Raw genomic sequence first — 128,705 nt, forward strand, 5'->3', positions numbered from 1 at the left:
GCCAGTAGTAAGTTAAGATCAAAAATGCCCTCGGACAACACAGCACGGACAGGGCCCGATTAAATCAGGAGGCCATAGGCCAAATATTTTTTTTTGGGGGGGGGGAGGGGAGATATTAAGACTATTTTAGCTTTAAAGTAATTTTAGCTTTAAAGTAAGTTCTTGTATAATTTTTCTCATTATGAACGTGAGTTTCCTCCACTTTTCCAAACACTAGCAGAACCAAAGCGCGATGAAAGCATTCTCGCTATGAAAATAATCTCACGGATCAGGTGATCATCTCTAATCTCAAACCCAAATCAAGTTTTGATGGAGTTCAGCCTTCCTTAAAAAAATTCTCCCTCCTCCCCTCTCTTCTTCCAAAGGCGTTACATTACAGGAGAATCTGCCAAATTTGGCAACATGTTTACCAGTTTAAATTTTGTTGCACTTCAATTTAATATTTTTGTGTAAATGCATGTCTTTCCCATGGAGAATGAAAAACTGAGATACTAATACAGTATTAATAGCGAAGTAATTCCCTGTGCATCCTTTTTTATCGTTCAGGCAAGCAGTTTTCAGCTTCTTCTAACTTCTCTTCTAAAATGTCATATTGTTTTGCATCGCTCTACTTTTCATATGTCATAACATCCCGGTATATTTGGAATTTAGAAAATGTATATCTCAAATGAAAAATGCTTTTATTCGATGCGAATTTTATATTTTAATGGAGAATTATTGTAAAATTCGCAGGCGTGGGAGTGGCGGAAATCGGGTGTATTTCCTGGGGAATTGTAGTTTTGAACTTTCGATATTCAGTTGCAATTAAGTTAGAAGTAGTTATTTATTTGCTCTTTTGTTCTCATTGAACTCTTTAATTGCTGTTTTTCATATATATTTCGGTTTTGTGAGATTTGCAAAAACGATAATTTCTACTACGTAATCGCCACAGTCGCGAAACGTGACATTTACAAATTTGTAATCATCATTGTAATACATTGTAATCATCAGCATAAAAGTAGATTTGAAAATAGCTTAATTTTTTGCTAATACTTTGATTCTGTTTTTTTTTTTTCATTGCTCCCTTTGTATTAAATTTTTAGTTTTTTGTTAGAAGTTTTATGGTATAATATTAAATTACTTTTTCAAATTTGAACACATCTTCGCAAATTCGCCAAAAAACAGAAAGTAAGGAAATTTATTTATTTTTTTCGAATTTTAGCCAAGGTTGGCAAGTGTGGCTTTATTTATAAATTGTGGTCAGGTCAGTGATCAAAACGGATAAAAACCTCCCAAAATTAAATGGGCTTTTTACTTTATTATTGTATAAATGCACCATGTGGCTTTCTCCTCCTGTTCATTATCGCTCACCGACAAATAAGACAGGCCAGTCATTTCGAATATTTCCATGGTTGCAGAGGCTTGGTGCAAATAAAACCCGAATACAACAAACCACACCCAATTATCTGTAAACAACAATTTTTTTCAAATCTGAGGTGCAGGGGGGGGGGGTGTTTACAATCCCCCCCCCCCCTCCCAGATGAAAGATCTGCCCTGGTAGCTTCGCAATCCTCACCTTAAACTTGCTCCTTTGTCCCAAAGTTGGACAGATTTTGTGGTAAAGGAGTCGGGGGCCGAAGACTAAACTTCCCATAGCTGGTCATTTTTTCCTTAACTCCTCAGCTGTATATTTATATTTTATACTTTTTAGTTCGCACATAAGTCGCAAAGTTTCGTGAAATTAATCAAAAATTGACGTTTTTTAAGTTTATTTTGCGCATTGCAATATTTTTTCTTTTAAATTCCAGTTATATATATTTTTACAATAAATCTGCAGTACACAAACAACTCTTTGTTGGAAGTGCAGTTATATTTTATTGCATTAACAACCCAGAAAAATTTTCCAAGAAGACAATAGTTATCTACAGAACTTATACATTTGTAAAAAATTTACACTCACAATAACTATATTTCTATATTTTTTAAAATAAATTTCTATTTTGGGATCAAGATAACCTACTCAACAGCCAGAGTGGAAAAGAGGAATATTAACTGAACTATGGGTAAAGCTTCAACTGTTTTTGTATTAATTATACGTTACTAGCAGTACCCGCACGGCGATGCCCATGCTAATTTAAAGGAAGTAGGTTGAATTTAAAAAAAATCCACCCCCCCCTAAAAGCGCCAAGTTTGCCGCCTACGGCGACTGTTTAAATAAATTTGACAGCGTTATTAATTACGAAATCAATCTGTTTTGTATTTTCTAGGGTCAGGTGGAGTGAAACGGGGCAGATTTTGTCTATTTTTTAAAATGATGCCATTTGCAAACCCATAAACCTTTTTTTGTACTTTTTAAAAAATTTCTTTTTTACATCTGATTCTTCCCCTTTAATTTAAGCTGCTTCTCATTGAAATTCGTTTTCATTGACAATTTGAAAATTCCAATTAAAGTATCTGACCCATTTCACCCCACGGTGGGGTGAAATAGGTCATAGCAATAGGAACATACAATAACTAAGAAATTATTACCAAAACACATATACAATAGCTGGAAGAAATTGTTTCCAATGAACCATTTATTTTAACTTATTCAACACCAAAATATTTTGAACTAAAACTAAAAAATATAATGTCTACGAGAATCGAATTCTGCTCGTTCAATGTCTTCAGAATTTGACATCTAGAAACAATGTCTGTACCTTCCTACTCAGGAAAGATGTAGTATTTGCCTGAGTTGGCTTTTCGTAGAAAATTTAGGCTGTTGTAATCCTGGTCATTGACTTCTGTCAAGTGATCAACAAATTCTTTTGATGATTTCTTGCCCTTGTATTAGACAAGAGCCCACTTCCCAGGTGTTGGTTCTTGCATAAGTAACTCGCATTTCTTCATCCAAGAGCTGGGTTTCATTTGGTTGCTGCTTCTTAGAAGATGTCCTGGCTCTTGCTTTTGTGAGCAATTCTGGCTTCCTCTTACATAAGTGGCATGCCGACCTTTTTTCAAAATTCCTGGCCCACTCTATGCCACAAGTGACACTATTGCATTTTTCAGAATTGGTCTTTACGAAATCCTTAGCAACAATGATTGTATCTTTCTATCAAATGGGAAACCACACTTTGTAGAGCTGAAGCAATACATCTTTCTTCTCCTTCACTTAGCATTGTACGTGCACCCAAACCTTTTCGACTTTGTGTGTCGGAGACCCTCTCCTCGGTGTTTCTCTTGGCATATTATATTTTCTTGCAGCTACAGGAATTGTTAAACCACCTTCAACTTCAAATAGTGCAGCCTCTAAATCAGAGTCTGAATATTTCTTTTCCCTTTTTTTTTACCTACACCCCAGGCATTTTTATTGAATAAATAAAAAATTTGAATTAGGAAAGAGTAGGTAGGTAATAGGTTGTAAATATAGATGGCAAGTTTAGCTTTTGAATTCTACACATTAATAATACATATTTTATTTTTGTTACATTTAAAAACCTTTTAAATTTCCGTTTAAGACCTATTTATCGATTTTAAAAGTCAATTTACTCATTATGAATTAAAATTCGCTAAGCCTAACTATGTCCCATTTCACCCCACCACATGAAAATAGCAACAAAAGAAGAAAGAATTGATACTTTTCCTACCTGTTTTTGCAAGTCTGTTCTAACTGATAACACTTGAGAATTTCAATTGAAAAAAAAATGTATAGCAAGATTTTAAGAAGTTTGTCAGGCTTCCTAAAAATTCACATGTGACTTGAGAAACAAAATGTCAGTGTAGTGCTCCCAGCAATTTACATAGAAACTTTTTAAAAATCAGAATTGTAGCCAAAAAGCCCCTCATAACTTGTGTAAAGTTTGAGAAAAATTCAGCCAGACCAAAAATTTTTATTAATAAAAATACAAAGCATGACCCATTTCACCCCACCTGACCCTATACCTATTTCCAGTTGCATTTAGTGTCATTCACCTATTTATGCCAAAATTTTCACCATCGGCGGCTATCTACCTATACGATCTATCTCTAATTTTTCTTATCCGTCTCAATTTACCCCCACCCTTTCCTAATCTAAACATAGGTCACTCAAAAAACTGCTTCATTCATTCAACTAAATAGTGCAATAAAAGCTCTCTCCTTGTTCCCCATAGTGTGCAAAAAGCAGCGTTGGCAAAAAAAAGAGAAACACCATTTTAAAAAATGAAGTACGCAAATATGTAACGTAAAATAGATACAGCGAATTGTCCCGTTCTAAGAATTTAAAGGAGGGCCGTAAAATACCCCCCCCCCCTCCTCCCAATATGAAATGATCATTTTTCTTGAACTAAAATGTATACACACCAAAAAACCTGTTAAATTTATTTTGGAATTTAAAACAAACTGTCAAACTTTAAATTAGATTTACAGTTGCTTTAACTCTTTAAGACCGGGAAGGGGGGAATTTTTTACTACAGTTAGGTCCTGACTTTTTCGATCAAGCTATTTTGGAAATGGAATTGTCCACTCTGAGACCCCCTTCGGCAGCATCTCGTAAGTTCTTGTGTGCACTAATTACAGGAGGCGTGGTAAGCTGTCACCTTAATCGCTGTCGCGCTTCAGGCGTGCAGCCTTTTTCGCTATTTCCCTAGGCTAGTGTTTATCGCGTATGTTGGTTCAGCTGTCTGCGATCTATAGACACATGGGATGTTTTAAAATTAGGAATAAAACATCTGAATTGCAAAAAAATATTCAAAAATCAAAAGCAACTTCGGAATGAAGAATTTCAAAGGGAAAAAATAGAACAAGTCGCGTGAATTAAAAAGAATGAATATAAAAGTTTCTTCATTTCCCCCTTCCTCCCGAAATGCAGGCACCTTCACAAGTTATTAGCTATCAATCCTTGTAGTGTTATTGCCATTGGGAATTGTACATCACTGTCACTTGTCCCATCAGTTGAAAATACTTCGGTCGGAAGAAAGGATCTTTGAGGTGGTCTCACAGACTTTCCATCAGTTCCTAACCATATTGCTAATAAGTTCGGTTTTTTTTTTGGATATCATGTTCAGCCTACAGCGCAAAATGCCTAACCTTTCTAGCAGCTTTAGTTTTTGGAAACATTTCTCCCGATTTCGATTGATTAAAAAAGTTTGAGCACAGCCAATAACTTTTATTCTTCTGCAGAATAATAAATTATAAAACATATAGTTCTTTTTAATACATGTTTTCCTCTTTTATAAAGTTATTGAAAAAGGCTATAACAAAATTATAAAACATTCTTTTTTCAGAAATATAAATATTTTTTAGATTTTTAAGAGACATATTTTGGAATTACAGAAAATCAGAAAAAATATATGTAACAGGGGCATGGCGAGAGAAGGTTTGCCGGGTTGATTCCCAAATCCCTTAACTTTCGCATATTGATTGTAAATCTTAATATATGTTATACACATATATTAGCCGCCTTCAACGCGTAGATGATATTAATCATAAATAAGAACATTACAGTTCAAGCACAAGCTTAAGATTTATTATGCAATAATTTAAATTTTCCAATTTCAATCAATTCCATTTGCACAAAGTGATGAGAATAATTACTAAAAAAATGTTTTTGAAACTATTTTCAAACATTTGGAAGAAATTGCACCCCTATCTCTTTTCCATTTCTGAGTATACTACGGACAAGTAATAAAAGCTATCCCAGTCAGGAGAAAAAAAAAAGGAAAGTTAAAAGAAAATAATATAAAGATAATTTTTCAAGAGTAATAATGAAAAAAAAAATATCTTTTCCTCAAAAAACGGGGGTTAAGAGAATGCTTAGTGGGGAAGTCACGAAATCTTATTTATTTCCCCCCTTTTTTCTTTTTTAAAATAAAACTAGTCTATGTAATTGGATTTTGACATTACTTATTAAATGACAGATAAAAATGGAGTTTGGTGTCAAAATTTGGGATGAATAGCCACCGTAGACTAACTCTTCCAGAGCCGGATTTAGTGGAGGGCAGGCGGGGCTACTGCCCCGGGGCTTCCACAATAAAATTTTTACAAAATATCCTAGCTTTCACGGGTCGAAAATATCGGATATGTACATATGTATCAAAATATTCGAATATACAGTAGAAGACCATTATAACACACACCTTGGGACCAGAGCTTTTGCGTTATACAGGTTTTTGCGTTATATAGGTCATTTCACAAATTTTGAAACTAAAGTTCAGAATATGTCTCTATATTAGCACTTCAGAATGAGTTTTATCTGCAATGAGTATTAAAGCACCAACATTACAATTAGTTATTCAAAAATAGATATGTTTCACAATCAAACGAAAGTGCATTATCCTGCACTTCTGATAGCTTCTTGGTTTGCATAACAGCTGCATTTGCAAGAGCCATCTGGTATTTTCTGTTTACTGTAAGGGGGGTACTAATTTCCGTTTAAAAGCTTTTGATTAAGATGGAAAGATGAAAAACTGTTTCAAAATAACAATTTTTATGTTTGCATAACAAAACAGAGGTATTTTTTTAACTTCAAAACCTATTGTTTACTTCTGGAAAGTTGTACGGTTTATAGAGAATTGCGTTATATAGGTCGGCGTTATAATGGTCTTCTACTGTATATCAAATTATCGGATATTTTCGAAAATATGATGATCTTTTCGAACCCTGATTAGGGGCCTCCACTCCTTCGTTTGCCCCGGGGCCTCCACACTTCCAAATCCGGTCATGAACTCTTCCAATTATAATCTTCATTCCAATGAAATAACATAAGAAAAATTCAGTTTTTTTTTTTTTTTGGAGTTTTTTGGTTTTATTCCCGCAAAATAAATTAATACGTAAAATCAATCCGAGTAGAAATAATTTTTCAGTCGATTGTTAATTTTTAACTCTGAAAAGTGAGAGGGCAAGGCCCCTTTACTTTTGAAAGTAAGGTAAAATTGCCCCCCGCCCCTCCAACCCACAAACACACAAGTTGCCATGGTTATCGTATATAACTAGCTAATCGAATATGATAAAGATGAGAGCATACAACTTTTTAACATAGAAATGCAAGATAGATAAATCTGTACTGAACGAAAGTTTTCTTGTTTTGATGCAACTCTGAAATCGCTTAATTATTATTGACAACAATTTCATATTGGGGACATTTGTTTTCTCTTAAAAAATCAATTAATTCTAAATTAGTGCTAAAAGTGTAAATGCTACAGATGTAGAAGCACAGATTTAGATTTTCTTTATATTTATCAGTAAGTAAAATGCTGTATGACATGATTTAAAAAAAATATTCCCTAAAATTTATTCTGATGATGTTTTCCTGAATAATGCCATTTATACAGAAGTAAATATGTACTTTAATTTGTTTGAAGAATTTAACAATTAATTTATATTTTCAAGGAAACAAAGTTGTGGGATGTGCTACTGAAAGCAAGAGATAATGTCTTTTTAAATTGATTAAATGAATTTAGGAAAGAATTAAATCCGATTTTTTGGTGTTTGTTACACTACAATCGTTAAAGGAATATTACAATGTGACTTAGCGCCATTAGAAATTTCTGTTTATCCCACTTCAGAGACAACTGCTTTTGAAGATTTAAGCAGATTGTCATTTCCCCCCCCCCCTTTTTTTTTTTGTAAATCATGGTTCTGAATTTACATGTTGACAAACTGACTGAATTTCCCAACTTAATGAATAACATGTTGTTCAGAAGAAAACTAGAAAATGCTATTTTGTGATTAAATTTTTATAAGTGCAAATATATATTATATTGCTAGCAAGTATCACTTTACTCAAAATTTTGAACTCTAAAGGTAAAGTGGATAATACGGTAATAAATTGTATAATATCATAACAAAATTCTTTTCTTTTGACCATTCTGAGAGAACTAGTATCTAAGGCATCTTCTTTAGTCACCCGTGCGACCTGAATACTGGAGTTGGTTGACCCATGCATACATTTTTACATGTTATGTGTGTTTTAATTCCTTATGGAATTATGACCTCCTATCTCACTTTTTGTGGGGCGCTACTGTTTGGGTAACAGTTGTGTGGTGGGGTGCAGTATATTTTCACGAGCAAGTTAAAGCTCTGGGCAGATTTGTTTTGTTTAGATGCCTTCCAAGCTCTGATTTGCTGAGTAATACTTTTAAGTTTCTAAAACTGGAAAGAAATAATTACATTTGGGTTGAAAATAAAAATAATGAAAATAGAAAAGGTTAATAGATGGAGAAATATTGCAAGTAGTAATTGCACACCCGTGTTTCGACGTTCCTTGTAAACCTGAAGCATGTATATGCAGTTATTTGCAAAGTTTGTGCTTTAATGTTGTACGAATTATCATAAAAATTATACAAAACCAGGGGTCTGGCCAGAGGATATTTGGGTCCGTTAACGGACCCTTCACAAAAATCCGATCAACCAAAACGGACCCTTCACAAAAATCCGATCAACCAAAACGGACCCTTCACAAAAATCCGATCAACCAAAACGGACCTTTCACAAAATCCCGATCAAACAAAACGGACGCTTCACAAAATTCTGATAAACAAGATCGGATCTTTCACAAATTGTTTATTGAAAGAGCAAATCTGAAAGTAAAATAACGCATATTTCTGTGTATAAACCGATAATTTTTTGAACCTTTTTTTAAGTCAAATTAGAGGGATCAGATTATAATATATTGATATTTAATATAATATATTTAATATTTAATATAATATTGATACTTAATATAATATTTAATATAATATGTATTGATATTTTTTTTCAAAATCGGCTAATTTTGAAAAAAAAAAAAAAATCGGCACTCTTGCGATGCTCCTTTAAGCGATAAATAATTCTAACTGCCAAATAAATATAATGGTTCTTTGTTTTATCACAGCTAATTAGCAGTGGTCCTGTTGTAAGCTTTTCTGAAAAGGCATTGGTAAGCACTTTTCTCCCCTCTCATGATTTAATAAACAATAATAATATATATATCTGCGAAATGAACTTAGAACTGCAAAGGGATAGTAAGGGTGGGGGAAAAAATATGATCGCTTCAGATAGGGTTACCAACTTCAAAATTATCACCACTTAGCGTCTGCCGTTGAACCTTTATAATGACTTGATTAGAAAATATTCCCATCATTTTACCAGCTTGTCAATATTTGCGTTTTTACGGTGTGTGTGGTGAGATGTTTAATTGTTATTTTGGGAGAAAATTATATGGGTTTTGATTTTTCAATGCTAACAAGGATGATTAACTTTAAATAAACTCTTTTAATTACCGTTTCTTTTTTCTTTAGATGTCTACATTTTGAAATATGCAATCTTTTAACATCCGATATGAGAATCATATTTTGTTCTTTTTTCAAGCTGGCATCGCTTTATTAGGATGCAAATAAATGAAAAGTCTTTTTATTTCTGTTAGAACTCTCATTTCAAGTTTTTAAAGCAAAATTCCATTTTCTGTTATTAAGTCAAAAATTAAAATGCTGAATAGATGGTTTATTTTATTTTATTTATTTTTTTGCTTCAACTGTGTCCACAGATATTAATGAAATGTTTATCATAGGACTCTAAAATGCAATTTTAAAATAATTTTATCAAAAATATCTTTCACAAGCTGTTTTTATACTTTTGATGCCTTCACTTTGAGAATTGCGATCTCTTTGCATCTGCTACGGGAATCCGATTTTTAGAATTTTTGATGATTGTTACGCTTTGTTAAGAGGTAAACAATTAAAATATCTTTTTATTTTTGTTAAAATCACGGAATTTATAAGTTTTAAACGAAATTCTGTGCTTTTTAAGAGTGTCTTGGGTCAAAAAGTTAAATGCTGAAACCTATTCTGAATTTTATTTTATTAATTTATTTTTTTGTTACAATTATTTTAAATACTGTACCGAAATATTTCTAGTATAATTTAACATTATGTAGAATCGTAGATAAATATTGATACTTGAGAGAGCGATGTACCCCCCCCCCCCCCCCCCCGCCAAATATCAGACCACTCCAGAATGATTTTCTCGACATAGAAGAGGAAAACACTCAACTTTAAGTTTAATTGATGCAGTTTGTGCCATCTCTACATTCTAAAATTTCGTTTTAACAACAAAAAAAAATTTTTTTTTGCAAAATTATTTGATTTTTCACAAAATTTATTCATTTTTCACAAAATTATTTGATTTTTCACAAAAAACGGACCCTGTGAAAAATCCTGGACAGACCCCTGAAAACATTAATTTATAAATCCTAGAATATAATTTATTTTTAAAAAAGTGGTACAAAAAAGTGAGGATTAGAAGTGGAGGAAATTGAAACGAAATCGTACAACGCATTCATCTTTTCTCATTTTTTGAGGAAGCCAAGCGACATCAAGTCATTAGCAGCTCCCCATTCATGCAGTTGTCGCTATCACTTGCTAAATAGCTATCGGCTAGAAGAAAGGGTCTTCTTCGGGGAGGTCTCGCAGTAGGGTGTCTTCTTCTACCCACCACCCCTGAATTCGCAGAACTCGGCCGGGTACGGGCGGACTCGGATCTAAGTTACAAAGCCGTACACGGCCGGCCTCGGTCTTAAGGAGTTAAAACTCTTTAGCGAGTGAAGCAGTTTGTTCTGTAATTTAAAATGTTTCGCCAAATAAACAAAAAAAGACACCACATAGTATCTTTCAAATGTAAAATAATTCCTCAACTTTATTATTGCTTATCGATGAAAACTGAATCTGGGCCTCAAATTAGAGAAAACATTTCTTTTTAGTATTTTCTTGGTTGCATAATTATTTTGGAGATTTTACCAAAAACAAGAGACTTCTTTCAAAAGTTTCTAAGCATCATTTTAAACTCAACCTCGGCTTTAATTTGAAGGAAACATTTTTGTATGAGTAATTATTTTGAGAGGTTGTACCAAAAACGGTTAGGATAATTGCATTGATTGCTGACAAATCGCATACAGTTACATTAAGACGTCTTCTTTTTGGAACATTTCTAAGTGTGATAATACATTACTCGAACTGAAGATAATAAACAATTTTTTACCTCCTTAAAAATTCTCTGTGGTTTGTGAGTAGATTTGATTTTTTAAGCCATTCGTTTCTGATTTCAAGCTAGAATTTGTTTGTGAATCCTTCTGCGCATGTTTACTGCGCAAGATGGCCTCTCAAAAATTGATGGACATTTTCAACGATGAGTTTTAAAATTTTCTAGTCCAAAATTCAGAATTTGGGATTTGACATGCAGACCCCCATGGTTATGGCTGATTTTTGTACATCACTGCAAAACTTTATTTCATCCGTATCGTAAAGATGACATCATAGCAGAAACATAAATCAAGGTTAGCCTTGAAAAGTGGCTCAATTTGAATCAATTAAATCTCCCGTTCTGATTAACTAAAAAAAAGGGAACAAACATCATCTATTTCGGAAAGAAAAACCCTTTCCATGAATATGGAATGTTAGGGGCTGGGGGGATCCTAACTAGGCAAAAAATTTTAAATTGGAGCTTAATTAGTTAATTATGAAAAACTAATTAGAAGTTAAGAATTTTGGCTTTGAGGTGCACACCCCCGGGGTACGTTCGAATTTTGTGCCAAGTTTAAAGGCTGTAGGTGCTATGGGGTCTTCTGGCCATCTGATATAAAGAAAGAAACACCATCACTCTTATATATATACTAGCAGTACCCGCACAGCGATGCCCGTGCTAAATATTTAATGGAAGTCCGTTGAATAAAACAAAAATTGACGCTTTCTCCCCCTCTGATGTGAAATGATCGTTTTTCTTTGCATAAAATGCGTACACACCTTTTCAAAAGAAAAAACTATTTTAGTTTCTTTGGAATTTAAAACTTTTCGTCAAATCATTAAATTAGATTTTCAGTTGCTTTAAAACTCTATTTAGCGAGTGAAGCGGTTTTTACTGCAATTTAAAATATTTTGCCAAATAAACAAAAAAAGACATCAAATATTATCTTTCAAATGTAAAAATAATTCCGCAGCTCTATTATTTATCGCCAAACTTGCACAGCAACCACGCTATCATAATCCATCCGTCTAACAAAAAAAAGAAAAAAAATCCCGTGGAACATTCAAAAATCGTCAGAAAAAAAAGAAGAAAATGTCGTACATTTTACTCGGATAACAACAAATCAAAAGTTTCTCTTCTTTCAGAACAAATCGCCAAAACAATGAATTATCTTAACGATTGCCTTAAAACAATAATCCTAGACTGAACTGCTCAGCGCCTAACGTGTCAAGCGACCACGCTATAAAAAATACCTTAATAACTTAAAGAATAACTTAAATAAAAGAAAAAAAAAACACCATGCAAAATTACCCTTCTAAACAATGAAGACAGATATAAAAATAATTTTAAGAAATTAAAATGCGAAAGATGTATTTTAAAAGCGTAACCATGGAAACATGAAATAAAATAAGTTTAAGAAATAAACAATGGATTCAAAAAGTGTAACCATGGAAACGCGAAAATAAAATGATTGACAAAATGAATCAAAATAACATATTTCGAAATTGATTTTAAAACGCTTGTAACTCTTTTTCCTTTGAAAATAGAAGCTAATTATTTAGACCATAGGTCAAGAGAGATCTGGAATAAAAAATCTCGCTTTTTCCAATGCTGTCAAAAAGAAAAATGTGGGACAGTTTCTTCACTTTTTATTGATAGATTTAATGAAGGAAGTAGTGCTTAAATTTCAGCTAAGCCTAAAAAAGTTCGAGATAAAAACGCAATTTACTCCCGCCGTAATTAAGTTAGAGCATTGAAATAAATTGTTTAGAACGCAGAAAATTCTGCCCTTTTTAACGATATATAATATTAATATGTGCAAGTAATTTTTCACCCAATTTCATTTAAATTGCCAATAATAGGCAATTTACGTGATATTTGGGCCTAAATTTGATTTAAAAAAAGAACTATTTATTGGATTTTTTAGAATTATAGCCTCAGTAAGAAAGCACCTTTCATATAGTGAAAGAATTTTTCAAATAGGTGCAGTAGTTCCGGAGATTACCTCGAACATATAAACAGACAAAAATCCGCCTTCTCTCTTTATAATATTTGTAAAGATAAACTTAAAACTCGTTCTGAAGAAACCGAAGTTTTAAAAACCGACTTTAAAAGCGAGCGAAAGTATATTTGATGGATTTTGTTAATGTGAAACAGAAATAAAAATGCAATATTGATCTTAATCTCCCAAAACCAAGACCTTTTCTTTAGCATTCGTTAACACGAGCTAACTAATTTACTAATGGAACACTTGTAAATTATATCTTTAAAAATTATGTTTCTATGGTTCGATAAAATTAAAATTTAAAGAAAAGAACAATCTTCCGTGAAATATGGACCTTAACACTTATTTAAAGTTGAAAAATCTACAAGTCAGGTGTCTGATGATCTTCTAAATATTATGGATCCGGTGATTCAAAGAAATGCTACTTTGCTATTTTTTAGAAATTGTTACTGGTCATGCCAGTGGAAAAGAGGCGAAACATAAAGGAATTAGATTGCAGTAGGGTATAAACAGAAAAGATTTTCCATCAAGAAACACTTCTATAGCACGAGAATCTCTTACCCCAATATTAAGATTTGAAGTTTTGAACTATAAGATTTCAGTCAGTGGCGGCGCTAGGCGTCGGCGACGTCGGCAACTGCCGACGGCCTCGCGCAGATAGGGCCTCGCAGAATTCTCAGAAGTTTTAAGATATTTCCATGTTTTCGATTGAAGCTTTCATTAAATATAACAGACGCAAAAGTAATCAAAATAGTGCGTGCAGGAGAGACTGCACAGAGTCAGCCTTAGCAAATGTTTGACCCAATTCTGTCGGGGCCTGAATTAAAAATATTCATTGGCAACAGCTAATTGATCAGCTAACTCTATCCCCCCCCCCCTTCTTTTTTCTCTTCTTTTCAGTTCTTTTCTTTTTTCTTTTGTTTCCTAAGTTTATCTAAAGGTAAAGAAAATATCCAAAATGCTGCTCCTCCGAACTCTTCCCCCTCCACACACACACACACACACACACCAAAAGCATTATGGAGCAACTGAAATTTTGTTTCCAGATCTTAAACTTCGCGATATTTCCAGCTTAAAGCTCCCAAATGCTCAACAACGTCGAAAATCGCTTAAAATTGCGCTTTTTTAGCTTGAATTTCAAAAATTACCGAGCGTAATATTACAAAATATGGCAATACAATCGCATTTTTAAGGATTGAATTTCAGAAAATATTCGGGCAAGGGTCCCCATATCGCCTTTCTTTTATATCATAAGCAATTAGGCTTTTTAAACTTCATTAACAGAAAGTTCAAGTGGAATGGCTCCTGAATATAAAATATTCCTAAGTTTTTAGGACCATAATTTTCAAAAATTTTCGAGGGATCTCCCTTCCTTCCGGTAAAATCTTCAAAGTTTGTCTAAAATTCCGTTTTTGAAACTTCAATTTCGAGAATTTGCAGGAAATTGATTTTGACTTTTTTTTTTTTTTTTAAAGAATCGATCTGGGACAGTCTCTGACCCTAAAGTCAATAAATATGGCCTATAATTGCATTTTTAAGGCTTCAATTTCTAGAAATTTCCACCGAGACCCCCTGTACCTTTTTTACCTTAACATCAGCAAAGAAAGCCCAAAATGGCGTTTTTAAACTACAAATTTCGAAATCTTTCCGGGGGAGAACCCCCAGACCCCCCTTTCTATCAGGTAATTTTTTCCACAGTCAAAGTACCGGCTTCTCCCCCCACCACAAAAAAAACTTCTTTTTGACTGTGCTACTAATCACGAAATGTTTTTTTCCCAGCAATTAAGTGAATTGGGAATCCTAAGTGCCAATAGTTAGTACAAAAACTAATTCTATGAATTCAATTATTTGTCTCACAATATTTTATGATTAAAAGGGCCTCGCAAAACTGCATCGCCGACGTTTACTTTTGCTCTCGCGCCGCCACTGATTTCAGTAATTGATCAACGTGTTTCCTCTCCTCCACTTCAGTGATGATGTGAAAAACCAAAATCTTTTCTAAAAACTATGCATTTGCTTAAGTATTCATTTTCAAAATTCCCATATCACACTGGAGCCGTTGAAAGGATTGGAATCTGTAGAAATTCATTTGAAGTATTAGCCACATGAGATGGATTTATCTGATAAACTTTATATTCCCAAACCAGGGTTGGGTTTTGGACTGGTGGTTTTTACTAGTGATGTTCCGGGTATCCGTATCTGCGGATATCCGAGGTAAAATAAAGATCTGTAAAAACCAGGGTTTTTACCGTAGTGTCCGAAACCTTGACAACCCTGTCCCAAACATCAATACCGTATTTTCCTGCATATTATCGGCGGCCTATAATCCGCAGGTCCTAAAATAGGCCTGAAGAAGAAAAAGCTTTGTATAATCCGCGGATAATATGATGTAAAAAAAAAAGTTTGAATTTAACATTACCATATGAGCAACTAAAACTAAAAACGTGAAAAGGTAATTACTTTGAAAGCATAATCAGAATTAATCTGAAATAATATCTAAAATATAATGATTTCTTCTTGAAATCATTATTTTAGTACGCTAATTACTTGAAAAACAGAGTCAAAACAAAGAAGCAACGGTCTAATCACAGATAACCCGCACCACATAAACTTTGTCTTTTTTAACAGATAATCCGCAGATTAAACACAGGAAAATATGGTACCAAAGCTGAGGAGTATGTTTAAGTTCAAACCTTGAACAAAATGTGAAAACTTGTTTAAAATAATATAGTGATTGGGAATGTATTAAGTTACTTTACAAATATGTCCTGTATTCAAAGATATATGAATGGAGTATTAAAAGGAGGCATATAAATGGTATTAGGACAAAAATTTTGAACATTTGGATTTTTATAAAAATATTTAAAAACTGGCCTCAACCTTTTTCAAACTTTGCTGCCAATCCAGGATCTAAAGGTAAAAATATTAATTGTTTTTATTATTTTTCCCACATTTAGGATGGCAACACACATTTTTTTTTTTTTTTGCTGTTAGAAGTTGCTTATCGAAAATTTCCTTTTTTTCGGCCCACCCAATTGGATATGCCTCTACTTCATAAAAACTGAGTGGTTCAAATTTGAGCCATTTTTGAAATTAAAATGATTTCACAGACAAAATTAAACATTTATGGTAGTTAACATTAATTTTATCAAATGTCTTGTATATGTTTTCATTGCCAGATAAAAATTTAGACCATTGAGTGCCTTACAAGTAGGCTTGCCAGATTTCTGAAACGTTAAATTCGGTCATTGGAATGCCCTCCCCCTTGCCATCTTCGCGGAAATTAAAGGGCACTACACTCTTGAATGGTTTTTAGAGTGGTTTAGTGAGTAGTTTATTCTCAATGCCAATGAAAAATTGTTTAAAAATTAAGAACCTAAATCACACAGGGGTAATAATAAATTACACAAGTATGTATATTTTAGCATTTTATTTGGAACATGTTGATATTTGTAAGTTACCTAAGTAAGAAGAAACAGTTAAAATGAGGGAGTAAAATTTGAACAATATTCGCCTGCACTTTTTATTCGCTAAGACTTTTTTCAAGAGTATTTTTTGGTTTTAACCTTGTTGTAAAAATCTTCACAAATTAATCCGATGTCAGTTTTTCGCGTCAAGGTTACAAATGCCAAAGTAATCATCCTAAATAATTCGTAGTTAACTATTTTTTGACTTTTTGGTCACCTAGGTAGTACAATCGAAAAGTTCGAGGACAGTATAAAACCTTACCCTGCGTAGTGCAATGAAGCACATTCACCTTCAAAACAGTCACCTTAGTGACTATGCACTTCTACCAATGTTCGTATTACTTTTGGAAGCACTCCAGGAAGCCATTTTTAGCAATCTCCTGTAAGGCCTCGTGCAATGCAGCTTTAGTTTAATCTGACCAAAAAAAAACGGCGTCCCTACAAAAGTTTTTTGACTGCTGAGAATAGGTAAAAGTCAATCGGGGCTAAGCCTGACAAAACGTGGTGTTATTGGTTTGGCATCCAATGTGCTTCAACATGGAAGTCGCCTTCTTCATCACAATAAAGTTGCAGAGTGTGACCGCCCCTCTCAACTCCCTATTTGCCATCCCTGTGCTTAATATGACAAGAATCTGAAATCTAGCCAAAATTCCAGTACAGTAAAACCTGTGAAGTTGACCACCTGTCTAAGTTGACCGCTTTTTTAAGGCACGGAATCAACCCTTATCATATAAATCAACCTCTGTAAGTTAACCATCTGTTTAAGTTGACCACTAAAGTAGTGCACCGTGAGCGGTCAACTTACACAGGTTTCTCTGTATTAGAGTCTAAATCTATATCCTCTGAAAATATTTCATTATTTTCGTCTGAACTAAATGCATTGGATGTTAAAGTAGAGGGCCTTTCAAGTAGTATAATGGGGCTCTGGTCAGTTGAGCTGTGACCTTGACAGTTTTTATCTCTTTTTCGAGGTAAAGGAGAAGGTAATTGCAGCTGAGTTGGGTTAGTTTAGCAGTAGTTTTGCTAAATCATCCCAACTCAAATCCGCTCCAGTGACACATTCCTTCCTTATTGAATCTGATATTATCTGGTATTATATGTTTTAGAGACGTACCGAGTAGCACTTTGGCCGAGTAGCCGAGTACCGAGTACTCGGCCTTTCACTACTCGGCCGAGTACCGAGTTACCGAGTACTCGGCCTTTCACGACTCGGCCGAGTTACCAAGTACCAATTATGTTTTATGAAGAACCACCGACACACATGTGATGAATTTTGAACTTATTGGAATAGTAGTATAGACCTCCTTGTCCATATAATAGTTTTTAAAACTTAATTCCTGCTGAAATTTAATTACGCATTATATAAACAATTTTGTTTGTCAAAAATTTTACCAAAAAATGATTTTTAAAATTAAAAATAAATAAATAAAAGGTATGATTAATCAAGTTGGAATTAAAACAAATGACAGTAAAATCCCTCTAATGCGGACACTAACAGGACAATTTTTTTTGTCCGCAATAGAGAGGTGTCCGCAGGACAGGGGTTTAAGGATGTTATTTGCATTGGAACTGGGAAATTAAAAATTGTCCGCATAAGAGGGGTGTCGGTTAGGAGGGGTTTCACTGTATACCAATCAGTTATTGTTCTAGTCCGCCAAACATAAATTTTTTTCAAAAGCAGATAAAACAAATGTGCAGGAACACTGCAGACACGTGTTTCTGCCCCCCCCCCCCCCCCCCCCGTTACAAGGAATGTCTTTTTCAGTGCATAACATGTGAGCTAAAGAATGTAAAGACATTCGACAAAAAAATCCAACTTTTGTCGGATGCCTTTAAATCCACGAGCTCCCATTTTGTGCATAGAAAAAGGAATTCCTTGTAACGCCAAAACACCTGTCTGCAGTGTTCCTGCACTGTGCTTTTAACGTTGTTTTATTTCCTTTAATTTTTTAAGCAAAGGTATTTTTATATTTTTTATAACTAATTTTTGTTTGTAGCAAATATCCATTTTTAATACATAAATTCCATATTTTCTATACTTGCCTTTTTTTGCATAATTTTTTAAAAACAAGTTTTATTAACTTTGGGGACATTAAAATAAAGATTTATTCCATTGAAGCATTACTAACTTCATTATTCTCAAAATTTAAGTTTGACTTATAAATTTTAATAGTAAATTATTGCAGAATATAACGTTTGCTCTTTTTTTTAATATAAATTTTAGTATCTATCTTGGACAATATTCAATTTTTTGCAACTACTCGGTATTGGCCGAGTATCTGATCAGAATTTGGCCGAGTACCGAGTACTCGGCAAATTGGCCGAGTATGCCGAGTACCGAGTAGTTACCGAGTACTCGGTACGTCTCTAGTCTAAATCGATATCCTCTGAAAATATTTCATTATTTTCGTCTGAACTAAATGCATTGGATGTTAAAGTAGAGGGCCTTTCAAGTAGTATAATGGGGCTCTGGTCAGTTGAGCTGTGACCTTGACAGTTTTTATCTCTTTTTCGGGGTAAAGGAGAAGGTAATTGCAGCTGAGTTGGGTTAGTTTAGCAGTAGTTTTGCTAAATCATCCCAACTCAAATCTGCTCCAGTGACACATTCCTTCCTTATTGAATCTGATATTATCTGGTATTATATGTTTCCAAATATGTATGACTTTTTTAAATATTGAAACCTTTATTTTATAAGTAAAACAACTTTAAAACCAAACACTTCATTAAATGCATCAATAAAAATTTTTATTATTTTACAAAATGTATTAGATTGTAATTGGCTTCATAAAAGAAACTTGAGATAGGAAGCAGAAAGGTCTACCCAGAAAAAATTTGATACGAAAATCTGAAGTTTGAAAGTTGCCAGCTTGACTCAGCAGAAAGACTTTTTTAATTGTTAGCATTGCAACTTTGGAAATTCAAAATCGCAATATGTATAGCTTTATTTTACCTATGCATTTTTTTTTCTTAATGCAAAAAATTATTTACAATATTCATTGAATTAACCTTTCTGGTATAAAGTCATAGACAATCATAGATTTTGACCCTGAGCAAATTTATTTGGTCTTGGAAAGTCATCATTTTTAACAAAAAATACTCAAAAATCATGGAAACTGACTTTTGATTACAGATGTTGAGTTCTTCTCTTCCAGTCTAGCTGGGCCCAGAGCCTGTTGTTGATCGTCATATTTGTATTTAGAACATGCTTACCAAATTTCATGTATTAGGCTAAAAATGTATACTTTGCACATGTATATACCCAGATTATTTACTCATTTTGAAATCTGATTGCTTTCCTTTCTATAAAACTTGCTCATTTTTATTTACTATGTGATTGTACCTCTTGGACACGACAGTAACAATTTTGTATTTATCATTATTTTTAACCCTCGTATTTAAAATTGTACAATTGAAAATTTTACACTTGCCAATTTGCCATGCCCACTCAAAAATTTTAAGCCATTTGCATCCAATTCAATACCACAAAGTAAAAAGAACCATTAAGTTTCATGAATGTTTATCTTTAATTTATGAAGATATTAGGAAATGAAAGTGGTCAGAAAATCATTTTGGGCTAGCAATAGATTATGAAAATCATGAAATTTTTATTATAAAATTAAAAAGCCGAAAAATAATACCAGTTATACAACATTTGAAAATTTTTTACTTTGTAAAATTTTGCCTATATTGTTATGTAAAATAATAATTAAACATCTTTTGTCTGATCAAAAACATAATATAAAACTCCAACAGGCAAAATTTTTCAAATGATTGTGTTAGGAGATTTTAAACTTTTTACAACTTGCTAATATTTTAATCATTTTCAATAATGGAAGTTATTTTCATAAATGCAAGCTTAGGATGGCAAATTTTATTGCTTATTTTTTGGGAACATGCTAGCTTTTGAAATAAATATTTATTGAAAAAATCTCTCTTCTTAAAGTAAAGATGAAAAAAAACTTAAAAACTGGCTTAATGTTGTCATATTTGCTCCAAAATTTATATTATTAATTGTTGCAAATTAAAGATTCTTTTATTTTGGAAATTCTTTTTTGAATATATGCTTTTGTTCAGTATTTTAGTGAGTGAAAGCATATGTTTCACATCTAAGAAAATATATTAATTTACATTCAAATTTTTAATTGAAATTTTTTTGTATAATTTATCTTAGACCAAAAAAGTTTTTTAAAAACATTTATAAATATACATTAGCGCCTTGTTATATCGCGCCTCGATATATCACTCATTCGGATATATTGCTCCTTTCTTCTGTCTCTCAAAATATTAAAACCTTAAAAATAACATCTTGCTTTAAGCTTGAAACCATTCATGAAAACATAGTACTACTCAGAAAAGGTCTTTATCTTCTTTATTTTGTCAGTGAACAAAACTAAGCATGAGCGCCCATATGCAAAATTGTAAGGGAGGGGGGGGGGGGCTCAGATATTTTAACCATGGTTTAGCAGGATATTTTTCTCATGAAAACAGATTTCAGGACAGATTAGAGTCATTCAAATTTGACATTTTTAATTACTTATTCAATAATGGGTGGAGAACAAATGTTTTTACATTTTTGAAAAGAAAAAGTACTAAAAGCAAGGAAGTTCTAATTTCTAGGGGGGCTCGAGCCCCCCTTCCCCTGCCCCTCTATATGGGCGCCCTTGAAACGAAGATGCTCCTATTCTTAATTTGCTGGAAAAGCTGCGGCAGCTTCTGCCGTCCAGATGTACATACATGCAGTATATTTTAGTTTCAGATATAGTTTGGAAACTACTTGACATGTTCTTTTGCTTTGATACTAAGACCTTTGCAATGAGTGAGAGACATACTGGCAGGCATCATACTGGTCCAAATAGAAGAGAACATATGCCTTCTCTGACTACCAGTTAGCACTGAAAAGATTTGTGCTTGGTCGCAAAAATTAGGATATGCATCAAAGAAAGGAAGAATGCTCTGAACAGGCGAAAGAGTTTTCTCTAAACAATCTGGTTACTTTTATACTCTTGGCTTTTACTAAGCTTTTATTTTTCATATCCTGTCTACTGCAAATCGAAGGGAATAAAAAGTCTACTGGGAATAAGAGGGTAATAGAATGCTTACTATAAATCACGCTGTTGCTAATGAAGATCATCTTTATTCGCCATTTCATATTTACTTAAATTTAAATCTTGTATAAGTTTCAATATGTGTGATAGTTAATTCGTGAACTGTATTGACACCATTTGAATATCATGTTAAAATGAGTGAATGCTAATTTACTTGTACATGTTGGATGGATAACTAGTTTTAATGACCTTGGTTATATCACGCTTTCGGATAAATCACGCTTTTCCTTTGTTCCCCGAAAAGCAAGATATAACGAGGGGTTACTTTATTTCATTTTCAGCAAATTTTAAATTAAAAGCTGTATTTATTTCATGTGTATCACAATAGTTGGGGCAAACCTAACTTGGCAGAGAACGTAAAGGTGTAATAGGATCTTTCTGCCTGGCAAAAATAGAATTTTCAACAATTTTTTCCTCAGCAAATTAATACAAAACATTATCATGCTTTGATAAAATTCTAGTTTTTTTTTTTTTTTTTTTTGCTTTCTAACTTCAAGTAAATGCAAAATGTTTAATTTGCTTTAAGAGAAATATTTTTTTTTTTAAATTTTAGATTTAAATTTTTTAAAATTAAAAATTTTTCCCGCTTAAGGAAATAAAAACCATTATTTCTGTAGAGGAAAGAAAGATCTTGATAGCTTTCTATGCTATTTAACTGCTTTCTGTTCAAGTTAAATAGCTTTAAATGAAATTGGAAAAAATAAATCTTAATAATTTAAATTTTTGATAGGGTTGGTCTTCTGCAGGCAAAATTTCATTTTTTTCCAGCACAGTGCAAAAACTAGAAAATCTACAAAAACTGAGAAATTCACTGTGGTATTAGAGAAATGTACAAAAGAACTATAAATTTGTACACAATCTAAATCAAAACAGACAATCAAGGCTTAATTAGCTCTTTCATTAATATTAATTTATAATTGAAATAATTTAAACTAATGCTTGGATATATGAAATGTTTTAAAACATACCTGTTGTAAAATTACAATATTTTTTTATTTAATTATACATTCGACTTTAATTGAATTCGAATGAACTTGAACTATTGTATAAGTAATTTTCAATTATAAAAATATAATTTAATATGAATTATCCTTTTTTTTTTAAATATTTTTATTTCATACTAATTGTAGTTTACCTCTTTAAATTTTTATCACTTTAATAGCATAACAAAATTTGCATTACTTCTCTGCTAAACATTAACTGAAAGATAATTTGTCATTTAATAGTTATGACAGTTACATAGTTTAAACCAAAGTTGGTGAGTAGTGAATTTATTTTATAGTTATTTACTCCTCACTTTCTTTTGTTCTGCATTCATAGTAATAATTAGAAAATCTTTTTACTAAAACAGTACAAACTTAACATGAGGATTACTGTTTCCCTGATGCAATTGAGTATTCTAAGTTTAAAAATTATTAAAATGCAGTTGCATCTATTTTTGCCACTTTGCCAAAAATTGAAAAAAATAGTTTTGCCAGGACAATTACGTACCGTTTTTCCTTACCTTTGACAGTTACATCTATTTTTGGCACTTTAGCAAATATTGGCAAAAATCACCTTTTTCATCACCTTTGGCAAAAATGTGCCAACTTTGTAGCATGAAAGTATGCACCTCGAAGCGAATTTTCAAAAATTCGTTGTGGTTCTTTTTCTATTCCAATTTTAAGAACAAAATTATCATAAGATGTACGAGTAAATTACGAAATTATCATAACATGGAACCGTAACATGGGCACAAGCCAACTGGCGAGAAAATTCACCACACATTATTTGTAAATATAACAGGCGAACAAAAAGACCTTTTAATTTTCTATTACAGGTAAAGCCGTGCTGGTACCACTAGTTTTTAATAAATATACTTATTCCAAATTTTTTAAATAAAATAATTAGACTTTTGCATATTTACTGTGTTGTGTTGCAACATATTATAGAGGATATTTCAAATAGTTGCTTTTACTAATGAAGTTTTAAATCATTAATTAATAATATTAATAACTAAACTGATAACTAAAATAATTTATTTACAGTACATAAATGATCATTTCTACACCTTAATTAACATAATTCAGTTCAACTTTCTTAGTTTGCCATTTTTTTCATGTTTTTTTTCCTCTGTCTTGTCAAAAATACCTTTTTGCCGGCAAAAAAAAAAAAAAAAAACCCTGTTAAAATTCTGCCAAGTTAGTTTTGTCCCAACTTTAGTCATTTTGGCATTAATTTTTTTAAATTGTTATAATAGTAGTTCAGCTTGATTCAATTTTGAAATGTATTAATTAAATTTATGTAGTAAATTTTTTTCTTTTCTTTATTTATGTATTTATCTTTTAGATTATTTGAAGAGCATGGGGGATGAAGAAGACTTTTCAAATCTTTCAATAGAAGACAGTTGTCAACATAAATCGTGGAAGGCTCGATTGAGTGGTTATGAAAAAGCTGCAGATCAATTCAGGTTGATTGATGATGAAAAAAGTTCCGAATACCTGAAGTATTTGGGCTTACTAAAAAAATTTGTCGTTGACAGCAATGCTGTTGCTCAAGAAAAAGGACTTGTTGCTGTCTTAGCATTTCTTCAGAATGCTGCCTGTGCACCAAAAACCGTCAATGATGTAATGAGTGGAATTGTTAGTAAATGCTTTTCCTCTCCTCGTGCAAAAACAAAAGAATTGGCTATGGAAATAGTATTGATGTACGTTGAAATTGAGAAGCAAGACGTTGTTGTTGAAGAGCTTATCAAAGGTTTGGAAAACAAGTCCCCGAAAGTTGTAGCGGCTTGCATTGTTGCCTTGAGACAAGCGTTGCATTCCTTTGGTTCTCAAGTAATAACGATCAAGCCACTTGTGAAAGTGTCCATTAAGTTGCTGGAGGACAGAGATAAGAGTGTCAGGGAAGAATCAAAGCAATTGTGCGTGGAATTTTATCGCTGGATTGGAGAAGCCATCAAGCAGCAATGGCAATCCTTGAAACCGGTCACAGTATCCGAACTCGAAGGAGAGATTCAAAAAATTGCCGGCGAAAGAGTCGCCCCTACGCGTTATTTGAAGTCTCAACAAGAAAAAATTGCAAAAGCCAAGGAAAATAATGAGGCGGAAGAAAGTGCAGAAGAGGAAAGTTACCAACCTCCTCAGGTTGACCCTTTCGACCTGATGACCGAATTGGACGTACTATCTAAGTTGCCAAAAAATTTCTACGAGCAGTGCGAAGCCAAAAAATGGCAAGAACGGAAGGAAGCCTTAGAAGCATTACTTCAGCTTACCACTAATGTGAAGCTAGAATCTGGAGATTATGGAGATCTTGTCAGAGCATTGAAGAAATTGATAACAAAAGATTCTAACATTTTGGTTGTGGCGTTGGCGACAAAATGTTTGACAAACCTAGTCACCGGTCTGCGTAAGAAGTTCCAACCTTATACTTCGGCCTGTGTTCCAGCAATACTAGAGAAATTCAAAGAAAAAAAGCAAAATGTTGTTACTGCTCTAAGGGAGTGTATTGATGCTCTGTATAGCATAAGTACGTTAGAAGCCATGCTTGAAGACATACAAACATCCTTGGATAGCAAAAATCCTCAAGTGAAAGCCGAAACTTGTGCTTTTCTGGCTCGTGCGTTTTGTACTTGCACTCCAGCTCAACTTAACAAAAAAGTGCTGAAAGCTCTTATAACATGTTTGTTGAACACACTCAATGAATCAGATGTAACTGTAAGAGAAAATTCAGCTGAAGCTTTGGGTACAGCACTCAAAGTAGTTGGGGAGCAAGGTATGGCAGTTTATCTGCAAAAAGTGGATGCAATCAAAATGGCAAAGATAAATGATTTCCGTGATAAGGCAGTGGTGACTGCCAAACCACAAGCTACAGTAAAAAAGCCTGCCTCTGCCCCTGCAAAAATAGCCTCTAGTAAAATTGAAGCGCCAGTCACTCAAGCTCCAGCTGTCAAGAAAGCTGCACCACCATCAAGTGTACCAAAACCGAAAACAGCCCCAGCTCAAGCACGTGCTAAAAAACCTGTGGGTAAAAAGGCTGCTGTTGAAAGCACTGAACCAGAGTTCAAAGAGCAAGAACTAACAGATGAAGATGTGTTGTCGCAAGCATCAGAAATATTTTCTGATGAAGTGGTCGGCGGCCTCGGCAGTTCTGATTGGAAGTCTCGATTAAGTTCAGTTGAGAAATTCTATGAGATAGTTCAGGGAGGTGACAAAAATAAAATGTCATCTCAAGTTTTAATTAAATTGCTGGCCAAAAAACCTGGTTTCAAGGAGAATAATGCTCAGTGCTTGAAACTTCGGTTTGAAGTTTTGACCTATGTAGGAGATAATTTTCCGGTCTCAACAGTTGGGGTTGAAAGTTGCTTATCAGATGTTGTAGACAAAATAGGTGATGCAAAAAATGGCACTTATGCTGGGCAAGCTTTGACTGCTTTGTCTGGTGCTACAACTCTGGAATATATCAGTTTAGAAGTTTTAAATTTGGCATTTAACCAAAGAAATCCAAAAAATCAATCTGAAGCACTAATATGGGTATCAACAGCAATAAAATTATTTGGTTTGAAAATTCAGTTGAAAGAAACTATCGAGTGTCTCAAGAAAGCCTTTTCTTCCACGAATCCCACTGTTAGAACTGCTGCTTTGTCCCTGCTTGGAACTATTTACATGTATGTGGGAAAAAGCCTGCGAACATTTTTCGAAGCCGAGAAACCTGCCCTGTTGCAGCAAATTGATGCTGAGTTTGAAAAAATGAAGGATGTCAAACCACCCGCACCTGAGAAAGGGAAACAGGCCAAGTCCGACAGTTCCGGGGAGGGTGCCGAAGATTCTAACCCTAGCCCTCAAGTGAATTTGTCAGACATGATGCCTCGTGTCGATATAAGTGGCCAGCTGACTTCACAGCTGCTTTCCGAACTTTCAGATAAAAACTGGCAGTTGAGAAATGAAGCATTACAAAAACTTTTCAACATCATCAATGATGCTAAATTTATCACGCCAAATTTGGGGGACTTGCCAAATGCTTTGAAACCTAGATTAGCGGATACGAATAAAAACCTTGCCGCTCGAGCACTGGGTATATGCCAAATGTTAGGAACATCTCTGGGTGCCAACTGCACGAAACAACTTCGAAACTTTGCTCCTGGGATTCTCATTTGTTTGGGAGACAGTAAAGCAAATGTAAGACTTGCTGCTCTTCAGTGTTTGAATGCTTGGATGGATCAGTGTCCATTGGTCAATTTATTCGAAGGAGAAATGATCTACGAGGTGCTCCGTGCTGATAATCCGTTTTCGAGAATAGAAGTTTTTTCTTGGCTTTCTGAAAAAATGCCCACAGTGACATCACTGCCTGCAGCCGAGCTGAATCTTTGTGTTCCGATTCTGTTGTCTTGCTTGGAAGATCGCAATGCAGATGTCAGAAAGAAGGCTTCAGAATGTCTTTTACCTTTCATGCTGCATGTGGGCTACGAATCCATGGCCCGATCAGCTTCAAAACTGAAGCCTGCTTCTAAAAACACAGTGGTCGCTCAGCTGGAAAAGGTTCGGCAGAGCCTACCAGAAAAGCCATCCAACAAGCCGAAGCAAACTAAAAGTTCTATACCTGCTCCAAGCGAGAGACTGTCTCCTCCTCAAACTGTAAATGAAGACTCCAAGAGTAAGTTGAATCGCAGTACATCTAAATCTAAGCTGGCTTCTAAAACTCCATCTGCAGCAGCTAAAGGGAAAAAGGAGGAAGAAGTGGACCTGTCACCTGCTCTTGTTGCAAATAATATTAAAGAACAAAGAATGCAAGATGAGAAATCTTTGAAAGTGTTAAAATGGAACTTTACTAATCCAAGAGAAGAGTTTTATACCCAGTTAAAAGATCAGATGACAGCTGCTAACTGGAGCAAAACCCTCATCACTCACTGTTTTCACAATGACTTCAAGTTTCATATCAAGGCTATTGATTTGCTAATCGAATCGTTGGATTCGAACGTCGAGGCTTCGGCCGCAAACTTGGATTTGATATTAAAATGGCTTGCACTGAGATTTTTCGATACAAATCCCAGCGTATTGGTGAAAAGTTTGGAGTATTTGCAAATTTTATTTAAAGCACTGATCAGTATTAATTATCGTCTGTTAGAGCTTGAGGCAGCTTCATTTGTTCCATATTTAATTTTGAAAATTGGAGATCCAAAGGATCCGGTGAGAAAGGCCGTGAGAGAAATCATAAAGTATATTAATAGAATTTATCCTTGTAGTAAGATGTTTGCTTACATAATGCAGGGACTGAGTTCAAAGAATGCTAGGCAACGTGCCGAATGTCTCGAGGAGCTCGGGTTGATGATAGAAATATATGGACTGGGAGTCTGTCAACCTTCTCCTGCTGCAGCGCTGAAGGACATCGCAAAGCAGATATCGGACCGAGACAACAGTGTCAGGAATGCGGCCCTGAACTGCGTCGTGCAGGCTTATTTCATTGAAAATGAAAAAGTTTATAAGTATGTAGGTAACCTTTCCGACAAAGATATGAGTTTACTGGAAGAAAGAATCAAGCGAAGCAGCAAGACAAGAAACACAAAAAGAGTGGAAAATCAGTCCACGCCACCGACGAAGTTAAGTCCACCAACACATTCTCATGTTGTTGAGGATGAGCCAAAATTATCCCATGCAGCACTTCCACAACATCAACCCTCCGGTCCGCTGAAACTCGATACGGAGGACATCGAGCAGATGTTCCGGCAGAAGCAGACTGAATTCCAGGTACCTGGTCTCGTGCAGGTGAATGCTGATGATATATTGAATTTGCCTGATATTCAGCTGCCCAGAACTAGGCTGAGACCACCCGCTTCTTCATTGAAATTGCTGAACAATTCTGCCGAAGCCAACACTGCCGTAAATCTTGTGATGGCGCAGCTTGCTGCTCAAGAAATTCCAATTGTTATTGAAGCATTTGCTCAAGTAGAAGAAGTGCTTCAGCAGAGTGAGCAGGCTGTCAGTGTCTTGGGGCCGAGAGTGGATCAACTGCTAGTTTTGGGTGCCATGCAATATAGATATGCTCATAACAGGCATATGGCGGACGAAAATATCTGCAAAGCTGATGTCATTCGTCTGTACCGATGCGTCACGGGAGCTCTGGTGACTTTGTTCGAGAATCCCTTGCTTGCAAAGAAAGCTAGCAGGGATGTCCTGAGGGATCTCATTCCACATTTAATCACCGTGATGCTTGATAGCAGATTGGATGACTTACAAGAAGGAGCTCAAGTAGTTAAAGTGATAAATGTTCTTATCATGAGAGTACTGCAAAAATCAAATCCGACTCATGTTTTGAGTGCCCTCATCAAGTTGCTGCAAGACTGCGTGGGAAGTGTGAATGTTACGGATCGATTCACCGACCTCGTCATGAAATGCTTGTGGAAAATGATTCGCATGATTTGGCAACTCGTGAATGGTTTGAACATTGACAGGATTTTACTCGATATTCACGTGTTTTTGAAAGCATTTCCATCATCCTCATGGAAGGAGAGAAAAGACGATACTCCGATACGAACTGTAAAGACCATCTTGTATAAACTAGTCGAGATAAAAGATGAAGATATTATGAAGCACCTGTCATTGATATCCGACAGACAAGAGTCTGATATGGTTAATTACTTGCACAAATTGCTGGCAAAGAAAAAGGATGATAATCGAAAATCCTCAAATAAAAACGCTGTGCTCGATGACAATGCTGCTAATAATAGGCATAAGCATAATAGGTCCTCACCTTTAAAACTTTCCAAGTCTACACATGAAGCTCTAACAGAAATATTCAAAAAGATAGGTTGCAAAGAGCTTACTAATGAAGGACTTGCAGAACTCTATGATTTCACCCAGAAGCACCCCGAAGCCGACATTGAACCTTATTTGCAAACATCGTCGGAATTTTTCCAAAACTACATTCGCCAGGGCATCAAGAAGCTAGAAAAAGAACGAAGCAGGATGAACCTCAGCCAGGATGCAGCGCTCGGAAATACGCGTAAATCCGATGATGCCACAAAATGGAACTCTAACCTCACTGGAAACGACGCCTTCATGAAAGACAGGATGGCGACCCAATCGTGGGAGGAAAGGTTCCCACCGTTGCCCCCTCCCACAATCGATACCACTCCAATGGATTTGGTCGAATGGCTAAAGAGCGTCTCTGCTCGCTTGGGAATGGACAGCAGCAAGTACGATGACCCCGCCTTCCTGCAGAAATTCACCGGCTGCGACAGGGAGGATTTACCCACTGATGACGAAATTGCTCAGTTGACTGCAGATAACGAGAGATTTCAGAAGATAATTGCAGAACTCAAAAACGCTGTATAGGTTATGCTTTTGTTTTTACCTAGATTCATATACTCTTGGAAAATATAAACTGGGAAGCAGGTTTCTGTAATTCAGTATTTACGTTATCTGATTCTGCCCTCTGGCCAAAAAGTTCCAGCATAGTAAAACTTTAAAAGCTTTATAGTAGCTACCAAATTATGCTTTATTTTTGGTTACGCTTCAAAATTAGGAATTGTTTCTAGTTTTCAGAATTGTGTATCTTTGCTATCAAAAATTTTAACAGTGCACAGAATACTAACATTTGTTAATAAGTATCCTTCCAAAAAAACTCAACAAAATAAAACTGGCATACGCAAATCTTTAAATAAGAAAAGTGATAGTTTTTGCAAAAATTGTTCCTATTTATTTTTTTTGAGATGCGATACTTTTTGGTCAGATGACATTTGTACTTCCTGCTGTGATGATTGTTTAACAATGAGCTTTAATTTAAATTGCATATAATTCATCTATATTGTCCCTGATTTTCGGTTACGTGTGTGAAATTAATATAATATGTCTTCCTTTAGACATAAACTTTATGTGTACATTAAATATACTGCTTTTTGTCTGGGTATCAAATTTCATCTTTAGAAATCTGCTTTCTTTTATACATTTACTTGTTTGTGCATTTTAAGGCCTTCAATTGCTTTTAACTTCTATATATTTAGTATTTAAACTGATATTACTAGATAACTAATGTTATTGATGTTTTGCATATTTATTGTTGTTATCTGTTATTTCTGCAATCATTTAGAAGATTTTATATAAAGTAATTAAACTTAAGTAAATAAAAGAATGGTTTAAAATAAACCCCTAGTTTTTATATGAAAGACATTAGCACATTAAAGAGATATTTTAAACTGAGCTAGTAAATAATTTCAAATATCATCCTTGATAAAATAGGTAGAAAGCTTTTTATATATGTATATATAAAATGTTAATCTATGTGCATATAGAATTTTCCTTCTCAGTCAATTCATGTAAATGTATCAAATATTTTAGTACTAGCTGCTTTCTTTCCTTATTAAACAAAATTAGATCATAACTAAAAATTGTCGAAATTTTGATGCTTGAATCATGTGGATATTTTAATATTCAAAATTGTTAGTTTTTGGAAAATGGTTTTGAGATTTAATGTATCAACTGTAAAGTTATTCGAAAATCCTTTTATCTACAAAAATAAATTGAATTAACAAAATTCTAAGGGGTTCTGATATGATTGTACATTTTGAAGCTTACAGAGGAAACTTGCATTGAATAAATTACCGGAGTACTAGAAGGTTCTTTGCTAATCAAAATGTTAATAGTTTTACGTCAGCGTATTTTTTTGCTCTTAGTAATAGGGGGGGAAATGAAGCTTTTTTGCAAAAATACAGTGGAATGAATTCGGAATTTCCTATTTTGTCTGCTTTTATGTTTTATTACTGTATGTGATATGTTTAAATGTATGAGGTATTTTCTTTTTCATAAATATGTATATACTTCAGGAATAAAGTTAATAAGTAACAAATATGCTTTAAGATTTTTATTGATGCTAGGCACATGTTTCATTAAATAGTTTAAATGAAAATTTCCAAAAAAGACCTTGCATCAAATTTCTTAGCCTGTATTGAAGACCTGAGAATTCATTTTTAAAGTTTAGTGACTGGTACACAGTTTAGTAGCTACTGTTTTTTTTTAATTACACTGTGCGGCAAAAAGAACCTTCAAAATGCTTCTGGCATTTCGTCGGCTGATTCTTATGTGAAATGACCTCCTGAATCGGAATATGACTTCCGTTTTCCCCTATACGTGCCAATTTTTTTTAAAGGACCCCAAATATTTTTCAATTTTTCTTAGTTTTAGAGCAATCTTTTTTTTTTTTCGGAGGTGAAAGGAGCTTTATATTAACTGCTAGCATAGTTTTGGTGGGCAAGAGAGGTTCCAAGTTCAAGGACAACGATCGCAAAAAGGGGACTGGGGGGGGGGAAGGGGGGTATAATCCTCCAAAATATTAGAAAAATCACAAAAAACGATCTTTTTATTCTCCTTTTTAAAAAGATATTTGTGAAAAAAAATTGGTGCAGTATAAGACTCGCTTTTATGACTCCTATGTCCAAAAACATTTTCGCGTTGTAAAAAAATTAAGAAAAAAAATATCATGTGAATGTCGCACATTGCATGCGAGTTGAATCGCAAGTCTTCATTCAAAAAGACATTCTTCTGGTTGATTCCTATGTAAAATGACCCCTTGTATTCAAATACGACCACCTATTCCCCCATTACGTCCCCTTTTTAGACCCCCCCCCTCTGCTTCAGAGACATTTCTTTTTATTTGGAGGAGGAAAAGAGCAGTACAATAACCGTAAACATTATTCTGAATGACTAGAAATGTGCAAAGCTCAAAATCTTGTGCACATGTAGCAAAAAGGAAAACATGGAGGGGGAGGGGGCACCCCCCTCCAAACACTGTGCAGCAAAAAAACTCTCAAATGCTTCTGAGGCTATTCTGGTTGATTCTTCTGCAAATTGACACCTTGAATCTGAATATGATCTGTTTTTCTCCCACACGTACCGATTTTTGTAAAGCAGCCCCCTTTTTAAATTTGAGGGGAGGGGGGCAAGTTTTATTTTTTGCTACATATGCACAAGATTGAACTTTGCACATCTCTCGTCATTCAGAATAATGATTACGGTTATTGTACTGCTCTTCTTTCCCTCCAAATTAAAAAAAAAATGGCTCTGAATCAAAGGAAGGGATGGGGGAGGTTCTAAAAAGGGGGGGGGAGGTGGTCGTATTTGTAAACAAGGGGTCATTTTACATAAGAATCAGCGAGAAGAATGTCGTTTGCAATGAAGACCTGCAATTCAACTCGTATGGTACGTACAACATTCACAAGACAGTTTTTTTTAATTTTTTACATCGCGAAAATTTTTTTGGACATGCGAGTCATAGAAGTGAGTCTTATACTCTCATTCTTAACCGAAATGTTTTCTGCAAACATCTTTTTTAAAAAAGCAGAATAAAAAGATAATTTATCGTGATTTTTCTAATATTTTGGGTTGGGTTTATCCCCCTCCCTCAGGTCCCCTTGTTGCGATTGGTGTCCATGATCTTGAACTTGCTTACTAAAATTTTAGCAGTAAATATAAAGCTCCTTTCACCTCCCCCCCCCCCAAAAAAATGATCTAAAATTAAGGACTCGAAACTTGGGGGGCCTTTAAAAAAATGGTACGTATAGGGGGCAAACGGAGGTCATATTCGGATTCAGGGGGTCATTTTACATAAGAATCAGCCAACGAAATGTCAGAAGCATTTTCAAGGGTTTTTTTTGCCGAACAGTGTTATTATTTTATGAAAACATTGGCATATGAGACCTACTAATTATACATTGTCATGTATATAATAGAGAATTCGCTGATCGAATAACGCTGAGGTCACCAACAATGAAACTTGCGCCATAGCATAGTTTGATAATATTTTCTGGTGAAGTTTGACATGCAGGGAATTGCATTATTTTGATCCGGCACCGTCATTTTATGACAATGAACTCTATCTACTGGAGTTACAGTTAAAATTTCAACTGTCAAAAATATCACCAAACAGGCAGTGGCTTTGCTCAAATGTAGAAGCAATTTTCACCCATCATACCTTGACTGGCGATTTTCTAGTAGTGAATGTAGTAGTAGTCTTTAAAAACAGGAACAGAATTTAATTAATAAGGGCTTAGCCATCATTTTTTATATTAAAATTGAAGTGTGTGTGTATGATTTTCTAATGCTAGATTTTGAGGTCATTTTAACATTACAAACCAAGTGGCACATGGTAAATGATTTGCTAAAAAATGTCAATGACTGGCCGGTAGTATTTTTAGAAAGCGGCCAGAGTGGCAGCTTATTTTCAGACATTCTGTATTGAGGTTTTAAAACATTCTAGTTTTATTATAAGCGCGACATATTTGTTCATTATGAATCTGTGAAATTTACCAAGGATAAGATTATTTTTCCTTAACTTACTTTTGGGGACCATAGCATGCAAAATATCATACAAAGGCCATTTCATGTATGTGCTGGATAAATATACTATTCCAGTTATTGCAACGCAATTGTATAGTGTACAGCTTAGGGCACTTCGAAATTTATTCGAATATTTTAAATATAAAGACAAATCTCGGCTAATTTTTGTTCAATATTGCTCAATCCAATTCCATGGGTGTGGCAAAATATTTTGCGGATTATTTTATTTCCGGAATTTAAAATTTTGTTGGCTTCTACTTTTTATGTATCACAAAATAAGGAGCCATTATTTATCATAATGAGGAGTGTCAACTTTCTATTTTTTTTTTCTTTGCAAATAATTTGTACATGTTTGGGACGCGACCATACCCACACATAATTATTTTTTAAATTCAAGAAAGCTTTTTAGAAAGTTGATATTTCACATTTTACAATAAAATATTCCTTTTATTGGAGTACATGAGAATTAAAAGCCAAAGTTTAAAATTCTAAAAATCGAGCACAAAATAAATGTATAAAAATGTCACACCAGTGCACCCCCCCCCCCCAGAACCCTTTGCTTTAATGCATATTGCCAATTCTAATAATGTAGTTTATATGCATGTAAGGACTATTATGACCCACCCCCTCCTGCAGAAGGTGAATTTTTGCTGAAAGACTTTTCTATGTCAATAAAAGATTTTAAATTGGAATATTTATTTTTCCAAGCATAGATAAAACTGAACATCTCATTGCTCAACTTAGAGCACCATGCAAGCTTTAAGATAGAAACACATTTAAATTCATAATGGATGAAGAGCATCGAAAAATTAAATATTTTTTTTTAATCCATAGAATAAATATTAAATCAAACACTTAGTATACATTTTATTTTCTAGTTTATTACATGTCAAAATAACATTTATATTACTTTTACAAAAATAATTTGTTACATTCAATTATGTATTGAATTGTCTGATAAGTCAACTATATATACAAATACAACTCTATCAAACAGCCTAGTATGCAAATGAGTTTATAATGCCCAGTTAAAATATGCAATATGCTTCCAAAATGTTAGATTAAAAATTGTATACAATTGAGAACTTGTGGTCTTATCTAACCATTATGAAAAGATGGAATGAAGACAAATTTTTATATTAAAAATAGAACAAATGACTATATTTATAATGCATTTATATATATATTTCAAGTCTTAGTTTTTTCACTTTTGTTTACTACTACACCTAATATTTTCTTGATTGAAATATAGAACTAGAATAAATTTCCTTATTGCACAAAATTAAATAAAAATTTGAACATAAATTTCATATGGTGATTTTGATAACTTAAATTTTTATTTCATTTTGTGCATTAAGGAAATTTTTTCTAGTCCTGTACTAAGTGAACTTTTCCCTTACAACACAAATTCGTAATTAAGTATTTCATATTTTCAGTCATAAAAAAAGTGCTATTTTAACTACAAACAATTAAGCCCCTCAAAATTAACAAAACAAGAGGGAATTTTTTTATGCTTGCAAACATTTTTTGTGAATGCAACTGTGTTTTACAGAATTCTTAAGTTTTTTAGTATCTCAAATTTACAGGGAACACCAGCTACTCAAAATGACAATCCTTTTTAATTCATTTCCTTCTATTACATTTTATTCAACTGTACTTGAAAAAAAAAGTATGAGCATATCTAACTAACTTTTTTGCTGGACATGTATACTTAGATTTTGTATACATCTAATAATTCTTAACTACTATTTAAAAATTAGGATTCAACACCGTAACTGAACATTAGAGGAACAGCATACCAATGCTAGAAATTTGCTTTGATATTATGAGTGGACAAAACCACATAAATATGCTCTAAATTTTGTATAATTCTGATATAAACTAGGACATTGAATTATTTTTATCAGAGAATAAAGTAGTAACTAATGCTAACATAAATCTACTGAATATCATGTATTGGTGAGACACAATAAGAGAATAGTTCAATAGTTACTTCAAGTCAAAAGAAAAAATTGTTATTTTGCGAATAAGATCAGACACAATTGAACCCCCTCTCTCATATTTGGCCAGGAATATGATAGAGTAAAATTTAGATTTTATCAAAATTTTAAAAAAAATATTAAAAGGCTTGTAAAAGTTAAAAACTCTAAGGCACAAATTTTTCATAATAAATAACCTATATATCCAGCTAGTGGCACAACAAGGGGTCAATTTCTAGAACCCTAGGTTTTGACAGATATTGCCAACTACTCATGTTAGAGCTTATGGCCAAGAATTGACTGTATACAAAAAGAAAGCTTTCAGACAGAAGGGAAAATACTTGGAATAATGCATATGTTTTTTTTTTAATGGTATGCATCATACCAACCTACGTAGAATTAGGAATTAAAAAAAAAATTTAAAAAATCTTCATACATGAAATACTAAAGCCTTCTTTTTTAATTGACAGTAAACAGGTAGCACAGGAAAGATGATTCATGCATCAATGCCAATCAGTAAGAAAATTATCTAAGGAAGTTTTCGAGAGCTTTAAAAACTAGGAAATCATTAATCCATTGTAGTGTTGTAAAAATTTAATTTGAAAGAAAGATTATTTTAGATGAAAACTTATTATTTCTATAAACTGTGGTGATACATATGTTACTTTCATTCAAAAAATGAAACCTAATTTGTTCAATAGGGAAAACTCTTTATTTGACTCAGGTTTTGTACAGAATGTTATATAATCCATATTAACTAGTTCAAAAATACTTAGGCTTTACTTCTAATGACTGGTTTAAAATTACAGCCAAACTAAAGAAAGTACTTAAAAGTCAGAGGCTTTAAATAATAATTCAGTTTTGTATCAAATGTTTTCCATAAATTCTGTAGATTCTCTACCATTTAAATATAATGCTATTGTTTTTGTAAAGCAATAATGAAAATGCTAGTATCACATCAGAGGGGGGATATTTCCCCCCAACAAGTCATTCTTAAATCAAATATCAAATAGAGTTAAAAAAAATAATTACAAACCCAATAATTTAAAAACTTATCTAAAAGAATTCAAAATCACATATGCTAATACAGTTTAAGATACTTATCACCTAATTCAACAATATTAATGCTGCTTTTTATACCAATAATCTAATTGAATTTTCTGAATTGAAACTCCGGGATTACATAAATTTTAAGCCATGAGCATAAACTTTAAAGAGACAGGGAAAAATTGCAGTAATAATTAAAATGCTTTTTATCACACCAAATAAGGGGGAAATATATTCCCTGCAAGTCATCGTTAAATGAAAAATTAAATAACAACAATTTCTTTTCACAAATCCAACAATTAATTCTAAAACTTTAAATAATCTAATAAAATTAAAAATCACAACTGTAAAACAATAAATACATTTTAAAATGCTTATCACATCATAAAACAACAAACATATATCCTGAAGGCACAATATTGCTGATGAACGTGCTGGAATGTTAAAATCAAAAACTTCCATGCCGCGTCAGTGTAGAATTCTCATTCCTGAATTCATTTTCCATACACCAACAGTGCAGTCACTAAAAGGGAAGTTTATTGATCAGCTTTGGTTATGGCTAACAAGAAAAATGAATTTTGTAAAATAATTATATTGATGAAACATTGAAAAAAGAGACATAATGAAAATTAACTATACTAATTAAGTTATGTAAAAGTTTATTTTTTATGTTTAAAGCAGTGGTTGGCAATTAACAGAGCGTAGTCCAAGTCTGAACCACATTAGGTAAAAACCGGACTGCCAAAAATGTTTTGAAACCATAAATTGTAAGAAATAAATTTTATTTTTATGCAAGCAACAATATCTTTAGGCATCACTTTTTCTAGTATTTTTAAACTAATTGTGTGACAGATTAAATTTTTTATGGTTAGTGCAAAATATGAGTTTTTTCTGAACCTCTTAAAAAAAAAATTACGTGTCCAGACCCGAACTAAAATTACTTGCCAAACCCTATTTTACAGCCTTAATGTCGAGGGAAAATGTTTGTATTACAGTCAGCCCCGCTTAAACGAATGTATACATAAGGCAGGTTCCGACCTGCCTTATGTGATTATACGAGAGTCATAATTTCAAGTATTTTGCAGGTAAAATATTGATTATTACTACGATAAATCATAAATGATTCTTTGTTACTTAAATATCAACATGATTTTCATCAAAATTAAGATATTTAACGTTTTTATGTAAAATATTGAAAAATTTACATGTAGGGGAGACGGGCAAGATGACGAGCCGGGCAAGATGACAAATGTCTTAATTTTTGCGTTTTCCTCTAGGAAACAGCATCAACTGGATACTACTGGCTCTTCTATCGGCTGGTCGTTCAGCAATAGTATAACGACACTGAAATTGTCTTATTTGTGTTAGTTCTGAAGCTCTGATTGTTCACTGCTGCTACTTTATAACTTTTATGCATGTGTAAATAAGCTCTGCTAAATATACAGGAATGATAGATTGTATCTCTTTAGTATTTATAAGTAACTTAGGTTATATACTGCTTATTACCATGAATAAACGTCAATTAATCGCCTTCCTTTATGGCAATGAAGGCGAATCCTTTCAAACAGGCAGTCCAGGGCACGATAACGAACGGAAACACGGGGAAACATGACAATCCTTCTTCTTTACAAGTCCTGCTTATAAAGAGGATTATTTTGACCCTCCAACGGAAGAATGGTTCTAGTGCTGCAATGCCAGAAGTTGTGGCATGAGGAATGTTCCAGTTATGAAAATGGCCCTTTTTATTTGTTTCTATTGTTAGCTGCTCAATTAAGCACTTCAACGTGACTTTTGCAATTCACTACGTTTAATTTAATGCTTTGCGAAATGTAAAAACACAGTAAAAATTTGTTAAAATATGTAACATATTCAAAAAATAAATTGTGTTCAACCTTTTTCAGTGTTGTCATCTTGCCCCGAGGCCAAAGTCATCTTGCCCCAGTACTGGGGCAAGATGACAATTTGTTAAGGTTATGAAAAAATAAAAATATCCTTCATTTATTTCATTTGAAAAATTAATTGGTACTATATTTAATACTATAAAGGACCACTCTAACAGCTTATGTAAAGGAAATTTTACTATCCTTAAAAATAAATTAATAAACAACAAAAATTGTTGGCATAGTCATCTTGCTCTGGTCTTTCCTACTTACATATGTGAATACATATGTTAGTACATGTAATTTTTTTTGTAAAAAACTTTGAAAATACATATATATCCTTATATATTATTTCTGTAGCCTGTTTTTGGTTTCTACGCCAGATTGTCCTCAATTCTTGATCGATTTCTTTGATTTACACTTTATTTTAAAGCTTATGGTGCTGGCTATTGACGAAAAATCGACCTACGGTCTAAAAATTGTTTTTTTCAGCCGAAAAACCTGTTTTAAAGAACCAGAATGAGGTTTTCGGGTGTTAAACTTATAACTTTAACTTGCACTATGACCGACAGAGCTGAATAGCTTGATTGGCAGAGCGTTCTCCTCGTAACCAGGAGAATGAGCGTTCGGGGCCCACGTCCGGACAATCTGCATCAAAAAATTAGAGAAATATCGCGCATTGCATGAACACTTAATGAAGTGAATAACAAATATGAGGGAATAGAATAAATGAGAAGGAAATGCTACTTGCTGTTATGAAAACTTGATGCGACTTTGTGCTAAATTGCTTCTGAATTGTACGTTTTTTTTTTTTTTAAGCTTTGGCTCTGGTAAGAAAATTAAAGCATAATGTAAGCGAAAATATAAGTAACAGGTTTAAGATTTCAGACTATAATAGAATTGTTTTTTGTTCAGAAAAAAATAATAAATCGTATACTGAAATATATATTCTTCTAATGAGTTTTTGACTCTTTGTACAAATAAAAAAAAGACTACCTCAATTTGAAGGGTAAAATATATATATTTTTTCTACTTTTTGCAAAAAAAAAAAAAGCTTATCACATTTTTACTACATTCAAAAAGCTACGCTTAAAATAGAGCATAGTTCAATTTATTTTGTATTTTAACCATGCTGTTAAATGATGAACATGTGCTGCCATCTAAGTCATAACGGTTCAAGCTGCCTGCGGTAACGAATTGTAAAAATTTTCAAAAATAAAAACATTTCTCTTCAATATCTTATCTTATATATTGTTCCCCTTCTCATTTTAAAACTTATCAGGCTGGCTAATGATGAAAAATAGACTTACGGTCGAAAAATCAAGTTTTCAAAAACGCCCCTTGCTGTTTGAAAACCTTGATGCAGCCTGTAGTTCTTATGCATTTTTTTTTTTTTTTGCAAAGTACTAATGCAGTTTCCCAATTTTTTACGTCGCTTTTGGCAAAAAAAAAAAAAACCTGTGTGTGGGTGTTCATATTTTAACAAAGCTTAAAAGCACTGGAATTAGTTGTTTGGTTAAATTGATAAGTTTTTTTCAGTAGAGCGTTCGGCTATAAACTATATGAACTTCGGGCAAGCTTGGGCTCTTCGACATATTATCAAATTTATATTAGTATTACGCATTACATGTACTCATAACATACACACGTAAAAAAAATAAATGAAGTGGGAATGCTACTTGGTGTTTCGACTCCGTTATGCAAGCTACAGTTATCATTAAGATACGTTGACTGTTAATCGAAGGGTGTTCTTCCTTTTTTTAAAGCTCTGACTACATTCAGATCACTCAGCATAATATAAACATAAAAAAAGTATCAGATTTACCTAAAGGAAGTCCTTTTTGTACAGAAAAACATTTTCATTGTATGGTGAAATGTAGATGTTTCTAATAGCAGTGTTCAGCCTTTTGTACAAATGAAAAAATACTACGCCAAATTAAAGCTACGAGTTTCACCCAGTAAACCTTTAATTTTTTTATTCGCGCAAATACGATATAAAGCATTAAAATTATTATCAACTTCATTAGCAAGAAATCATTTTCTACTCCTCTGCTTTCTGCTGAAAAAAAAAATACATTTTCTCTACGTTCGAAAAATTACACTTAAAAAACGGACTCAGTTCAACTGGTTTTGGTTTTGAATTTTAAGTGTTCGATTTAAAAAGAAACACGTGTGGGCATTTAAGCCGTAACGGTTAAAGCAACCTTCCCTGTGAAATAGTTCAATATTCAAAGATAAAAACACTTATTTTCAATCTAATTTATTACTTCTCTAGAATGTTTGTTTCAATCGCTGCGTGAGATCTTCGTCATTCTTTAATCAAATTCCATGCTTTACGAAAAATTTTAAATCGTATCATGCTGGGTAATGACAAAACATAGAAGCATGATCTTATTATTATTATTATTTTTTTTTTGGCAAAAAGCTTTTTTGCTGTTTTTTACTACGCATTCCTTCAATGAATAACTTTCGAAAAGGAAGGCGCCATTGCTAGGTTTGTTGTGGTGTCGGGCTGTTAATCAGAATGGCACCAATTCGAATCCGTGCGAATAAATATCTCTTTAATGTTTCTTTTTTTCCCGTCAGATGCTCACATGGGCAGGACTGTATTTGCCACAACCTGTTTTTTCACATGCACAATTATTGCTTTTTCACGAGTCACTACTCAGCCACACTTTTAATGATATTTAAGTTTGCATTGAAAATATGTACGACCAACAGTTGAGCGATGATCAAATTGTCACAAAGTTGTATTTAACGAGGTTTTGTTACTGATGTCTTTAAATTACATGCCTTCTCTTCTGCGCTTACTTTTTTTCGGTTCTTCTTCATAATGTTCTTCCTTTGAAATTTTTAAAGAAAGAAATGCCTTATAAAGCGATTCGAAGCACAGTGCGGAGTTCCGCACGGGTCGACTAGTATATATATATGGGTAATTTTTTCAAAACGTTAAATTCATCACTAAAATTCATCTCGAAACTAATTGATAGTTGTTAATTTTTATATAAAGTCAAAACCCATTTAAGGACGCAAAAAAATTATCAGCAATGAAAAAAAATAAAAATTTAACTACAGTGTAAAATTTAAATTGCAAGGAAAAATGTAATTACTATTTCCTTACCTTAATACAGTGAAACCTCCGAATAGCGGACAGTCAAGGGACCAGAAGTTTTGTCCATTATTGGCAGGTGTCCACTATTAGGAGGAACTACTTAATTTACCTTTTTCAAAATGGGCTGTTGTTCCCTTTGTAGAACACAATCGAAACAATTGCGAAAGGTTTACTACATTTTACGTCAAACGTAATTAATCTGTTTTTTCTTAATAAAAGTATACTGACAGCACCCACTTGTCTTAAAAAGCATTTAATCAATTAAAGTAGTCAATTAAAACAGTTTGATATCTCTTTTTTGCATTACCAACAAAAATTAAACAACCCAACAAAACCACGGCGCCATAAAGCCGACTACTACCGGCGCCGGTCTGCTCAATTGCATCTCCCGAGAGCCCCAGTTAGAAAAAGCACCCAGTTTCCTCTTTTTTAACTTAACTTTTAAAAGTTATTGTGTACAAAATTCATTAAAATCTTAAGAAAAACGTACGTTAATTGTTAGACTGACATCAGTTTTCACTTATCTGCTTCAATGCTCTCAAAACTAGCCGTAACAAAATTATGACTTTTTTTTTCTTTTACATTTTTTGCTGCCCGAAAAAAGTACCATGTCTTACAGTTCTTTTTTTTCTGCCCCCAACTTTTAAGCCCCAATCGCTGCCTCTGCCCATTACCACCCTTTTAATTCTAAGAAACAGTGATAAGGAAATGACGGGGGGGGGGGGGGGGGGGTATCAGTTGTGGAGGATGAAAAGTTTTGTAAGGCAAGCAGTTACTAAGATATTCTGTGAAAAGAAAAAAAAAACGGAAATGCTACGATCGCAAGGGAAGTTTTTTGTGAAATAACTGTCCGTTGTTCGGAGGGTCCGTTATTCAGAGTGAATTACATGGAATGGCCTATATCGAGGGACTGGGACTTGCAAAAATGTCCGTTAATTAGAGATTTCCGTTATTCGGGAGTGTCCGTTAAGGGAGGTTTCACTCTACTACAAAAACACCTAAAGATGTTTCTAACCTTTTATTTAATTAAATAACAATGAAAAGGAAAGCAAAATACATAACTTAAAATAATACTTCATAATGTTTTAAAAATTCTTAAAAAAGAAGATTATATCTAGGATTTTGAAGGAATATTTCTATTTTCATGAGAATTTTTGTTTTAAACTGCGCAAATACCCTCTATAATAGTTTTGTTACGTATGTTACTATCATTATTTATATAAGAGGAAATCTACTTGCAGAAGCTACCAAAAAAAGGAGAGCTACAAAATGCAGAAAGCATAATGAAATATTTACATTTCTTTGTCTTTCAGAGCTGAAATCAGGAAAGAAATACACAATAAAATAAATAAATCAAAGATTATAACAAATAACTTATAATAACATGCAGTAGATTAGATTTTAGAGATCTCAAAAGCAGTTTTGATACTGTACAAATTAAAAAAATATTTCATGTTTAGAAAGCTCTAATTATGAATTAAAACATTAAAAAATTATAAGTTTTCTAAACTCTGACTATAAATATTTTCCATTTTACATAACAAACCTACTTAGTGGAAACTCCCTTAACCCAGTGCAGTCTGGAATGGATTAACCGCAATAAATAAGGTAGTCTATTCAACAAAATTAAAATTTCACAAAGTTTCTAAAATACACAGTACAAAAATTGGACTTTCAATTTTTCACAAAAGTCTCTTATTTTCTACAACTACAGGTGCCCTAATATTTTCATGTTACCGTACTCATTAAAAAGATATAATTACTAAGAATACCTAGAAGCAGTGAAGGAGAGGGAGTTATTGGAAGTGATACAATTGATGGAAGACTTGTGAGCTTTGATCTCTTCTATCAGAGAACACCTGTTCATTGTCCACAGCTTCAAGGAACCGGAACAACTGCCACTAACAAAGCTATCGCCACCCTGCAGTATATTAAGGGAACATACTGAATCCTTGTGAGCTTTCTGTACAGTCTGAAAAAAATAGTTCAACAATAATTGAAGGGAGAAATCAAATAATAAAACAGTCTTCATCACACACATAAAAAATAACAGTAATAAGTTAAGGTGAGATTATGATATAGTTATCACTATGATTTTCTAAATAGGATTTTGGTTATGCAGATAATGAGATAGGGGATAAAGGTCCTTTTCCCACAGATTATAAGTGAAAACATAATGTATTGAGTTTATTCCATATACAGTATAACTACGATTTAAAGATACCAGATTTAACAATTTCCTCAATTTAATGATACATTTTACTGGTCCGGATTTGACTGTGTTAAGTGTCTATGCTCCTCGATATAACAATATCCTTGATTTAACAATGACTTTTTCCAGTCCCTTGACAATCGTTAAATCGAGGTTATAGTGTATTTGATTTTAAAGAGCCAAATATTTGACACAGAAGAAAAAGAAAGAAATGCTAACCTACTTTCTGAATGAACAGAAGAAAGTCCAATTAATTCATTTTTGAAATCTTTTTTAGAAATTTTCATTCCAGAAGACGGAATAGTGAAGGATTCAAAGCAGTTTGTTGGCCAGAAAGTAATTGTGAATTCCAACAGAAAAGTTCAAAATTCTATTTTTTTAAGTCCTCAATTCGATTCTTTTATTTTAGCTTTGACTGCTACTTTGGCCATTTTATCAAAAATTTCGGGATTGAATTTTTTTTAATAACAATTTTGTTAATTGGTTCAATGTTTGCATACTTCACTGTCTTTTTTTTTTTTTTTTTTTTTTGTAATCATAAGAATTAACTAGTTTTATTTTGGGGAAAACCTCTGCCACATGGAAATTTACAAAGCTTAGTAAGAGAAAAAGAGCAATTGAATTCATATTGAGAGAATTAGAGAGAAAACTGCATCTCTCTTTCATGCATCAAATAAAAAAAAAAAGTTGTCAGTGACTACAAAATGTTTTAGTGAATTTAATAATCAAATAGAATAGTAGCTGGTTTGAATCAACGTATATTAATTACATTGATTATTCAACACATTGGTTTATTTTTTGAACATCACCAAGAAATCATTAAAATATATAATTTAACAATTATTGACACTAACATAAGCTTCCTTTTTTAGGACAATAAGGATTATTTCAGTTGTTAATAAATGGAAAAAGACAACAAGGAAATGAAAAAACCAATTGTTACTTTTAAAATGTGCATTACAAAAGATACTTTATAAAAAGTTAAAAAAGAAAATTTCTCAATGTCTTTGACAATTGAGAAATCACATTTCAGTTGCATTCTTTGGGAGAGCACAAAAATCCTAATATTCCTCCTGACACTAACCTGAACAACACTTCTTTTATGCAAATCCCATTTTCGAATGGATGTGTCTCTGGAGCCAGTGAATAAATAGCTATCATAAATAGCTAAAGCTTCAACTGCATCATAATGGGGAGGAGAAAGGCTAAATCTTGGCTGATGGACACCAAAATCCTGTTCTTTGATTTCAAATACCTGCAAAAGAAAAAAAAAAAAACATGTATTGAAAGATTTTTCAAAAACAAACTCAACAAATAGATTTGAGATACAGGTTGGATAAATAGTTTCAATGCTTTGAAAGTTTAGGCAAAACTTTTTTCATGACAATCAAATTACCAAAAAAAAAAAAAAAAAATCAACATAATTTTTTTCAAGGGAAAAGGAGGAGTTGCAATAGGGAAGTTGCAACCTATTAAATGTTCCTATTTTGACTATTGGTTATTGTTAATTGACCCTCAAAACTAAAAAATTCACCACCGCCGAATTTTAAAACACCATGATGGATTTTTAATGAATTTTTAAAAATTCAAGCCCAAAAGTGCGCTCTTCTGAAACGTCACGAGCTTACGTCACAGGGCACTAATGGGCAGCCTTCTGCCGAAGATCCCTTGTTTCTGCTACCGACATTTTGAGCGTGCTGATATTTTTATTTTTCAGAAATTCAATAATCCTTTTGAACACACTATGCAGGCTGGATTCGTTAAAGCACAATCTAATAATCTTCCTCAAGTAACATCAATGATGGTATTTGAATATTTTCGAGAGGATGAGAGGTTTAATGTTCTAGAAAGTCCGTCTTAAACAAAGCCAACTGCATTTCCTTTGGCTTCTCCTTGTCAGCTAAGCGAGGGTCACAATCGCTTGAACTTTAAAAATTAATTTAAAAAAATCTACTTATCGTATTGCAAAAAAAAATTTCACATATGATTTTCATACATATTACTCTGTCATATAAAAATAAAATTGAAAAAAATCGAAAACTTCCCTATTCAAATTTATATTACAGTACTGAGAAAAAAGACAAAGTGAAATGTTTCAAAATTCCCTCCCTCCCTCCCAAAAAAATCACTTCCTCCACCCTAGTTTGGTAAAAATAATAATAATAAAATCGAGTCTGAAGGGCATTAAAATTTAAACACAATACATAAAACATTAAATAACACGTAACATAAAATAATGTTTTCTACATTTTGCTTAGCATAATTCAACAGCATTGAAAAGTTAAGAGAAAATTTCTAAAATTAAACAAAAACTTAGGAAATTCTTTCTGAAACCCAAGTTTATTAACTTCTCAATAAGGTAATAAATGCACTTTTCTGGGTAGATCGTACAAAAGTGAAAACACTACAATGAAGTTTAGTAGCTTGAACTTCTGGTTTCACCTAATTTTAAAGAAAAAAAAAATGTTTTATCACCTGTAGCCAATTAACAAGCACTGAATTGATTAATAGCTCAAAAACTTCTTGCTACTTTGCAATACAGAAATCATCATATGCAGGTTGTTTTCATATTCATGGCTTATATTATTTTTTCATGAACTAAAGGAATTTTTAAAGCAATATGTCAGGGGAGAGGGGTGTAACTGTAAGTATACTCCTGCAAAATATTTTTCATATCTCATAATTATACAATAATGTTTATTTGATTTTGTGCATGAAATTTGAGCAATTACCTTGATTGATTTATCTTCAGAGCCACAGACAATCATGTTTTTCTCAAATTCAACATCAGTCACAGCTAAAGATAGCACATTTGCTCCATAACCAACATTGAGAGCACCTACACTCTCAAACCTAGAAAACAAAGCCAATTTAAACTATAAAATTATATGAACAATAAAAACACTTAATATGTGTTACTGGAATAAATATTACAAAGTAAATGAAAATATTTGTTAAGACCTTTTACAAAACTCTCAGCAAACATTTGTACCCTTGCCTCTTTGGAATCAATACAGATAATCTTTACTAATAATAAAGCTGAAAGTCTGGATCTCTGTGAGGCGCATAGCGCCTAAATTGTTCGGCCGAATTTAGCACAAAGTTAGTTTGTAGCATGGGGATGTGAACCTCGAAGCGATTTTTCGAAAATTCGATTTTGTTCTTTTTCTATTCCAATTTTAAGACCATTTTCCCGAACAAAATTGTCATAAGAAGGACGAGTAAATTACCAAGTTATCATAATGTGGAACCGTAACATGGGCAAGCCAATTGGCAAGAAATTCACCACACATTATTTGTAAATGTACAGGCAAACCAAAAGACCTTTTAATGTTCTACTACGGGCAAAGCCGTGCAGGTACCATTAGTAGACTATACATTGTAAGACAATGTGCAATGATCACATTAGTAAAAACATATTTATACTATATCAAATTTAAATTCAGTTGTATTTAATTCAGTTTCCCTTAAAGACAGTAAATGGTTAGTAAAGTTAATATTTAAGTGACATGATGATGTTGTGTCCATAGATTGTGCTAAATATTGTTGAAGGACAAAGGGACCACAGCCATCAGCTTCGGTGCCTCAGGACTGTGGAGGGTCTCCTGCAGTAGATCTATGTCTGGTAGCAAGCCGAGTTTCAAGATCGCTGCAGTAATGCTTGGGCATTCAAAGATGTGTCCTGGTGTGAGTTGGGTCTCTGGGCAGTTCTTGCAGTAGGGATAACAGGGTTCGTACTTGATTTCAGAAATAAAATGAAGGATTTTTGGAGGAGTTCTGAAGGAGTAAAATGAGATTTTGAAGGAGTACTAATGGGCTGTCCTTAAATGGTGTTGCACTTTTATTCATCGTATTTGACCCCCTTCTCCTTTGTCACAAAATGTCACACTTCACCTTACTACTCCTCGTCACATGTCATAACATAGTGTTGTAACAACTGTGTGATGTCCCTTTTTATCACTCTTTCTCTTACCCTTGTCACAATTTCATGAACCTGGCTCTCCCTCAAGTTGTGACATCAAACATGGATGACCCTTTTTACATTGTCAGAACTGCGATTTACTAAACAATTGTTTTCTTTAATACAATTGCTTAATATAGTACATCTACTTATGTATTTTTCAATATTTAAATAATAATTAGACAAACTGACTTTTGCTGCTGAGAGTGTGATGGAGGGAAAAGCAATAGTTATAAAACTCGAAAAAACAGCTAAGTACCATTTAAGCATGTTTTACTTCACTTATGAAATGTCTTAGTCATCTAATAATATTTTCACCTTCAACTTTTATGACTCCTATGCTCAATTTGTAAATCACATCTTTATGAAAAAATACAACGAAATTACTACATCAAAATCATAAATATGCCAGGGTTGGCCCAATTGGACCCAATTGGGTTGGACCCAATAGGTTTTTTTGAAAAAACCCATTTAAAAAAGCCCATTATTTAGCCCACTTTTGGGTTTTTTAAAATTTTCTGAGAAGTTTTTAAAAAAATTATTAATTTAAATACTTTCACAATTTAAACTTCTTTTTTATTTGATCTTCACCACAGACAATTAACGTAAAAAATGAATTTTGAACTTTAATAGTATTTGTTAACTCTTAACGGCATTAAAAATATACTTCAGAGATTTTAAATAAATGTATTTAATTTTTTTCTTAAACTCGTCAATAAATAACTCAAATTATCTTGACCAAGTCCTGTCACGTCTGATTTTCTCAATATTTGTAGATCGTACAGAGGAAACTAATCTAGTTAAAAGGCTTTCATGTGAATTATTTTTCTGCTAACCAACACGTCACAAATCTGGAATAAACACAAGGTATATTTTTTTAGAAGTAAACAGATTTTTCAAACGGTCGACAGAAAACAGAACAGGTACAGTATTTTCATTGTCTTACGAAAAAGTTTAATATTTCTTACTCTGTACACAGAAATAGAAAAACAGGCAACATAAAATTCAAAGAAATGTCTTGATTAAGCCGGTATTCAATAAAAAGGGATTTAAACTACTTGAGGTTTTACAGTAGTTTTGCATAACAAAATGAAATACAATAAAGTAAAATGCAAAAAAAAAATGTTGTAATTGCAAACGAACAATAGATTTTATCACTCGAGAAGTAACAATGTTTAGCCTTAACTGTTGGTAATAATGAAAATTAAAAAATCTGAAACTTCACCATTCTTGGGTTTTTTCGTCTTTTATACCTTTCTTCAGAAAACGCTGAATTTTAGCTAGTTTCCCAGCTTTTTTTACCCGAAGACAATTTTTGCACTTGATCCATATAGTTACGCCAACAATATGCTACAAGTACCCCACATTTTCCTTAAAAAAGACAAAAAAAACCCACATTTCTTTTAAAAAACCCAACTTTAGTTGGGTTTTTTTGGGTTTTATTTAAAAAAACCCAAAAAATCCTGGGTCCATGGGCTTTTTAAAAAAACCCCGGGTTTTTGCCAACCCTGCTTTGCCCTAGTGATGATGTTAAGTTGTCAATTGAAGTATTTTAAGTTACTGTCATAGAGACAAATTATGTAGTCTTGAACTAAAAAAGAAGAAGTTTTGAAGGAATTCAAACCAAAATGAAGGAGTATTGGAGGAGTTTTGAAGGAGCGTACAAACCCTGGATAAGTTCTTGTCCGTCAGGAAGTATTTTCATTCCCTTGTTATGCTCTGTTTTAAGTCAGTCCAGTGTGGTCGTGATGTCTCTAGGTAAGTCGAAGTCGGTTATCCAAGGTTTCTTCTTTAAGGGTTGGTTTAGAAGACTGCATCTTGTCCCAATGTGTTTGCATCTGCAAGTGTGATGGTGGGGAGAGGTTGGTCAAGACCACCTGCCTCTTTAGTCAGGGCGTCCGACCCTCATTCCCCTCAATGCCTACATGTGTGGGTATCCACTGCAACACGCAAGATTTCCCTTTGCAATGCATACGATCGAGGAAGTTGTTTATGGTGGAGGTGATGTTTGTCTCTCCATTTCGGATGGCCTCTAAGCTGATTTCGAGTCTGAGAAGACAACTAGTCCCTAAGCAAGATCTACAGCTTGAGAATTAGTTACATAAAAATTTATAGCTTCATTGATTGCCAAAAGTTCGTTGGTGAAATTAGAGGAAATTAATCCTGTGTTAGTTTTAAGATTGAATTTTTCTCCGCTTGGAAGGGTGAAAAGGATGCCTGCTCTACCTCCATTGAGGAATTTGTCTGAAGAACCATCAGTAAAGGCAACAGCTAGGTTCTCTTGCGCTTTTCTATGGTTTGAAGGCCCTTTTAAAATGCTCTTTTCTAAAAATTTTACAAAGAAGTTAAAAGAGGTGTTCAGATTTTAAAATGTTTCATGTGCACACAAAACGAATTTTTTCACGAAATAAAATACTGCCAACAACAACATTTTGAATTCAGAATATAGTTCCTAGTGGAAAATATCCAAAATCTAAAATAAAAAATTTACCCTCATTCTTTCCCCTTTGTCTCGAACATTTAGCTCTTTATTTGATTTATAACCACTTTACACTATTGACCACTTTCCCTCACCTGACCTTCAGTGCTGAAAATGAATGATGGAAATTCAATAAGTGATCATTTGTTACAGTTATAAAATGTGTAACCATACTCACATTCTTAAATCCCAGATTTGCACCACTCGAGAGGTAGCACTGTAAAGAAGAGTACCATACTGATTTAGAGCAATGTCATTTATCAAATACTCGGATGCCAAAATTGGGTCATGAACTCTCTTCTGTTGGGGTGAAGACCTACGATAAAATCAATGAGACTATTAGTTAATTCCTTTTTAAAACAATTCAAGGAAAACAATGAACCATACATAGCACAAGTAACGAGAAAGTCAACATAATCAAAGGACAAATTTTTAAAAAAAAAGGAAAAATGCAGACATGTGCTTTGAGGTTAATTAGGAACTCCTTTGTCTGAAGAATTAAAATACCTAAAACGTCTTTTCAAATCATTGTGCTATATTTGAGCTAGAAATTTGTTGATTTTCTCAATCATTAATTTGGCAAAGATTAATCATTATCTTTTCACTTACATCAGGAATAAAATGTATTCAAATCTCAAGTAGTATTTTTTTTTTCTCTGATGCATACAGGCGAATGTAGTGTTTTTCTACCAACTATAGTAAGGAACATGGATAAATTACCAGAATGTGTGAACAACCGAAGCAGGATTTTGACGAACATCCCACACTTTGATGACAGAAGATGAGGCACTAAATGCTTTTCTAGTATATTCACAGTAAGCAACTTTTACCACGCCACTTGGATGATCCTTTAAGGTTTGTATCTCTGTACCTGTTGTTAGGTCCCAGATTTTCACTGAACAATCTGAAGAGCAAAAAATAATAATAATAATAATAATAATAATAATAATAAATATATCAATAATAATAGTAATTTAATGCATGGGTGAAAGAAATGAACCAGCCTCTGAAGAACAAATCATTAGAAAGAACAGGGACGTAACTAGAGAGGAGCAGACGGGGCTTGTGCCCCGGGCGCCAGATTTTAGGGGCGCTAAACTGACAAAGTAAATGCTCAAATATTTTTGTAAAAAAAAAAGAACAAATTATTAGAAGTCAAAAAAAAAAAAAAACTTTCAGTGCAAGTGCAGGCATAAAACTTGCATGGTTTAATGGGATAAAGAGTGGTAAATACCGAAAGAGAGCGAGGATGGCACAGTAAATAGCATGAGAGTATTTTCTTAGAGTGACTAGTACTTGTTATACCTTATTTAAAGAACCTCCCTCTCGGAGGAGGAATATAGGAGTAAAGCTATGAGAAGTACAAAACAGCGGAAATGCTCAAATGTCATTTTTATACAATTAAACGTTATAAAGCTGCCAACATGATGTCTTCCTGTCATTTACAATGACGAGAGCTTGTCTACCCCATTGGCCTAAGGGAAAAGCGTTACACTCTTCTATTGGCATAGTTTAGTTTACAATTTTTCTCATTCTTGGGGGAAAATCTCGCATTGTATGGGGTGAAGACCATTTTTGTTTAGAAAATACTAAAGTTTTTAGAGATAAATTCAGCTAAAATGAGAAATTTTAGACTTAGTTTCGACATATTTTTGCCACCCACACAATATTTTAAATATGCTTAAATCATCTACTTCAATTAATGTGTTAGAAATCAACTAATTTTTACACCTCTTAAATTTTGCTTTGGTACTTTTGATGCATATTTATATTTACAGTAGAATCTCATTTATATGGCTCCCGTTTATCCAGACGTATGGCTTATCCGGATCAAATTTGTAGAGTTAAAAAATATATTCACTAAAATGATAATTCTAAATAAATGATAGTAAGAACGAAACTATAAATGTGCCAAATATTCGCTTATTTTGATTAAATACACAACTGCTATATACAGGTCGTGCAACAAATTATAGTCATCTAATGACCTACCTGACGTATTTGGAGTGTCAGTCTGACATCACTGCCAGCTGAACTATTAATGACCAAGTATTTGCGAGTAACAATTCTATATAATTTTGCTGCAAAAGATCGTTTTTCCCTGCTAATAAAAGATAAATCTTCTTATTTGCGAATTAATTACTGCTTATTATCCGTACCATCCGGATTTCGTTTCTTCAAATTGCCTTCGGTCCAAGTTAGTCTAGATAAATAAGGTTGTACTGTAAATGGAAATAACCTGGAAAGAAACTCACTGAAATCATGTAATGTTAATATGTTTAAGATTTGTGTGTGTGTGTTTTTTTAAATTTTTTTTTTATTTTTTAAAGGTTAATAGAAAGAATTTTGATATGAAGCACATTAGGTATCTGTTTTTCTAAAAAATGTTTTTCAGATATATAATTAAATACCAGAGGTGGGGAACGTGCGTCCTTTATAAAAAATTGGCTCTTGTAATAATAAATATTTAATTATACAGATTGCGACAATTTAAAATGTGTTGCATATAAAATTTTCAAGGTATTGTTTAAATAAGACAATCTGTTCAATTCGAGCTATTGTAAGTTGTCGGATTAAAATCTATATACTAAGTAGAGTAGCAATATTCAATTAATTTCACGTAAGAAACAAAAACAAAAAGCCCACTAAATTTTTCATTGGAGTAAAAATTATTTCACACGTTATTGCGACATATTGTTGAATACTGTTATTGTTCTTAGAAATTTCTTCATGGTATAATATTAATACTTAAAAATAAATAATTGAAAACATTTCTGTTTTGTTGTCTTCATTTAAAGTGGTAATTTTAAATCAGCATCTCAATACATTAAAAAAAAGTAACGTCAAAGAAATTGTGAAAAGAAGCCTGTGTGCGTCCAGGAGACCTCAGAGCACCTAGCCTTAAAATTTTGTATAAAATTACCTCGAGCCCCAAGGATTTGAACCTGGGGTTGTTTACTGTAAATTTCTAATTAGTTTTTTTTTTGCAATTAATTTTTTAAGCTAAAAATTCACATAAATTGCCTTTCAAGGGATGAAAGATTTCTCACATCCCTTAACATTTCATGTAGTTCCAAAATGATTTTTTCTGCACCAAATACAGCTTGTAACAATTTTATCAACAAATTAGAACAGCAGGTATAAGAGTTTCTACTTTAGCGAAAAGTCCTATGTTCACTCCGGAGCTAAAGAGCAAAATATATTATTAGAGACCACGAACTTAAAAGCAGTTTTTCAAACGGACAAAACTGCCGTTTTGCAATGCTCAGGAGCCACTTCAGCACCACCGCCTATAGCTGTGTAAGTTGGTTCAAGTTAGTTTGGAATGAGGGAAAATGCTCTTCAAAGCAATTATTTTTTTCAAATATCATCTCACTTATGCATATTTTAATCAAATTATCTTTATATTTTCGGGTAGGAGTGGGATTGTGTTAAAAAAAATTAGCTCTTCACTTAAACTAATTTTTATGGGAGGGAGAGGGGATTTTTCATTTTGTTCGAAACGGAACTCATAACGTGTTTTTCAATCTGATTTTTTTCTAACAGACGATTTAAATCTTCGCAAATCAAATAAGGTTGCGAAGCAATCTTCGAGGGTTGGTATGCGTCAACGAGCAGGGGGCAGAGCCACCTGATAAAAAAAAAATAAAGTTGTTAATTACTGTCTAGTGGAAACACAAAATAGTTTTCGATGAAAAACTTCGTATGCAAAATAATAAATGAAATATTTAATGATTTTTACCCACAATCGAAATTTAAAAAAATGCAATCTAGTGATAAAACAGTATAAAAAATTATAACTACGTAAAATACGCATTTACAGGCTTATCAACACATGCGGTCTCCTTATCACTGCCCTAATTTATATTTCTAATTTAAAATAATAACTTTTTGATATTTATTTTTATGGGGAGGGGGGAGGGGCACCGAAACGAGGTGTTGCCCCTGCTCGAAAATGACCTAGTTACGTCTTTGAGAAAGAACGACTTTGCCCGTTTCGAAGTTTGAATTATGTCTCTCACCATATTATTGATTTTTTTCATTATAACATTTGTTCCTTCATTTTATATCTGTTCACAATAAATTTTCATCGTTAATGCACTTTTCATGTAAAATTATGAAATAGCAACAAAACAACTCCGGCAATCAGGGGCTTGGTTGCCATTTTGTTAATTTTTTTGTAAAAAGTCCGGAACGCCGGAAGAAAGTGGACAAAATGGACAAAATGAAAAATCAACTCATTGTCCATACATAAACTTATTGTTATGATGTAATAAAATTAGTGCATAATTCTAATACATTATCTATTATGAATTAATCATTTAATTAAAATAGAATGATTGCTAACTTTAGAATTTAATAAATCCAAAAAAAAAAAAAAACAATTTTTATTACACATTGGTGCAACTAATTTTAGATCATAATTTGCATAAAAGTAATAAAATTTAACAATGTGAATAAACTGTGATTACAATATTATATATTACAATTTTAGTAGAAATTAAATTCAATGGAAAAGTCAAATGAAATGCTTCAAGACATACATACAAAACAAAGACTTATAGACTAAAAACATTTTACTGTTATATTTTTCGAGTTTTTATTGATGCCACCTCAGAGTAAAATATTTATGTATTCTGCATGTTTTTATGGATATGTTAATGTCATACAAATTACTACTTTAGTAGGGTTGTGGGTCCTCAGAACAGTGTATCAAAAGGGACTAAAATGAGCAAGAGGGTAGATAGCTTTAAAATAGCCATTAATCTTTATTGGGAACTAATAAATTAACTAGGAACAGCCTAGCTGGGTACAGAGCCAGCTGCTGATCATCACATTTGTATTACAAGAACAGATTTCACTTCATGTCAACATTTCCTTTTTTAATTATCAGGTAGTCTCTCTCTCTCTCTTTTTAAATATGATTTTAATGTTTTGAGACTCTAACCTTTAAAAACTTATTTCTTACATTTTAATTTTATAAATGCATTTATTATGGGCAACAAACCTCCACATCACAGATAAATGTCTCAAAATGTACAGCTGATGTGTTTGTTTTTATAAATGCTATTACATGCATTATAATTTATAAACACTCATTTGATTCATACACACTTACATGAACTTAAAATGATCTTAATTTTTTCATTTTCACTTTAAAATATTTGTCAATCAATTTCTTATATACATATTTATGTGTATGCTATTTTTATATTAAAATATTACTTGAATAGGAAGAAGCTATATAATTATTGTTTTTCAAACCTCAAATTTTAAACTAAAAACTTTCAGTTTACCGAAAACGTGGACAAAATGACATTTTGTCCGGGACGGTTTTTTCCAGGTTTTCTCCGGGGTGGACAAAATAGGACAACCCTAATTAGGGGTGCCCACCTAAGAGGGGTCTTGGTACAGACTGCACCGTCAAAATCTTTAGGGAGGGAGGGTGCTTTGGGGGTATTTTTCTCATTATTTGGGGAGAGGACTCCTGCTTTGGAAGGGGTGTGCTCTTGCTGTTGGGGGGTAGGCACCCCTAATTGCAATCACTACTTCCAGTCCAAGTTGTGATATACATACCACAGGTAGGGAAACGCAGACTTAAAATAGCATAAAACATTCATTACAATTAGCAAGTAGAGACATAGGAAGAATCTTTAAATATGAATTACATACCTTCTGAGCCAGTAAAAAGGACGTCATCCGTGCATTCAACGCACAGAACAGGTTTATTATGCCCATCAATAATGTGAGAACGAACTAAATTCGAGTTCTGCGATTCATGGCTATCAATACATGGCTTGAATTGGCATCTGCAAGAAATAAAAGTTTCTTTCACACAAGAAAAAAAAAACATTTCCACATGACCAGAACTTCTATAGCTCTCAAGATTTAATTAAATTTTAAAGTAGATAAAATAGTTTTTTGTATCGGGCTTGGAGTGATAGAAATAAACTTTTGTGCTTGTCACAGGGAAGAAAAAATAAGAGTTTTTTTTTTATTTTCCATAATTATTTCATTTTAGAAGATCAGGGAAGGAAGGATCAGTTTAGATTCTTTAAAATAATGAGAAAAAATGACTACATCCTTTAAAAAGAAACCAAACAATGACCATAAAAGTATAATAATACCAGCGGTACCCAAATGGCTTTGCCTGTCGTAGAAAATTAAAAAGTAATTTGGTTCGCCTGTATATTTACAAATAATGGACAATGAATTTCTCACCAACATACTATGTAAATTTACTTGTCCATGTTATGGTATATCGCTCAGTAAAATGGGCTTAAAATTGGAATAGAAAAAGAGCAAAATCAAATGTTCGAAAAATCGCTTTGAGGTGCCCACCACTATGCTACAAACTAACTTCGTGCCAAATTTCATGAAAATCGGCCAAACGGTCTAGGCGCTATGCAAGTAACAGAGATCCAGACTTTCAGCTTTATTACTAGTAAAGATAAAGATAACAATGAACATAACGGCTCCAAAATTTACTTGTTTGTATAAAAATCAAGCTTTGAAACAGACTAATTTTTAAATGCATCACATTTTCCCAAAACTTTCAGAAACAAGCAAATTATTCATTAATTTAAGTCTTATTTTTTCGGAAATGAGCATTAGCCACGGATGCCCCTTTCCTCAAGGGCAAGGGTGCACCCCCTTTAATATTGCGTGAACTCCTCCCCCGAAAGTCAGAGCCCTCCCAAATATGAGAAAAATACCCTTTAAAACACCCCCTAAAAATTTTAATAAAGCAGTCTGCGCCATGACCCCCCTCCAATCCCTGCCTAGATGGGCACCCCTGCATTGGTAAAATTTCTATGTGAAAACCACTACCTCATCGAAGCAGTTACTTGTTATTGACAAAATATCAATGTAACCTAAAAATCTAAAGTATTGTCTTCTTCATATAAATTTAAGTAAAGTAAAAATACAGTGAATGTAATATAATGATGCTTAAATGTCTTTTTAAAAACAGGCAGAATGATAATGAATGAGACAAAGTTTGAATGAGTCATTACAAAGTTTCCATAACATTTGCTTCAAAAGTTGCCTTTTAGTATCAATTGTACATTTAATCATCTACATAACTTGACAATAATTTGGTTCCTTAAAGTGAAGTCATTCTAGTAAATTCATGTTTCTAAACCAGATATTTATAATTTAAAAAAAAAAATTAATATTCCGCTAAGAATAAATCTTTTGATTGAAATTCACATTTTGAAATATATATAAATTAATAGGTTTAGAAATTCCAGAACATAGTGTTTGCTTCCTGACATTGAAAGTAGCAGTGGGTCGCATGAATTCGTTTTGCTGGCCGTATGTTGAGCACTACCTTTTTAGAGTAGGTATTAGAATTCCCTATTTCTCTATTCTATCGACGGACTAAAGATCTTTATTTTATTTTCCAAAACCTTCAACAAATTACAATAAACTCTTATAAATTTAATAATGAAGTTTTTACGAGTGATAGAAATAAACTAGGATACAATTGAATTGCGTCATTCTGACTGGGTGTGGCAAAATCAAGAATGTGCAAGTTCGCTACTATACAGAATATAAAATATAAATAGAATATAAAATAATGGTAAATTCAAAATGAGTGATGTCTAAGCAATAAAAACATATTGCAAAAAAAGACGAGCGGCTGCTACAGAAGTGGATACAATGAGATTTCAAAATTCAGTTTGTTCAATTTTCCAGTTTTATAAGCTTTATGTGCATTAAATCACTCAAAATTTCTAATGCTTTTAGAGCTATTGTTGTTTTTTCTTTGCCTAGGACATTTTTTCATGACTTTAAATAAATTTTCATGACTTTGATTGAAAATTTCAATTTTCCATGACTTTTCCAGGTTTAAAATTGGCTTAAATTCTTTCCATGACTTTCCAGGATTTCCATGACCTGCACGAACCCTGAAAATCAGACCAATCAACAAAAAATAACATAACAAAACAATCAATCCCATGAAAAAATGAAAAACTTACAATGTGTTTATCACTTTGGTTTCTGATGGAGATAATAATTCTGAATACTTATTGATCTCTGCATCTTGATCTGTAGCTGGTAATATCACATATGACCTTGATTTATCACTAAAAAATATATAGAAACTAGAGCTATGAAACAGGTAGTCATTACACAGGTAACAAATTGATAAAAGTTTAGAAACATATCAATAGATCAAAGACAAATGATGATGTTGACTAAGACAAAATAGTAAGAATATGAAGGCTTCTTTTGTCAAAGAAGCAAAATTTACAAAGAGATAATCATACTAATTGTTGAATTTTAATCATCTGGCCTAAATATTTTTTTCATTCTTAATGAAAAAAAAATCTCAAAAATTTACTGTATGGTAGTTTTTAATACAAAAAAAAAGATGCATGTTCCTACTTGGAAAAATTGATATATATATATATATATATAGAAGAAAAATATGATATACAGTCAATTCGCGATAACTCGGTCTGATAACTCAAATATTACTATAACTCGAAGTTTTTATCAAGTCCCGATCCCTTTGTCTTTAATTACATGCTAATTATGGTCAATATCTTGAAGTTTTTTCAAAGATGATTTGAATTTTATTTAAAAAGAACAACAAAATAATAATAATCATTCAAGTGACTATGGGAGAAAAATTCATTCACCTTCACTTGCAATTCCTGCACAATAGACATCTAAAGCAAGGAGAACACCTATTGAGCCAATGTGCAATAAAGGAGTTACACGTGCAGAAATGAGTATGGCTTGCTTTCTTTTGTTGTACCGTACTGTTTACACTTAGACATGTTGCTAGACTATGAATCTGCTTTTAAGGTGTCAAGTTGCCAAGTCAACTTATTGTACCTCTATTCAAAGGCTGACCTAAGTTAAGATGCGTTAACTTTCATTCTTTAGTTCAATCATTTACTGATAAGTTTCCGAGAGAGAGATAGAGTATTCTTTAGATGTCTAAGCGAAAGCTAAATCCTTTGAATTAAAGAGTAAAGTAAATCTTATTTATAACATTGAAAGGAATCCAACAATAAAAAAGATAATGCTTTGAAATATGGTTAAAAATACTCTGTCAACGATATTAAAAGAGAAACTTCAAAAGCGATACGAGTCCATGAATCCGAATTTGAAACAAATGAGGATGTGCACCTTTCCTGAAGCAGAATCAGCACTATTCAAGTGGTTCCAGCAGTATCGAATTCAAGACCATGCCATTTCTATAAGTAGAAGTTTGCTGCATGAAAAAGCAACAAATTTTGCTATATTACTGAACATAGAAAATTTCCATACCAGTGCTGGATGGCTGGAGAAGTTCAAGACCAGACACAATTTCTTCTTCAGAACTCCTCACGCAGAAACTGTGCATATTGTGCTTAAAAGCTTTTAAGCTCTGTAATTTTGTCTGTTATATGTACATATTATTTAAAATATTTGATGGTTTTCAATATTAAAATGTCAAAAATCGAAACTAGCGATAACTTCCGATAAGTTGAAGTTTTCCGTAGGTCCTTTAGATTTGAGTTATCGAGAATTGACTGTATTTGTTCAAAAACATATTTAAAAATAAATGAAAACATTCAAATAGTATTTGTTCTTAAATTTTATCATATATTTCTTAATATATTATAGTTATAAAACATTCAGTGAATTTTCACTTCTGAAGTTCAAAAATGGGACTCTGACATATCCATCGGTAAAATAATTCTTTTTTATCAACATACAAATTAAATATTAGTAAATTTTTTCTACAAAATAAAATTTCTAAAATTCAAAAAGTGTTACACAAAAAGGGACTCATGAAAAAATATGTGGTATATAATAGATTATATATACACATAAAAAAAAAAACTTACTTCAAGTCTCCATTGGTCCTTCCAGTCTGCATTGTTATAGCAGGCTTTTGTGGAACACTGGAAGTTTTATTTATTTCATTATTATATGCCTCACTATCCTGAGGTTCTGCAGTAGAAAAGAGCAATTGCTCTTTTGTGACAAACATATTTCTAGCCTACAGGTCGATACAAAAATAAAAGGATCATTAAGAGTACATATTCACATAAATAATATTTCCAGTTTTTATAAAGAATTTTAAATCACATTATAAACTCACAAAATGTAAATGAGTTCCATATGCACTTATGAACAGAAAAATCTAATAAAAAGCACTAAAAAGTAAAATTTAAAAAAGCGAGGATCTAAAATATTATTCACAATACTCTGAACACGAATGAGACAGAACAAAAGTGTTCAGATTATGGAGGGTGTTCATTAATAAAGATAGATTGGATGCATATGTATTTTCTGGGACCATCAAAATGTGTTCAGAATATGGGGTGTTCACATTAGGGAGTGTTCAGATTGAGTCCACTGCATTGGTTCATGCTTCTTAGGTTTTATTATTACTAAGTATCGTGTCCCACTTCTTACATTAAAAAGGCTAGGCTGATACTATGTCATCATTTTAATGCATACTTAAAAAATCAACGTATACTTAAACTTTCTTTCAGAGGATATATGAAACATAACGATTTGGTATCAAAATAAATCTCATCTCTAGTGTAATTTATCATTATTTTGAAAGTTATTTCTTGATTGAATTTTCTCAGTGGAATGTTACAATATTTAACAATTATTATGCAACTATTTAAAAAAGGATTGAAAAGATTGGGGAAAACAAGCTAAGAGCACATAAATAAAGAATGATGACCTTGTTTTTTAACATATTTAGAATATTTCCTTTTGCTCTAATAATTTATATTAAGAGGAAATATTTCAGTTTAGTTATTTTTTTATATTTTCTATTTCCATCTTAAACTTAATAAATAAGTAAACTAAAATTGCATTGTTGATTGGCAAAAGTCAATCTGTAAAAAAATCAGTTTGTTCATCAATTTAAATTTTTTTCTACTGTACTGAAAACAGTTCATAACTTCTGTCACTCAGAGAATAGAAAAAAAAAGTATGGGTATGAAACAACCTCTTGAGACCCATGACTAAATTTTAATGATAAATTAAAAATATAATAATGTGTTTCTAAACACATAGAAAGTACAGCAAAAATGCTTTAAAAAAAATTTTTTTTTGAGAAAATTAGGATCTCCAGGAGGAGCAACACCAAAAAATAATGCTCTAAATCAGAAGGAAGATTGGAGTGTGAAACTGGTAATCTCCCATGAAAAATCAATATGAAGATTTCAGCAGCATGTTTAATAATTTTCTTCTGAAAAAAATAACTAAAATTAAGGACACTTCCTGATGTGCATGTATTCAATTTTCTATTTTTCTTTTCTTTTCTTTTTTCAGATCAGATAATGTTACTTTCATTTGACTGTAAAGAAGATATGAACAGAAATCTGTTCATGAATATCCCTTTTTTAGTTCTGTCATCTACTAACAAGAAAACTAATATTGTGCAGCATTGGCATATTTTATTTACCTTTTCAATGCTTTTTGTTATGCATTATTTAGTTAGTATTATTAATTAAGCACAAAATTAAAGAACTATTATTTAGATCAATATAGTTAAACTTAGACAAAAAAAAGTAGACCATAAAAAAGTAGTAAAAGATATTATTATAAAGTTAAACTGCACAAATTTGCAGAAAACTGCAGATAACTGTTTCAGAGATACAAGGAACCTATTTTTTTCATGAAAAAGCAGTGAGCGTAGAGTTGAAAAGACATCTGATAAAGTCTTGTCATTCAGAAGCTCATTTCTTTTGGATTGAAAAAGGGGTTCCTAGTAATCCCGAAACACAAGGCTGTAGTTTCTAGCAAATTTGAGAAATTTAACATTCAGCACAAAGGCATTTTTTCATTTCTAATAAGGTTCATTTAAAAGGAAAGAAAAATCAAGAAAATATATAATGCAGGATTTTTCAATTTAAAAAAAAAAAAAAAAAAGAGAATTTAAATAATTTACGACTTACCTTTCTCTTTTTCGTCCATTCAGTTGCAACTGGAGTTTCATAAGTACTTCGCATACTATAATGTGAAGTTGTTGCACATTGCAAATGAAATGAAAAGCAAAACAAAAGAAAAATAACTAAATACAATACTATGCTTGCAACATGCATTTTCAAAAAAAAATAATTTTTAAGAAACGCAAACTGATAGACAACATAAGCAATAAAAATGAAACAACACATAACTTTCCTGAATTTAAACACTTAACTGCCGAATAGAAGATTTGCAATCTGTTCTCAAGAGAAAAAAATCAGACCTCATTTGAAAAGAAAGAATCTTAAAAAGCAGATAGCTTTTCATGAAACTGCCAATACAAAATATTCAAAACAATTCCAAGCATGCCATTCAGTTATTAGTCAGCTATCACCACTATGATACAAAAGTATAAGAAGATAAACTACTAAAAGTGTAGTAACAAACATAAAAAAGTGGCTACAAAAAATATGAATAGAAAACATGCAATGTTACATATTCACCGTGAAGACCATCAATGGAAGAACAGGAAAAGAAACATGAAATAATGATTAGGAATGGCATTAACTAAATTAATACATCTTTTAAAAATAATAAAATTATAAGGGGCCATTCATTAATTACGTAAGGATGATTTTGGCAATTTATGACCCTCTCCCTCCCCCCATGCACATAAAATTTTTCAAACCCCTCCCCCTATCCTAAGTAAGATTCCATTTTGTTTTTCAAAAAAATAAAATGACGAATGTTACATCCTTCAAATTGTTATTCAATTCACTATTATAAAATTGAACCTTGCATGATTCATACTTAATTTCAGAAATAAAATGAAGGAGTTTTGAAGGAGTAAAATGAGATTTTGAAGGAGTACTAATGGGCCGTCCTTAAATGATGTCACACCTTTTTAAACATATTCGACCCCCTTCCCCTTTGTCACAAAGTGGCACACTTCATCTTACTACTCCTATTGTCACGTAATATCAAGGGCGCCCATATAGGGGGGCAAGGGGTGGGTGAGTCCCCCTTGGAAATTAAAACTTCCTTGCTTTTAGTACTTTTTTCTTTGCAAAAATATAAAAATATTTCTTCTCCAGCCATTAATGAATAAATAATTAAAAATGTCAAATTTTAATGATTCTAGTCTGTTCTGAAATTTGTCTCCATAGGGAAAATATCCTGCTAAACCATGGTTAAAATTTCTGAGCCCCCCCCCCCCTTACAATTTTGCATATGGGCGCCCATGCGTCATATTTTTTTATAAACATATTGTTGTAATAACTCTGTGATGTCACTTTTTGTCCCCCTCTCTCTTCTCCTTGTCACAATTTCATGAACCCCTCAAGGCATGACATCACTTGCGGATGTGGATGACCTTTTTTACACTATCATAACTACGATTTTCTAAACAATTGTTATTTTTTAACACAATCACTTATACCTTTGTCCTTGTGACTATGTTGAGCTGTTGATCGAAGTATATTTAGTTACTGCCATAGAGGAAAAGTATGCAGTCGTGAACTAAAAAAAGAAGGAGTTTTGAAGGTGTTAAAACCAAAATGAAGGAGTTTGAAGGGCCCTTCAAAAGATATTCCTGAATGAAGGAGTATTGGAGGAGTTTTAAAGGAGTGCACGAACCCTGCTTTTTTTGTAAAGAAATATTTATTTCTAGGCTGAATGCTTTTTTGACATTTTTTTGTATATGATGCGATGCTAATTAAAAATAATACATGGCAATCATAGTGCGACTCTTTAATTATATTTTACACTATTCATTCTTTTTAAAACAAATAAAAATCCGCTACTCATAATATGTTTTTAACCTTCCAGACACAAATGAAATATGATCCCAGCCAAACTACTTGATCGCTCGATTTCCAATGTAAACTATTGACTTGGAAAATATTAGATAAGAATTTTTTGACCACCCCCCAAAGTAAGGGTATGTAGAGATTTTTCCAACCCCCCCTCGGGACCTTTACGTAATTAATGAATAGCCCCTAAGTACTACAATGGTTAAGGGAAATCAGCCCTTAATGAATAAAGAAATATTTTTAGGCAAGAGAGAACACATTTTCTTTTCTTTTATATATATTCAGAGCTGCCAACATTTGAAAATCCAAAATCGTAGCAGCATTTTGCAGCGGGGGGGGGGGGGGGGAGGGGGGGGAGCGTGGCAGTTGCCGCAGATCTAAACAGCGATGAATTGTCAACAGTATCGAGAACAAAAACAATGATACTTAACAAATTTCAAATATGATACAGAAAATATTCATACTGAATTTAAAAAATTTATATTCTTCAGGGAATTTTTTTGCAGTTTTCCGCTTTTTGCCGACTGGATCAGCGTCGTGATCTAAAAACCGATCGATCTTTACACCACGCAACTTTTGAAGAGTGATTCTTGTTGCGCAGGACCGTCAGCACACAAGTAGAAGTTCAATTTGCTGAAAAAACCGGTTTAGTTTTCATGCAGTTCATGTTTTTTTTTCTTTTTTTTTGTGTCTGTGTGTTCTTGGGACTACAAATTAAAAAGAAAAAACAGAAAATCATAATTTTTGGACCCGCTTTTGTAGCGTTGTAGTTTAAAGCTGTTATTCGTAGAAACTACCATTTTTTCAGGGCAGTTGGCAGCTCGGTATATATTTCTCTTACTTATACCAACAAACGCTTCTAAAATTTCTAAAATGAGTTAATGTTTAAAAAATTAAATCTCTTAAGAGTCTCTAATACTGATTTTAACTCCCAAGCATTTTCAGGAAAGTGCTTCTTTTAAGGAAACCTTCAGTGCACACTGCCTTCTTTTTTGCACCTTTCAATGTGCCCTTCCTAGTCTCTTTGAAACATAAGCAACACCTGACTACAAAAGGAAACCCTTTTTATTGAAAGGGATAAAAGTTCATGCAAACATTGAAAGGTAATTATGTTTTCCCTTATGTCCACCAGAATGATATGGGAAGGAGAATGATAATAGTAATAAATAAAGAAAGAGAAAAAAAAATAATTTTCACAATAACAAATAAATAAACAAAACTTAGTTTCAAATTTGAAAATTTGTATTTCCTGTACTATATCAAAACTGTAAATATTTGAGGTTCAATTTTGCAGCATGTTTATTACTCTAACAAATAAAGATTAATTTTCAAATTGAAATCTCACTGCTGCAAGATCTTTATTTTTCCATTCATGAACGGGAATTTGATTTGAATACGAATCTAACTTCAGTTCCCAGCATGATGAATTGAGAATTAAGAAACTTTTTATCATTTGAATTAAATTTTCTATTGAAAAATACTCACATTTTGTATGCATTTAATTTAAAAAATGATAACGACAATAATAAATAAACAAGAGTGCCTATTTTACTACAACATTCCTTTGAGAAAGAGTCCCTTCAATTGAAGCAGCCTTTTATCACGAAGCACCCTGCCCCATTTTTGCTCTGGGGAAAACACTAGTTTAATAATTTCAAGATTACTTCAAATTTACACAAGGGTTTCTCTTCCTAACTTAGCGAAAAGAACATCACATTCACATATGTAAGAAGTACTATTCGAAAAAGGATATTTCGGCACTTTGTGAAGAAATAATGCAACAAAAAGGGGGAAGGAATGATTTAATAACCTACCTGTCAGATGGTGAAGGAGATCTAGAGTTTGAGTTACTCCTACGATGTTCTGTAAGAAAAAAGAAAAACTGTATAATACCCAAGTGCAATAACAAGTAACTATTCATCTCGATACAAAATTCTAAAACTTTGTTTGCATAAAACTATAAAAACAACTGCAGGATAGAAAACATTATAAAATAATGCTAAAATATTCCAATTCACTAATATAAATTCTCAGTAATTATTCATGTGAAATGATGAATAGCGATGTAATAAGGCACAACTTGCAATGAAAATTACAATTTACACCAATTTACATAGGACTCCATGCATGAAATAAAGCTTAGTCATTTCCAGCCGAGGACTGCAGTTTCGTGCTTATTAGCACTCATCAGCCCAGCATAGGAAAGTGACTGAGCTGGAGATGGAAAACCTCTTAAGGAAGCCAAGAGTGCCAAATACGACTCCATGGTTTTCAGAATTACAAAGAGTTAAACCTCATAATTCCGGCAAACATAACATGAAATCATTACATAGGTACCGATCATTCTAAAGAACAAATATAAGAGCTTTTCAATTGTTAAAGTATCATTTAAAAAAATTAATAAACAAATAAAGAAAATAAAGGGGGGGGAAGGAGCCCCCGTTTCTGCCGAGGTAATTAAAACCACTGGTAGAAACCGGTTAAAACTGGCATGACAAAAACCCCTTTCTGCCACATTTGTGGCAGAAACTGGCAAAAACTCAAAAAATGACATAAAAGAAATCTTTGATACCCAATAGGAATTTAGCACAGGAAAATAATAAAATGTTAGCCAAAGCACAATTTAATTACAATATCATTAAAAATCAAACATTATGTTTTTTGCACTCTGCAGCTGTTTCTAAGAAAAGGTGGATTGAAAATATGAATGATTTCTTAATTTAATATGAATAGAGGAGAAATAACAGAATACTCTCGCAACAGAAGAACTAGATGGCAATGCCATCAAGGATCCAGCAAAGATTCATGAAACTTTCATCAATTGTATATATTTTTCAAACTGGTCCATTATGTAGTAACTGGGGTGGTTTTAAAACTTGACTGGAAATAGGGTCAATTTGTTTTGTAAAGCTGTGATATTTGGTATACAATCGAGGTTACTATCGGCAAGTAAAATTCTGACATTTTTTTCTTGAGCACATGATAATTTTGATCCCAAGCAATTTAGATAACGCATATAAACTAGCAAATGACAACCAGTAACTGTCTGTTTAAATCTGTATGTCACTTCTTTTTCTTAAGTGCCCTAAAGATTAATGTCCTTTAGATTAATCCAAATGTTACAAGCATCTGCAGTTGAACAGTTCTCTTTTTGATCAAACTAAATCAAGGGCAATGAGTTTTATTTTTAACAATGATGAAATGGAATTAAATTTTTTAGTTTACTTAAACAAACATAATTTTGTAATTACTTGAATTAATAAAGATGCTTTTTAATTTTTGCCAGTTTCTGCCGGTTTATACCGGTTATAACCAGTTTCTGCCACCGGCAGGGCAGAAATTGGTTTCTGCCGGCAGAAAGCCAACCCTGGAAACAAGTTATATATTTATCTGACCGAAATAATTCAAGAAAAACTCAAGTAGAAGATAAATTGATTTATAAAATATTATTACCAAGCTCTTCATTATTGGCAGCTGTTAGCTCAATAACTCCAGACAAATGCTCATTTGCTTGTTGCACAACATGAAATAGTAACTGCTCTTGAACAGCATTATTTTCAATTACTTGTTTCAACTGCGATTCTAATTCCTTGATTGTTGCTTCTTTTTGTGCGGCTTGAAAACTCTGCAAAATTTCAAATTATGTACTAAATTTACAACAATGATAATGTTACATTAACAATGATATGAGTTCTTAAACCTTTCCCTGAATAATTTTTGGGAAAAAACACTCAGAAACATTGATATAATTTTGCATAGCTTGGCTTTGAAATAACAAGAAGTTTCGTCCAGAACTAAACGAACCTACCTTCCCATAAACCGATATTGTCTTTCTAGTATCTGATTGATGCTCTCAAAGTTAGCTAAAATCGTAAATTATTTTAAGCATAACTGTTTATCATATTAACTGATTTCTAGAAATAAAATATGCCTTGCTAATCTGAAGAAAAAAATGCATAAAAAAATAAATAACAAAAGAAAATAAAAGAACAAATTAAGTAGTAGCACCTTTTAAACAAAGCAGCTAATACATTTTTATCCATGAAAAAAATCGTAATTCGCTTTCAGAATGAAAAATAATAAGCTCATTAAAATGAATACATTATGTCAAAAAAAAATCTGTTGTTTTAACCCTGTTGCCAAAAAACATACATATATAAAAATTTAATAAATGTACTTCTAAATAAATAAAAAACAAAATGTCAAATTAACAAAAAAAAATTCATTGTCAAAAAAAGTAAATATAATAGTCTGTACATATCTTTACATAGAACACTAAAAAACTACGAATTTCTCCGCCAGAGACATTCTCATATTGGGGAAAAAAGAGTCAGATTCGGGGGTTGGGGGGATTTAATACAAAGACTCGGTGTCAGAATCAGTCATTTTCCCTTACAGCCTGCGACTCTCAATATTGGTGTCGAAGACTTTAAATTTCCAAAAGTCGGATTCAGTAATTTTTCCTCTGTGTCTAAATTTTTACCAAAACTACGGAGTCCGAGTCCAAATCGGGAATTCGGAGTCTGACTAATTTTCGGGTACAGGAGTCTGAGTCGACTGCCTTAAAAGTCTAGGAGTCGGAGTCTGAAGTTAGTCATCAAGAGCTATTTCCAACCAATTTTGTTTGGAGTACATCCGCCTTTAAGTTTGGAATCTAGATGGAATTTTAGTTTTCCTGTAGGCGCATATGTTAAAGAATGTGAACTGTTTAAAATTGAACAGAAAATTGTTCAAATCAAAAAGACATTTTCCATACATGTTCCTCATCAAAAGCAATTTCCTGCAAAATTTGTTTGAAGCTAATTCGCCTCTATATAAGTTCGGAATTTATATTTCCCTTGAATTTCCCTGTAGGTGCAAATGTTAAGTTTGAAATCAAACAAAGAATTGTTCAAGTCAAAAAATATGGGAATGAGGTATCCTCACTGAGATCTTTCGAGCAAAAATAAATTAGTTCAAATTGGACTATTCTCTTAAAAGTTATAGGGGGGGAGGACAGACCTATGGACATTTTTCCCCATCACCCCATCTCAATACCCTACTTTCCAATTTTTAATTTTTCAATATTAATTTAATTATTTTATTTATTTTCGCCTTTTTTTTCACGAAATTTTTAAGAAGCATTAGGTTTTTTTTCATGTTTTTTTCTTCCTTCTAACTTTTACTGGGAAAGTAGACTAAAAACTAAATTACAGTAAAAGACTGACTACTAGGAAAGAGGGAAAATGCTGGATTTCCAAATTTACATAATAGTTGATCGCATGGAAATGAATGTTCATAAAAAAAACCCATTCAATATGGCTATAACATAGAATTTAATTGATATTAGATAAAAATTAAAACAATAATTTTCAAATATTATAATAGCCAAAATAAACCTTTTACAAAAATGGCAATTCCCAGAACCTTTTTGTACAAAAGTATAAAAAGCACACACATTTGGTCGTGAGCATGCTCATTACATTTCATTTTCCTCATTTTTAAAATGTTTATTTTCCAAAACTTTCAAAATAACAGTAATTTTTTTCAGATAGTTTAGGTTCAACTTGTATGCACGGTTTTAATTTTTCTCCAATTTTCCACTTAAAAGGACAGAGGGTTGAAGTTTCAAAAAAAGCTGGTATCATTAGTAAAGTGATAAAAATTGAAGTACTTTATGACAGTATCATTTTTATTTTTTCTCAAAGGTGTTTTAGTGAGATCGAGAAAACTTTATCAATATTTTATCAAAATTCAAAAGTAAAAAGTAAGACATTATACAGATTTTTTTCACCGCTATCGGCAAAAAAATCTGTTGATGATTTGAACATCGAAGAATGACAAACTCATAGGTGTCCATCTGGGTCATGGTGCAGACTGCGTCATTGAAATTTTCAGGGGGATTGTTTTGAGGGGGTATTTTTCTCATTTTTAGGGGGTTTTGCTCTTGGAGGGTTTTTTTTTCTGATATTTAGAAGAGTGGGGGGAAGGTGCACCCTTGCTCTTAGGCGGGATGGACCCCCCGAAAAATTGAACAGGAAAACATAGAAATATCATACTTGGTTTATTGCCATGTTAACAATCTTCTCTATTAAATATTGAGATTCTTCAAACTGCATACTTTTCAACGAGCCAATAATATCTGCTGGATCTGTAGGTTCCTGAGAAGGAAAAGTAACAAGAAATGCTTTTAGATCTTAAAAAATAATATCAAAAATGGAAAACATTTGCAAAAAAAAAAACACACAAAACAAAGCCATGTTTAATGCATAAAGGATAAAAAAGTATGACAAACAAAGAAACGAAGTAATTTCTTGGTTCTGAATTTGAAGGAACTCTATAGAGAACAAAAGAAAGTATTAAAGCTTTAAAACAGCTATTGTTTTTTAAAAATTCAATTGTGTAGTATTCCAACATTTGCTATGCTCGGCTTTGTTGTAGGGTTGTAGGAATTTATAAGAAGTAACTATAGCCAGTGAGTTAACATTTTTACAAGAAACTGCAGCATAGTTTTTATTTTTTATTTATTTATTTATTTTATATTTTTTCAAAGTTAGTTGGCAAGACAATTTATTTTTAAATAATATACAAAGCGAAGTTTGAGTTAAAAAAAGAAATACTTGCGAGTACTATATAAAAATGAACATTTGCTAAAAAAATAACTGAACACAAAACTTAAGCTACAGAGGCGGAAGTAGAAATTTTGATATGTTTCAATAAAAAGGAAAAATATACAATTTACAAAAATGCTAACCAACAAAAGTCCTAATATACAAATTAGTAGTAACAATTGCTAAATAACTGTTAACATAAATAAATGCTTTCACATAAAAAATAATAAATATATTCTCTCTTCAAAAAATTTACGACTGGAAGTTAAAAAATTATTTTTTTTCTGTTTGGTTTTAGTTACTTAAAAAATAATACAAAGTTGAAAATTAAATTAAGTTAATTTTAATGTACCAAAACTTCCTGCATGGTATTTCCATCCATTCCGTGATAAATCCCTGGCAGCTTATCCGGAGGTTCTAAATTTACTTGAAGAAAAAAAAATCTTCGGGTGTCGACAAAGCAGTCTACTAGTGAATCCCATAAATTGAGGTTCAATACTTAGATGTTGAAGGGAAGAAAACAGATAATTCGGGATAGTGCAGTAAATGCACCTCATTACCTATACGTTTTTTAACAGAAAATCCACACATGTGTAGGAAATTAAGCTAATTACATTTGTTAGCTACAAGGACGGATGCAAGGGAGGGGCGATGGGGTCGATCACCCCTCCCTTGAGAGAGCCTGCACCAGAAATTTTCCGAAGTGAAGCTCTAAAACGAAAGTGTAGGCCGTTTTTTATGATGTTAAGGAAAGGAAAGAGGCTCAAATCTTCCGCCCAAAAACTTTTCAGAATTTGAAGTTTTAAAATGGCAAGTTTTAACGATTTTTTACTATGTAAGAAAGAGGCGTTTGGAGACCCTCCCTGAGGCATTTTACAAAATTCAAGTGTTAAAGACGAGATTTTATATATTTCTGGTAGTGTTAGGTGAAATAATGGATTCAGTAATTTTTCGAAACTGAAGTTTCAAAAAACTCGGTTTTAAAATACCTCTTTCGATAGAAATGGTAAACAGGTGGATTTGTGGACCTCCTTGGCTAAGTCTTTATGCTTTAAAACGTTTTAGATAGAAATGTTAATGCAGCTCCCCCCTTCCGCCCCCAAACATATGTAATTAGATACATAGTAAAGGTTAAAAAAAAATTCAACCGCCCCCTCCTTGAAACATTTCTGGATCCGCTCTTGGTTAGCTAGAAATACCCTATATCTCAATTTGAGAAAAGAAAAATGTTGATCACAATGAGCACTATAATAGATAGGCATGTCAAGCTATTACAATGTATCCCAGTGGAATGTTACACTTTGTGTGGAGTTTTGAATACACTATGTAACTCAAGAAAAACAAAATAAACATGAACAGAAGCTTGTAAGAATGAAAATTAGAAAAACATGTCCTACAATTGCATGAAATTGTTTCAAATATTTTATATTCTAATGTAATGTACTCACTTTTGCTTCTTCCATTTGCATTATCCCAGTTTGACAGTCAGATATGTTTTCATGGACATAATCAATATTTGCTTTTAAGCTTTCAATTTCATCTTCAAGTTCAGCTATAACAGCAAGTCCCTACAAAGCAATGTTCCAGATATAATTTAGGCAAAATTACTACGGATCAATAAAAATGTTTCCAAAAAATATCACTTTAAGAGCGATGAGCAAATAAAAGAGGTTTCATGCAGCAGAACATCTGTCATAACCACTTTATAGTTCAAGCAAATTCAATAATTTCATCTCCAAAATGTTAAATACTTTACTAGTTAATTACAGTTACTGTAATAAAATTGTATTTAAGGACAATATTTCAAAAAATCACTTGTTGGTGAAAAATTAACAGGTATATGTGGAAATTTCCTTAAAAATTAGATCAGAAACATGCATACACAAATTTAAAGGAAAATATTTCTACTCCTTTATTCTGACGTTGGTAATTTTGAGCAACACACAATTATATGACACTTAAAAGTAACTATTTATTCACTGTTTCATGAATATAACCATAGTTTATTTTCAAATCATGATGCATAAATCATGATGCAAATAGTGCGTTGCACTGCGCTTGCGCACAAAATCTTGAAATGTACATAACTTTCAACTGCAAAAGGAAAAATATCTAGCTAAAAAATGTGATTTTTACAAATTTGACTAGCAACATTTTAAAATATAAAAAATTTTTTTAGCAACAACAAATGTAAACATTTCATTTGTATCAAAAAATTACCTTTCCTTCCATAATTGCTCTATCATATTTTCTTGTCACCTTTTCTAAACATCTGCCCAGCTTTTCTCGTTCCTAAATGAACACAAATAGTAATAATAAATAGGAGGTGATTAATTAATTCAATACATTAAATTTTGCACAAGATAATTGATCCTTCCACAAATATCATTGCAGTAAATTACTTTCATTACTTTATATTCTGGAATTTAATTGTGCTGCAATTCAAAACAGAAAATAAACTTTATTATTATATTTTTTGATGCCTTTTGATGTCATAAGTTTCTTTCCAAAATGGCAAACTTTAAAACTAGTATTTAAATAGCACCAGGAGTAATTACCAATTATAATTATTAAAAAAATCAAAATTTGATGAATGAAAGTCCACATTGAATCATTAAAGTGCGTTTCGTAAGTTGGAGTAAATGAAAACAGAAGTTTAATGTTTCAACTTGAATTCCCTTTCTTTTTTTCAAATGAATTGAGAGATAAAAATATTTTGCATTGTGTTCAAAATTACTCTCGGAGAGCAACTAGTTATGAAAAATTCAACTTTAAGACATTGTTAACGAGTGAAATTATGTTTACATTCACCCCAGCCAGTTGATGGATTTACCAGTTTACCCATAGTAAGGCATTTTTAGGGACCCCTTAGACATGAGCAAAAGTACCTAAAATATATTTCATGTGCCTTTTTGGATCCCGTAATGTTAAGGTGGTGGGGATTCCTAGCAACTGTGACATTTACAATACAGTAAGTATGCCACTGACCTAGCATGATTTCATATGACCCAGAGGCTAGTTGTAAATCTAAACTGTTTTTCTACCCCAAAGTTGATGTAGGTAAATAATCACAAGATACCAAATCAGTTCAGAAAATTAAAAAGTTCTACACCAACAATAAGCAATCCGTAACCTGTAGATCACATGCGATTTTTTTATTCTTTCAAATGTAATCTGTCATCATTTAAAAGAGAAAAGTCGTAAAATAGAGTTAAATTATGAGTTAATTTTATGCAAAACACACACAAAAGTATAATTTACATCAAAATATAATCTTTTGAAAAAATAGGGAGAATGACACTTGGTTGGTCTCCTTTATCGCAGGGGGACAGGATGTATGGAGCAATTGGAAACACTTAAATTGCACATCAAAAAAAGCTATGAAGGGGAAATATGTTACTAAATGAATCTTCAACTTGACTAAAGAAACCCACCTATTTATTCCATGTCTCCATTTACCCTAACTGACAGTCTTCTGTCTACAGTGACAATTGGTAGTTGTTCTCACTAATTTGTTAGTCAGTCCCAAAGTACAACTATCAATCAGCCCAAGAAAACTTGGTACTCATGCTTTTGCATTCAAGAGGGATGGAAAACTGAATCAACTACAAGCAGATATGCAGCTAGATAAACTCATTAGTCACAGTACTATAGTGATATCTACAGAATCAATGCTAATTTATTACAAATTAAATAAGTGCTTAATGTGCGAGAAATCTTTGCATTTTCCCTTCTGAAATGATCAAAATAATAATCATCTCGTGATCAAAAAAATATTTTTCCCAATTTTGGATTGTGATTCTATATAACTAACTCATAAAAACAAAACACATCACTGTTTGTATTTTTAATGTCCAAAAACTTTCTTATACCTAAAAGCAACACACAACCACAATCTAACATACTGTTGCTGCAGTAAAATGATCAAACAGATTCAAATCAAAAACAAAATAAAGTTTGACTCAGCTAAAATAACTTTTTGATCTTTTAAGCTCAGCAATGAGGAAAGCCAAGCACATTTAGAAATTTCTAAGGATTATACAGAATATCTTGTTTAAAACATGCCTAAGCACTCACATATACAAAAGAAACTTACTTTTAGCCATCGGTCCATGTCTTTTTCTATTGCTGCTATACTTTGCTTGTGTAAAACTAATTTATTTATCTAAAAAGAAAATTTAAAACAGTAACTTCTCTTAAAATCTCTAAAATAAAAACATCTAATGCTTCAAAAAAAAAAAATACAAAAAAAAAAAAAACACACATAATTACCTTTTTTTCCAGACCTTGCCATTTCTGCTTAGCAATTTTTGGTGAAAACAAACCTACAAAATGTATTAACAACTTTAGCCTGCTCATAATACTTTTCTTCAAAAGCACACAAAAATAAAATTTTACCTGTTCTCCATCTGCCAGATATTTTTGGGGAGACACACTTCACAACAGTCTTTTTACGTAAACTAATTATTTCTTCCGTTCGACGCTGTAACATTGTTTCCTTGCGCTTTTTATCAGCTTCCAGAGCTTTTATTTGCGACTCTTTCTTTGTCTTTTCTTTTTTTAGCTGGGCAATCTCTCTGTTGCGTTTCTGTTCTACATCTCTGTATTTTTTTGCCTCTTCTTTCATCTTATTCATTAAAACTTGCTGTAAGGCAAGAAAAAAATCATATTCATAAAATAATAATAATAATAGAAATTGGAAAAAAATGCAAGAAATGATCTTAAAATAGAAATTATATTGAGTTCCAACCTTAGCTCGCTTCATTTCAGCAACTTCTTGCTTCAATTTCTTCAACTGGTTCTCAGAATTAGAAGCATTATTCATGAAATGAACATGCTGCCTTTTAGCGGACTCCATAGTCTTCATGTCATTCTTCAAAGAAGATAACTTTTTCTCATAATCTGCTCGGATTCTCTTTTCTTCTATTTTGCTTTCAGATGTTTCTGAATATAAGAAAACAAATGCAATTTTTTTTGTCTAACTTCATGACAAATCTAAAAAATTCGGATATTACATGAAAGATAAACTACACTTAAAAAAAAAGCCATTATAAATTTTTCAAAAGAAAAGTGTTCGTAAATATGCAAAATTAGATTTCTGACAAGCTTATAAAATGAACTTTAAGTGTAATAAAATAAAAACCAGTAACAAGTTTTTCAAAACCATATTTCATTTACTTTTAAACCTTTAAATTACTTTGGAAAAATTTCTCTTTCAAAACAAAAATCTTTAAAAGAAATTTAATCTCTAACACCTTTTCAACAATTTAATAAATTTGTAAAAAAACTGCAAATAAATTACTAAAAAAATCAATGTACATGTATTTGTACATTAGTAAACAAATAATAAAAGATACACAATGCTTAGAGCAAAGATGCGAGTGTAGGTTCCAATTCTTCCAACATAATTTTTCAACTTAAAAAAACAAATAATAATAATATTATTAAATTTAAACATCAATAAGTAAAACATACTGCCTAAATTAGATAGAATTTTGTCTCTTTCCCTTTCAGTTTCTAAAATTTTAGCCTGTAGCAATGTTATTTTCTCCTCATAGTGTTTTCTCATGCTCTGGATGCGGTTCTGACTATGCTCCAGCTGCTTGATGAGTTTCTCTTTCAAGGATATTTCACAAGTCAGATCTGCCAAATTTTCACTTAGTTTTTCTGAAACAAGAGACAAAATAAAAAGTAAAACATTTAGTATTTTTCACATTCAAGAGAAGGAATGTTTGCATTGTTATATCATAGCAAGAGAGTTGAGAAATTTCAACGACCTTGAAGAAAATAGAAAACTTTGCATGCAAGATTAGCTGTTCAAAACTAAATACAGGACATCCTGGTAAACATCTCTGCCTGAGGACATATGCCTTAGTTGAAGAATGAGATGTGTACTATTTGTCATCAGACACCAAATACTTTACAAACACACACACACATATATATATAAATATATTCTAAAATTTGTGGTAGGACACAGTAATAATGATAAAAGAGAGGTGATTTTGTATAAAGTACAAGTAAATTAAACAATAAAGTAAAATAAAATATTGCAACATTAAATGTCAAACTTGCAGAGAACTGCCAGTTAGTGTATTCTTTTATTTTACACAATGAAGGTTTAAGAGTGCAAATTAATGCTCTTTTTTTTTTTCTTTTTTTTTTTTTGCAAAGTACCTGTATGTCATATTCAGTTTTCTTGGAGATTGAGCAACTTAACATTGCAATATTTTCTTTTACTTCTCAGCACGAAGGTATTTCTTTATTTTTTAAATTAAACAATGTTGAGCAGTTGCATATATATATATATATATATATATATATATATATATATATATTTCAATGAAAAGTTTTTGAGTTGAAGTACGGATTAAAAGAACTAAAAGAAGATAAAAGCAACATTATGAAGTAATATGATTTACTATAAAACATAGGCAACTTTAAAGCCTACCATCTTGATCTGTTTTTTCTGTATCAGAACCAGAACTGCTACCATCTTCTTCATAGACTTCTTCATTGTTCTAAAAATAGATGACTGGATGAATAAACAAATTTTTAGAACACATAAAATAAATTCTCGAAAAAACACCATGAAGTAAACAAACAATTCAGAAATAGCAACGGAAATTGCCTTATTTATGTTACTTTTGTTCATGCTACATTTTCCAAAAAGATAATAATTCTCAATTGATTAGAATTTATATACTAAGAAGACGTGCTAGAGATAATCAATAAAATTTCAAGATGAAAGTCCATTTTCCCCTATAATATAATGTGATGAAATTTCATTTTCTCTTATAATATAGTCTAAAACATTTTCTTTTTTTTTAAATGTAATAAAAAAGTTACCCAAAGTCAGGAACATTGTCCAGGTTTCCAAAAAATCCATATGTATATAATTATAGAAAAGGTGTAAGTTTGTGCAGCAAAATGTATACTTGTAAATTAAAACTAAAATGAAATCCAATAGCAAAGAAAGTTACAAGGAAACTAAAAAAAAAAAAAAACACTTCAAAGCAAAAAAAAAAAAAAACTGGAGCTATCTGAGGTATAATAAGCAATTTGGGATTGCTCAATAATGCCATTTTAATACAGAACTATTAGTTTAAAAATTACTTCATTTTCATCTGCAATGTCTTTATCTTCATCACTAAGATTAACATTTTCTTTTTCTTTTCTGGAAAAAAATATGTAGTAAAAAATTAAACACTATGCAATGCAAAGTTATACAAAATCTAGATTCAAATTTAGCACTTCACGATGACTAAACTATTTACGTATTTTCTTAATATTGCTGTTACTGACAGTGAAATCTTATATAATAGAGACAAGAACATATAATGCTAACACCAAAACTTGGGCTTGTATTAGTTTAGATCTGATCTATTTTTTACAACTTTAACTGTATTAATACAATGAGACATGTTTTATTTGGATTGGATAGATGTATAATAAAAATTCCATACAACTGTATCAAAATGAGGCATACCATTTTAATTTTAAAAAAGTATATAAAAAGGCCTAACAATATCTAACAATATGACTTCAGTGAGTAAATTAAAATTTAAAAAAATCTCAAACAGTCATGCTTACAAATTTCATCGAGCATACGTGCATCAAAATAAGCAGTTTTTAAACTCGAACAAAACCAATTAAAAACAGCAGAAAAACAAACATGCGGAGGAAAAAAGCTACACAATCAACATTAAAATTTACCATCACTTAATTTTCAATCAAAAATTGAGAAAAAACAATGTTACATTTGAAAACAAACTCAGTAGCAAAGAATCTTACACAGTCGTTGTTGATTTCAGCTTTCTTTCTTTACGCTTCAATCTTTGAACATTCTTTTTGGCCTCTTCCAACACTTCTGTGACAGACTGAGCTGTATCTACTCTTATATCATACTGACCAGTAATTGCAACAGTTGAGGTTGGGGTAAACGAGCAACGGGGGGATTGTCTTTGCGATTGCTTTCGTAGCAGTGCACATGATTCTTCATATTCAATCAATTTAGCTCTAAAAAATTTACAAAAAAGAAAAGAAAAAAGAAGGCTTAAAATGATAGCTAAAACTGACAGTATTCAATAAAACTTTCAATGGCAAAATAGTGATATAAATATAATTTGAGCAAATTGTTATGGCTATCCGTTTGCTTACATGAAAATCACCCATGCATAATTAATGCATATCAGTTTTGAAGCAGACAAAAGAACCAAAATTACTTCCTCAATAAAAAGTTACAGTGTTAGCAAAAAACTTATTATTTTTTTATTTTTTAAATTATAATATTCACCTCACGTTATGTCCCAAACCAATCATGCTTAGCATTAACTACCCGTCCCAGGACCAGATTAAGGCATGGGCACATGGAGCACAGGCCCAGGGTACCAAATCTGTACCTAAAGTTTAAACAATTTGAAGTAATTTCATATTGCAATTAAGCAAGATGTACAATGTACATATTTAATTGAAAAGAAAAACTATTTACAAATTCCAAAACCCAAAATATTTCATTACTTCATTATATTAGGGTTCATACTCTATTTGGATGAAAAAATTCCATGACTTTTCCAAGACTTTTTTATGACTTCAATGAAAATTTTCATGACCTCGTTACATGAAGAGAATAGTACTAGTTAATCTCAAACTTGGTAATATTTGGAAATGAGCATTAGCAAAACGTCTGTATGAATGCCACAGCCTCATTGGAGCACTTACATGTAATGGAGAAAATATAAGTGCACACTTAAAAACTAAACTTTTCTTATTTGTCTTCATCATATAAATTTAAGTAAAGTAAAATACAGTGAAGAAAATATGATGATGCTTAACTGTCTGATTTTTTTTTTTTTTTTTTTTAAACAGGCACAATGACATTGAATGGGACAAAGGTTGAATGAGTCATCACTAAGTTTCAATAAATTTGCTTCAAAAGTTACCTTCTAGTGCCAACAGTGCCTTTAATCATTCACGTAACTTGACAGTATTTTGGTTCTTTGAAGTAAAGCCACATAGTTTAGTTCTTCATGTTTCTAAACCAGATCTTTTTTGAAAAAACCATTCAGTAATGAATCAATCTTCCGATTCAAAAGTATATTTGTTCTGTTTACAAATTTGCATATTTTCAAATGCATATAAATTAATAGGTTCAGAAATTCCAGAACACGTTTAATTCTCAACATTGAACGTAGCAGTGGGTCGCATGATTTAGTTTTGGGTGACGTATCTTGGGCACTACTGTTTTAGGTCACTAGAATTCCTGTTTTTCTGTATTCTATCGCCTGACTTAAGATCTTTATTTTCTAAAACATTCAACAAATTAAGATAAACTCTAATAAATTAAAAAAGTTCTTACGAGTGATGGAATCGAACTCGCATGCAATTGAATTGTTTTTTTTTTTTTGAGTGGGCGTGGCAAAACTAAGAATGAGAAATTTTGCTACTACAGAATAATATGATACATAAGAAGTGTTGAAAATAACAGAAAATTCAAAATAAGTGATGTCCAGGCACTAAAATCACATTGCAAAAAATGGCAAGTGGCTGCAATAGAAGTGGATGCAATGAGATTTCAAAATTCAGATTGATTTTTGGATCGTTCAATTTTAAACTTTTAATAGCTTTTATGTGCTATACTGTTAAATCACTCAAGATTTATAATGCTCCTTTAGCTACTGTTCACTTCTCTTTGTCCAGGAAATTTTTCCATGACTTGAAATAAATTTCTATGACTTTCAATGAAAATTTCAATTTTCCATGACTTTTCCAGGTCTGAAATTCTGTTATTTTTTTTTCCATGACTTTCCAGGATTTCCATGACCAGTACGAACCCTGTTATATTGTATAAGGGGGGGAAGGGGGGGGCACCAACAAATATGCTTTGTGCCTAATGCTTTCAAAAATCATAGTAGGTCGATGTCTCTTCCCATTTTTATTGTTCTTAAATGTGTTTTCATTGGCACGTAATGCCTTTAGGTGTTTAATTCAAAGTTTATTGGATCATAATTTTATAATCCTCATACATGTAACAGCGAATGATCGAGTAATGCTTCTGACATCATCAACAATGAAACTCTTCCCACGACATGATAATTTGATATTGGTAATGTTTGACCAAGCAGGGAAATGCTTTATTTTGACATGGCTGAACAGGATCCGGTATCTTAACTGTTTTATTGGTAAGACTGTCATTTTAGGAGCATGAAGAAACGAGAAAGTGGTCAGCAATGAATGCTATCTACTGAAGTTAAGGGTTAATTCACTGAATTTAGGGTCAAAATTTCAACTATCAAAATAGCACCAAGCAGGCAATTGCTTCATTCAAATGTCTAAGCAATTTTCACCGTCATACCTTGATGGGCGATTTTTTAGTCAATGAACAATAATAGTTTTTTGAAAAAAAAAGCTTCCAACTTTAATCAGAAGCAGGGTATTGTGTAAGTATATTTGTCTTGTACTAGGCTCAAGGATGTTTGAATAGTTTGCTGGTGCATTGTTAACTACTATTAAATTTCATTAAAATTGAGAGTCCATGTCAGTCTAGTTAGAAACTAGAGGTGCGGCTTAGAATCAGTGTATAATAAGTTCTATGGGGGAAGGGGGACAGACGACCAAAGTGACAAAGGGCCTGACATGGCTCTCAGCCACCCTGGTTCTAACCAGAGCATGACATTATGTGTTATTTGTTGTCGATGGGGTTTTATGTAATTTACAAATGCTGAGTGTTCTTTACATTGCATTTTACACCAAAACAATGGACGTGAATTCTGGGCTTGCAATTCTTTTTCGACCACACTTTACAAAACAACTTCATTTCAGCTACGAGACTTATTTTAAATTATTGTAAGGATTTTTAATTATCACAGATTTAGTGATTTACATGATGTACTGTCTCAATCATTGGGTCATTAGGTTTCTGTCCAAGGTCATTGACTTCAAGTATGTATTAGACAAAGCACATGATACCAGTCTTTGAGAGTTTCTTGCTTACATCAATTCTTTGAACATTAAATACAAAATGAAAAAAGTTCAGGCAGCAATAACCATACCTTAAGGATTCAATTTCTTCAACATATGCCTTAATCACGGCTGAAATGTCAGATTTAGAGTCACTGCCTACAAGAAAAAAAAAGTAAAATAATTAAAATTACTATTGCTGCACAAATAAACAAAACTACATACAACTATTAAATTATACTCAAGACATGGGCTAAACTGTAGACATATTTACATTTTGAATAATGAAAAACGTTTGAGCAGATAAAAATCAACACAGTGTATTGAGATTTTTTTGGACGCAAACATTATTTGCTCTTGTGCCACTGGCATCGACTTATAAGGTCATAGAATCTGCCAAAATTTTAAGAAAAGCATGAAACTTTAAAACCGGCCAAGAAATTGAAGGTAACACACTATTTCAGTCTTCATGAGGCAGGACCTCCATCTGCAAAGAGTGAAAGGTGTTTCGATTATTCATCAAAACTTGCTAAATTTGGCGACTTTTAAAACACCATATTTTGATGACAGGGACATGAGGGCAAATAATATGTGCATCCAAAAACATGTTTCGTGCTTTTTAAGGCATTCACAAATTCACTTATTTATGATTAAAAAAATTGTCAACAATTGAAGAATTTTTTTAAATCATAAACAAAAAATAAATAAATACATATCAATGACATTCATTAAGAATTCAATACCCACCACCTGTTATCCAATCTCCACTCTGCTTTTCGACTAGAAGCATTGTATTTTTGGCGGTTAATCTATCAATAGTTTCTTGAAGTGCTTTGATTCTGGTTTTAAGCGTACTGTTCTCTAACTGCAACATGGTATTTTCATGATACATATCATTTATACATTCAGCACCATCATCACCAATAATTCTTTTGCCCTAAAAAAATAAATACCTTTATAAAGCAATAAAACAATGGAATTTAATGTATATAAATAAACACAATTAAATCAATTATGTTTTTTAGAGAGCATAAAATTAACAATCTTGACTGAGACATTTAGAAGAAAGAGTTAAACCTTAATTACAATCACTAACCTTTGGTAAATAAAGGAAATAAAAAATATTTCTTTAAAAAAAATTAATTGTCTCCCCTCCCCCCAACAGGGTTCTAGTTTTAGCTGCATAATGTTGCACATTTTAATGAATAATTAAAAGAAACAGGATGTGTATTTATCACAACTGAAATAATTTTTAAAACTAATTTTATGATTTAAATGCAACTTTTCTTATATTAACATTAAAAATTGTTCACAACAAAGACAAAGTACACTCCTGTATAATGAATATTAAGCAACCTACAATATAAACTAATGGCAAAACTTGTAACATGTATTCAATGTATTAAAAAATAAGTAATATACAGTTGGCTCTCTGTTTAACAACTTTTAAGGGACCACAAAAAATCATCCTTAAGTAGAAAGCGTCCTTAAATAGGATGCTTTTAACACTAAAGTGGACCATATGGGACTGTGAACAGCAGTCGTTAAATAGAGCGTCGTTAAACAGAGAGCCAACTGTACTTCAATTAAATTTGAAATTATTTTGTGCATATAAAACTGTGAAACAAGTATATATTGTGCTCCTATGATGTGATTAATCTTTTGGAACATGCTGTAATTTATTACTTGCATAGGATGTAAAACTAACTGCTTACTTAAATAATGAATAGTGACTGATTATGGGATTGATAATCCAAATTTCTTTTATGTACTCATTTATTTTGATTTTAAACTTAATCATTTCTTATATCAAAGCCAAATGGCCAAAACTGGACAAAATTGATTTTATCTGTAGCTAAAACCACCATTGGCCGAAACTCTTACAACCCTGCCTCCTAGAGGCCTGAAACTAGAATATGCTTAATGTTTTAACTTAGTCCACTTCCAATACTGGCTCATACAGAAGCGCAGCAAAAAAACTACCTTCTGGGTGGGGTTTTTGGTCATCAGTCTTTATGTTTATAAAACCACCAGATTAGGATTGGCAATATGTTTTCAAGCCAAGGGTTCTGAGATCGGCTTTAACACCAAAGCTTCCCCCATTGCTGTGCCACTGGGATCGTATACAAGTAGTGTTTAAAGGATAGATCCAGCTCCCGGTTCACAGGGTCTCATTACTGAAATATCAGCACTAATTGAATGTAACTTCAGGTTGAAAATAAAAATTCATCAGTAATTTTCTGGTGCATATTAGCCAATCAATCCCCCCCCCCCCAATAGCTTTCTATTAAAATCAATTCTTATAAATTTTTAGCAATGTATGAGCCTATGGTATGAGCTCATAGACCTCCAACGGTCTGTGAACCCCGCTTTGAAACACCACTTTAAATGGCCTTTTGTAACAGATCACTGAAATGAAGCACTTTGAAGCACTTGTAGAAAACAATATTTGTAAATTTAAAATAAAAGAAAAAAGTTTAAAAAAATGAGACAAGCTGTATGCATGTGAAGAGTAAGAATTAAAAGCAATAAATAACACACCTGCTTGAACTCCATCAGTTCTATTTGCAAATTTTCAACTTGTTTGATCAAAGCACTTATTGTCTGGCTAGATTTATCTTTGTTGGCAATGACTTTATTCCTGATATTTTTAGCTCTATTTGCATATTTAAGAGTGCTTAAAGTTTCTACAAAATCTCGATCAGATGGCGAAACACAAGCAATCATTAGTGTCCGACTGTAAAAAAAAAAGTTATATGCAATTTGATAAAAAAAAGTTAAGATTTTTTTTTTCAGAAAGATCAGGTGAGAAATGAGGTCATTTTAAAAGACATTCTAAAAACATATACAAGCAATTTCTTGTAACAGGTGAGTTTTACATTATTATCTCTAGCCATTCCTTATTCGACAGAATTTAAAAAAAATTCAAAATAACGTTGCAGCAAAAAATACTAGTAATAAGTGTTTTTTAATCATTTATTTATTATACTTGATACAATTTGGACAGAAAACTTTACATCGCAATCAATTAAAAGTTAAGTTTGAACAATATTTCAAAAATTACAACAATAAAATCAGTCACATCCTGCTCATCTTAGGCTTAGCAAACTTGAAGCAAGTGATTACATCTCTTGTACTTAAAAACCACTCCAAAAAGATGTTAATAGTCTACGAATTATGACGCGTTTATACAAATATTCTAAAATATTTCTATTTCAAGTTTTTATGAAACAATAAATAAGTAAGATAACTTTAGAGCATCACTAAAGCAAAAAAAAACTTGGGAGCAGTTGTATTGCAATAATGTTTACACTAAAACATAGGCACACAAAATTTTTCAATTTATTAAATTTTTTGCAAAGCACATAACTTGCAACATCTTTTTATGAATGTGTTATTCATTAAAGAATAGAAAAAATAAAGATTATAGAAAAAGGAGCAAACTTGTAAAAGAGCTAACTTCCATAAACACTTTTTAAAAATACTGAACAGTTTAAAAACAAAACATGTCCTTTAACAATTTTTACTTCTTTCAAGAAGAAAATTTTATTTTAATTTTGAATGAAGAAAATGTCATGGGAACTGAAACAATAAAAATGTACACAATGAGTGTGATTTTCCTAATTTGGAAATCAAAAAAAAAATTTTCTTTTTCAGTTTTAACCATACAGTAGGCACCGCTTAATGTGATCACTTAGGGACAAACATAGTTTGATAACAATAACCAAAACGAATCCATGGATGATAAAATGTTGATTTTTTCAATTAAGAAGCATTTATTCTTACAACTGCAAATCTAAATTACAATAACTCAACTAAACGGATTTCTAAATTATAAATTACTAGATTAGCAGAATGGAATAGCTCTTTTTTCCTTCGATTTAACCATCAGGCTGATGTTACAAAGTCTTTTTTGTCCTTTAAAAGGCACCTTTGCGGGGAAAAAGCAAGATCTGCTTTTTGCCGCAACAACAAACACATCCTTTTCCCTGATATTTGTAAACCACAATTTCAAAGTAGATTCAGGTTCATCATCTTCTCCAGCATGGTTTTGCCTGTTGTTCAAATTTTCATTTAGCTTCATTTTGTTTTCAATCTCATCCTTGTCACAATGAGTAACTTACAAAGTAATGGCTGAGAAATGTTTATTTGTTCTTCCACATTTCATTGACTCATCACAGTTAAATTGTCAGAGCGTTTTAAAATGTCAATTTTTTTCTTAACAGTTAAATTTTTGCACTTTTTCTCCATGGCTAAAATGTTTGACCATTTAGAGTGAAGTTTTTAGCATAACTGAGCAGGTAGAAAAAGTCAGCTTTGCTGATGAAAAGGGAACTTGTTTTTCTGGAAGCTACTTGTCAGGGTTTGCTTTTGTATTTCTTTTAATTGAAGAACACAAAAGGGAAAAAAATTGAAAGTTTATGAAAAAATGATAGCAATAAACGAAGACACTGATTACAATATCCGACTTCTTTAACATGTGTTAATATACAAATGTTCCAGTACTTCATGATTCTGATATATAACATTAAGCGAATGATAACATTAACAGTGATCACATTAAGTGGCGCCTACTGTATTAAATATTGTTCTATTAGCATAAAAGAAATTTTTATTCAAATAATGAGTGAAACCAACAACAAAATAACAATTTATATTGTTTATTCAAAACACAAACAGGGAACTCGCATTAACCTCCTCAGTCTCAATGCTGCCTGTAGAAGACACTAAAACAATACGTGCAAAAAGGGTAAATGATATGTGTCAACGCTGCAAAGTATTAATTAATTTTTTTATAAATAGCTGATAGTATTGTAAAATAGTATTTCTGTGACAAATTTTTATGCATAGCCTGTTTACAATTAAAAAACGAGTACAGCATTTTCTAAAGGAAGAAAAAGCATGCATGCCCATCGGAAGTGCCTGTATTTTTTATTATTTTTATAGTAGAAAATTATTAAACATGCAACTGAATTCCTGTTTTTTCATGTGAAATCATCAGTTTTCATTCCAATCTTCCTTCTACTGCTTTAGATCAACTTTATATTAGTGTTGATCGTCCACCATACTTTCACAAAATAAAAATGATAAATTTTTAACAGTTTTTTTGTACCTTTCTATGTGTTTAGAAACAATCAATACAAAAAAGAAATGATAATAATTTATCATTCAAAGTTAGCATTGGGTCTGAAGAGGTTTATATGAATTATCAATGAAGTTTTTGCCGACAAACAAGAAAGTACGTGTTAAAAGGAAGATGAACATCATACACCTTAACCTAAATTTCTAACGAATCCAACATCAAATTGCAGTTTAATAAATGACAGTATAAGTACCTGTTGCCCCCTAAAGAATCTTGCAAAAGGCGAGTTAGCTTTGAGTCTCTGTATGGTATATGAGTAGCTTTTTTAGATTTATCTCCTAGAGCTGATATGACATTGCCAAGAGCCAGCTAAAGATAAAAATATTTTATTTGCAGATATTTTAATTACTTTCATAAAATTAAAAGATATTAACAGGATTATTAAATTTATTACAACAAAAGACATTAGCGATTTGTATGTCACACATGCAATGTGTGACATACAAATTATTCACACACTGCATGTGTGACATACATGTGCATGTGTGCCTTATTCTCGTTGCCACAGAAGGGAGAAATTGCATTTGGATCCCAGATGGTTTGTCTTGGTGATTATCAGTGGCGTAGCTAGACCCGACTTTCGGGGGGGGTTACTTCTTTTATATATATATATATATATATATATATATATATATATATATATATATATATATATATATAATCGCTTGGAATTTTTTCCTTTTCTTCCTTTTTTTTTTCTTTCTTTTCTCTCTTCTTTTTCTCTTTTTTTTTTGAGACTAACTTTTCGGGGGGGGTTTTGTCCCCAAAACCCCCCCCTTAGCTACGCCCCTGGTGATTATAATACCCATAACCAAACTATAATTTTTGTCAAGATCCAAAATAATTCTAATTTATCTTAAAATCAAAAGAATAACTCCTTATACCTCTATCTTTTTCTTCTTAAAGGATTCAGTGTACAGTGAAATCTCATTACAACAAACTTCAAGGGACTGCAATTTTCATTTGTTGTAACTGAGATTTTATTGTAATGGAATTCAAGCAATGTGGTGGCAAGAAAATAAAGGCTTTTTTTTTTTTTTTTTGCTTAAAGGGATATTTTGTTGTATTGGTTATAGTAACAGGATTTCACTCTTATTTTCAATACAAATACTCTTCATAAACCAATGAGAACTGCCGATAAGAAATCAAAAACAATACACTTGACTTAAACATTTTTACTAACCAAATATTGAGGGAGGAAATCAGCATTAGTAAATGAAAATATATTATCGAATTATGTAGTAAATGGTCTTTTAAAACAGGCAACTCAAACCATAGTAACACATTTTTATGCATTACAGCATTTTGATAATGACAAAAATCTTGATCATTATCAAGAACAATATTCCTTTGTTTTAATATACTTCTTGAAATTAAAAGCAATTTTTTGAAACATAATTGAAATCCATTTTTATTGCCTTGCAACTAAGGAATTTTAATTAAGTTTCACAAGCCAACAGATTTGATAAGATGTCACAAATAATTGTATTTCATCTAAGGGAAGATCCAGGTTCAGGTTTTGGAGGAAGTCATTATTAGAAAAAGCAACATTGTAGTCAATGTGCAATAATCAGGCACAAATACTGGGGCTGGAGTGAATTTTTCAATATAAGTCCAAACAATCATATAAGGTCACATTTGGTTGTGTAAAGGTAGAAATCATGAACCCAACCCTTTTGGATCCAGACCAGATTTTACAACACATAAAACGTACTATAGGCAGCAAAAACACAAAAAATACATTTTAAACTAAAATTAAAAGGCTATAGAAACATATGTAGTATTTGCACTTCCAGTGATTTTTTTCATATTTTGAAATGCTAAATGATATTTTATTAAAGAAAACAAGAACTCACCAGGCCAGAATTAATACATATACTCTCTTTTTGTCTATCACCCGTAGCACCAGTACGCTTAAGTCTCTCAGAACCAGCCAAATCAACAAAATGAAATTTGGCAGTTACTGTTTCAAAATCACTCAGAGACTCCAAATGTTCATGTATAGATGAATTACATGTCTCATCACGGTTTGCCTAAAAGTATAATATAAAGGAGCATTTATTGTGGGTGATACATACAAACAGACTACCAAAACATACATGTGTATTATATATACATGCAAATTTTTAAATACTGAATGATTCATCAAGATAGCTGTGTTTCTGAATAGTTGGTTGTTTTAAAAACTTGAATATTTAAAATTTCATATCAGAAATCAACTTTTTATGCTATGGATTATTAGAAAAAAAAAGTGGAAAAAGTGCTTAAAAACAATAAACGAAAGTTCTATGCAAGAAATGTGAACCAAAGCTTTGAGATTTTTCCTTTGTTACAGTTTAAGGTTTTCTTAAATTAATAAACATTAGTGCTTAAAGAAGAAAAGCACAAAAAATAATTTTCATTCTAAACACATAAATATGTTTAAAATAAACCATAAATTACGCTAAAAGTTAATCAGTAATAAAGATGTAAAAAACTTATAAATTTGTTCTTTATCAATGCACATAATATTTAATCAAACTTTTCCATAAGCAATTGTTTATCTCATTTTAAAATATACCTATGACTATAATTATACATCTGATAGGTGAATAAACATTTATTTTGCTAATATCATTCTAAGCTCTACTTAGGCATATTTCTTAATTGAATGTTAATTTGGGTAAACCTATAATGACAAAATTTCACAAAGTGGTCAGGTCATCAAAAGTGTTTTGGATTAATTGTGCTTCTAAAGCATTTTTTTTTTTTTTTTTTTTTTTGAATGCAAAACATCTTTGGAGAACAGCTGCTTTTTAAAATGTGACTGTCCGATATTCCTGTACAAAAGCAAATAATTTTCAGGCAACTAGATGATAGTTATCAAACAATAGAGTCACTATCGCTCCGTTTTCAAAACAAAGATTGCAACACAAAGATCCATACCCGAGATTTTCAGATAATCCGATAAATGTGATATCATTCAGACATGAGTCAAGGAAAGCTAGGATTTTTACAAGGTGTGAAAATACTTCCTAAGATTTGTGAGAGGAGTGAAATTCATTTCAGTCGAGGAAATGCACAAACAGAGTGAAGACCATAATGCTCATCATCAATTTAAAAAAACTTGCTTACTACAAATAAAACGAAAGATGACAGGGAAAGATTTTTAACAATTAGAATGCCTGACATTTTGCATTTAAAAGAATGAGGGAACGTTCAAAAGTAATATTTTTTAAATTCCTATTAATTCATATAATATACAAGTGGGAAAATACACGTGAATAAACTTCTGAGGCATATTTCTGATTTCCAATTCATGAAAAACACTTGTGGAAGTGGTATTGTTGTGGAGGACAATCAGGACATCAATTTAAAAAATGCATTGATATTTACCTTTGTTAACTTAACTAATCTTTGTTGTTTTATGTGGAGTGTAAATATTGCATGTGATCTGGAAGACTGAGTATTCATACCCGTACTAGCAGTTGTTCTGGAGAGGGATCCAATTTTTAAACAGTGTAGAGCCTACAAAACGAGAGATCATATTTATCATTGATTCATTTCAGGAGCAGGTTTTTTAAATTATTTTTCAAAATACAGTAATTTGTTATCACATAATTTTTAGGAATAACTTGAGTTGTTTAACAATCAGACACATATAAAATTATTGTAAAAAATAGGTAAAAACGATTCAATAATATCTCTACATGAATAACATTAGAGTCCAACAAAATTAGTCTTCAGAATATTTTAATAAAGAAATTGTCCTGAATTATTTATTCTTGAAGGAAAACATATTATTTTAATAGATTCCCAAATAAATATAATAGTTTTACCAAAGCCCCCAGCCATAATCAACTCGAAACATTAATTTTTAATCAAGAACATTACAGTTCAAATCTCCCATAAAATGTATGCCTCACTAGCCAAATCGACTCCATAACTCCATAAAACAAAAAGTAGAGAATAGTTATGAAGAAGATGGTGTTATCCATAGAAGTAAATTGGCTCTCGTGTTACATTTTCTGCCATCACATGGTCAGAAATGTACTGAACCAAAACTTTAATAAAAATTCACATGTTAATCATTAATAAAGCACTATTAAAGCAGAAATTGGATTTTTTTTTAAAGCGGAGTTAATCAATTTGGCAATTAAGGCATCCAAATATTAGCCAAACTTCCTCCTGAGTACTATCACTTATGAATAAAAGTAATAATAATGAAAATTGTGTTTGATCCCGATACATGCCAACACTGCAAGAAATACTAAAATCATCAAATGATTAAGGTACTCTACTAAGATGTCCTACTAAGATGTTCTATTACTTTAGGGGTTTACTCAAGTTAAGACATTGAGAAATTTTTTCAAATGAAGATACTAATGTTAAACTCACTTCTTGTACATTTGTGACACATTGAGCAATAACTCCATCAGCATAGATTTGGCCTAAGGAATCTCCATGAATCCTTATGATTTTTCGATTCTAAATACAAGGCAAAAATATAAAACGTTGGTTACAAAAAATAAATACAACACATTAAGTAAATTAAAATAATAAACCATGAGCTGGATTAAATCACAACAAATTTTAAACAGTTTTTTGGTACAAATGCTGTATAATCATAGGCTCTAAAGGTTGAATGCAATACAGTTTTTAAATTCATATTTCCACACTATTTATACATCACATTATTTTCCATGTTATATTTCCATAATCCACATTATAAGATGCATCTTTTATTTATTAATTTTTTTCTTCAACTGCTTGGAATTACTTCAAAATATCAGATCTGTATTAAACTGTTGTTAAAATAATTTTTACATAATCAATTTTGTAAATGACCTGTTTTTGTCATTTTTATAAAATATCTACTTTTGGGACTGCTTTAGATAGTCTATTTTGGAACCCAAAAAATGAGCTAAGACAGATTCCATAAGCTGTATGAGCAAAAACGAACACAAAACATTGGAAGTATGAATTCAGGCAATGCAAAGAGTTACAATTATTGGTGAAATTTTACTTAACACACACCCTACAGATATGAATGCACTTCCATTTGATAAACATGTTTCAATTCCTGGCAGATGCAGGCACCCTTTTTAACAATAGTTAAACTTTTTTTTTTTCGTGTTTGATCGTAAATTAGAGCTTTTACAGTACAATCAAAATAAAAAAAATTTATGTACTGTGAAAGAGAAATGAAGATTAGTTCTTATGACTTTCTTAATTTGAATAAGCTAAAGGCTTTTTAAACAAAACTATGATTCCTGTGAGAAGATTATAATAAATTTGAACATTGCAAAACAAATTTAAGTAGGTAACAAATATGCATAGTGTTATCCAGATGCAAGTCTAAAATTTCAGTATTAATAACAGAATAATTTATTTCTAAATAAATTAGCACGGACACAAGTGGAAAAGTATATAAAAAGCAACAAGAAACAATAAATTTATTAAGATACATTTTTTATGTATGCAAAATTTTACCTTATTATCCATATCTCTAGTTGAATCTAAAAGATCTATTATTTCTTCATTGTATAGCTAGAAATAATGAAAAAAAAATCCATAATGTATTCTCACATACTAGACACACAATATACATTTAAGAACATAACAATTCTGTAGGTTTATAAAATATCTCCCCCTAAAACCTAGCAAATTCATAAATAATGTAGTTGACTCAATCTGCCTTGTGAGCAATTGAAAATTAATTTCGGAAAAAATTAGAATTCATTAATGCCTAAAAAGGTCACTATACAAAAAAAGTAGGTTTTTGAAGTTGGAATTCAAAAATTCTGAAAAAAAAAAAATCTTTTTTTTAGTGTTAATTTATATTGTTCCTTTTAGACACCTTTTTACTCTCACATAGTAAGTCACATTCTTTATTGGTTATTTTGTAACTTTCTTTTGTAGTCAAAAGTTTGGATATGAACAGAGGGTAACTGATATTAAATATATTTTTAACCGTTTACCCGCCAATGTTCCAAAAATGGAACATCATATTTAAGTGAAAATTTTCCCAAGAAATAACGTTAAAATAAACAAGTTTTTTTAACACAGTTTAGTCTTATTTCAAAGTATTTTTTGATTTTCTGCTTGATTGTTTATATGTTTTCAATTATTTATTGCGATTTTTCGAAGATGAGTGTTTTTTTAGCTTTTTGCAACTTTTTCTTATAAAATTTACCAAAAATTGGTTTTTTCAGAAAATGTGATGATATTTATTATAGTTGTGAAAAATACTTCAATGTATGATTTTAAAATGCTTGTAGAAATGTACAATGATATTTCCGAAAGGTGTACCCCTTCAAAATAGCATGTTCCAATTTTGGAACATTGGCGCTTTTAGGGAGTCAAATTTCCAAGAAGTAAATCGTTCGACTTCCAAGGGGAAATTTCATTTTTCGTAATATATGTTTCTTTTTTTTTTCTCATTTTGAATGTACTCTGATGTAGATGTTGGCAAAACCAAGTAAGTTTATATTTTGAAAGGATATGACGTTTTGTTAGCAAAGAAAATAATAACAGTCTTCTGTTTGACGGACTATATGGTTCCGAATCCACACCTGCTCGGACAGCTGCATTGTCACGTAATAATAAAAAATAATATTAGTGAGAGTTTTATTCTTCATATTTTAAATGCAGTTCAATAATTCGCTAGCTTTGTTTTCGGGCGAAACGAAATTCTGTTTGACATATACCAACTGTTCATAAATGTTAAAAAATGTCTACAAGATTTCTTACTGTAGAACAAGCTGTGGCTTATTTAGAGACATTGTCAGATTCGGATTTGTCAGATGTAGATATATGCCAATTACCCCCTGATGAACTAGGCAATATCACTGAGGAAGAATAGATGTTGAGAGAGATGAAATCCTACAATTTTTTGGTTTGTTGCTATTGAGTGGGTACCATTCTGTTCCTTCTGAAGATATGTATTGGAGCAGTGCAGAAGATACATCTGGGCCAATTGTACTAACAGTTATGCCTCAAAATCGTTTTCGAAAAATAAAAAACAACTTTCATTTGATGGACAACCATGAATTAAAACAAAATGACAAACTAAGAAAAGTTTTCCTTATTTACGAAGAATTGCGTAAAAAGCCTCAACAATTTGGTGTATTTCATGAAAAATTAAGCATAGATGAATCTATGGTTCCCTACTACGGTCGGCATTCATGTAAAATGTTTATTAGATGAAAACCAATAAGATTCGGCTTCAAAATTTGGATGCTGTGCTCTTCAAGTGGATACCCACATTCCATGGAGATTTATTCAGGCAAAAAAGAAGGATCCCCTGATGTGCAATTAGGATCCAGAGTTGTAAATGATCTATTATCAGTTTTGACTGACACGTCTAAGCATGAAGTATACTTTGATAACTTTTTTACATCATATGACTTAATTTCTCAACTATCAAAAAAAAAGTGTACGAGCAACAGGAACAATTCGTGAAAACCGAACTGGCCATTGTCCACGGAAATCCAAAAAAGCCCTTTCTAAAGAAGATCGCGGAAATTTTAACTATCGATCTGATGGATCAGTGTACATGTGCAGCTGGAGAGATAATGCAGTGGTTACAGTAGCATCTAATTGTTATACACATGATCCACTTGCATCTGTAAAATGTTACTCAAATGTGCAGAAATGCAAGATAGATGTGCCACAACCTCATCTTATCAAGAGAAACAATGAAGGAATGGGGGGTGTGGACGTCTTTGATAAACTTTTAGGGAGCTACAGACCTCATTTGAGGAGTAAAAAATGGTGGGGGAATCTTTTTAGTAATGCGCTGAATATTTCAGTTGTAGCTAGTTGGTTACTTCATTGTGATTTACACGAAGTCAAGATGAAGCATTTAGAGTTCCGAAGAGAAATAACAACTCACCTCCTAAGAAGAAAAGTATGAGTGGAAAGTCCTCTAGGGCCTCGTTGTCATTTACATAAGCGGTCAAGAATGTCTGACGGACATTATATTGTATCTGCATCCCAAGGACGTTGCGCGGTGTGCAAAAAAATACGACTAAGAAATGTTTCCATTGCGACAAACGACTTCACCAGCAATGCTTCCTTTCATATGATGGGCATTAGATATTTCAGTATTGGATTTTCTGAATTCTGATATGTACACAAATGCAATTTAAAATATTATTTTTCCGCAATAAAGTATGCTAAGATAAAAACCGCATTCAAAACCTCTTAGTTTAAAAAAATTCTCTGAAAAAAAAAACTTCATGCAAAACGCCAATGTTCCAAAAATGGAACACACTGAAAATCATAGTAAAAAAATTTTTTCTGGAAATTTTATTTTATTTCTGTATTTACTAGACACAAATAGACATAATTTCAAAAAATTACTCTTAATTTGATCATCCGTCAATAGTTCGGCGGTTAAACGGTTAAAATGTTTTTAAACTTTTCATTTAAATAAACTTGCATCTTGTACGAGGAACACTATTTGAACTGATTAAAATATACAAATCTTTCTAAAAATGGATTTAAAAAAAAGTTGTATGCTCTATTTCTGATGGTATATCTTCCGTTACATCTATACTGTAACGGATGATACAAATACTTATGTTTTTCTATGCACATTGTGTTGATTTAGGGTTAACACAACATGTTATTCAGAATTTACTTTTAAAAAAGTGATTCAATTTTAACTATAAAAAAATTTTTTGTACAAACAATTCTTTCCTTTTTTGATCAAGAATGTAGGATACACAAAGTTAAGGACCTATTTGACTTCAAAGACAATAATGCTGAAATTCTTTCACACTAAGTCCTTTTGCTTCACTCTGAACACCCAGAGTTGAAAAGGACTAACTTGTGAGTCTAAACCTCGGTAATGAGCTGCCAGTACTGCCGTCTATAGGAAATTCTATTACTTAATTAAATCCTGAACGGAGGATACAAGAAATACTGTGACAGTGATTCAAAAGATTATCAATGCTATATATTTTTTTATTTTATAACATGATTCTTTTAACCTATTTAAAAAACATCAAATGATTCAAATTTCACTATTAAATCTGTTATATTTTTTTGTACTGAGTAAATAAATGAAAAAGTACATGGGAAGAAATATGTTGGGACACGTAACGGAGGCATACAAGTATCCCTCCGTTCAGAGAAAAAAAACATTTAAAACATTACAACGTTATTAATTTGTATTGATCATTTTCAAAATTTGTTATACTTTTCTAAATCTCATAAAAAAGTATTTAAAAATAAATATCTTTGAAAGTACCCTAGACCTAAAAAAGCCCGTTTTTTGTAGAATGGCCCAAAAATGTTTGAACAATTTGTTTGAAAACAAAAAGAAGTATCATAAAAGTTCTTAATCAGCATATTTACTTTAACAGAAAAGTTAAATTTAATCTAAATGCTACAAAAATCTAAAGGTAAAATTTTTTTTCTGTGACAAAATGGTGCAACCAAGGGAGGAAATTACAATACATAATGAATCATTTTGCGAACAAACGTGACTTCTCTACATAGTATAAAATAAAGTCCCTAAAAAGCGTCTGTGTGTTTGAACTCGCAAAACTCGAGAACTACCCGGCCGATTTCGATGAAATTTTCACAGGTTGTTCGTTTAAGTCCTGAAAAGGTTTACAGACCAGCTCGAAAAAATTAGATGAATAGTTCGTTTTTTTATTCCAATTTAGGCCCAATTTTTTCATAAATTCCCAATTATGGGGGTGAAAAATTACTCGCACATATTAATATTACATATCGTTGGAAAGAGTAGAACTTTCCGCGTTCTACGCAATTTGTTTCAATTATCTAACTTAATCATGACGGAAGTTATTTGCATTTTTAAATCGAATTTATTTAGGCTCAGCTGAAATTTAGGCACTACTTTCTTCGTTAAATCTATCAATAAAAAGTGAAGGGATTGTCCCACAGTTTTCTTTATCACAAAACTGAAAAGAGCGGCTTTTTTTACTCCAGATCTAACTAGACCTATGGTCGAAAGTTTAACCCTGTATCTCCATTAGAAAAAAAGTTATAAGCGAATTAAATGAAGTTCAAAAATCTGTTCTTTATACAAGTTTTAACCATTTTATTTTCCGTTTCCACGGTAACGCTTTTTGAATCCATTGTTTATTTCCATCTTTCTCATTTTTAATTCTTAAACTTATTTTACTTCTGCGTTTCCATGGTTACGCTTTTTAAATCCATCTTTCTCTTTTAAATTTCTTAAAAGTAATTTAATATCTGTCATCATTGTTTGGAGGGAATATTTTGCATGATGGGGTTTTTTTTCTTTTATTTGAGCCTGATTGTTGAACATACGTCACTTGACACAATTTTTATATTCAAAGTAGACCGGGCAAAGCCGGGCAATGCAGCTAGTACCAAGTAAAGAAGTAAGCATCGAGGCACTACACAGAAGGTGTCAAGACTGTGTTAGAAAAAAGTTGTTAGCCGAATCTTGAGACCAAAAATTTTGATTTCATACTTAGATTTGCAAACCAAGGAGCCAAATTGGATGCCTAAAGTTTAGCATCAAAGCTTTTCTCTCCCGACAAATTGTGATTAAAGATCTACGATTGACCAGAAGAATAAATTTGTACAGTTTTCCAAATACAATCAATTTTGTTTTTGAAAAAATAATTTTCTTCTGTACATATTTTACAGGTATTTTGAATATGCTACTAGAAATATATAGCATTTAAATTCATCAAACTTTTTTTTAAATTCAGATGCACGTATATTTATTCATTAAAATCAGCACCTAGATTGTTCATTTTAATGCATAGATCCTAGATGTTAAAATGATGCCAAAATTTAATTTTTATTCTTAACACTGATCAAAGATTTTATGACATATTGAATAGTTAAAATAAATGAAGGCAATTAAAGTAATAAACATATAGTACTTAGAATTTATCTTAAAAAGAGAAATAAAATAGCATAAAATACCATAAAACATGTCTTACTTCCATAAATTGAGCGTTCACTTTAAATTCGGGAGGAGTTCCTCCTTTTTTCTTTTCCTGTTCTTGAATGTCATGTATCTTCTGAAACAAGTGTTCCACAGCTCGTGGAATGATTCCCCTTTCGTCTTGCTGAAAACTGTGATCCAAACCAGTACCCATTGTGTATGTTTTGCCAGATCCTGTCTGAATAAATTTATTTTTTGTTAAGAAAATTTCATTTTCCAACTCACATTTGCAAGTTGTGCTTTAGTTCACATGGATTTTTTTCAGATTTAAATGTTGTCTCATTCTTTTCCAAAGATGAGGTTTTCAAACAGAAAGATGACCGTAGATTATGGAAAATTTTTGATACATCATGTATCCTACACTAGGATAAAGACTAGATTACTGTAGCATTAAGAATTTTGCATTAAAAATGTGGAAATGATTAAGACTCGGAAGTGAAAAAGTTTCCAATGCGGATGTCCATTCCTGTCATATTAATGGCATAATTCATCAAGAAGGAATAAAACAAATATTCATGATGATCACAAATTCAAAAAAAAAAAAAAATCAATACTTTCTTCTTTTATACATTAGATATAGAAGAAAGTGGGGAAAAGAAGGGGAGGAAATATTTTGCGAAGTACTTTTTAAAGTTTAATTTAATAATTCGTTGCTTTATGATCTTTTTTCAGTTTATTACATTTAACTAATATCAAAATAGTTTGAATTTTACTCATTAAAATTTAAAAAAAAAAAAAGAATACAGTAGGTGAATTTTCCAGTATCAGTGGGACCACTTACATTTTGCAGTATAGGAACATTTTATAATATACTATTGAAGACTAAGGATATGGTTTGATTCCACAAAAGGGAAGGTACACAATGAAAAATTTGCAGTATTTTAACAGTACAATAAATAGGTGTTGAACAACTTCTTTTCAACTTGGTTACAGAAGAGCGGCAGGAAAAATCTATTTTTTGCTTTCTTATATTTCAGTTTCAATCCAAACTGCAACACTCGCAGAAAAACTGCAGGAAATTCAGTAGAACAGGTTTCTGCAAATTCTGAAATGTTTGATCACGAGGATGTGTGAAAAATGAACACAAATGATGAAAAACGTAAACACAAGAAATCAAACGACGACAATTATGGCCATTAGGTGGCATACCTCATCGCTGTGCTTGTCCTGACAGAGAAAGTTATATTGTGATTTTTAATTTTCGCTGAAGAAAAGAAATGCAAGAGCTGAGCTCCATGCAAATTCAGTCCTGAATGGGATCATAAATTTAATTCAACTGCATAAAGAGATACTTTTTGACATTTGAAGCTTTTTTCGGTTATTTTTAAATATTACAAAACCATTGCCTTCCATTTCTTTGAGTTAATTATGGATAGAGTTCCTACAGAAGGAATGGACGCCCATACACAACATTTTAAGGGCTCAGACATTTTCCCCTTAGTTTAACAGGATATTTTCCCCCCATAGAAACCGATTTCAGTAGATTAGAGTTATTAAAATTTGCCATTTTTAAGAACTTATTCATTAATGGTAGGAGAAGAAATGTTTTTACATTTTTGCAAAGAAAAAAGTACTAAAAGCAAGGAAGATCTAATTTCTAAGGGGGAAGGAGCCTTGAGCCCCCATTGACCTCCCCCCCCCCCCCCATATGAGCACTCATGATAGAAGGCAATAACATGTATATTTTAAGACAAAGAGATGTGATGATGAAAAATCGTAACTGCTGTACAGAACATAATTATTCATGAAAAGGAAAACATGAAATACTGCAAAACATATATAATTATTTACATACTTGTCCATAAGCCAATACGGTTGCATTGTAACCATCAAAGCAACTGCAAATGAAATATAATTCTTTGAGTTACATAGTTTTTAAAAAGGAATCAAATAAAATTATAAACATATGAATCATAGATGTAAAGATGAAAAACGCAGTCTTAATTAGCTTTTCAGATTAATACCATATATTTATGCTACTAAACTTAAAAAAAAATCAGAATTCTTGACTGTCAACTGCAGCATCTAAAATCAGACCTACTTGGAAATTTACATTTAAAATGATAGCAATGACTTTTTTGTCCCCTCTTGAATTAATAAAAATGCAAAAGAAAACTAGTACTATTTGCGCCAGGTAATATAATAGCTGCTTATTTAAAGACTACAGTGGCTGCCGCTTATATGAATCACGTTTACTGTTTTGATTCCATAAAGTGGCTGATTTGATAAAGCGGCTAATTCAATAAAGATGGATTTTGTTCTGTTTTTGTCGATTTGATTCATTAAAGTGGTCGATTCAATAAACCACTGATTCAATAACCGGCGTCCACCGACCCACTGTAGGAAATTGCCCGTCAAGGCATGACAGGACAAAATTGCTTCTACTCTTCTACACTTTAACGGCGCAATTGCCTGTTTGCTGATATTTTGATACTTGAAATTTTAACTATAACTCAAGTGAATTAACACTAAACTCCAGTGGACAGCGTTGATTTTCAACCACTTTTTTGATTCATCACATTCTCCTAAAATGACTGTCTTACCAGTAAAACAGTTCAGTAACCTGATCGAGTTCAGCCTTGTCACAATAAAGCCTTTCCCTGGATGGTAAACATTACCAAAACATATTGCTTACAATCGGCGAGCTCGACCGGTAGCGACCGGTTAGTTAATCACATGACAGCTAATGATCATGTGCTCCAATCAACAGCTTAAAATGGTAACCGGTGAGGTAACCGATAGATGATAGTGTTGGATATAATTTGAGGTTATAGAGCTAATAGCCTACAGCTAAGCTGAAAATTAGGCAACTCATTTCCAACTGAAAATTTGAGGGAGTGGTCTGCCCGAAGAAAATAAAACATGAATCATTCTTTACACTGAAAAACATTTATTTAACATATATTAAAAATGGTTACAATACAATAATTTGGTCCTCCGAAGAAAAATTAAATTATGTTAAAAAGATCTTACAATAAGTCCATGCAGGTATCAAAAAGTCCTGTCGATGTTCCATAGTGAATCCCCACAGGTAGATGGACGGCATCGCAATCTCCACCAGAATTGCAAGCTGGTCAGTTCACACCTTATGAGCCAAGTTCACCATATCAGGGAAAAAATATCGAAGATGGACACGATCCTTTTTCCTCGGAGACCAAACGACCCACTTAAATTTAATTATAACTTTTCACTTTTATAGACGTCATGGCAGCACACGCTTCCAAAACTAAAGACATCAGCAGTGAATCATTCAGAAAAGATCAGACCTCACCTGAGAGGCCAGTAGCAAAAAACTTATGATGACATGGACGAACACATTTACAAACACAAACAACACAAGACGAGGAGACAAGTGAAAGAAAAAGTAGCAGTGCGCTCGAGCTATGGCCGGTCTGCATATTTATAGCCAGATTCGACCTTGCTCGTAACAATGTGACGTTACCTTATTGTTGGATATAATTTGAGGTTAATTGCCTACAGCTAAGCTGAAAATTAGGCAACTCATTTCCAACTAAAAATTTGAGGTAGTGGTCTGCCCGAAGAAAATAAAACATGAATCATTCTTTACACTGAAAAACATTTATTTCACATATATTGAGAAAATGATTACAACACAATGATTTGTTCCCCGAAGAAAAATTTTAAAAAAAGAGATCTTACAATAAGTCCATGCATGGATCAAAAGTCCTGTCGATGTTCCATGGCGACACCTCACCGGTAGATGGACGGCATAGCAATTTCCACCAGGATTGCAGGCTGGTCAGTTCGTACCACGTGAGCAACAGTTCACCACATCAGGAGAAAAAACATATCGAAGATGGACATGATCTTCTTTCCCCGGAGAACAAATGACCCACATCAGGGAAAATTATAACTTTTCACTTTGATAGACGTCATCACAACATGCGCTTTCCAGACTGGAGACATCAACAATGCATTATTCAGGAAAGGCCAGACCTCACCTGAGAGGCCAGTAGCGAAGAATTTATGATGACATTGACAAACACATTCACAGCACACCAACAACACAAGACGAGGAGACGAGTAAAAGAAAAGTAGTAGTGCCAAGCGATCGAGCTACGGCCGGTCTGCGTATTTATAGCCAGATTCGGCCTTTCTCGAAACAATGTGACGTTACATTATTTGCATATTGCCAGAACAACACAACTCGGTAATCACACAGCTTGCAGGTTGCACAATTCTTATTTAATTTGGCATTCAGCACTTAACACCTCAACATGGTTTCATCATGTGATCGACACGTGCTCTTTCGGAAGTTTACCGACGTCTGCCGAATGACGGCAACCAATCATAGCGTGCCACATGTTTTTCCGAATACTTCCGATTCAAACTCGGACATTTGAGTGTCGGTGGCAGGTGGATGGGATTTCCCGCGCAAGGTTTTCTCCCGGAATGGCAAAAGGTAAGTCACAAAAATGTTTTTTTTTTAAACAATATTGGTGAAATCCTTCAAGAACAAAAATAAAGGCATTTAGCCCAACAAGTTCCCCCCTCTTGAAGGAATTTCATCAAAAACCACATTTATATACATTAAAACATTTAACTACATTCATATTATATTTACAAAAGATACATTTGAAAAACAGTTCAAAAATTTGATATGCCCCCCCTCATTTAATCCCAATTAAATATAATTTTACAAAGTTTATTTAAACAATTCTTAGATAGGGCTTTAGTGAAAATGTCCGCGATGTTTACATTTGTCCTCACATATTTAATCAAAAAAATCTTTTGGTCAATTAAATTTCTTAAAAAATGGTACCTTACATCAATGTGTTTTGTACGGGAATTCTCAATGGGAGACTTAGAAAAATCAATTGTTGCAGTGTTATCACAATAAATGACTGTATCCTTAAGCTGGAGGTTTTCAATATTTAATTCACTTATTTCTGTAATTATCCTCTTCAGCCAGACCATTTCTTTTGCAGTTTCACCAAGTGAAATATATTCTGCTTCCATTGTGGATAACGCAACACATTTATGTTTAAATGTCCTCCAATTAATCGGGACCCGATCAATACACAAAATTGATCCTCCCATTGAGACTCTATCCTCCCGATTAGCGGCGTAATCGGAGTCTGAAAATCCCCGTAGATCTACACTACTGATTGAGCTTAAATTTAGTTTGTATGATATTGTATACTTTAAATACCCTAGCAATCTTAACAGAAAATCCCAATGCTTCCTTCCGGGATTTGCTTGAAATTGGGAAAAAATATTCACCGCATAAGAGATGTCAGGCCGGGTCTTTCCCGCTATGTATGCCATACAACCCAACAAATTTCTGTGTGGGAGCTTTTCTGCTTCCCTTTTTTCTTCCTCAGTTTTCGGGCAGTCGTCTTTTGACAAAACTGTACCCTTTGAGATTGGAAGGGTTGAATTTGGCACATAGTAATCGGAGAACAACCCCAAGACCTTCGAAATATAAGAGCTTTGGTGAATAAAAAGATTATTTTTATCTTCCACAAATTCAATCCCCAGTAGCTTTCTGGTTTTCCCCATTTCTTTAATATCATACATACTTTTAATTTCATTAATTACCTTTTTAATTAAATTTTCATTTTTTGCTAGAATTATTATATCTACATAAATAAGAAGAAAAGTATTTTTGTCTCTATGGTATACACAATTACATCCTTTTAATTTTTGAAAACCAAAACCACGAAGAACACTGTCTATTTCTAAGAACCAGTTTCTTCCGGACTGGTGTAGTCCATAGAGAGACTTCTTCAATTTACAGACAAAATTAGGGTGGCTTTTACTGACAAAACCCTCTGGTTGTCTCATGTAGATTTGTTCCTCTAAATCAGCATACAGGTAAGCATTTTTTACATCAATTTGTGAGTGACACCATTTTAAAAGACATATAAAAATAGAAAAGAAAACTCTTACAAGTGAAAACTCAATTACTGGACTGAAAACTTCAGAATATGACTCAATTGATTGACGGTCCCCCTTTACAACTAATCTGGCCTTGTATCTTACAATTTCACCCCTGTCATTTACCTTGAGGTCGTAGACCCACCTGTTTCCCAAAATTGGTTTCCCCTCTGGTGGGGGTACACCTCTCTTTGGTTAATGACATCTAATTCAGACTCCATGGCCAGTTTCCAGTTGTCAACCTCCGGGGTAGCCATACATTGCCTATACGAATTCGGTATAGAAATTTCTACCAAACTTGCTTCTTCACTTTCTCCCGAACTTTCACTGTCGTCACAGATTTCCCCTACTGTTGGATTTGTAGATGAAAAGTCAAAAAGTTTTGGTTTATACTCTATTTTATTTTCACTACAATATTTTAAAACCTGTTTTAATGAATTTAACCTTACTTTATTTTTACCGGCAATTGTATAATAAATATCAGTCCTGTCCCCGGTCTTTCTCTTTTTGGCTTCTCTAACCCATTTAATTTTTTCACAGGGAGTTTGCTCAACACTCTCCTGGATTTCCTGTTCAAGTTGAACTTCACTTATAGGCCTGATAAAGTTAAATTTTCTCTCATTCTTATTTTGGACTTTTAATTCCCCCCATTTTTCATTTTCATTAAACTTGACGTTAATAGTTTCTGTGACTGTTCTGGTTTCAGGATCCCAGATTCTGTACCCTTTGGTACGTAAGGCATATCCGACCATAATCCCCTTGGTAGCCCTCATATCTAACTTTTTTAGTTTAGACTTAGGCTGACCTACATAGGCAGTACACCCAAAAATACGTAGGTGCCTCACTGAAGGTTTACGCCCAGAAAACAGCTCAAAAGGGGTCTTGTCCATATTTCCTATTACTGTCCGATTCCTCACATAATTGAAACAAAGAGCGGCTTCAGCCCAAAACTCATCCCCCAATCCAGAATCATTGAGCATAGACCTCACACCATTCATTATGGTTAAATTATATCTTTCTACTACCCCGTTCATTTGCGGGGTGTAGGAATTGGTCCGCTCTATCTTTATTCCCTGATTGGTGAGATAGTTCTCAAAATCTTTGTTAACAAATTCTGTTCCATTATCGGAACGGATAGCCAAAATTTTTGAGTTCAGGAATCTTTCAGTCCTTTTTTGAAAATTTACAAAAACATTAAATGCCTCATTTTTTGTTCTTAAAAAGAAAACATATGACTTTCTTGAGAAATCATCTATAATTACAAAAATATATTTCTTTCCCCCCAAGGACTCGGTCTGAAGGGGTCCCATCAGGTCCATGTAGAGCAATTGAAGTGCAGAATTAGTACGCCTTTCTGGCATAGATTTAAACGAGCACTTCCTCATTTTTCCCAATTGACAAGGGTCACAATTGGGTTTTTGCCCCTTCTTAATCTCTAGTCCTTGGACTGCACCAAGTTTACTCATTTTGGTGATACTTTCCATATTTATATGGCAAAATCTCCTATGCCATTTTTCCATATCAACACTGACCATATTGGCCCCTTCAGACTGGTCCTTGGTCTTAAAAACTTTTGTATAATTAACATTTTCACAATCAATATAGAAATTTGGTTTAACATGATAAAGTTTATTTATTAAATTTGCTGTAAATAATTTAACATTTTCTTGATTAAAAACACAGATTTTTCCGGGCAACCATTTGAGCTTATAGCCCTGTCTGTCTATACAAGAACCAGAGATTAGGTTGCGTCGCAGTGTTTGAGCATAGAAAACATTATTGAGGGTGATGGTAACTAATTTTCCATCTGATTCAATTTTAAAAATCACTTTCCCAATGCCCTCTACTTGGCTCTTCACGTTTCCTACAGCTACCTCCATTTGTGTGTTTTGTACAGGCTCTAGCTCGGCAAACAACGACTTATCTCGACAAAAATGAGATGTGCTGCCGCTATCCAATAGCCATGTATCCTCACATTTTGGGTAGGTAGTGTTTGCAGAAATTTCGTTTTCATTTACTGAACAAAACATTCCTGCCTGAGGGTCTTCTTTGGTTTTGAATTTAAAATTCTTATCCTGTTTTACTTTGTTACGGCTCCAACACCTCGACCCAATATGCCCTTTCTTTTTACAAATGTAACAAACTTTATTCTTAGCAAGAAATTTACTCCTACCATTTGCTATTCCGGAGTTTCCGGGTTTTGAAAACATTGCCGAATTTTCTACATTAGGCTCTTCGGCCAAATACCTAATCCTGCCTTCCTCAGCCAGTAGTTCGTCTTTTACTTTAGAGAAGGTAAATCTCTCTTCTTCCCATCTATAGATGGCTTGAACAATACTGCTGAAATTTGGAGGTAAATGCCGTATCAATTGAAAAGTTCTGAGTTTTTCTTCCATAATCTATCCATTTTCGACTAATTGGTTAAAAATTCCCCCCAACCTTGCAGCGAATAATCCCACCGTTTCACCTTCTTGCATTTTGCAAGAGAAGTAGGATTCCCATAGTGCGGCCACTCTGGCCAAAGATGGGGGTTCAAAATTTGCCTTAAGGGCATTCCAAGCTTCACAAGGATCTTCTAAATTATCAATTAACCTTTTTATGTCCTTTTCTAAGTTTAAATAGATGATGGCTAAAGCTTGGCCACATCTTTTTCTGTCAGCACTAGTTAATTCCCCTTCTGGTTTCTTTTGGGTAATCTCCCATAAATCCCTTTCTATGAGTACCATTTTTATATCTTTGGACCAGGTAGCCCAATTATGGGAGCCCAACTTCTCAACATTTCTATAATCTTTCTCCATAATAAAAAATGATTCAATTTTCTCTGGGCAGGTCAACCACGCTCTGCTACCACCTGTTGGATATAATTTGAGGTTATAGAGCTAATAGCCTACAGCTAAGCTGAAAATTAGGCAACTCATTTCCAACTGAAAATTTGAGGGAGTGGTCTGCCCGAAGAAAATAAAACATGAATCATTCTTTACACTGAAAAACATTTATTTAACATATATTAAAAATGGTTACAATACAATAATTTGGTCCTCCGAAGAAAAATTAAATTATGTTAAAAAGATCTTACAATAAGTCCATGCAGGTATCAAAAAGTCCTGTCGATGTTCCATAGTGAATCCCCACAGGTAGATGGACGGCATCGCAATCTCCACCAGAATTGCAAGCTGGTCAGTTCACACCTTATGAGCCAAGTTCACCACATCAGGGAAAAAATATCGAAGATGGACACGATCCTTTTTCCTCGGAGACCAAACAACCCACTTAGATTTAATTATAACTTTTCACTTTTATAGACGTCATGGCAGCACACGCTTCCGAAACTAAAGACATCAGCAGTGAATCATTCAGAAAAGATCAGACCTCACCTGAGAGGCCAGTAGCAAAAAACTTATGATGACATGGACGAACACATTTACAAACACAAACAACACAAGACGAGGAGACAAGTGAAAGAAAAAGTAGCAGTGCGCTCGAGCTATGGCCGGTCTGCATATTTATAGCCAGATTCAACCTTGCTCGTAACAATGTGACGTTACCTTATTTGCATATTGCAAGAACAATTCAACTCGAAAAAACGCAGCTTGCAGGTTGCACAATTCTTATTTAATTTAACATTCAGCACCAAACACCTCAACATGGTTTTCTCATGTGATCAACATGTGCCTTGTCGGAAGTTTACCGACGTCTGCCGAATGACGGCAACCAATCATAGCGTGCCACATATTTTTCCGAACACTTTCGATTCAAACTCGGACATTTGAGTGTCGGTGGCAGGTGGATGGGATTTCCCGTGCAAGGTTTTTCCCGGAATGGCAAAAGGTAAGTCACAATTTTTTTAAAACAATATTGGTGAAATCCTTCAAGAAACAAAAATAAAGGCATTTAGCCCAACAGATAGAACGCTGCGGTTTGTAACCGGTTACTTACCGGTAAACCGGTGAGGTTCGTCGAACGTGAGCATTATCAAATTATCACACCTATTTCATTGTTGAAAGATGCAGGTTACTCGATCATCAGCTATTATTCATAAGGATGTCTTTATTATGATGCAAAATTATTTCCATACATAACTCAGTTTTTATTGAACAGGCGTCAGTCAACTAACAAACAGTGTTGACTAATATACCCCCTTTTAACAAAAGGTGATTCACATGTCAATTAAATGAGAAAACAATTTAACAAGTAGTTAATTAACAAGTCAATTTAACAAGTCATTAATGTGTCAATTAATCAGGAAAATAAATTAAGCCAGTAAAAGTTTAATCATAATAAAATAAGCTATCCCCATACCAAAAAAAAGCAAACCATTAAAAGATGTTAAAATTCCATTAAAAGGTGAAAAATTCGACTAACTAAACTAACGATTAAAAGCTTCATCAGGGGTTGTTACAGGTTTTTATTTTTAGGCCCACAATTCATCACAATTCGTGAAAAAAAAAAAGATTTTTTTTTCTTGTAAAAAAGAACAAATTTTTTGGGCATTTTTGTTAAACGTATATTTTTGTGAAAAAATTCTGCCACACAGCATGTTTTCTTATCACAAATCTAATCTGAAATCCCTTTGGCCTAAAGGACTTCACTGGGAAAGACCTGAAAGCTGGAGGTTTTTTAGTGATGTCTTGCTTTTAAATGAATTGATTCAGCTTTAAAGTGATGAAAGAACTATTTTTACAAAAGCATTGTGTGAAAGGAGGATATGAAATTTCATAAAGAGACTGCAAAGCGAACCCAATTTACATCTGAATTTATCCATGTTCGTTGAAATCTCTAAAAACAGCCAAATAAAAGTATAGTTAGCAACAATATGAAAATAATCCGGTTTCATGAAAATAAAACCGGAACGAGCATAGTAGTGACCAAAACGATATTTTTCCTGATTTCGCAAAGTAAGAAAGAATACAAATCACCAAAAGCCAATGTATGCCTGTTCAACTTTTACTGAAAATTTTTTGCTTCAGAAAAAATAGAAAGAAATTGCTTGTGTTTACTACCAATTAGGGGAATTTATATAATGTTTTTCTAGTTGTGAGATTGCAAATGTATCTAAGGCACATGTACTTAATGGTTGCGTATGAAAAAGGAAAAAGAACAAGTTCGAACGGACATGGATCAACCTCAACTTTCAAGCAGCAAGATCAGATCCCTGGTTCTTGTAATTTGCAGTCTGGTGCTTTAACCACCATGCTAACAAGTATCTCATAGCTTGCGGGTCGAAAGTGGATTTATGTGCATGTGTGCTGTTTTTTACGTGCTGCTGCAGAATAGAATATGATACCGGTGCAGGCATTAAAACCACCCATCTGACTGTTAATAGTCAGATGCATCAAAAAAATTTCAAAAAGGTACCTTATGGCATTGAGGCCAGCAGCAAAGGTAGATTTATATGCATTGACTCGTAAGGCATACATCTTTCAATTGTATGTCCGAAGTAAAACTAAAACATGAAAAAAAACTTACCCGTCAACAAGTTCCTTAACGCAACTATCAAATACATCTTCTTGGAGAGTCGGCATGTCAAATACCTCATCGAAGGTATAAGACTTGTCATTGCCAATCCAGATCTGTGGTTCATTGGAAACGGTGGTAGTACACACATGGCACAGGTCAAGAATATCACGAGAAATCAAAGGACGAATTCTGAAAGAGAATGAAATCATTAAATTGAGAAAATCATATATCAATGTTATTGAATATGAATGAAATCATTAAATTGAGAAAATTGTATATCAATGTTATTCAATAAACTAGAAAATTGCCTGTCAAGGTATGACAGGTGAAAATTGCTTCTACATTTGAATGAAGCAATTGCTTTGATTGGTGATATTTGCATAGTTTAAATTTTAACCCTAACTCCAGTGGATCAACCCTTAACTCCAGAAGATAGTGTTCATTGTTGACCCCTTTTCTGTTTCTTCATTCTCCTAAAATGAGTCTTACCAGTAAAACAGTTCGGTGACCAGATCCAGTTCAGCCTTGTCAAAATGAAGCATTTCTCTGCCAATATCAAACATTCCAAAACAATATTATCAAATTATCATGCTATTGCGTGAGTTTCTTTGTTGATTTCGGGGTCAGTCATAAATGACTTTTACAAGGCTCTCCAACATATTGTTTACCCCCCCCCCCCCCCAAAGCAGAATACTTTACGATGTTCTGCAACGGAAAATCATTTGACTAAAATTGTCCTGCAAGTACTTTAAGCATTGTACGCGAAAAAACGTGACATTTTAAACAAGTTGGGTGGCAAAAATCAAAATCATTTCATAGTTTTTTTTTAACTGGACTGTTACTATTTATTTTTGTGGAAATGAGATATTTCCGGAAACATCACAGCTTTCAACCAAATGACTAATTAAACAGCACTGAATTTGGAAAATTAGTTGATCATGAAAACTATAAAATCAAAAAAACTTTAACAAGGTGTCAAACCTAAACCGATTGGGATTCTCCAAAAATAGTTTATATGCTTTCCAAAATGCATAGAAAGAGCAAAGATACAAAATTTTATAAAAATCCGAACCTAGGTGTCAAACCACATTTTTTGGTTAATTTTACATGGCATGAAGGAGCAATTAAAATAATGTTACTAAACAAAGAAATTACTGAAATAATTAATAGAATGAGTTGAGTTTGGGTTGCATGTAATAAAACAATTCAAAACAATTAAAATATTTTCTGGATGCAAAAGGATTGAAATCTTAAACAAGACACACAATTTCCGCGATGGACATGTTGGCATGTTTCCTAAACATGCATGGCAGAAATTGTAGTGGATGAAGATCGATTGGGAAAAACCTACAAAGGACTAATCGAATTCAACATCGCGAGCTTTCCCCCAAATTATCGTAATTTGAGGCAATTTTAGATTTTCTACTAATTTTAAGAAATTTGCAAACTTTACAGATTTTCTGCACCGCAGTTTCTGCAGATTTTCGGCATCGTGGTTTCTGCAAATTTTCGGCACCGCGGTTTCTGCAAATTTTTGGCACCGCGGTTTCTGCAAATTTTCGGCACCGCGGTTTCTGCAAATTTTCGGCATCGCGGTTTCTGCAAATTTTCGGCACCGTGGTTTCTGCAGAAATTTCAATGAAATTTGCAGAATTTCTGCAGAAAATTTGTCAGTTTTCCTCTCACATTTGAACAGAATTGTTCTGCAGCTCAGGCATCTGTTCTGCGACGTACGTCGCAAATTTAGTAGTATTCTACTTTGGGGGTTTACCCCTACCTCCCTACAAATATTTGACCCCTCATTTTAAGAATCTCTGGCCCCCTTCAGGCTCGGGCCAGGGCCAACAGTTGTCTTTTCTCTCCTCCTCCAGTACATGCCCCTGCACGGATTCAACAACAGCTGGTAGAAGATCTTCCGAGTTTGCTAATGGTGACTGGGGAAAGTTAAATATGCTTTTGTCAACAAGAACTTAGGTTTTTAAGTTCTCATTCCAAATCAATACCCTAAGGGGTTCTAGATTAGAGGTGTCTCGACTTATAGTCTGGCTTCTATTAGATAGAACATCTATTAGACGACGAATATAGATCTATTTCTATATTCGTCGGCTTCCAGTCTGGTTCAAAACCCAGAACTCCTCTTCAGGGCCCCTTCCAGTTAACTACATGTAGCGGTAAATACGGGGGGACCCTGGAGTGTAGTACAGTGCCCCCCGCTTATTAAAATCACCTTCGTTTTGAGGAAATTTGATTTTATAAAGAGGGTGATTTTATAAACCGGCATACCTACATTCTCTTTGAAAAATGAAAGATTTTGAAGTTTAAATACTCTAAAAACAGAATGAATTACTTCATTTATTTTTATTCTAAGTGTTTCAAAATACAGTTGACATTTTAAACATCAGATATTTTCGTTATTTGCCCAAGGTTCTTAATCAAAGAACAATAAGCCAATATTCCGTTATGCTCTGCTTCCTTCCAGAGCATTAACGCATCCATGATCATTTCCATGATAGAATATTCCATGTTAGAATCTTCCTTCACTAACAAATCAGAAAAATCATTTCTATTGTCAAGGAATGACTGAAAATTTTTGTTTTTGGCTCTGTATCATTGATGTCGGTATTCCCGTTGTTTTTGTCCTCCTTTGTTACTCCTAAAAGCTCTTCTTCCAGTAAGTTTTGAACTGTGTAAGTTTAATACAAATACAAAAGTGACGACCAGCAACAGGCTTTGGGCCCAGCTAGACTGGTCCTAATCTATTTACAATCCCCAGTGAAGATCAATGGCCCTCTTAAAACTATCTACTCCCTTGCTCATTACCACCTCTTCCGGTAAACTGTTTCAAGGTTCCACTACCCTGCTATAATAATAATTTTTCCTAATATCCATGTTAGCCTGAGATTTAAATAGCTTAAAACAATGACCCCTTGTCCTGTTTTCAGTGCTAAACTTCAGCCCCGTAACATCTTTCATTTTAATAAATTTAAACAACTGAATCATGTCCCCTCGGTCTCTTCTTTGCTCAAGACTGTACATTTTTAACCTTCTAAGCCTGGAATCATAGTCTAAGTGAGAAAGTCCATTTATTAGCCTTGTAGCTCGCCTTTGAACCCTTTCCAATACATTAATGTCTTTCTTAAGATAAGGAGACCAAAATTGAACAGCATACTCCAAATGAGGTCTTACCTTAACTTCTGGAAAGAAGTTAAGGTTCTGGAAGTTAATAACTTAACTTCTGGAAAGAGTTCTGGAACCAATCGTATAAAATGTCTCCAATGGCCCAAACTCTATTATTAGCATGCCAAAATGCAGTTTATTACGTGTTATCTAAAATCTTGAGCAGTTATTATTTTAAAAGAGGGGAAACTTTTATCTGTTTGCATTGAAGCATCCACATAAAACCGAAAGTCATCTGCGTAAAATAAAATAAAGGTGTCAAATCTTACCTTGTGGTCATCGAACCTTTTTTTCTCAGCAACATAATAAAAGCTCGTGATCATCACATTTTCTCGAAGAATATTTTCTCTTACTAGAATGGGGAGCAAGGGCGTATTTAAGGGAGGAGACGAAGGGGCCCTGTAAAACCTGACCCCCTCCCAAAATAAATTTCAAACCACTCATTGTGAATAAGGATTTAATATTTTAAAATTTAAATTTCGAAATTTCTCATAATATTCTGCGTTGGCCCCTCCCAAAAGATGTTTCTAAATGCGTGCATGATGGGGAGGGGGGCGTCGAGCAGAGGTCTTGCACCTATTCAAAAATTAATTAGTTACGTCCCTGGAACTGCGTTTATGTCATAGCACATAAACTGAAAAGAAAGGCGAAATCCCAGAGGAGAATTTAATAAGCCTCACAGGATAAAAAAAATTTTCAATTATTTGAACAGCTATTAGTTTTTGCAAAGTACACATAAATCTTAACAAAGGATCTAGTAAATGTGATTAAAAAAATAAGCTTATTTTATTCTCTTTGATACCTATGCATTTAATATTTCACCATTTTGTTCATTTGTTTAGAATTTAGTTGCATACTAAAATGGTTCAAAAAAGAAAGAAAAAAAAGAAGAAAAGCCTTGGTTTTCTTAAAATATGTTTTCCCCTTCATGTTTAATCATCTCAAAGGGACATAACATGAAAAGAATTAATTTTCTATTGATTATACATCCAATGATATACAGTAGACATTCGTTTTACGCAACGTTCCACGGAAATGCAGCGTAAATCGAAACCGCGTAAATTGGGACCTAATACTAGTGTTAAAATATGGGTTTGGATCCGTAGATAACAAAATACTTCAATCTAGTGATGTCTATTGTATAGGAATGGCTCAAAATTTTCAATGTGAACGTTTCTGGGTGTGTGACACCGACGTCGGTATCCTCGTTGATTTTGGCCTCCTTTGTCACTCCCAAAAGCTCTCCTTCCAATAAATTCTGAACTGTGTGAGTTTAATAACTTTACTTCTGGAAAGAGCTCTGGAACCAATCGCATAAAATGTCTCCAGTGGCCCAAGCTCGATTATTTGCCCGCCAAAATGCAGTTGATTACGCGTAATCTGCAATCTTTATGAGTTGGATTTTGAAAGAGGGAAAAATTTTTATCCGTTTGCATTGCCACCTTCGCGTAAAATCGAAACTCATCTGCGTAAAATAAAATGTAGGTGTCAAATCTTAAACTGCGTGTAATCGAAACCGCGTAAAATAAACCCGCATAAAATGAGAGTCAACTGTAATTAATAATATTTTATAAATTGTAATCGTTAAACCACAAAATTAGCATTGCAACGCTTGTTTGCGGTGTTTACTCGCATAAGAGTGCATGTTTTTCAGAATTCCTGTAGTACCCCCCCCCCCCCCCCCAAGGGCCGGTCGATGTTAAAGATCCCAGGGTCGAATTTCCTTCCCAGTCCGCCCCTGGCAGGTACCATAGTGTGTAAATTCACATATCCATTATTGACCACACTTATAGAATAAGCTGTCTTGTACCGTAGTTAAAAATTCTTTATGACATGGCCGGAGAGAGTAAAATTAGTTCAGTTTGTGTAAGCATTTACTTCTTAAGGATATTTTCAAAGGGTTGAAAAAAAAGTGGGAACATGTTTTTGAGCTTTTTCGGTTACTTAAAAACTTTGCGAGTAAAGGTGACTTTCCAATGATAATTTATTCAAGAATTTTTCCTCTTAATATTGTCCATTTTTGTGGAGGGATATGCATTTACGTTTGAGGTTCTCTTTCTTTACATATCAAAAGCAAAATGCATTCATCTTTAAGAAAACTACTAATAAAAGAGAGATCAACAACAGTAATAAATGCTGCTAGAAGCAACTAAGATTTAAATGGAGAAAAAAAATAGCTTTTTTCAGCGAAAGGAGTATCTATAGAAGTTATTTATATACGGATGTAACCTAATTTTCTTCTTACACACATGTTCTGTCGACTACAGTTTAACTGTCAAACTATTAGTTTATTTGTTTTTTATATTCTTGAACACCTTCCAACAAGATATATGAATTCTCTAATGAAAAATGATGAAGAAAAAAAAACACTGCTAAACTGTAATAGTTTAACAGCCGCCTACACTCAACACGAAAAATGATGTCAGCAGACGATTAACAAACTATATCACCAATTAAGGAAAAGTACTGAAACAAGCAAGATCCACAGTTATAACAAAAGAAGCATCAAATTCAAGTTTATTACCTCACGACTACTTTGACTGCGGTATCATCCGTCATTTTCTTAGCGCGTTTTGCAAATTTACATTTGCAATAGCAGGTGGTGGGAAGTTTGAACTAAGGCACATCTCAATTTCAGAAAACAATTTAATTCGAAACCATAGAGTTGAGATGTAACATTTCTTCAGTGACAACGGTGGCGTAGCATAATCAGGGAGTGAGCTACGAAGCATTCATTTCGTGCGTTTTACTCCTTAAAATTTAAAAACAAACATTTTTAAGAAAAATTAATTTAAGAACATTCTTCTTACATCTTGAATCTATTTTTTCGGTTCTAGCTAGTGGGTGGTGAGCCTAGAGTAGTTGTTTCGAATCACATCTATGATTCGAACAGAACCTTATACTCTAAACAAAGCCCTTAATTTTATACTCTACCATGCCCTTAAGAGCGAGAACCATCACTCCCTTGAAAAAGAGAAAAGTCCTTTAACCCCCTCCCCTCCATTTCAATGGCGCATTCCGTGTCCTTCCCACCTTTAAGTTGGACACCCTGGGTGCGTCAGAGTAACGGCACGATGTACTCGTGACACTCGGGGCATGTCCACAGAGCTGAACTAGAATTTCTGGATAACTCACTTCCCCTTAGCCGGGGGAAGCCGTTCGCCGCCTTCATGGAGAGGGTTTCGGTTCCAGCTCCTAGCGTGGCTACTTTATCGCTAGTTTGGCAGATATTTGGCGAAGATGCCTTTTGGCGAGGGCTCTTTTGTTGTTCAGTGTTGCATTGTTCAATGTGGTTCCAGTGTTGGATTTTAAATCGGATGCGTATAGCTTTTTACTTCCTTTTACAAAAAAGGAAGTATTGTATTCGCGAAAAAATTTTCACTCAAAAATCGCCCTTAATTTCCATTTTGCTCACCCCCAAATGAATGTTGAGTTTTTTTTTCGATTCGACCACATGCGGAAAAGTGCCTAAGAATGTATAGACACGCGAAATATCCATTTTGACCATCACCGAGGTAATTACAACGACTTTTCTCGTGACGTCTGTATGTATGTGCGTATGTGTGTATGTGCGTATGTGCGTATGTGCGTATGTGCGTATGTATCTCGCATAACTCAAAAATGGTATGTCCTAGAAAGTTGAAATTTGGTACATAGACTCGTAGTGGGGTCTAGTTGTGCACCTCCTATTTTGGTTGCATTCGGGTGTTTCTAAAGGGGTCTTTTGCACCTTTTTGGGGGGAAATCATTGTTAATTTCGATGCAAACTCAAGTGGTGTTATAATTTGGCGGTCACTTGGCGATATATCGCCAGTCTTTTGGTTGCCAAGTTTTGTCGCCAACTTGGCGAAAAATTTGGCGATTTTTTTTTTTTTTTTTTTAAATCTGCTTTCAATGTGGCCATTGCTAGTGATATTTAAAGAGTTAGAGAGAGAATCCCATTAAAATTGCAATAATAGGGAAATAGCATTAAATTGGTGTAAAAGGAAGTCATGTGATGCACACATCAGCTCGTTTTTTATAACAATCAATGCCAACTTGTAGTGCATATAATTGCTCTTATACAAGCATCAAAATGTTAAAACGTCAGAGAAAACGGTTCATCTGTGACAGGGGCGAATACAGAAAAAACTTTTGGAGGGGTCTGGAAATTAAATAGCGCACCCCCCCCCCCCCCCCCGCATACAATGTTTCATAACAAAGTTTTCATGACTTTATTTTTAAATGTTTCTTTTAGGATCACTTAGGGCCTTTTCGTCTACTTTTAGGTACATAAATATTATACACTAATATGCTTTGAATGTGGACGTAAAACATCTTTAACATTTCAAGCGAATCAGGGGTGCCCACAGGAGAGGATAATAGCGCAAGTTGCGCAATCAAAAGTTTTATTTTTTGAAGGGGGGGATTGTTTTAATGTTTTTATTTATTTTTTTGAATTTGATTAATTTTTAATGATTATTTTTTAATTTAAATTTATTGATTAATTTTTAATTGAAATTGTTTATTTCATTTCATTCTGTTTATAATTTATTTCATTTATTTATTTAGTGTGTCTGTGTGTATGTATGTCATTGGCGTAGCACAGAACTTTTCTGATAAGATAACAACAATAGCAATTAAAATTAAATAAATAAAATAAATTAAAAAAATAAATACAATAAAAAAGAGAGCGAAAACAATTGAAAATTTTTTTTAAATGGAAAGAGGATTGAGAAAAATGGGGGGGGGCACCCCTGAAACGAATTAAATACTAAACCCAACATAACATCACTTAGATATTATAAAATGAACGGTTTTAATTAGGAACATTGTCATACTGATTATAACACGAGGGCAAGGCTATTAAATAAACACATATCTCATTTGAGTTTTTATAAATTAATTTATATTTTAGCTGTAAAATGTCATGTAATTAGGAAAATCATAACACATAAGTTTTATTGAAGAATTCAGAAACTCTGACTTGGATCTACGTACCCGCAGACTAGGGACGTATCCACAGGGGGGGGGGCGGACCCCTCCCCCGAATCGTTTTGCAACGTAAAACAGAAGAAAGGTTTTTTTTAAAGTCTTAACTGGGTAACTATTAAACGAGTGAAAATTTGAAGAAATGCAGAATAAGCAATTAGTTCTCATTAGCTGCAAAGCATACTTAAAATTTCGACACTTATTAGGGCTTCCTGCTCTCTTTTCCAATTCAATTCAGAGCCGTCCAGGACCGAGACAGGTGCTCGGTCAGTTTGGTAGACTTCCCCTCCTCCCCCAAAAACTCTTATAAAACTTACAGTACGCCAATTTCGGGACTCCTCAAGCAGGGCCGATCCTAGGGTGTCGGCCGTGCAAAGACCTAATGTGCCGCCCCTCAAAAGTAATTTGCATATTTCGACTAATCTTTGACGTCCATATAAATATTTCTTCAAATTTCTATATCAAGTTCTAATTTAAAAAGGAAAAAAAAAAGAATGATGAACTTATAAAAAGGAACAAAAGTTTTATACAGTAGACCCTCGTTTTACGCGGGGGTTACGTTCCACGAAAATGCCGCGTAAATTGAAACCTAATACTAGTGTTAAAATAGGGGTTTGGTACCGTAGATGACAAAATACTTCATTCATGATGACTAATTGTGTAAAAAGTTTAATGTGTACTTATATCGACTTCTTTGCACAACGTGCATAAAGAAAACATATATTAATTTCGTTTTCTGTATGTAAAGAGAAACTGGCTATGATAGTCTTTTGGCAGTCATTAAGAACTTTTCTGCAGAGCATTAACGCATCCATGACCACTTGCGTCATTTCCATGATAGAATTTTTCCTTCACTAACAAATCAGACAGATCATTTCTATTGTCTAGGAATGGCTCAAAATTTTCAATGTAAACGTTTTTGGTTGTGTCATCGATGTCGGTATCCTCGTTGGTTTTGACCGCCTCTGTAACTCCTAAAAGCTCTTCTTCCAGTGAGTTCTGAACTGTGTGAGTTTAATAACTTTACTTCTGGAAGGAGCTCTGAAACCAATCGCATTAATTGTCTCCAATGGCCCAAGCTCGATTATTAGCACGCCAAAATGCAGTTTATTACGTGTAATCTGAAATCTTTAGGAGTTTGGATTTTGTAAGAGGGGAAAATTTTAACTGTTTGCATTGCCGCATCTGAGTAAAACTGAAACTCATCCGCGTAAAATAAAATAAAGGTGTCAAATCTTAAACCGTGTACAATCGAAACTGCGTAAAATAAACCCGCATAAAACGACGGTCTACTGTAGTAAGAAACTCCTTAGGTACAATTTATATCTTTGAAGAAAGTAATAGATACCCAATTTACTAGTCGTAAAAACACATTTTATAGACTGTATTCGGTGACATCAGAGAAAGGACGGAGGAGAGGGAATCAGGGGAGGGGGGATTGCTCCCAGAAAATTATCGAAATTGGCGTACGAAAAATAGTTTATAGTAATCTTTGGTTGTGTTTGGTTGCAAGGAAAAAAGAGTCGGGTATATTCAAGGTGCATGGAGAAATTTTCGAAATTGACGTCAAATATCGCTATTTTAGGAACTTTTTCGAGACTGCACGGGAAAAGTAATGTTGCAGTTCTCTTCGAAAATTCTTTCAAAATTGAAATCAATTCGAAGCTTTATTTGTGACCGTAGCTTAGGAAAGATAGGCACTCTTCCCGAAAATTTTTCGAAACTGAAGTTTTAAACAAGCAGTTTTGTGTTATCTTTGTTGACGATGCTAGAGGGAGGGAGATTCAATCATCTCCCATTGAAAGTTTTCGAAATTGAAGTTTAAAACGCAAATTTAGGCTGTCTTTGGTGACGATAGGGGATCTGGCGGCTTTCCTCCGGTAATTTCTCGGCACTGTTTTTTCAAAAACCTATTTTTGGCTATATTTGAAAACGATAGGGGAAACGTAAAAATATTCCGAACCAAAGTATTTTTCGGAACAAAAATCCGTTTTAGGCTATTTTTGGGAAGGAAGGGTTTTGGGGCTTCCAAGCGGATATTTCTAAAAGGGCAATTTTATGCTATCTTTGGTGACGTCAACAAAACTGGGAAGCTTCGGCCGATCTTTCGGATATTTTTCGATATTAATATCTGAAAAACACAACTATAGACTTTTGTCCACCTCACTTCAACGATTGATGGGTATATGCCCTAGCGCCGTAAAAAGTTACATAAGCCAGGCAGTTCTCCTCCAGAGTTTTTTAGAAATTGGAGTCCCAAAATCGTATTTAAGGCATTATTTGATAACGATGGGACAAAGGGCGGGGGTTCAATGTACCCTCACGAACTGTTTTTTGAAACTGAAGTCAATTTCAAACTGAGTGGGTGGGATTAGGGGCCTCTCTAAAGACGCTAATTGAGACTATCTTTGGTAGTAACGTTTGGGAATGGATTTTGGGGCCCTCCATCGCAAAAATTTCGAAAAAGAAATAAGAAAAATGTCCTTAAGCAATTTTTGATGACATTAAGAAAGGCTGTCCTCTGAAAACTCATTTTGGATTATAAAGTCAACATTTTCAGGCTATGTTTGATTAAGTTAAGGTGGAAGGGGTGAATCAGAGATTTAATTCTGTCCCTAAGCTCAGTGGTTCAAACAGCAAAATTTCCGAAATTAAAGTCCTAAAAACGCCATTCTAAGCCTTCTTTAGTCTCGTCAAAGAGGTCATGGCATCCTTCTGGATCTTCGTTTTGGAGCTACGTTTAAATTTACTACCTGGGGCAGTTCATTCGTGATTTTAATTCGAAAAAAATGTTGTAAAGGGGGAAAATTACAAAATTTTAGTTTCTCATTCATATATGTTTGACTCTCAGGGGAGCCGCAATTTTCCACTGTCTCTCCACGCATCCGCAATTGTTGAAAACAGAATTTGTTGTTTGAAATGCTTGCAAGAGTATCAAATCAGTAAAGCTTTTTAAAAATATAACATAAAATATGTCTTCATTGTTTAGGTCTATAAAAGCTTGGGGGGTAAACATTAGTGGCCGCCCTGGGCCCTGATTGCTCCTTTTAGAAGGCACCCTTTCATGCTTCAGGAGGGGGCCATTTCCCTCATCTCCCTTCCCCTGTATCCACGCCTGATTACCGGTTCTGTCATAAATTTTGCAACCAAATGAAGCATGTGTGTAAAGAGTAGATATTAATGGACAATAAACCAACACAATGTTCCCTAACAATCTATTTTTCTTAAACTATGCTATGCTGTCGGGAAATCGGCACTTACTTTGATAATTGAAAATTTAAAATTCAGCACATTTATTTGACTTATTATAAGTTATCTTTTGAGGAATTCTTGAGGAATTTTGCTTGATTAAAAGAACTGTATAATGCGGCCTGCAGCCGCCCCTTGCTTTGGCCACCCTTGTGCGGTGCACACTCTGCACACCTGCTAGGATCGGCCCTGTCCTCAAGGGTCGAGCCCCTAGTTTCCGATTAGGCAATAAGTGTCTGATTACCAAGATGCGCCTAATTCAGCTCCTTCCTGCCTAAAAAATGCAAAAAGACGATTCTCGTGTTTTTGTGAACTCAATTATTGTTGTGTGCATAACTTTTAAAAGGTTTTGTTTGCCTATTTTTTTTTCATATTTGTAGTCTCAATTACCACCAAATAAGGCCTCAAAATACAGATTTTTATATCTCTTTTTCAAAAATTTTCCCGGGGGAGAAACCCCCGGAACCCCTGAAATTATGCATGTTCTACAGTTTGAAGCCTCAATTAGCAAACATTTTGCTCTAAGTCATCAGATGTTATAGTCTAAAGGTTTAAAAGAAGACGAATCTCTTGTAAAAACTCTAAGAAAAGTTATAAATGTCTTTCTACAACATTGTTGTAGATTGCCTTTACAACTATGAAACTAATGTCTGGAAATTCGTTCTGAATATTAGTTCATTTTCATCACAAGGTAACAAGTTGATTTTTTCTTTCACTCTTTCTGAGCAAAAATGTACCGAAAAGAACTAAAATTTTTGCGAATGTTTTGTCTCTTGCGTTTTTATATATGATTTATAAAAAAAGGAAAAAAATATTATGTATCTGGAGGTAGTAAAAAAAAAAAAAGATGAATAAATAAAGGTTAATACTAATATAACAAAATTGATTTCAGTGATATCAAAATTTAAAAAACAAAGAAATTGAATTAAAAAAAAAATTTGGATGTGTTTGATTTTCTTAGTTTTAAGTTTGGAATGATTAACGCATGTGTAAAGATGTATAAGTTTAAAGATACATATATATTTCACAATGAAATTATTTTAAATCATTATTTTAAAATACTAACTGAATTGTGTTCACGAGGTCAAAAGGAAAAGTTATTAATTAGTTTAACTGAAAATATATATTTTCTTCTATCTTCTAGTTCCATTTTTCGAGTAAAATACTATATAATATTCGTGCATATGCTTCATTTAGCAAATTTTTTGATAGCTATTTACTGACTTCTTTGTATTTAAGAATTATTTAATAAGTATCTGTACATTCATGGTTAAAAAGCACAGTAGACTCCGGATGCAAGAATAATAGTTGTTGTTTTTATCCTCATATATATATAACAGCCAATGATCGAGTAACGCTCTTGACCTCATCAACAATGAAACTCGCTCCACGCCGTGATAATTTGATAACATGTTTTGGTAATGTTTAAAATGCAGGGAAAGGCTTTATTGTAACAAGGCTGAACTGGATCCAGTAGCTTAACTGTTTTACTGGTAAGACTCATTTCAGGGCACTAAAGAAACGAAAAAGTGGTCAACAATGAACGTTATCTACTGAAGTTTAGGGTTAATCCACTGGAGTTAGAGTTTAAAATATCAACTATCAAAATGTCACCAAACAGGCAATTTCTTCGTTCAAATGTGGAATCAATTTTCATCCATCATATATCGACGGGCGATTTTCTAGTTGTTATATAATTTCAAAATATCAATTTAAATCATACCTAGATTTTTTATTTACAACTTTTCTTAGAGTTTTTACAAGAGATTTGTCTTCTTTTAAACATTTAGATTATAACATTTGAAGACTTAGAGTAAAATGTTTGCTAATTGAGTCTTCAAACTACCTATAAACCTTTTATATTTGTCACCGAAATATGATTAGCTTTTTACAGTATATCTAATTTTGGTGCTGCCGCATTATCACAAATAGGGCAAAGATTACCTCTTAAAGGATCGAAATCGGATGACTACCGCCAAATGTAGAAATTTAAAATTTTTATATTTCCATATTGTTAGTAAAATAACTAGGTTTATGAGTGTCAAATTTTGTTGTGATGATTCATTACTGTTACTATCGGTCATTTCCCTACAGTTGTTGTTTAAATTGAAATTTTAAATTTAGAATGCAACATTTTGCACAGAAGTTGTTTTGAATCAACTTAATAAACTAAATCAAATCCATAGTTCTGTTCATTTGTTTTCCTGAAGAGGGGTAAAGACTATACATAAAAATACTATGTATATGCAATGTGTTCGTAAGTATATTTATTCATTCTCCTGAGTTCTAAAAGTAATACTTCCTCTTAATCACCCTTAAATGACTCTGCATGCAAAACTCCTAAAATAGAAAATGATCAAGAAAAACGTTTAATATCTTTGATGGCCTAAAAAATAGTATTTATAAACAAATTATCATTCAAATTTTCTTCAAAATTTTGACAAAGAAATTTTATTGTTTAACTTAATAATGTTTTCCTAATCTTTTATATGGAAATACTATAAAAAAAGATGAGGATTAGAAGTATCATTCCATTTCTTATCGTTGAATGAATTCTAAAAATTTAAATGTATTAAGAAACATTTCGAGCTTTTCTTTAATGAGCCTTGGCGATATTTTCGTCCATAGAAGCATTAAATGCAGTCCAAAATCCAATTCGAAACAGTCAGGAGTGGGGAATTATGGAGCATTTATTGAGTTAGACAGTTGATAATGTAGTTAAAATAAATATGAGCGTTTTTTTTTTTTTTTTTTTGAAAGCAAATATATTGCAAAGCTTTAATTATCATACTTATATTACATCATTACTTAATTAATCTAATTATCATACTTATTAATTGTAGTTTTGATTGGAATAGTATCAATTTATACAATTAACAGTTAATGCTTCTGATTTAGCATGCTTCCATTTTTAAAGTTCGTGCAACCTTGGACCCCCCCCCCCCCCTAACAAAATCCTAGCTACGTGCCTGTCATACCGCAGGCCCCACAATACTAAAAGGCCGACGGCCCAAGAAACCAAGAAAAAATCAAAAAATAAAAGAAACCTTCACACAAATTTTAAAGGATTTAAATATTTTTGTAATGTTTTAGTAAAAAATTCAGGAAAATTAAACGCATACTTCGCATCAAGAACAAAAGCGAATCTTAACTAATAGGAGCCGACATTGAAATTACAAGAATTTTTGAATTTAGGGAGAGGGGAGCAATGTTAATTTATGGGAGACTTGTTTCTTTGCTGACATAATTCATAAAATCGAGTTTAAAAAAAATTTTGAAAAAAAAAATAGAACCGACTTCAAAATTGCTCTAAAAAGTGAAAAATAATTTTATTCTTTAACCACCATCGACAATGCTTTTAAACATAATTTTTGAAGTTGGCGCAAAAACAAAACGTAAAATCCAGTGTAACCATGCTTCGTTCATATTTTTTTTCAGAAAAGCATCCAAAGTTACGAACGAAACATTTATATCGCTATTCAAATATGCTGTCATCAATGCATAATGTATGTGATAGTGAAGAAACTGGTACTGGTTAAATTTATAGTTGTATTTGAGTTATGGCTGTGAATGATTTTATCTATCGTTTTTGCGCCAACTTCAAAAATTATGTTTAAAAGCATTATCGATGGTGTTTAAAGAATAAAATTATTTTTCACTTTTTAGAGCAATTTTGAAGTCGGTTCTATTTTTTTTTTCAAAATTTTTTTATTTCATTCTTTTTAGTGTAAATGTAGATATTTCAGAAATAATAAGTTACCATCACGATAATTCACATTTTTTCTTAAAAATGCTCCATACTAAAAAAAAAACTATTGATACGCGTTAAACTTTAAGCGATTGGCACTAAAATCTTATCTTTGTTCCTCTCTGGAAATCAAGCGTAGTTAATTTAATTATAACCATTTAAGTATTACGTTTTTCCTAACTAATTTACATTCCACAGCATCTAAGTTGCTCATGATGCAATTCTGTATTTTCTTACTTAGCCCCGATCATCTGTTATCGGCCTAGATGATAACGATAAAAATACTGCAGAGTAGTTGAGTCAAACCTAATGCTTGCATTGTGAAGGCTAAGCAGATCCTAATCACTGCATCACCTCGCTTCCAGGTTAGGTTTACCCCAACTATGGAGCAATAGCACTGAAGAAAGGAAGATTTTGATAATTCACATAGGGTTACTATAAATCAGCAGGGTTACTAAAATAAAATTATTTACGCCAAAAATGAGACGACAGCGTCAGATTCCCCATTATCGAAATATCCCTTGAAGAAATTTGATGCTTGCTTCAGAGAAGCCGTCATTCAAAATTATCATTACAATTACTATTAATGTTATAGGGCACCAAAGTTTTATAACAATGAGTTTCCTATTGTCGCGTAGATGAAGAAAGCGAAGACAATGTGAAAGCCAAATGAAGCGAATACTCGTTAGTCTCAACTCGAGATCTTTATTCAGAACCACGAATGAACGTTACATCTCCTTATATACAACTTGAGAAAGTGCTGGAACTTTCCAGACTTGGAAAGATACAGAAATTAATAGAAGATTCGAGAAAATACGGGAAACAGTAGAAACGAAATTTTAGTAAAATACACTTTGTCCTAGTCGGGATTTGAACCCGGGTTGCTCATGTGGGAGGCGAGAATTCTACCACTGAGCCACCGTTGTCCACGGATGAAAAGTGCGAACTTCGCTACAAAATCATTTAATAGGGAAATTGCATAAAATTTACTGTTTTTTGCCCATAACTTTTTTTCTAAAGAACAAATATGGTCAAACAAAGTAATGGGACCTAAGTTGAGCCATCCCCTATCCATTAAAAAAAGAATCATCAAAATCGGTTCACTAGGTGAGACGCTATGAGTGGACAAACAAAAAAAAAAACATACATACGGTATGAATTGATAACCGCCTCCTTTTTGAAGTCGGTTAAAAAGTCCACATAACTATCTAGGAGGTAGAAATATTAAAGCAGTTAAAAATATACAACAATCATTCTTTTCATTATTAAGGGGGAGATTAGGGCGAGGTGAGCAATCCCGTAGGCTATTATGGGCATTGCTGATTTTTTTGCAGGAGGGCCCAAAATTTTCAGATTCGGGTCTGCAAAAACTATTTCTTTGCGAATTTCAAAGCAGTTACAGATTTCTTTTTAAAGCCATGATGCAGTTGAGGTGACATTTTGAAACTACCTGCTGTTTCTATTAATATAATTGTTTTACAAAGAAACTACCATGTCAGTTCTTTCGTTTTGCATTTTTATGAGCTGAAAAAGAAATCTATTATTTTGAAAATAGCTTCTTGATAGAAACGACTGTTTTAAGAACGTCTACATATTTTTTAAAAAAATTATTGATTCCATCAAAGAAGAATTAATGGACGAATCGCGGTATTACGTTCCCTTGAATTCGAAGCGAATAAAAATGCTTTTATTAAAAATATGCTGTATATGTTTGGTGGTCTTTTTAAGCAAAAAAAAAAAATATGTTATACAGAAGTCAATTAAAAAAAATTAATTAATTAATTAATCTTTTTTTTTTTTTTTTTTTTGGGAGGGGGCTCTGCCCCCCCCCCCCCCCCCACTCTTCCATAATCCGCTACTGATCTGTGAGTATGAGAATCATTTTGATTTGTAGATATTTTTTCCTGATAAGTTTTCGGAAGAAATACGTTGAATTGTTTGAAGCTTTTGTTAATAAATAGTTTAAACTAAATTTTATTTCATACCCATGTATTAAAAAAAATTAAAAAAAAAGATAATGAATGCTGTTTAATGGATAATTGATTTACGTTTTTTTTTCCGGTAAAGGTAAGCGGGAACCACTTTGATAGTTTCAGTGCCGCAGCCACGGGAGGGGTTTTGGGGTTAAAACCCCTCCCAGAACTCAAGCACATTCATTTCCTCTGTTAAAACCAAGGGGTTTCAACACAATATCTTACTGCTTTTAATGATCGGGAAGCAGTCAGAAATTACTTTTCAATTCTTAAATTTTAAAGTTATATTTCATAATGAGCACCTCATATCTCCACTGGTATAAGATAGCTAAAATGGTTTCAATAAAGCTCTACAGGGTATCATGGTCCCTCAGCACTTCCATCATTGCACAAATCCTTTTTTGGGAAATCTAGAGAGAGGAAGCCTACAGAGAGAGCTACCGCACCAGATTTTCTGAGGCTCTTTACAAATTCTCATGGAAAGATCGGATGATCGGAACCGTTATTAGCTAGCATTTGACATTCATAAAGACATGAATGTATTTGAGGAGGAAGTTTTAAATGTTCTCGCGAAAAAAAAAAAAAAAAAAAAAAAAAACGCAAACAATGAAGATAAGACTAAAGTAAAACTAATAATAAACATTCTGTTTTTCCCACTTTCTTCGTTTCATAGTGATATCAATGTGAATTATTAATTGTTTTTAAGCAAGTACTTTGAATGAATAATTATTAATCTATAGAAATTCTTTGATATTGAATAATTACACATTGTAAATGAACGGGAAAGAAAGCAACAATTTTCGATTTTGAAAACCCTACCAGAAAAATTTTCTGGCTGCGCCACTGGATAGTTTGGACTTTTAATTGGATGATTTCATCTTGAGGTGGATTTAAATCAAAATTCATAACTCATGTGTGTGTTTTAAGTAGTTATCATATTAACAATAGAACATGAAGCATTTCACGTATGACAAGAAAATATATGCAAAGTTAATTCCGAAAATTATGCAAAAATTCCCCCTGAAACACTCACAAACTTTTTTTTTTAGGTTTTTATTTTTTCAATAAAAATTTGTTTTACAGCTGTTTGAAAATAGAACGGAAAATTGTTCAAATCAAAACACATTATCTATTTCTCATCAAAAGCTCTTTCTTACAAAGTTTTATTGAAGCTAAGTCGCCTCTAAGTTCAAAATTTATATTTGCCTTGAAGTTTTTTTTTTTTTTTTTTGAACTGTTCAAAACTGAACGAAAAATTGTTCAAATAAAAAATAAAATGTGGGTATAAGGTGTCCTCTTTCGATCAAAAATTTTTTTTCAAATTGGATCGTTCACTCAAAAGTAATAGGGGGGGGGGGGCAAAACAGACAGACATTTTCCCCCATCTCAATACCCTACTTTGTAGCAGATTGGTTGTGCAAGAACCTTCCCGTATGTCTCTAGAACACATCAGCATAAACAGCTAAGTTGGATTCATTTTATATAATATTTTAGAACAACTTAAATAGAATGAGGTAAAGTGGTCAAAGGTTAAGCTTAACATATATATACTTCATCTTAAATGATTTAATCGTCACTAATAAGGTAGATATCACTAAAATATTAAGTTTACTGATCATTTACTGTCTTTAAGGTAAACTGAATTAAATACCACTGAGTATAAATTTATATAGCATATCGATTGAATTAAGACAAGATTGTAATCCTAGAATATTTGAAAAAAAAAAAATATATATATATATAGAATTTTTTCTGCATCCAGAGCTTTCAATTCATTCTAATAGTATAATTTTTGCCACCCCCCTTCCCCTCTCCAAAAAAAAAAAAAATCTGCTAAATATCAGTAAAAAATAGAAACTTAGAACTAGAAGTATTTCGCAGACATTGAAGAAATACATGAGGCTTGATCATTTTTTCCCCTTGTGTTTTTTAATTACACAAGTATGTAATTTAGGTAGTTTAGAGATTATTCAGATGCTATCTTCAATATATTCCTATAGAAATAAAACATTGCCAATTATCACACCTTTCTGGATGATATTGATGAAATTAACGAGTGAAATATGATTGAAATACTTGGTAAACCAACTTTTGGCCATAGTTTATCATCAAAAATTTATTTTAAAAAAGCCGATTTCTTCAAAAGAACTATGTGTGTTGAACATTTAAAAAATTACGGTTATTTATAATGGTTTAGATCGAATTTTCTTAATTATGACCACTTTTCCCAACCCCAGGTCCTTAACACACGTGAAAAAAAGAAAATGTCATTTAGCTATTTAAATCATTTGTTTCTTCCGAAAATTCAGTGCAGAGAGTTCTTAAAAAATGTTACGTAAAAAAATGAAATTTTTTTTTTTTGA

The 128,705-nt window shown here is 32.7% G+C and overlaps 2 protein-coding genes across 2 annotated transcripts; one reads left to right on the forward strand and one right to left on the reverse strand.

Annotated features, from left to right (window-relative positions):
• Nucleotides 1-23,851: 23,851 nt before the first annotated feature.
• On the forward strand, nt 23,852-31,319 carry LOC129216265 (cytoskeleton-associated protein 5-like). The gene has a single exon (XM_054850467.1). It carries the CDS (start codon nt 23,852-23,854, stop codon nt 29,816-29,818), a length of 5,967 nt encoding a protein of 1,988 aa, XP_054706442.1. The 3' UTR covers nt 29,819-31,319.
• Nucleotides 31,320-34,667: 3,348 nt separating this feature from the next.
• LOC129217666 (kinesin-like protein KIF21A) lies at nt 34,668-115,014 on the reverse strand. The gene is made up of 35 exons (XM_054851994.1): nt 114,926-115,014; nt 109,234-109,413; nt 99,662-99,704; nt 97,862-98,044; nt 92,397-92,453; nt 91,302-91,391; nt 90,300-90,431; nt 88,781-88,957; nt 87,118-87,233; nt 84,323-84,518; nt 82,529-82,718; nt 81,874-81,940; nt 78,617-78,841; nt 77,939-77,999; nt 77,274-77,343; nt 76,298-76,489; nt 75,573-75,766; nt 75,221-75,467; nt 75,095-75,147; nt 74,919-74,987; nt 73,043-73,114; nt 72,271-72,390; nt 70,271-70,372; nt 67,686-67,857; nt 66,047-66,095; nt 62,412-62,466; nt 60,336-60,490; nt 58,470-58,577; nt 56,158-56,294; nt 51,205-51,388; nt 50,663-50,800; nt 46,777-46,897; nt 45,129-45,299; nt 43,605-43,804; nt 34,668-37,363 (listed from the first exon to the last, which is right to left on the reverse strand). The coding sequence occupies exons 1-35, from the start codon at nt 114,958-114,960 to the stop codon at nt 37,309-37,311; spliced, it is 4,416 nt and encodes a 1,471-aa protein (XP_054707969.1). The 5' UTR covers nt 114,961-115,014; the 3' UTR covers nt 34,668-37,308.
• Between the last annotated feature and the right edge of the window lie 13,691 nt (nt 115,015-128,705).

The sequence above is a fragment of the Uloborus diversus genome, chromosome 2, assembly GCF_026930045.1.
Source record: "Uloborus diversus isolate 005 chromosome 2, Udiv.v.3.1, whole genome shotgun sequence".
NCBI lineage: Eukaryota > Metazoa > Arthropoda > Arachnida > Araneae > Uloboridae > Uloborus > Uloborus diversus.

What these genes read in the sequence shown, in the direction of transcription:
- LOC129216265 (XM_054850467.1), top strand. Translation starts at nt 23,852, where the DNA reads ATGGGGGATGAAGAAGACTTTTCAAATCTTTCAATAGAAGACAGTTGT.
- LOC129217666 (XM_054851994.1), bottom strand. Translation starts at nt 114,960, where the DNA reads ATGACGGATGATACCGCAGTCAAAGTAGTCGTGAG. An exon ending in GCAGTCAAAGTAGTCGTGAG is followed by an intron (nt 109,414 to 114,925) that starts GTAATAAACTTG and finishes ATTCTCTTTCAG; the next exon opens with AATTCGTCCTTTGATTTCTC. An exon ending in ACCAAAGTGATAAACACATT is followed by an intron (nt 56,295 to 58,469) that starts GTAAGTTTTTCA and finishes TATTTCTTGCAG; the next exon opens with ATGCCAATTCAAGCCATGTA.